Below are 125,516 nucleotides of genomic sequence, written 5' to 3' on the forward strand. Positions count from 1 at the left end.
CGAACTGTAGCCTCAGTTTCCTGTTCTTAGCTGACAGGAGTGGCACCCGGTGTGGTCTTCTGCTGCTGTAGCCCATCTGCTTCAAGGTTCGACATGTTGTGCCTTCAGAGATGCTCTTCTGTATACCTCGGTTGTAACAAGTGGTTATTCGAGTTACTGTTGCCTTTCTGTCAGCTTGAACCAGTCTGGCCATTCTCCTCTTACCTGTAGCATCAACAAGGGATTTTCACCCACAGAACTGCCGCTCATTGGGTATTTTCTTTTTTTCTGACCATTCTCTGTAAACCCTAGAGATGGTTGTGAATGAAAATCCCAGTAGATCAACAGTTTCTGAAATACTCAGACCAGCCCATCTGGCACCAACAACCATGCCATGTTTAAAGTCACTTAAATCACCTTTCTTCTCCATTCTGATGCTCAGTTTGAAATTCAGCAGATCGTCTTGACCGTGTCTACATGCCTAAATGCATTGAGATGAATAACCTATGTATGAGCTGTCTGTTGTCAGCATATGCATTCAGTTTGAGAATACAGATTGCGGGTTATTGCAAAGTATTCCCTTCTCCCATGTTTTTATTCATAACGTCATCAGCGATTAGCTGATGTCGACTCCACTTTCATCACATAACTGTCGACTTTAAAAAACCTGAAGTCATGCTACCCCTAGTCTGATTTCCTCTGGGTGCTCTAGTTTCCTCCCACAGTCCAAACACATGCAGTTTAGATAAATTATGGGTGGCACGGTGGCACAGCGAGTAGTGCTGCTGTCTCACAGCACCTGAGTGGTGTGAGAGAATGTGGGTTCGATCTCCGCTTAGTCTGTGTGGAGTTTGCATGTTCTCCCTGTGTCTGTGTGGGTTTCCTCCCACAGTCCAAAAAGATTCTGTTCAGGTTCCCTCATAGTGTGTGAGTGACAGAGAGACTGTGTTCCACTGATGTATGGATGAGTGACCCATTGTAAGTAATGTATCTAGCAGTGTAAGTCACCACAGTGAATAAGGTGTATGGGCTGATAACACTACATAGAGTTCATTGGAAGTCCATTCCATCTTCCTCCGCTATCCGGGGCTGGGTTGCGGGGGCAGCAGTCCAAGCAGAGTCCTCCAGACTTCCCTCTCCCTGCACATCTCCTCCAGTTTCTCTGGGGAAACCCCAAGGTGTTCGCAGGCCAGCTGGGAGACATAGTCTCTTCAACGTGTCCTAGGTCTGCCCCGAGGCCTCCTCCCAGTGGGACATGCCCGGAACACCTCCCCAGGGAGGCATCCAGGAGGCATCCGGAACAGATGCCCGAGCCACCTCAACTGGCTCCTCTCGATGCGGAGGAGCAGCGGCTCTACTCCGAGCTCCTCCCGGGTGACTGAGCTCCTCACCCTATCACTAAGGGTGCTCCCAGCCACCCTGCGGAGGAAACTCATTTCTGCCGCTTGTATCCGCGGTCATGATCCAGAGTTCATGACTATAGGTGAGGGTAGGAACGTAGATTGACCGGTAAATTGAGAGCTTCGCCTTACGACTCAGCTCCTTCTTCACCACAACAGACCGGTACAATGACCGCATTACTGCGGACGCCGCACCGATCCGCCTGTCAACCTGCCGCTCCATTTTTTCCCTCACTCGTGAACAAGACCCCGAGATACTTGAACTCCTCTACCTGAGGGAGCAACTCCCCCCTAATCCAGAGGGGGCAATCCACCTTTTTCCGACTGAGAACCATGGCCTCGGATTTGGAGGTGCTGATTCTCATCACCGCCGCTTCGCACTCGGATGCAAACCTCTCCAGTGCACGCTGCAAGTCTTGATTTGATGAAGCCAACAGGACCACATCGTCCGCAAAAAGCAGAGACGAGATCCTGCGGCCACCAAAACAGACACCCTCCGTTTCCTGGCTGCGCCTAGAAATTCTGTCCATAAAGATAATGAACAGAGTCGGTGACAAAGGGCAACCCTGGCAGAGTGCAACATGCACCGGGAACAGGTCTGACTTACTGCCGGCAATGCGAACCAAGCTCCTGCTCCGGTCATACAGGGAACGAACAGCCCGTAGGCAGCGAGCCCCGAACCCCATAATCCCGAAGCACCCCCCACAGGATGCCACGAGGGACACGGTCAAATGCCTTCTCCAGGTCCACAAAGCACATATGGACTGGTTGGGCAAACTCCCATGAACCCTCCAACACCCTAGTGAGGGTATAGAGCTGGTCCAGTGTTCCACGGCCAGGACGAAAACCGCATTGCTCCTCCTGAATCCGAGGTTCGACTATTGGTCGGATTCTCCTCTCCAGTACCCCGGCATAGACTTTCCCAGGGAGGCTAAGGAGTGTGATCCCCCTATAGTTGGAACACAATCTCCGGTCCCCCTTCTTAAAAAGAGGGACCACCACCCCGGTCTGCCAGTCCAGAGGCACCGTCCCCGAGCTCCACGCAATGCTGCAGAGGCGTGTCAGCCAAGACAGCCCCACAACATCCAGAGACTTGAGAAACTCGGGGCGGATCTCATCCACCCCCGGAGCCTTGCCACCGAGGAGTTTTTTGACTACCTCAGCAACTTCAGCCAGGGTAATGGACGAATCCCTGCAAGTCCCCGGCCTCAGCTTCCTCTACGGAAGGCGTGTCGGAGGGATTGAGGAGATCCTCAAAGTACTCCTTCCACCGCCCGAGGACATCCTCAGCTGAGGTCAGCAGCGCACCACTTCCACTGTAAACAGTGTTTGTGGAACACTGCTTCCCCCTTCTGAGTCGCCGGACGGTTTGCCAGAATCTCTTTGAGGCCGACCGAAAGTCTTCCTCCATGGCCTCACCAAACTCCTCCCAAGTCCGAGTTTTTGCCGCGGCGACTGCCAGAGCTGCGTTCCGTCTGGCCCGTCGGTACCCGTCAGCTACTTCAGGAGTCCCATGAGCCAGCCAGGCCCTATAGAACTCCTTCTTCAGCTTGACGGCATCCCTTACTTCCGGTGTCCACCACCGTGTTCGGGGATTGCCGCCACGACAGGCGCAGGAGACTTTATGGCCGCACCTCCGAACCGCCTCCGCGACAATGGAGGTGTGGAACATAGTCCATTCAGACTCAATGTCCCCCATCTCCCTTGGGACTTGGTTGAAGCTCTGTCGGAGGTGGGAGTTGAAGACCTCTCTGACAGGGGCCTCCGCCAAACGTTACCAGCAGCCCCTTACTATGCGTTTGGGCCTGCCAGGTCTGTCCAGCTTTTTCCCCCACCATCGAATCCAATTCACCATCAGGTGGTGATCAGTTGACAGCTCAGCCCCTCTCTTCACCCGAGTGTCCAAGACATATGGCCGAAGATCAGAAGAAACGACTACAAAGTCAATCATCGACCTCCGACCTAAGGTGTCCTGGTGCCAAGTGCACTGATGGACACCCTTATGCATGAACATGGTGTTCGTTATGGACAAACCATGACTAGTACAGAAATCCAATAACAACTCACCGCTCGGATTCAGATCAGGGAGGCCGTTCCTCCCAATCACGCCCCTCCAGGTGTCACTGTCGCTGACCACGTGGGTGTTAAAGTCCCCGAGTAGAACGACAGAGTCCCCAGTGGGAGCGCTTTCCAGCACGCCCCCCAGGGACTTCAAAAAGGCCGGGTACTCTACACTGCCGCTAGGCGTATAAGCACAAACGACGGTGAGAGACCGTTCCCTGATCCGAAGGCGCAGGGAGATGACCCTCTCATTCACTGGGGTAGACTCCAACACATGGTGGCTGAACTGGGGGCCTATTAATAAGCCCACACCCGCCCGCCGCCTCTCACCCTGGGCAACCCCAGAATAGTGGAGAGTCCACCCTTGGTCAAGAAGAGTGGTTCCAGAACCCAAGCTGTGAGTGGAAGTGAGCCCGATTATATCTAGACAGTATCTCTCAACCTCCCGCACCAGCTCAGGCTCCTTCCCTGCCAGTGAGGTGACATTCCAAGTCTCAAAAACCAGAGTTGGCGCCCGAGGTTTGGGTCGGCCAGGCACTCGGCCCTGACCACCGCCCAAATCACAACGCACCTGCCCCTTACGGTCTCTCCGGCAGGTGGTGAGCCCACCGAAGAGCGGCTCCACGTCATGGCTTCGGGCTGAGCCCGGCCAGGCCCTGTGGGCATAGACCTGGCCACCAGGCGCTCGCATGCGAGCCCTCCCAGGCCTGGCTCCAGGGTGGGGTCCCGGTGACCCCATACCGGGCGGGGTAAACGAAAGCCTTGGTTTAATTGTCATCATAAGGGGCTTTTGAACCGCACTTTGTCTCATCTGTCATCCAGGACCTGTTTGCCATGGGAGACCCTACCAGGGGCATATAGCCCCAGGCAACATAGCTCCTGGAATCATTCAGGCACTCAAACCCCTCCACCACAGTAAGGTGGCGGTTCAAGGAGGGGTCATTGGAAGTCGCTTTCGACAAAAGTGTCTGCTAAATAAACGTAAATTGGTGAATCTAAATTGCTCATAGTGTGTCTGTTTTGGGGAGGGGGGTTTACCCATGACAGAGAACTGCCTTGAATCTTTATATTATTTTTAACCTTTACTTATCGGACACTCTGTCCACGATGTCTTACAGTATAACTTTACAGCGATTTACTCCTTTAAACAGCAGGATATTCTCCGACGGTATCCGCACAGGGTGAGTACCACCATCAAGAGTTCTACGACAGGAGGGGGGATTCGAACCAGGGCTCCTCACACTGTAACATACCGGGGCTAATCAGTTAATGTTGTATTTAATAATTTGAGCTACAAAATCATGTATTCATGTTCAAGAAATAAGTTATATGAAAAGTAACAATTTTGTGAAGAAGTGACATCATTGTACACACCCCCTCAACGAGATTGTCACACTACCGCTTATCTATAGCGTGACCAAAACGTTCACTCTGGTGAAAGTGGACTTTATTCGCGGTCTGATAGGAACACAAGTGGAAGGCAACCAAGCAGCAGGCCGCCTTCTTCATTCATCTATTTCCACACAGCTACCCAGTGATTAGCGATACCTTCTTCCAAGCTTAAGGTAAGAACAAATGTGTGCAGTTTTTGGCGGATTTGGCTGGAAGAACCAGACGCTCAAACAGATACGAAACATCCCCCCCCCCACACGAAACCTACGCATCTGTAAGAAGTGTGAAGTTCCCAGGACCCCAGGATGCCGCTGTCCCGGTCCGTGTCCATGACCTCCCTGAGTGGCCTGCCCCCGTGGGAAGACGAGGGACTCCCCGTGGAAGACCTGCTGCTCTTCGAGGTGGCCTGGGAGGTCACCAACAAAGGTAGCGACCAGCTGCACGAGCTCCACTATGTAGAAGTAATTCCAACTTCTGAGAGCAATAATAAGACATTTTATCAGTAAAACCTGAGTGTATCGACATTGAAAGCACTGACAGTGTAAGATGGCTTGTTGTGCAGTAAAAATTCCCGTAGTACATGTATGTTGCAATATTACTCACTTTAGTTGAATTACCTGCACAAGAATAGACGCTTGCAGAACATCAGTGGCCGCTGACCTGAACTCTGTGGGCTCACCTGAACAAAGGATCAGTGATGTAACGATTTGTCAGGTCCTGGGGGTGAGCATCAAAAGAGTACTCGAAAAGTGAGGGGCGGAGGGGGCACAAATTAGTCTTGTTGGAACATTGGGGGTATAACCCCTCCTCTGTTCTTACACCTATGGAAAGAGCACAGTGAGACTGCATGAGACTCGAGAAGGTCCGAATCTGTTCTTCCTCGTGCCTTGCAGTGCACAGCCTGGGTGGTGAAAGAGGACGTGAGTTCTATCTCAGCTCAGTCTGTGTGGAGTCTGTGTGGAGTTTGCGTGTTCTCCCTGTGTCTGCGTGCGTTTCCTCTGAGTGCTCCTGTTTCCTCCCACAGTCCAAAGACATACTGTTCGGGTGGATTGATGACTCCAAGTCACCCGTAGTGTGTGAGTGACAGAGAGAGTGTGTTCCACTGATGCGTGGATGAGTGACCCATTGTAAGTACTGTATCTAGCAGTGTAAGTCACTGCAGTGAATAAGGTGTGTGGGCTGATAACACTACGTAGTGTTCATTAAAAGTCAATTTGGAGAAAAGCTTCTACTATATGAAGTAAAGTAAGTGAAATGGATCTATAAAACCACTGTTAGCACCACTGAGTCACTGCAGTCCATCAGCCGCAACTTTTACTACCACTGACTCACTGACACACTAATGTTCCAGGAGGCCTTATTCAGTATTTTTATATAACTCCACTGAAGCACATTTGCTAATATTCTGGTCCCTCAGCACCAGATGCGTTGCTACACCCCTGTTCACCATCTTCAGTCTGCAGTCCAAATCAGAATTACCCAAAATTGCTGTGGTCACCACTAATTTTTTAGCCAACACTGACTCTTGGTTCCTGCAACCAGTAGGTTACTGTTTTAGGCACAGCTATTTGGTTCTCTGTGACATTTTTCAAAGCATTTTGTGAATTCACCGGTCCGCCTACGATGAGGACCGTGCGCTGCCATCACGTGGAAGAACGGACCCTTAACCCGAGTGCAAATAGCAGGGAGGTCCAAGGGGAAAGGAGCCTCCCGCTCCACGGATTACTCATTAAGCGCTGTGTAAACCATGCGTTAGGAAGCCCCCCCAATGCTGTTAACTGAATCGTCGTTTGTTAGTTTTGTACCGTGTTGCCACCACTTGGCGCTGGGGTCTAGTTGGTGGGATCGGAGCCGCTCGTGGCTCACGCTCCACTTGCCTGATTCGAGGTGCTGTGCTCTAATGCAGAGCTCAACGGCTTAGTGCCGTAGACATTGCAGGGGAAGTCGCAGGTTACAGCCATACACCACGTCAGTGTACCTAAATATGTAGCTCTGCTCTTTTTATTGCAATCATTTGTGTTTCTTTGCAGAATACTTCCTCCAGAACAATAACACACTTTCACCTTTACCTGTTTATTCCGCTGGGTGTTGCACTGCTGCAGTTCTGGTTAATTTGCCTATTCAGAGCTAAAACAGTAGAATTTCTAAAATCTTTGGTGGAAAAAAAATCCATCTTTCCTTAATGTTCATGCCATCTGCTGGCTGCTACGAATAAAATATCAGCCTTAATCTTGCAATATCCAGGCATGGTTCACATCCATTTTCATACAGAACTCGCACAGCCCTCGCCTTAAATGTTGGTTATTGGTCATATCCCAGATGTCATATCCCTTCAGTAAATAATTCCGAATTTAAGAGTAAATATCTAATGATTACCCCGCTGATAAGGCAAGCTTGCGAGTGTTTGTTATTTTCCGGTAAAGTTTATCAGTATACATGAAAAGAGCACTGAAATCCTTCTCTACAAATGGTTGTGAATCAGTGAGTGGTCCTATAGTGGTTGTGTAATGGTCAAAGGTTGGCTCAAGTCCTAAATCCTTCTGTACATGGTCAGTGCTCCATCTGGATTGGACTACAGCAACTTGCGGCAGAGGCTGACGTCAAGTTGCAGTTTGAGAATACTGATGTTTGCAGTCACAAATATTTGAGTATTTAGAGCCAAATTGGCAAATATTGTGTGCAAAGGGGGTAGGTACTGTCTTTGCCTGCCTTTGCATGTTGATCAATGCGATCAAATGCTCTCTTTCTCATCTTTACTTTATTCTGTTGCTGTGAGTGGGTTAAATTATCTACCTATCTCTCTCCCCGAACTTAATTCGATTATGAAATCTATCCTTAAGGTGGGGTCTCGATACAGAATAAGCTATTCTGTTATAATTTTTAATCCATTCCCAGACTGGAAAAATCTTACTAATGATTACCTAAAACATGCCACAACCACTAGTAACATTCATCTTCTTCTTCTTCTTCTTCTTTGTTTCTTTCACCATGCTCACCACGGTTCAGCAGGAAAATAAGGATGCGCCTGGGAGGACACAATATTTCATACATGTCCTGCAGCCTGTACTCATTTCCTCCCTGTACTCATTGCGGATGTGAGCATTAGCCAACGCACAGCTGTTTGTGTTTTCACACTCCAGTTAGCGCTCTGAGCCAGCTGCTCATTTAGTTCAAATGCCTCAGAACTTTGCAATTCATTTAACGAGTGTCCGTATAATGAGATATATACACACACACACACACACACACACACACACACACACACACACACACACACACACACTTTATGAACCACTTGTCCCATACAGGGTTGCAGGGAACCAGAGCCTACCTGGCAACTCAAGGCGTAAGGCCAGAGGGGGAGGGGACACACCCAGGACAGGACACCAGTCTGTCGAAAGGCACCCCAAGCAGGGCTCGAACCCCAGACCCACCAGAGAGCAGGACCCGGTCCAACCCACTGCGCCACTGCACCCCCATCATAATGAGATATATGTGTATCGAAATAAATGAGTGTGTGAGTGTCACAGAGAGAGTGTGTTTCACTGATGTATGGATGAGTGACCCAGTGTAAGTAGTGTATCTAGGAGTGTAAATCACCTTGGTGAATAAGGTGTGTGGGCTGATAACACTGCATAGAGTTCACTGGAAGTCACTTTGGAGAAACGCGTCTGCTAAGAGAATAAATGTAAATATAAAATGTAAATGTAAATGACAATGGAAAATCCCACCAGGAAACTCGAGAAACATGTCGCTTGTGTTATAAAATCAACTTGTTCATGGTTTTCTGCCTCTGATAAATTCTTCTATCCAAAGCATTTACTTAGACTAATGTTGTTTACAGCCCAATACTGATGAATGATGTTCTGACAGTGATAGCATTTGCCAGAAATTTCTAGATTTAGAGACGCGGTGGTTTTATCTATGGAGAAAAGACGGGGGTGTGCCAGTATCAGATTTGTATGGTCAGAGATGCGCAAACATTAAACTCTGACCCGCAGTTGGAGGCATCTACACGGTGATCCAGACGAAGTCCAAGATCACGGTAGACGAATGGGGGGAGAACTACTTCTTGATGGGCCCCTACTACGAGCACAACTGTAAGACCCAGGTGGAGGTCTGCGAGGCGCCGAACCCGGCTATAAAGAAGACCATGGACTGCTTGAGCAGCAGCGGGTGTCAGGTACAGTATGTGGTTCTTTCGGCTCGGCAGCGTGACGCTCGAGTGGTGGAGACGTCGTGCAATATCTTACTTTACCACAGCGGGGCGCTGCTGCGTAGGAGAGAGACACAAGGCGCGCTACTGCATTTGAACTGTTCTGGGACGGGAAAAGTTCGCAAAGGAAAAATGTGCTTAGGTAGTCTCCTCTTTTGACAATTCTTCATTTTTTTGGAGACGCGATGGTTTTACTTGCACCCCAAACAATTCCATATAGTAAAAAGGCATGAATAACTTTTCCGAAAATCTGACCGTTTTTTTTCCGATTGAAAATTAGAAAACAAACATTAACGATGTCATGGTGATGAACTAAACTCATAGAGCTTAAAAAAAGTTTTGTGTTTAATAGAAAACTAACAAAATACGTCCTTAAACACAATTACACAGCCTGGTTCCCTAAACCCCCTTGGAATCCAAGTTGGATATTTTATGTCCCTTACAACAGAGTGGAGCAAAATTCTAATCACAGACATCTTTTAACAGTATTCCAAAAATTGTAAAGCTCGCCTAAAACTTCATTATACTAAAAGTACTGTACCTTAACGATTTTAAATATATTCAGAATCTGACCCATCCCATTTTTTCCGGTTATTAAGCACACAACCATATGGTAGAGGACAACTGTACCATTTTGCATACGAGTCACAAGTGGGTGTGATATTTAACCCTTTCAAATTTAGATATGCAGACGATTCGCATGGCTTATTGAAGATAAGTCGTGTTAAGGAGGCCAAACAGAATTTTAAACATTACAAGTGGTAAAAAAAGGACTAGTGGGAATGAATGTTAGTAACGGAATCGCGGCGGCAGGATCTGGCATAAGCTGCAATATCGAAGGAAGAACTTTTTAAAATCAACATCATTTCTTCATCTCGTAGGCATGAAGACTGAAACAAGTTAAATTAACAAAATTCCACTAATAAAATAAGGGTAACCGCGTTGCCAGGACTTGATCATGTCCGGGCCGGTACGTGTAGTTCTCCGTTTCCACTATAGGGGGCAGCAAAGTTCTGCGACAGGTTTGGGGCTCAACAGTACAATTCTTGGTACTTATAAACATGGCATTTGTAACATCAGCTAAACCAAGCAAAGAAAATATGTGTGATTGTTTTCCCACTCATTTAATGCTAGTTTAATTTTTATGTTTCATGAGTTGTTACAGGTGAGTGTACAGGTGTCCTTACTTGGTGTGTTTTGGACACAGGGACTTCTTTTGTGCTGTCCAGTATGTACATGCATGTCTTCCAGGTGTGTGCTGCTCTATTGTAGGTGCGCTTTGGCCGCTGGCTCATAGAGGGCTGTCCCTATGTGATACTGTTTGACATTGGTGCTGCTGCCTGGAACCTGGATCGATGGAAAGGAGAATTCTGGGACACCTGTGGGATCGGACTACCCTTCCATGACCGGGAAGCTAATGATGCTCTAATTTTTGGATCGATGGTTGCATGGTTCTTCAAAGAGGTGAGTGAGAAATTTTACAGATTCTCCAGCACCCTTGTTTGGAAGGTTTTGGTTAGAAAATTTACCACTGTTGTTGTATTTACGGGGGTGCGGTGGCGCAGTGGGTTGGACCACGGTCCTGCTTTCCAGTGGGTCTGGGGTTCGAGTCCCGCTTGGGGTGCCTTGCGACGGACTGGCGTCCCGTCCTGGGTGTGTCCCCTCCCCCTCCGGCCTTACGCCCTGAGTTGCCGGGTTAGGCTCCGGTTCCCCGTGACCCTGTATGGGACAAGCGGTTCTGAAAATGTGTGTGTGTGTGTGTTGTATTTACCAGTTTTATGTCCCCAGAGGTGTCAAAAGGTGTGTTCAAAAGAATCAGTGATTCCAGTGTTGGGGATACTGTGATAAACAAATGAAAATGAGCTAGAATGGCTGATTTGTGATACAGAACTGTGTTGGCTACCAGGTCCTATATAAACGTTCTCCCCAGCTAACAGATCAGCTGCAGGACATGCCCAACGTCATCGCCCACTTCCACGAGTGGCAGGCAGGGGCCGGACTTATACTCTGTCGATCACGGAAGGTCCCCATGGCAACCATCTTCACAACGCATGCCACCCTACTTGGCCGATACCTGTGCGCTGGTAACGTGGATTTCTACAACAATCTGGACAAGGTATGTGCATGTTCTTGTGCCAGTCAGCTTCAGAAACAATGCAAACATTTTGGTTTTTTCACCGTGTTTCGTGTGTTTTCCAACTTTAAGTGGAGTTAGGAATTATTTATTGAATTAAAGTGAATTAGTGATAGGCTGACACAATGGTGTGTCAGTGTACACAGGTAATAAGGCCCTTTTGCTTCAAGGAAAGGTCAGAGTAAAAGAAAGGCCACACTGTGAGCTTCTGATTGATGGACACCTGTCAAGTGAAGGAGACAGCTCCCAAAAGGCCATGTTTTGAGCTAAATCTAAACTATCATCCTCCACCTCTGTGTTTGTGTGTGTTTGTGTATTTGTATCACTGTATCTTCTTAATTTTGGATGTGTATAAATCCATATTTTGGAGTGTCTGCAGGTAGACCTGAAGACTACAACTGTGGTGTAGTTTTGTGTGTGTATTTGGCCTTTTTTGCTAAGCACTGAGGACATTTTTGAGTAAAATGCTTCTTGAAGACCTTGTAGACTTTAAAAAACAGACCTCTTTAAATAGATCTCTTTAAAATGTTATGATAATTGCACTCAGATCTGAAGGTTCCTGGTTTGAATCCCAGTCCTGTTGCAGTACCTTGAGAAAGGTACTTTGACCTGCTACACTTAGAATAACCTGCTGCATAAGTGGGTAAATCATTGTATGTCACCATCACAGGCATCAGAAAAATAAATAACAAAGGCATCAGCATCAGCAAAACAAATAACAAAGAAAACAATAACAAAAATAGCCTTTGTCAAGAGATATTTTACTCTGTCAGATTTCATGATTTTCAGTCTTGTGCGGCATGGGACTAGGAATAGGATTCATTTATTACGGTACAGTAGGAGTCAATGCAAAACCCCATGACCCCAGCAATATAAACTAATGTGTGCGTGTCTTCGTCTCAGTTCAACATTGATAAAGAAGCTGGGGATAGGCAGATCTACCATCGCTACTGTTTGGAGAGAGCAGCAGTTCACTGCTCCCATGTCTTCTCCACCGTCTCCCAGATCACTGCTGTAGAGGCTGACCACATTCTCCACAGGAAGCCAGGTTGGTCTCATGAGCTTGCACTCCCTCTCACTTCTGCCTGTCACTTTCTTCTTTCGCCTCTTCATGAACATGAATGTAGCAATACCCTCTCACCTCTCTTCCCTTTGTTAATAACTCACCTGGCACTTGCACACCTGCCGTTGACACCTTCGCAGCCGGTATTGGGCCAGAGTCTCTCAGTCCGTGCTGTAAACCAAACGTAGCCAGTAGAAGTTAAGAACAGAAGATCCTCGTGGTGTGACGCTGAGTCATGAGTTCCCGTGTCTTCTGCATAGATGTGGTCACCCCCAATGGCCTGAATGTGAAGAAGTTCTCTGCCATGCATGAGTTTCAGAACCTGCACTCCACAAACAAAGCTAAGATCCAAGAGTTTGTCAGGGGACACTTTTATGGGTGAGTTTTATTCTTCTGTCATATTCAGTGTCTCTATGATTTGTGAAATTCCGACTGAACCGTAGGCTATATATTAAATTAGGCCAATAATTATGCCAGCTTTTTAAAAACCAATCTGTTGTTTAGCATGGTATAGGAGATGCAGATCATTCCAATGGCATATACCTAGGCAGAAATAAGTAATGGTAGAAATGAACAAAAATGAGGTATTGTATGTTTCAGTTCAAAATTTTTCTGGAATTTACATTAAAAATGATTGGCAAACCAGTTACAAGTATGCTGCCCTGTACAGCTAAGTGAAAATATTGAAATGCTTCTTTCAGAGTTTGAGACCACACAGTTTCAGAGACCACATTAACTCAAGAGATCTGAAAGTGATCTATTATAAGCCCTTATACTATCATCTGTCTTACATATACTATACATTTGTAATGTTGCAAATAGATGTATTATTATTTATGTGACTATACAGTGGATTAGTGCAGTTAAACCCTCCTTTATTTCTTGGTTTCTCACTGACAGCCATCTTGACTTTAATCTGGAAAAAACTCTGTATTTTTTCATCGCTGGTCGCTATGAGTTCTCCAACAAAGGAGCGGACATTTTCCTGGAGTCTCTTTCCAGGCTGAATTACCTGCTCAGAGTAAGAAGTTTTTCTTAATATTTCATGGCTGGTGCGTTTGCAGCATTTGATGGTATGTATGGAGGTGTAGTATTGTTTAATTGTGCTCATTGAGGTTGTACAGTTGCTGCATTTGTTGAGGTTGAAGGGCATTTAGTGTGTGTGTGTGTAGAGGGGGATGGGTCTGGGAATGCCAAACTACACTGTTGAGCCTTCCTGAGGTGTTGTGAGCCTAGTTCAACAAAACACCAATGAAGGGAGGTGCCCACTCGACAACCTCAATGACATACCCATGTTGGTATCTTGTGGCTGATGTGGTGGATAGGGGAGGAATTTAAGTCGCTTGGTCTTGAGTCATGGAGATGTATGGTGGCAATGCCGGATGTTTCTTCTCTGTGGCTTCACGGTTGGACTGGATCCTTGTGTACAGCCGTTGTGATATGTGCACGGGGTATAACATCTTGTCCTGTGTATGTCAAATGTATTCCTTTATGTGGCCCTGATACTTTTCTCCAAAGCAATTTGCAGTGTAAAGTCTGTACACTAAAATGATTGCAATTCCTTACTGAAATAGACAGGAACCTCTTTTTTCTGCATTCAAAATAAATCCTCACTCAGAGGTACTACAGTAGCGTGGGGGCTGAACCTGGCCCCTTCAACTGAAGGGCAGCAGCTCTAACATCTGTGCAGTTAACTTTGTAGTAAGAAGATTACCATCTACTGTGTGAAAATCAGGGAGCTCTACACATTTCCCACTAACACTAAAACGTAAGCAGTCTCAGGGACTCTGAGTCACTTTTCAGTGATCTGAGCTCCACGTTCACTATCTCCAGCACATTCTCCATAGACCATGGTTAAGAATGTGGACCTTTTTAGGGAAAGGTCAAGGTGCTTAATTGCTACAGTAAAAGTCAAGTTGAGTAAATGAGTCAAATTGTGAGTCACCTATGTTTCTCTTATATCTCAGGTTCACAAAAGTGACATGACTGTGGTTGTGTTCTTCATCATGCCTGCCAAGACCAACAATTTCAACGTGGAAACTTTGAAGGGGCAAGCAGTCCGGAAGCAGCTCTGGTAGACAGCAGACACCGACCATCCCCTTGTTTAGAAAGAACAACATTTAAGCACATGTTTGTAGGAAAGAGTCACAAATTATAACATATATGCAATACTTTATCATGCTGAGGACAGGCAGGCTGGAGACAGGTGAGTAGTGGATCCAGCGGTAGCGGTTTTAATCTTTCAACGAGGTTCGTAGGACAGGACACAATCAAGGTCAGGGACAGGCGAGGGTCAAAAACCAGGAGCGAGAGAACAAGCAAGACACGTAGCAAGACGAAGACGCCGAGACTGCAAAACCACGAGGGCGTTCGCAAGAATCCACGTCGACAGGCGGACAAGGAGCTCCTTTTATCCGTGTTTTCTTAAGTGAGCGCGGGTGTTGTCGCTCTGCTTGTTTACATTTACATTTATCCATCTAGCAGATGCTTTTGTCCAAAGCGACGTACATCTCAGCAAAAGTACAATTTATGCATTACATTAAGAGGAGACATAGCTGCAGACATGAAAGTCTCAAGCAAACCTAACTTGTTCCCTACCACTTGCTGCACCGAGGTTCATCGATCGATTGTTCCCAGGGGTGTGACAATTTTGCACTTCAGTTATGTAAAAGTAAACTTTTAAATTTATTAATAGATTGTTTTAAGGAAATATTTATGCTTTTTGTTATGGATAAAAGCAAAGATTTGATCATTTAAATTTTTACATGAATGTAAATGGAAGCACAGCTGTGCAGCAGGTAGCGTCGGTGCCTGTGGATTCAAGTCTGACTGAAACTGTGAAGTTACAGCCCGGAGACTCCACTTCCCTCATGCCCTATGATTCTGGGATAGGCTCCAGATCATGGCAGCCATGAATGGGACAAGAGGTTTTTGAAAATGGATGGATAGATGTACATTATACTGTATCTGTTCTAGATTTTAAAATTTAGATTATATTTGGGGGGGCGCGGGGCGCGGGGGCGCAGTGGGTTGGACCGGGTCCTGCTCTCTGGTGGGTCTGGGGTTCAAGTCCTGCTTCGGGTGCCTTGCGACAGATTGGTGTCCTGTCCTGCGTGTGTCCCCTCCCCCTCCAGCCTTATGCCCTGTGTTGCCGCGTTAGGCTCTGGCTCCCCGCGACCCCAAATGGGACAAGCGGTTCAGAAAGCGTGTGTGTATACATCAGATCTGATCCGTGAAGAAAAGTACATCAGAGTTTTCGGTGTGTTAACATGTTAGAATTCTTGAGTGAAAAGGTATGCATTTTCCCAGAAGAATACACCCTAGGATTTGGTTAGGCGAGTGTGTAGTTTGTATCCCCTGTTTTCCAGATGACCGTGTCTTCTCATTCTCTACGACAGGGACACTGCACATTCGGTGAAGGAGAAGTTTGGCAAGCGTTTATACGAATCCTTGCTGAAGTGAGTATTTTTTTTCCCCATCATGCGTTTCTGGGTGCCCTTACTGATTGTAACTGCAGCTGCAGTGGAGCTGAGTGCCAACCTCTCCGTCATGCCTCATTGAGCTTTCAGTTTTCTGTGGGAAGGGGGAGTGGTGGGCCGATCAGTCCAGCTGTCAGGATGGTGACGTGACCTTTCCTTGATTAAAGCAGTAATCGCATTGGGCCGCTAATGGATTAGCTCTGGCAAGATCGAAAGCTAAGGGGGATGACACCTCTTCTCTCATCACACCTCGTCTCTCTGCTCAGGGGGGAAATCCCAGACATGAACAAGATACTGGACAGAGATGATTTCACCATCATGAAGCGAGCCATATACGCGACACAGGTAGGCCAGCTGCACTTTATCATCTGGAAAGGGCGGGAGAATAGTGAGTGAGACAGACACAGAGGAAGTGTGAATGGAAGGACATAGAAAGGGCAGGATGAAAGATGTGGCTACCCAACCAGTGGGCTGGTTCTCCTTCACATGAGTCTCCCCTACCCATGATGAAATCACAGTGAAGTTATGGTAAGGTCGCAGTGAGGTCAGCATGATGTCCCGAGACTCTCGAGAACAGTTATGTCGAATTGCCGAGGCTCTGTGAATTGCAGTTTGCATTGTAGTGATTTTATATCTGTCTGAGCAACTTGTGTTGGTCAGTGGACCAGTGCTGAAGTTTGGGATGGAGTGTGGGGGATCATTCCTCTGATACGTGTCAGGCAACTAATGGGAGGCTGCAAGCGAGGCATCAATAAAAACCAACGTTTTCCTTTCGATTTATTTCTAAGTCAGCACTTTGGAGACGGGCTAGTGAGAGCTATTGATCCCTCGTGGGATGGCATTCATTCTCTAACACAGAGAGTGGGAGTTGGGCCTATCAGGAGCCCAGACCTTTAACACAAATCATTCCTTAATCCTCAAGTCCTGGTCCTCCATCCTGTCTCTCAAATAACCCCAGGAAGAAATGAGTATCCCTCAGTAGTAATCCATTCACCTCATGGTAGAACTTGCCAAATCCCTCATCTGTTTCCAAAGGGAACTTAGCCTCCACCTACAAAGTTGGTGTAAAGCCAAACCCTCTCATTGCTTCCGTACTAAACTTTAGACTCTTCTGGCCACTGCAAAAGCTTACCTGAATGGACTGTACGTATGCACTCCCGTACTTGTGTGTATCTGTCCCACTGCAGAGACACAGCCTCCCCCCAGTTACCACCCACAATATGCTGGAAGACAGCACAGACCCCATCCTGTCCAACGTCCGACGCATTGGCCTCTTTAATGCCCGCACCGACAGGGTCAAGGTAGGCCTGAATGTGTTTGCCTGTTCATTCATTTGGGTTACGGTCCAGTCTAGGGTTGGACTGCTACACAGGATTATGGAGACTGACTACCACCAGGCAGAAGCGCACCAATTCCTTCAGAACGCAAAGGGTCTGCTTTGTTGACCATTAGCAACTCATAAGCCATCTCTCCTGGGGTGAGCCGTACCAACACAAAACTGAACCCTACCCTTTATTCCACTATCTACCCTGTCCAAATAAAACACAAAAATACACCAGTCTAACTTGACTCCTAAGTAAAGAAAAAACTGGAGAAAAACTGGCACAAAAGACAATGGCACTCACCCTGTTCCACCAGTTGCTGGTCTACAATGAACTGTTTACATATATTTACACAAAATACACAGTTGACGTCTTTACCGCTTATTCCCAAAATAGAAAGCTCAGCTATACCACCTCAATAACAGCTGCAAGACAAAAATTTTTCTGGGGTAGTCAGTCTCCCTCTGGTCCGATGGCGGTGTGGCTTTTCAGTCTTCTTCCGTTTCCGCTGCCCAATAACAGCTGGATTTCGATTAGTCTTCCCAGCTTCACCTATGGAGAGAAAGAGAGAAAGAGAAAGACACGGACACAAAAAAAAAAAAAAATATTACAGGCCTTTGGACCAAGGCCGTAACACTTGTTTATTTATTTATTTTTCTACTTAATTAATTTGCTAACTTATCTTTCAACTTTTTTATGTGTGGTCACTTCACATACCTTTACTTTTATTCATTTATCAGGTGCTTTTCTCCAAAGTGATGCACATCTCATATTTACGTGTGTGTATGTAAATACATATTTTATGTGTGTATTTGTATGTATTCATGTTGTACATTGCATGCTGCTACGACCAAAGTGAATTTCTCTAGGATTCATTCATTCATTCATTGATTCATTCATTCACATGTTTTGTTAACTTCTGAGGATTAATTTGGCCATTTATCAATGCTTTTCTGTTCATACCTCTCCATGAACAGGGTTATTAACGCCTAACAGGAAGGTCTTAGATTATATTTAAAACTCACCTTCTTGTTTTTCCTCATACTATTTTGCCTACTATTTTTTACATCATACTATTTTTATTTATAATTGTATAGTTTGCTTCTCAAAGTCTTATGTGACAATGTGTCCTTAATCAGAACTATATCAAACCATATCTGGATGTTAGAATTAAGGTTTTTGGCTCCAGCCACACCTGGTTCAGCTCCCTCTTCTTTCCATTTTCCTTAGATAGTTTTCCACCCAGAGTTCCTCTCCTCCACCTCCCCCCTGCTCCCCATGGACTATGAGGAGTTTGTGCGGGGTTGCCACCTGGGTGTGTTCCCCTCCTACTATGAGCCCTGGGGCTACACACCAGGTAATACACGCTCCCTCTGCATAGTCTTGTAGCCAAACATGGAATGAAAGAACTAACATCGTATGAAAAATCAGTGCAAAGTGAGGATGCTTTTCCATCTCTAATTACACAACCTGGCCTGGATTAAACTGATTAACTCAGCTGAGTCTGGAGGGCAGCGTTGCACTTTCTGACTCTTTTCCATGCTAATGAATACCTTTAGGGGGGGGGGGTGCGGTGGCGCAGTGGGTTGGACCGGGTCCTGCTCTCGGGTGGGTCTGGGGTTCGAGTCCCGCTTGGGGTGCCTTGCGACGGACTGGCATCCCGTCCTGGGTGTGTCCCCTCCCCCTCTGGCCTTATGCCCTGTGTTGCCGGGTAGGCTCCGGTTCCCCGCGACCCTGTATGGGACAAGCGGTTCAGAAAATGTGTGTGTGTGTGTGTGTGTGTGTGTGTGTGTGTGTGTGTGTGTGTGTGAGAATACCTTTAAATAACAATGATTGATAAATGTTCTTCTCAGGTGATGGTACTGCAATTGGTCCCTCCTCTCCCTAGGTGAGTGCACAGTGATGGGGATTCCCAGTGTGACCACCAACCTCTCAGGGTTTGGCTGTTTCGTAGAGGAACATGTCTCAGACCCAGCAGCATATGGTGAGTACAACCTCTCCCCTTGTATTAAGGAGAATCTCCAACTTTCCATAAAGCCAAGGCTCTTCCTCCTGAATATACAGTATCTCTCTTTTCCCTCACTTAGTAAAACTGCTCACCTTTTTCACCTGTCCCCTCTGGCTTCTGTTGTGCCTTCAGGGATTTACATTGTGGACCGCCGGTTCCGGGCTGCGGATGAGTCCTGTAACCAGTTGACTCACTTCATGTTTGCGTTCTGCCAGCAAACACGGCGGCAGCGCATCATCCAGCGAAATCGTACAGAGAGATTGTCAGACCTGTTGGACTGGAAGTATCTTGGGAGGGTAAGCACAGACATGAATTTTTTTTTTTTTGCATAATTTTTAATTTGCATCACCCATCTGTTCACCTGTACTACATCTCCATAAAAACGATAATTACAGTAACAGTCATCAACTTTTTGCACATATATGAAGTAAACAAAAAGACAATAAAAGTTGTTGGCAATGAAACGAAAACAAAAAAGTAAAAATGTTCGGATAAATAATTTGAATTTCTTATTGGTTGAAACAAATTAATAACTTTACAAAATCAAGGTGCCAGTTGAGAAGTGTCTTTACAAGCAAAATAACACTATCAGAGTACACACACACATTATCTGAAACCGCTTGTCCCAAGTGGGGTTGCCCCGAACCGGAGCCTAACCCAGCAACACACGGCACAAGGCTGGAGGGGGAGGGGACACACCCTGGACGGGACGCCACTCCATCGCAAGGCACCCCACAAGCAGGCCTCGAACCCCAGACCCACCAGAGAGCAGGCACAGGCCAAACCCGCTGCGCCACCGCGCCCCCCCACTATCAGAGTAAAGAAAAACAATTAATCAACGTATGCTGTTTGTGTATTATCAAAGTAATAGGTAAGACTCAAAGTGAGGTTCTGTCGAGGAAAGGAAGATCTGGTGGTTGGCTGTGGTACATGCTGAGGAGAGGTCATGCAGAATGAGAAATGAGCAGAGGGAGTGAATTGTAGCACATTAAACTTTCTAGCACTGTAAGGAGGGCAGTCCCAGTAGATGACAGATTTGGAATCCGGAGTGATGTTGATTGAGGGGATCATTCTAGGTGAGGAATGCAGACAACTGCTTTTAAAATGTGTTTTGAAGGTTACTGGAAAGGGAAGAGGAGGACTGGTCTGTAATCTGGACAGTTTGTGTATAGAGAAGGTGAGACGTAGGTCAATTAGAGGGTAGATTTACATTTATTCATTTAGCAGATGCTTTTCGCTAAGCGAGATATAAGGTGAGATCACCTTTTAAGAATTGGGTACAGATCCCATAGAGTCTTGAACTAGATATGGACAGCCTGAGGAAGCCAGTGTAGAGAGGTGAGGAGTGGAGCTACATGGGAACGCTTTGTCCAGCCAAACACAACTCATTTGGAGAGGACTGACTGCAGAAGTCAGATATGACCGTGGAAATGTACTGTACCTATTCTACAATGTGGAAAGATCTCGTGGATGTTATACAGAAGCTGAATGGGAGGTATCTGTAAATGTTGGCGCAAGAAAAGAGTTAAACAGATCAACCACGTCATCGATTTTCCATGACTGTGCACATGTAACAGCATATTCAGGAAAACCCTCGGGGAAAACATGGCCTTAACAGTCTGACTGGTTGTCTGGTTTCTCCAATATTTCCAGTATGGGCCTTACTCTACCTCCTGTGAGGTCATTACCCAGAAAAAAGGGATACCGCTTTAACAGGTAGTGATGGGTGAAGTCCAACATCAACAAACTGGGCAACTAGATCGCAGGATCAGTTTGAAGCTTAAAGTATACTGGGAGAAGCAGAGACTGAGCTGCCCAGGTTCTTGAAGAATGAAAAAGGTGAAATGAGCAAATTGACCAGTTTGATAATGAGTTCCCAACAGCTGGATTGACTGGGAGTGCTGGGAGATTGGGGATCTTGGTTTTGGGAAGATTGAGTTGTAGATGGTGGTCAGTCATCCAAGCAGAGACGTTCGTGCGGCAGGCTGTGATGGGAGAGGGTACGCCAGTGGTGAGTGATGGGGAGAAAAGGAGAATTGCAGAGTATTGTCAGAATTGTCAGAATATGAGAGGCAATGACAGAGCCAGGGGAAGCTTTCAGACGGAAGGGAAGCAACCAGGGGAGAGTGTGGACTTGGATGAAATAGACGAAATAAATTGTGGAGAAATGGTCTGTAAAAGAGTAGAAGAAATGGTATCTGGAGGACAAGTACTGGCTTGCTGTGCGAGCACTGGATCATAACACTGCTCCCATTGCCTATGTCAGGTGTTATAAATTGTCTAAATACATTTACACATTTAAAAAAAAAAGTTTTAAGAAAAAACTTATGACAGTATGTTTTTCTTCTATGTTTCTTAACATTACAAAATTACTCTGTACTTGTATTTATAATGTGTTCTGTTGATGATAGTCTTTCCCCGCCTTACAAAGGTAATTCCTTCCTGAAAAGCCCTTCATAAAGTGAATTGTCATAAATCAAATACTTTGCTCAGCCCTGTCATCCCTATTACATACCCTACATGTCACAAAGTGTGGGTTTCCTCCAGTGCTCTGGTTTCCTCCTACAGTCCAAAGACATGTTTCAGGATAATTGGTGACTCAAATATCCGGTCTGAAAATCCAAATTTTCTCCTCATAAATGAAAAGAAATGCCTCGTAAGTAGGGCTATTAAATTAAATCCCTCGTAAAATCGAATTCTTGTAACCTTAACGGGCGTATCTCAGGGATGGCTGTACTTTATTTCTGTACGATCAACATGAGGAAGGCACCATCCTTGTCTGTAATATACTGTATTAATTTCCGAGGAGGCCAGAAACTGCATATTTCAACATGTGCTTTACCTGAATTGATAAAAGTATAAAAATATGTGAACACATTTTAACTTTATGTTCACTAAGTTAATGTTACCTGCTCCCTTACACAATTTTTTACTGTGCTCCCAGTTTTACATGCATGCTCGCCATTTGGCTCTTAGCAGAGCATTCCCTGACAAGTTTAAGATGGACCAAGCTGCACCGCCACACGTGAGTGGGAACACCTCCGTACATTGACCGTATGCTAACTGCACCTCTGGAAACATTCTGGCAGTATTTTACTTTGATTCCTGGGTGCTGCTGTCTTTCAGCAGGTACAGTACTGATGCTCAGCTGCTGAAGGGCAAGACAATGTCTCTGGGCTTTATTCATACACTGGATAATATTCAGCTTGTCATGTGACCTGCAACTTCAGTTTGATTCACAAATACAGCAAGATGAAGGGAGTGAGAAGCTGGGGGGGGTGTTGAGACTGACTCATCTTTTTGTTGCATGCGGCAGGAAGTGAAAGCCTGTCAAGCCTGACCCACTTTTTTTTTTCCCTTAATTGACAGATTAACATTTTGCTGTATGTATACTGATTGCCTGTTAGTTATGGCTCCAGGTTTTGTTTGGGGTTGGTTTCTTACTAGACGAACACAAATTTTAAATATAGGTATTGTACGCTTAAGGATGAAAACAAAGCCATGAATTATTTTTAGATTAAAACTATTATTATTATTATTATTATTATTATTATCATCATCACAAACACACACACATTGACTGAAACCGCTTGTCCCGGCAAGACGGGGCACAAGGCTGGAGGGGGTTAGGCTCCAGTTTGCCGCAACCCCACTCGGGACAAGCGGTTTCAGTCAATGTGTGTGTGTGTTATTTCATTTAGTTGTTTAAAATAATACTGCAGATTTTTAAGAAAATTGAGATTTAAATCTTTTTTGAAAGATATTCAAAGATATTCTGCATTTTATTATTTATACACTTAAACATATGTTTTGCCATGATAAACAATGCCATTGCACTGTCTTGACAGCCTGAAGGCTTCCGCTACCCCCGGCCCTCCTCTGTGCCTCCCTCTCCTTCTGTCTCACTGCACTCCACCCCACACCACAGTGATGAGGAAGATGAAAATGAGGAACCCTATGATGAGGAGGAAGAAGCCGAGCGTGACCGGCAGAACATCAAGGCCCCCTTCTCTTTAGGGGTAATGCCTGTAGGCAAGAAAAAGCAGCAAGGTGAATATGTCAGCTGAGAGACTGCTGCCATACTGGGCATCATAAGCCCCACTGTTCTTTGAGGTAAAAAGGTACAACATTTTTCTAAAAGAGAAAATACTTACGAACACATAAAAAGGGAATAAATTTCACATCCAGTCTCATGCCCTAGAAGGCTGATGACCATGACTCCAAACTGACACAAAACAGTTTTATTGCAGTAACACACACAGTAACTTTCACGTTGAACATAGTCACAAACAGGACCACACAATAAAAACAACCACAAGGACTAGTAACCTGCAGAGAGCTACTACCCTTCAACAACACGCTGCAGACACCCTGATGTGTAGAACCCCATGCAAAGAATCTCAGAAGAAACAACTGTAAAGGGCCACTTTTAATCATTTTAATTGGTCATATACATCCAAACCATGGCATCTAAAATAAAATGTCATCACTGGTATGGTATGCTTGGTCTTCATGTCAGCTACTCAGATCTAGGGCTTTCACTGAAGAAAACTATACACGCAAATCCAATTTAAAAACCCCAAATTAAAATATTGTTTGTGTTTTGATAAACAGAACATATTAAATTTAATTGCAGTTAGTTTTTTTGCACCAAATGGTTGTCATGAAAAAGATTTAATTGATTACTCTGAACCTGTGACACAATTCATATTTCAATCAATTCAAAAGTGCTGTACTGCACATACAGATTTCCAGGGGTACAACAGCAGCAATATGGAATCATCACAAAGTGAGTATTTCAAACATGTGTGCTTCTGTTTTTTATAGTATTGCAAGAAGCCTGAAGATATGTTTTTTAAAATGTTTGCCATTTCGTTTGTGATGATTGTCACAGCTTTCATAAGCACACTAATAAGCCCTTTTTTACAAACACCAGTTTTGCAACCCCAGTGGTATTACTCTTACATAGCAGGACTCCTTACAACATATTTTCCACTCAGTGCAAACTTGTTTTAATTGTCAATACATTCAAAACATCAACTCAGAACTACATTGGAGAATCCTGTATTTTACACTACATCATTGGGATAAAATTGTGTATATTTTGATCATGAGTCATCAGATAATCCAATCAATGAACTATCAGAAATAGTCTTGTTTCCACAGTGGAAGATCTTGAAAGTATAGTTGCTCAGCATTTTCTTCAGCTGAAAGGGAAAAAATGATGGCATGGACATGTACAATGTGCTCACATAATAATGAAATATGAATTCAAAGAGCTTTGAGTTTTGAGGTAATTTTCAACAAATGATATGATTCATTTTAGTAGTGTTTATCCTAAGTTGCACGTTAAGTAAATACTTTGATAAATCTTTGCAGATGTAATAGTCTCAATGTATAATGTTAACTGCAGCTCTGCATCTTAAGAAATTAATATACAGAGTGAAAACATTTCCCCTATGAAGAAATGTGACAACAAATTTAGAAAGCAAAAATAGAGCCTATTAACTTAAACAGCTTCCCATCTTTAATAATTAGTGTATGATGAACCCAGAGGGTCTGTGACAATGACTGACCGAGCAGCCAGTTGTGCAAGAGGAGGCTCACCTTCCTCCTGGGCCTGCTGGAGGAAGCGCAGTAGCACAGCTGCAGCTCTTGACACATCCCGCTGCTCTGCATTCTGGCTGCGTGTTACTGCAAATGGGGAAACAATGTGTAGTCTCCGGCATGCAGCTTTTAACTTGTTACATGATTTGTTGATACTCATTTTGTCTTCTAAAATATCAGAGCATTAAAAACAAGTTTTTCAATAAAATGTAAAAGAAAAACTAAATCACTATGGCCTTACATGGATCCATACCTTTAAAGACTTTTACATCACACATACATTTGCTGAAGCGGCAAGCCGGAACATAACCCGGCAACACAAGGCGTAAGGCTGGAGGGGGAGGGGGACACACCCAGGACGGGACTCCAGTCCGTCACAAGGCACCCCAAGCAGGACTCGAGCCCCAGACCCGCCAGAGAGCAGGACCCAGCCAAACCCGCTGCGCCACCACACCCTCTTAAGACTTTTACATTTTAAAGAAAGTGTAAAAGTCTTGCAAGGTATTTTTTAAAAATGGGGACAAGCGGTTCAGAAAATGTGTGTGTGTGTGTGTGTGTGTGTGTGTGTATTAAAGTTTTATCTGAGGTTTCTATAAAACCTAACACATGAATAATTCAAGGAGTGTCTGTATTATGAATGTTTTATTGATTATGACTTAGTGGTAAAAGAGACTTTCAATTAACATTGTTACAGATTTCTGATCCCAATTGTGTTTTTACATACATAAAAGTACATACACTGGGTTTTACTATAATACTATATCTTGTAAATAAAATGTGTAAATGAAATTAATAATCAGTACACTACTACATTATATATAAAGTACAAATGCTAATATTCCATGAATAATTGTACAACTGAGGTATAATGTTACTATATATGTTCAATTTTCTTTTAAACTAGTAACTGTCTAAAAAGTCGAGAGCAGGTCAAAATTAAGTGGCTGTCACATCACAAGGATCAGTGCACTGTCGTCTCATAATGAAACTCATTTGATCATTTTATATACTAATGGGATAAACCCTCCTTTTAAAATATGTGAAAAGGCACAGGTGCTTCTTCACCAGAAAAATAAGCAGTAAACTTGTTAATTGACAAGAGACAGCACTGACTTTCAGCCTTGTATCAGCCTTTCAATGAGAAGCTTAATGGATGCAGCTCAATCATAAAAGCTAGGCTGAAATAACAACAACAACAACAACAATAAAACAGATGGTTTGAGCCCAAACAGAAAGTAGACACCCATCATTAATTTCTTTAAAATCTGGTCATTCACTATCACCCAATAAAGGCACTGAGAAAGCTGTAAGCTGTACATGTGTAACTTATTGCCAATGTGTAATAGTGAAAATGAGCTCATAACCAGAGTCTCTCTCATCAGGAGAGACTTTTCTACCGTATTGTATTTACGGTGGACCCTAAACCTGACTGTGAGTGAGAGCAAAAACATTGCTTGGCAGTGACACACTCCAAACATCTGTGTGTGTGTGTGAGCTAAGTGAGTAAACGTAAACCCGGTTACGATATCAGTACAAACACAACTTGGTACAGCAAACTGATGACACTTAATGCTTTCAGCGCTTCACTTGTCAGCGTGAGGAATGGAGACGTGCTTCTGACCGACGGCTCTCCCTCCATCAACCCCATCATCTGCTTCATCGCTCAGTTACCACATTTAGGTCGGTGGCGAGCATTTCAATAAACAATCAATTCAGGAGCAAGAATATCCTGTTATATCAATGCACAGCAGTCCTTTAAAAATCAAATATTCAACATTCTATGGACAAATCTTAATTAAATAGAAGGTGATAACGAAGCTGACAAGAGCTGGAAATTCAATCAATGTGTAAAGTGACAGCACTGTCGGCTGAGCCCACGCCTAATCTTCTGGAGAAGCATAAGAGACGGTCCATTGCTACAAGCCACCCCTCCCACAACTGTAAACAATCATCAGCACATTTTAGCTTTAGTTTTTGTGTGCGTGTTTTTTTAAACTTTTCCAGAAAGCTTGTTATTAATACACGTTACCGATTGCAAACGATCACATTCTCTGACAGTTCCGCAGCTGAAAACACGTAGCTCAAGAAAAACCCACCAGACAAAGTTGGGGCGGGAGAGCGCCTCCCAGCATCTCCTTCCACTGAACAAGCGAGAGAGGTACCGATACAGGAGGTGAGGGAGCCAGAGCCGTGAGGCCTGATGTTGGCGCCAGGTATGGACCCAGAGCCCTTATACATCTGTGATGAAGGATCTATATTGTGCCCTATTATAGTTTTACAACTACCCAAAGGCACCCAGAATGGAATTCACCATTTTAACTATTTGGATGGCGAGTAAAAAATTCAGGTGTGTAACAGGCTTCCACACAATATACTCTATTTCTCCATCCCCAAATACCCGGCAAGTTGCTGCACCAATTATATATAGTGTATAATGTCTACATTGTGTGCTTGTTTAATGTATTTAAAACGAGAACAATTATTTTAGCAAAAGATAGAGATGTTATGTCCTATTCACAGGGACCGGCTTAGTGATATTTTTTGTGACCAGAGAACCATTAAACCTAACCCTAGAGCAATCAACACATCATGTTGGGTGTGTGTAAGGGACTCTTAGTTTGCACAACTAAATCTGAAACATTATTAATTTAATGAAAAAGGCAGAATTGTTTTGTTTTAAAACTTAAAGTAAGCCAGCAGTTTCACAGAGACCTACAGAAATAAGTGGATTCAGTTTGCATCTCTTAGCTTAGTCCTTTCCCAAGACAGCCAAAAGATGTGTGCAGAAATGTAAAAAAGCAAATCACATGCATGAATTTAAACTCATATCAAAGACAAACCTGAAATAAGGCTCTAGCCTTACCTGTAAAATCTCTAAACTAGCAATAGTTCAGTCAACACTAAAACAGATCTATTTGCTATATGATCTATTATGACATATGTGATCAAAAAATCCCTGCATTAAAATTAAACGATCTATGCGTATCCTTCCTTCATGAATTATTGTCTTAAGTATTGCTAAGGTTTTTAGAAATTTGAGCTGAGCTCTGCACTCAGGATATGGCACCACTTCTTCTGGGGCTGTAACATACAAGTCCAGCTCCGAAAGCAATACATTTACGGGCAGCCTTATACCCTCAGACACATCACACACACAGTGACTCATCGGATTCTCACGTCTCTACTGTGGCCCTTGATATGGCAGGTCCTCTGCTTACAGCAACACCAGGCTGCCGTTTGTGTCTTGTACAGTAAAGGTGTCACTGAGAAGCAGCAGCCATGAACCCGGAGCGCACGAGCGCTGTTTACCTATACGAAGTGTGTCATACATGTCCCCCTCGTTTCGGTCTTCGGATATGAAACGACGTCCCTCTGAAACAAAACCAGGTTGGTATATTACACTGGTTACTGAAACAATCGGTCAGTTAAGATTTATAATACATTGATTAAAACAACTCATCTGCATGTTCAAGATTATTACCTGAAGTAAAGGGCAAGTGCGCCAATGAAAGTTTAGCAGCAGGAATGGTAGTTTTTACATCAGTTTTATGTGATCAGAGAGTTCCAGGTTCGAATCCCACGTCCTGCTAGGACCCTTGAGAAAGGTACATATCCTGGATTGCTCCACTAAAAATGACCCAGCTGTACAAATTGGCAAAGAATTGGTATATCTGGATATGGAAACCTGATTATTGCTTAAAAGCTTATTATTAATTAGTCCTGGCAGGTAAGACTTGATCTTACGTGTTCCCTTGAGGTACAGCATTGCCTGGGGCGTCCAGTTCCTTCGCTGGAAAGTATCCTTCATTTAAACACAGCAAACAGTAAAGACAAAGGTAAGGGTTACTCAACCGACAGAGATTTCATTCAGACACAGACAAGGTTCCTTAATCCACACTTTTAGTCTCCAGGTGAGAATGGAAGCAGAATGGGAGCCAACAGGTCACCTTCACCTTAGGGGAGCTGCTGGCGCGCAGGGCGAGCGTGGTCACGAGCAGCAGCAGTGCGAGCGCGCACCGAGTCAGCGCCTTCGGACCCTGAGGCAGAAGGAATTTGTGCGCTGGTGAACGGTACGGTTGGCGTTCTCGCGTGCCGAACAGCAAACGCACCAAACACCGAGCGAAGGACTGGAAGTGTGTGTTTCAAACACACACACACACACACACACACACACACACACACACACACACACACACACACACACACAGCAAGGCGAGCTGATGCGCCGCCCTGCCCGCGCGGTAAACACGCGAAGACGCACGGGACAGGTGTTACTCCCACTGTCTCCAAAACCTCCTGAGGTAAAATATCTCAATTTTCCGAACATTTTCTTAATTTTCTGGAAACGAATAATACTAAGTATTTAACTCAAAAATACGAGACATTCAAGAAGCAAGTCTCAAGCTTAATTGTTCAGTTTAAGTCTATTCCTTCCTTCCCCAATAAATTACAGGGGATAAGAAAGGGGGGGATAACGCCCCCCCCGCAAAAAAGTTCAGGAATGTAACCGCGAATATGTGCACAACTTCATCCGGCATTTTCATTTTTTTTCTCCACCGCCGATACTTGACAAGTTGTTACACACTGCAGTAAATAACAGTGCGAGACGCAAATGCAGAAACAATGCCTTACCTTCATTCTCGATAATTCTCTCGTGACACTTCACAGTTCACACTAGTGACTAGTAGTGTGAGGAGGAAGTACGCCGGCTTCAAGCAATGGGGTCGAGTGCCTGGCTGGTCTTCCTGGTGTCCCGGCCTTTCCTGCTCTCCACTGCCCTTTATAAACTGTGAGGTGGAGGAATCCTGCGGGAACACCTGTCAGAGGCGCTGCTTCACACGTTCTCCTTCTCCGGGGGGGGGGGCAATGTCAATGTTCATCCTCCAGAAAGTGATGGAGAGGATGGACGGAGCTCCACGCCCAAACGCACGTTTCCCTTCAGACATACTGTTTCATATCGGCAGCTATAATAAACACCGTGTTTTTCTCTCCTTACGCCACTGATCATTTTTTATGCCGAGAAGTCTATACGACATGATCATGCTGTAATATTTTTTAATACTCACTTGTTTCTAAGTCAAGTAGCTACCTATATATCACAATTTTAAATGAGAAAGCGTGTTTGTAATAGTTATAAAATAAACACATTTCTTTTAATCCATGGCTGAGAAAAAAAACAAAAAACAAATCATGCAGCGGTTTGTGAAAGAACGTTGTTATGAATGAAGCGACTGCTGACAGCCCGTCAATGAGCCCCGCGGTTGCTAGATAGTCCGACCTCGGCGAAGTGACACTTCCAGGGCTCGAGGTACGAGAGCTGGAGCTGAGCACAGCTCCTTTGAAGTGTTCAAAAATCAATCGCTAATGGAGGAGAAAAGCAACGTTTTATTATCTAGACACTTGAGGCACCACATGCGCCACAGGTCTGTTACAGATTGGAGAGACAATTCAGTTCAAATCAAATGTCTGCCGGTCTTCAAGTGTTTACCTGAATATTATTGGATATGAGCATTCACAACTGTCAAACAGTCCTGACAAATACTGAAAGGATTTAATGCTCAAAAAGCTTCGGAAGTTAGTGATACACACACTTTTTGCTATTTTATCCACACCAAAAGATGTATTTTCTTATTGTATGCTACAGACTAAGTGGCCAGTCACAGCTCCAACACCATCATAAAGTTTGCTGACGATACCACCATTGTGGATCTGATCACCAACAACGATGAGACGGCCTACAGAGTTGGTGAGGCTCCTGGCAGAGTGGTGCCAGGACAACAACCTGTCTCTAAATGTCAATTAAACTAAGGAGCTGGTGATTGACTTCAGGAAACAGGAGACGGCTCATGCACCCGTATACATAGGAGGGTATGTTGTAGAGAGGGTCAACAGTTTCAAATTCCTAGGGGTCACCCTCACTGCAAACTCACATGGACTGAGCACACAGCATTAACCATCAAAAAGGCCCACCAATTCCTCAGGTGTCTGAAGAAAACCCAGATGTCCACTACGGTCCTCACCACTTTCTACAGGTGTGCTGTGGAGTCCCTCCTCACAAGGTGTATTACATCCTGTGGTGGCAGCTGCTCCATACAGGACAAAAGAGCCCTACAGAGGGTGGTCAAAACAGCTCAGGACACCTACACTACACACTGCCTCAGAAAGACAATGTGCATCATGAAAGATCATAGTCACCCTGCACGGGCATTTTTCTCTTCCCTGCCATCTGCAAAACGGCTCGGGTCTATTCGAACCCACACAGCTAGGTACAGGAACAGCTTTTACCCCACTGCTGTAAGAATATACAACACTAACCAATGTGCTACCTCTAGTAACTGCAGTTGGACTGCTACACTCAAGCACATTGTTAAATTTCACTGTGACTTTAAGCATTTTCATTCTCTCATTCTGAGTTCTCTGGCTGTCAACTGGTATTATTGTTACTACTGTTACCATTATTTATTGCTATTGCTGTTGCACTACTCACTGTCATTGTCACTGTTTTGTTTGTGCAGTATTTCTATTGTCTCTGTCCTTGTCCATGGTCTGTGGAGAAGCATTCAGGAAGAATTTTATGATACATGTACATGGTACTGTATCTATGACAATAAACTTGAAACTTGACATACTTCAAAAATATTCCTTTGAGCACGGATGTCATTACAAGATCTGATGAATAGAGTCCCGTTATACCACCCCTGTTGTACCTTGTTTTTACAATTATGTTGCTCTTTTTTGTGACCATATTGTAGACCTGCAGTGATGCATTTTAACTGGATATGAAGAGTCATACAAATGTTTTTATATTCTAACCTCAGTTCAACTCACTTCAGTTCATTTTTACACAACGCTTTTCTCAGCAGAGTGACAGAGAGGGCTGAACAATAGATAAGTACAGGCCAGTGACAGAAACAGTGACAAAACATGACTGAGTTTGACAAGTAAGCCAGAGGGCAACCAAGGAGAAGAAAATTTAAAAATTCCATCCATGAAGAAGGGTAGGAAAAGAAACCTCTGGGCGTCCAAGTGGGGTCATACCCATCCTGGGCTTTCTAATGTGGTGACAGAGGAACTTTGTAGGTATGTCTATAACTAAAAGCTTTGAATACCTTGTTGGTGATTTTAACAGTGTATTAGATGGCAAACCCTAGTTACACATGATTCCCTGGCAATTAAAAACACTTTTAGAGAGTTAGCTCTATTTACATCTGTTGGGGGCAAGGTTCAACTGATCAAGTAAAACAATTAAACCAGGCAGAATTTTTTAAAACACATTTTTGCTGTAATAATATGCATTATGTTTTAAATATTATAAAGTTATTGCTAAAAAGCAGTAACCTATCTTGGTACACTGTAACCCACAGGTATCCAACATGTGGCTCACTGACTGCATGTGGCCTAGTAGGAAATTCACAAATTTTAATATATGCTGTACCTAACATAAATACTGAAAATTCTTTTGGATCACACAATAATAGTTATAGTTAGACACAGCTCTTTCTGGCTGCTAACAGTGAGTGATAGAACAGTAGACAGTGGGCTGTGGACCTCAACACACAGACATATTAGACTCCAAAAAAGGGGTGGTAGATATTATTATTAGTTAGAGATCAAATATTGATAAGGTTTGAACATCTCAAAAGTAACTTTGGACTAATTAGTATTAAGTATTTGCATCTGATATTTTCTTGAAGAATAGACTACAACCATAATAGAACTCATTGTCAGGGTGTTTCCTCGGGGTGGGTGCGTCGAACCCAAGCGCGGAGCAGAGGAAGCTGGTTCAAGGGGCGATCCGTAAGACATGGCCAAGGAGGCAGGCAAGGGTAACCGATGTGCGCACGTAGTCCGAAGGGAGAATCCGAGAGGCGTAATTCAAAGACAGGCAAGGAGTCGAGGCAGACCAGGAAGTTAATCACGAGGAGCAGGACGAGGAGTGCGAGTGAGTAACGAGGCTGAAACAAGGTTCCGCAGCTTCCTAAGGTCCGGGCTGCCCTTTTATGTGCCCGGAGCCTGATCAGCCGCCGGTGTTGCTTGTTGCTGAGTTCGTAGGTGTGACACTCATCTCCCTAGTAAACTCCAAGGATATGATCTATACATAAAATAGTATTCTAGCAAGCTTTTTCTACGTATACTTATGATGCACTGGAGAAAACTTAGGAGCATGACCTTAGCATGAATGACCACTTGTCTTTCAGTGATTAATGTTTTCTGTATGTGCTAAAGTCTTTTTTATCTGCAATTCTCCAAGCATTCAGAGACAATTTTCAAAAAAAAATTCTGTCACACTACATTCTTAATCCCGTACATCTTCGCTGGATATTTCCAGGCACATCTCAGTTGTGCTTTAAATGTAAGGCTTCCATTGGTGATACAGATTGCCGTTGTGGGAATGTGATAAGATATACTGTAATGGTTTTCCAGTATTTTAGCTTACTGGAATGGTTTTCATTCATACATTGAAGGTCTGTGGCACACTGAGGCGGCCGGGGAAAGGAGCGGAGAGAGGGATGGGGGTCGCCACAGCTGGGGCTAATCATGCACCCTATTTCTTCCCCAGTGCCTGACAATGAGAAAGAGAGAGAGAGACAGAGGAGGAGAGCACGAACACGGACACACCCTGTCCCGAACCACCGCGGAGAAGCCCCGTCATACCTATTCCCTGTTTCCCCTTTTCCACCCCTTCCTTCCCCATGACAGGTAGTAGGGAGCAATCCCTGGTGAACCACGAAATAAAAACAGAGAAGAGCACTGCACCTCCAGTCTCTGGCATGTGTCTGTTACAGTGGTACTGAAACCTAGGACCTCTTGCATGATGGACAGAGACCAGTTGGAGCATGTCCTCCAACAGATGCAGCTCCAGCAGCAGGAGTCGCTAGACACGCTGATGACGGTCCAGCTGGTGGAGCGCCGGGCCTTAGTTGAAGCCCTGGCCGTCCTCACGGACTGCCCTGCCTAGCCGGCGACCGCCCCCATCCATCTGCTGAAAATGGCGCCAGAGGATGATCCAGAGACCTTTCTTGAGGTCTTTGAGCGTACCGTCCACGCCTGCCGGTGGGCCCTGGTGGAGTGGGCCAAGCGGTTCACCCCTCTCCAAACAGGCGAGGCACTGATGGCGGCCCGGCAAGTCCCTGCCGCGGTGACAGTGGATTACGGAGGCCTCCGGGAGGCCGTCATGGAATGGGTTGGTCTGATGCCAGAGGGACACCGCCAACACCTGCGGGGCCTGCAGTGGGGCGAATCAACCTTGCCCTTCCTTTTCGCACAGCAGGTCCTGGATTCCGCCCGGAGGTGTTTGCAGCTGGACCGAAAACACCCGGAGCGGATCATGGAACAGGTGGCCCTGGAGCAGCTTATGGCGGCCATGCCGGCCTTCACCGCCGGCCTTCATCACCGGCCGGAGACCCTCGCTGATGCCATCCCCCTGGCGGAAAATCACCTGGCCACGACCCATGAGCCCCCCTCACCTCCATCCATAACGACCCCTCCCAGCACCCAGAGGCCACTCGAGTCCCAGCCCACCGCCCATGCCAGGCCTGCCCCGGCCCCTGGCCGCCCAGTCCCTCCTCCAACATGTCCTTCTGCTCCTGTGGCCCGCACCTCCCCGATCCGTTCCCCTCTGTCACAGAGGGTCCCCCCCGCTGTCCCTTTAGCCCCTTTTTTTCCTTTTCCCGGGGGGCCTCTTGGGTGGACGGAATGCAGAGACCAGAGTGCAGACGGTGTGGGGACCTTTAGCTACCTCAGACAGGACTGTCCCATCATGGTGGCGGAGGCACTCTTTAAAATATTCACAAGGGTGGGCGTCCCTAAGGAAATCCTTACAGATCAGGGCACTGCCTTTATGTCACGTGCACTCATGAACTTGTACAAACTATAGAGAGTTCAGCCCATTTGCACCAGCATTTTTCACCCCCAAATGGACAGCTTGGTGGAGCAGTTCAATAGGACCTTAAAGAATATGATTTCTAAATTTGTTGCTGAAGATCCCAGACACTGGGACCAACTATTGGACCCAGTGTTATTTGCAGTGCGAGAGGTGCCCCAGACCTCCACGGGATTCTCCCCCTTTGAGCTACTGTATGTCCGACTACCCCGGGGGGTACTGGACATCGTAAGGGAGGTATAGGAGGAAGGGCCCAGCCCCAGTAAAAATGAAGTACAACATGTCCTCGACCTGAGGGTGCATTCACATGCTCTCGGTCACCTGTCCCGGGAGCACCTACAGCAAGCTCAGGAGAGGCAGGCGCGCACATACAACAGGGAGACGCGGTTACAACACTTCACCCCGGACGATGAGGTACTCATGTTGCTTCCCATGTTGCAGTCCAAATTACTCGCCAAGTTGCAAGGGACCTTTGTGGTCACATGGTGTATAGGTGAGGTCAACTACAAGGTCATCTGATCCGACATAGGTGGGGGCCGGCAGATATACCACCTTAACATCCTGAAATGCTGGCAAGATGCGCCAGTCGCATCCCTAGCCACCACGGACCCAGTGCGAGACAGGTTGGGTCCAGTATTGCCTGACCAGGGTAGGAACCCCTCCCTGTCAAATTAGGGTCGGGTCTCTCGGACCTACAGCATAGGGAGGCGACCCAGGTGCAGAAGGAGTTTGCCGACGTGTTCTCCCCTCTGTCGGGTTGGACGATTCTCGTACAGCACCACATTCAGCCCCTCGGGGGGAGGCCAGTGCGTAGTCGCCTGTACCGTGTTCCTGTCCATAAGCACAAAGTGATACAGGACGAACTCGAAAAAATGCTGCAGCTGGGAATCATTGAGGAATCCCACAGCGACTGCAGCTGGTATTGAAGCCGGATGGCTCCGTCTGCTTTTGTGTGGCTTACTGAAAAGTCAATGCAGTTACAAAGTTTGATGCTTATCCCATGCCCCAAGTGGATGAGTTGCTGGACCGACTGGGGTTTGCTCGCTTTTATTCGACACTGGATCTCACCAAAGGCCACTGGCAGATTCCCTTGCCTCCAGAGTCCAAGGACATCTTGGCTTTCTCCACTCCTTTTGGGCTACACCAATTTGTTTTACTCCCGTTTGGTTTGCATGGGGCCCCAGCCACCTTCCAGAGGCTCATAGACCAGGTCCTCGAGCCCCATGCCCATTATGCCACAGCCTATTTGGATGACGTCATTGTGTACAGCCCCAACTGGCTGTGGTACATGGCCCATTTGAGGGCGGTCCTACAGTCCGTGAGGGACGTGGGCCTCACGGCAAACCTGACGAAGTGTGAATTTGGAAGGAGTGAGGTACGGTATCTGGGGTTTGTCTTGGGAAGTGGACAGATTCGGCCCCAAGTTAACAAAATGGCTGTGATTGTGGCTTGTCCGGTCCCCAAGACTAAAAAACAGGTGAGGTCTTTTCTAGGGGTGGTGAATTACTATGCCAGTTTATCCTGGGGTTTTCCACTGTAACCACCTCCCTGACAGATCTCATCCGCCAAGGGGCCCCCGATCCAGTCCAGTGGACGGAGCAGTGCCAGAGTGCTTTTCGGAAGATTAAAGAAATGCTGGGTGGGGGCCCTGTCCTCGCCTATCCTAACTTCTCTCTCTCCTTCCTTCTGCAGACGGACGCGTCCGATCAGAGCTTGGGGGCAGTCCTCTCCCAGAAGGTAAAGGGGGAGGTGTGGCCCCTACTGTACATCAGCCACAAGTTGACTCCCCCAGAGCGCAAATATAGCACCATTGAGAAGGAGTGCCTTGCGATTAAGTTGGCAGTCCACTCCGTTTTTACCTCCTGAGACGGGAGTTCCAGCTGTGTACGGACTACGACCCCTTGCAGTGGTTGCACTCCATGAAGGACTCCAACCCCCGCCTCACCTGGTAGTATTTGGCCTTGCAGCCCTATCGGTTCAGGATTGTCCATTGACCCTTTCCTCCCCTTCCTTCCCTGTGACAGGGGGTAGGGAGCAATCCCTGGCGAACCACGAAATAAAAACAGACAAGAGCACCGCACCTGCAGTCTCTGGCATGCGTCTGTTACAAGGTCATTTACAAAAATTTTAATCTGCTGCTCTCTATATCCCTGTTAAACCCCGTTCTTGCTTATTGGGGAAACAAATGTATGTTATTGCTGTGGTCTATAACACAAGCTCCCACCAATGATATATGATTGACTCAGTTGTCTAATTTACTGCCACTAGAAAAGTTAACATTTTACCTGCCTCAAAATTCTAATGAATGTTCCAAGACTTTGACATCTTTTTGGAACTTCTTCAATAGTGCTACACAACCAGCCTAACTAAATACTGGACCTTTTTGTTCATATTATGTATCTATATGTATTTTTATTTTATCTGTGTACTGTTTGTCTCTATCATTACCCAGTTATGTTTTGTTGCTAAAAAATTATTGCTTTTTATTATACACAAACTTCTGAAACATTTCTTTGCTGGTGCATATCTTTTACAGGATGACAGTGAAAGACATTTGTTGTTACTGCCTGTTACAGCACTTCTGATTCAAAGGCTTATATGATGTACTACATACAGTGCAAGTAAACCTTGCTTATTAAATCAGTAACTAATTTGGTCAAAGTAATGATTAGGTAACACTAATAAAAAATAGATTGAATATTATTCTTATTCATCCTATTGTTTGCCTCCACAGAATATGCCACTGGTGTATTGCTTTGTTTTTCCACAGTGTTCACTTATACAGCATAACCCAACTTTTTATATTTCCAGTTTTTTAATTAGAAGTATATTTAAAAGTTGACCAAACAGAATGTAAGGCACCCCAAGCAAAAGATGAAAGGCAGAAAAGATGTCCATGTTTTTCAGTTGTTTGGTACATTGTCATGGTTAACAAGTTTTGCATTATTTCTTATGGGGGAAATATAGCTCCACTATGAAATTTTCACCACAAGAATTTTTGTTCCATTTTAGCATTGCAATGAACAGACCACCTGTGCATCGTATTTTTTATAATTTTTCAGCTGTCTCGGTAGAAAATGTAATTGCAAAATACTTTTTACTATTTATTTTTTAAAGGACAACATTGTTTCTAGTCACTCACTCTGTTGGCACTTAACTGTTTAAATTTAAAACACATTACACTTTTACATGTCCAGGTTATTAATGTTCTAAACATATGCAACCAGTAGTGTTTATTCAAATCTTGCTAAAAAAAACTGCACACACTGCACTTTTTAAATTGAAAATTGTATTTACAAAATTTCAGTACAGTAAAACAAAAAACATTGGCTTTATTGTTTATCTCCCCCTGGAGGCTGTTTAATACTTTACACAGGGAAGTGAACATATTGTCCTACAAACAGACTTAAAAAAAACTTTTGTAGTAAATGCAGAGTGTAGATGTATGCAGTTAATTGGAAATAAGACAAACATTTCTCCATTTGGCTTTCAGGACCTCAGGTGGGGGTTGGGGGTATAACATCAATTGCCATATCTGGCAATCAAGAAAGCACAGCACAAACCATATAGCAAAATTTAACAGGATTTAGGCTGTTTTCATGATGCACATAAATGGACAGGTGCAATCCTGTTATTTGCATGTCCAGAGGATCATACACTTCAGTCATTGTAGTCCAGAGTTTTATCATAAACATGATGTGTATAAATGGCTTATGGGACACACTCAACCTGGGCCCATAGCTAAAGTTTCTAGGTAACAGTGTCCTCATGGCAACCAGCGTGGTGCTTTCTCCAGTACATAAAAGCACTTGCATCATGCCAATCCAATGACAAACAAAAGCAGATGGTTTCCCTCTAAACCGAAGAAGGCCATATTCAGAGATTTCAGACCTTAACATTTAAGGGGAACTTAGCCAGCTGTAGATGAAATTAATTCAGAAAACTATTATAAATATAATAAATTGATCTTCTCCAAGCCAAAATGTCGCTGCTATACCATGTTGCTGCTTTCGCCGACTTTATCCACAAACTGAAAAGAGAAACCAGAAAGGATGCAGTTAGCAAAAAGTGACATTTGTGTCACTGCAATCAATAAGAATGTTTATTTTCTAAATACTAACGATCACAATGTGAACCCTAAGACAACAAAATAAACACGTGGGCTCACTAAGATCGTTATTTTAACCTTGCCCTGAGTATGACACATAACATTTAGGCCAAATGATTAACAGAGGGTATACCTATATCAGGATGTCATGACCACCTAATATATTTGAAATATTTAGCTTAAAAACCAGTATAAATAATGGGTGTAACAGATGAAATGGCATGGAACAAGGAGTACCATTTTGGGACTATAGCTTCAGCGGCAGGTAGAAGTGTAACTAGTTCCCTTATACAAGTACTTGCAACAAAAAGATAGCATGTCCCAGTAAAATGCCCATGTTAAAAAAAAAAAAAAAAAAAAAAAAAAAAAAAAAAAAAGTTTCATGCAGTGGACTACTTTCAAGAAACAGTTGCACAGTATATTCTGCACAAAACCACTGAGGGGCATGTGTGTATGACATACATGTCAGCCTGTGAGCTCAGGCTATATTTACATAAAAACTCATTCTTCTGCAATGGTGAGAAGCTGGTATAAGATGAGCAGTGACTGACCATGACAGAAGATGGTCTTCAGAGCCTTACGAAGGCTTTAAAAAAAAAGTAAACAAAAAAAAAAAAAAAACGACATACATTCACCTCACACATTGAGTTGTACTTTAAAACATCCTGACAACAGTTTGAGACTAGAGCATGCTGTAGTACAGACTCAGAACTAGAAGGGATAAAGCTTTGAAAGACCGTTGCCATATTTAATGACACTTCAGACTTTGATGGCTCTTGGTTATGGGAAGCTAACACAACACCATCACACTTACCCCACTGATCCCAGGGAGATTGAGCAACGAGCCCAGAATGGGGATTCTCCGGATAAAGCCCACAGCAACTGGAAAGAAACCCCTGACACAAAAAAAAAAAAAAAAAAAAAAAAAAAGACAGGTTGAGAAAAGGCATGCACCCACAGCAATGTCTAACACAGATTCAATCATAGTTCAATCTGTTCAAATGCAGCCCCCATATGCAGCTCCTCCCGTAAGCGGAGCTCACCTGAACAACAGGAAGAAGCCATAGATCTCCAGGACCATTCCCACCATAGGCCAGCCGATCAATACCACAAACACACCACCCAGGAAGAAACTAGTGGCCTTCACTTTGTGCTTCTGGAAGAAGAACCTGAATGTCCTCTCCAATCCAATGACGAATGACAGGCCTGCGACAAACAGGATCTACACACAGATATAAAAACATACACAGTGTTTGGTTGTATTCTATAAAGCTTTGCAGGTCTGACAGCTAAAGTGGGAAGATTTAATTTCACCATGCAAATTAGCTGAAGACAGTACATTACATTAATCCCTTTAAAATGATGCCGGTAAAAATGTGCGTGCATGGATCAAAAAAGGAGAATTAACTCAATTTGCGCGTTAAGTATTCTTGAGCAGGGGGCGCAGTGGGTTGGACCAGGTCCTGCTCTCCGGTGGGTCTGGGGTTCGAGTCCCGCTTGGGGTGCCTTGCAACAGACTGGCGTCCTGTCCTGGGTGTGTCCCCTCCCCCTCCAGCCTTACGCACTGTGTTGCCAGGTTAGGCTCTGGCTCCCCGCGACCCCGAATGGGACAAGCGGTTCAGGAAACGTGTATTCTTGAGCACATTGCTTTTTCCGAATTGTATGTCATCACAGAAATTTTCCTGAGGTTTTTTGCTATTTGATGAAATATGCTTCATAACTTTTAAAGTGGGAGGATACTGGAAGTCTGTCAGTCCGTAATCTTGCCTAATTACAGAAAAGGACCCAGCACAGTAGCGGACCGTCCAGCCAAAATATTGCTGGGTTTCCAGTCAAACAGCTGCTTGAACTGAGCGAGAGTATTTATATCACAACTTGACACAAGCGTGGTACTCACATTGCCTATGGCCAGGAGAGCTTTGTCAAAAAAGAGAATCATTCCAAAGAAGAGGAAAAACACGCCGAAGCCTGTTAGTCCCATGCCGATTTCTGTGAGGGATGAAAACACACATTTACATCTCCATCCATGTGTCCACGTTCCTGAGCAACGTCATCAAAGTCTCATTTCACACTGACTGAGTGATTCGGAAGGAAATTCTTACCACGAACTCTTACTTGTTACATTATTAATTTATAATTAGACTAGTTCACGGAAAAAGCAGCAAAGCAAGGCGACGAAGTTAAAATAGTTACTAGCCTAGGCATGGTGATAGAATTGGGAATGTCAACAATGTGTGAGCAATTTTATTTTCAGCTGTCAGTGAGTGAGTGTCAGCGTATGCAGCGCCAGGCTCCAGTCGGTTAGCTAAACAGTAAGCTACGAGCGGATACTCGGTGTTAAACTCCTCGAGCTTATAAAAACGAGAACATTAACCATAAAACTCATGAACCTGGTTTACAAACCGAAAGGTACCATCGGTTATTTGGTTAAGTGGACATCACGTAGCGACAACATATTTTATCTGGCCTGTTTGTTTAGCCCACACACATGACACGACTCATTCATTTCCACCTCGGCATCGCCACAATACTGCTGTGCTCCAATTAAGTTGCTTATAAGAGAAGAGGCCAATTCGAAGAGACACATTACAAAAAAAAAATTACGTCAGCTTACTCTGGGAATCCGTTAACGAGATCATTTTTGCAGCTCTGGGCGGATCAACAGCTAGCCGCTCGGGTAACTTTTGGTATGCTTTCGGAAACCAACTGCAAGCAGCTGCCTGCCGCTACGGTGGCCGCCACGTCTTCCGGAACCACGCAGTCACGGAACAACGCGCGCACGGATTGGCCCACCGAGATACAACCACTGAGCAAACCCCTTCAAAACGCGCTATACTTTACGAAACTGTGCTCTATAGGCGCCATTGCGGCTCATTTTTCAAGTAGTGTTTTCGCGGTCCTGAGCACTAAAGAAGGCACCCAATGGCCCAGTTTCTTCAATTCGGTCACAGCATGCAATGGGGCAACGTTCATGAATTCTCTTCTCTCATTGGTTGAGGCACATGGACAGGCTTTCAGCAACCAGGACCGGTAGTTTAGGCTAAAAAAAAAAAAAGAATAGTAAAGAGCGACTGAAGCGGCAGGTGTTGGTAAGTAGTGCATCACCTACCTATTTTTGTTACACGGTGGGTAACCGCTATTCGTGTTTTCACTTCAAATATGATATGCTGGGCGTTGTGCTTAACAGTTTTCTCTGAAATTCAGAATGTGTTGAATAATACTGGACTGTGTGAGTCACTCACTGCACATCATCATCATGGCAACGCGTGAACAGCGAACGTGATGATGGGGAGAAAACGGCGCGGCCCTCACCAAGTTTGTTTTCAACATAAAATCCGCCGCGAGCCGTTTCCGTATGAGAAAAAACAAGTTTGTTTGTAAACTTAAGCGTGAGTCCAGAACGAAATATGTGCCGCACCTGGCCTGCGCTGGAGACACCCCATGAAAGCACCGCTCGTACTCGTTCGTACGCCTAGTGTGCAGTACAAGGCAGTCTTGTACCGGAAATCACGTGTTTCACAGGAAGCGATATTCATCCATCCATCCATCCGAGCTCTTCAGCCCAAATGCTTTTTCACTGAGCTCACCAAGGAGTTGTGTATCCTCCTGTTTCTGCATTTTGAGCACACGTGGGTAGTGAACATTGCCCCACCAGACAGTTGTGTACCACCTTGTCAGGTATTGGCCTTAAAGAACACTTAAAGAATCCTGCACCTGTGTACAGCCCTGGGATGGTTCTCCTCTGCTGTCTGAGGCAGTTACACTGAAGTTTAATTATTGCACATGCTGTTGTTAACCATTCGCTAGAAAAACCCTGCTGGAAAGTTGACACCCACACTGCGATGGATTTCAGAAAGGGCCCAGCACACACTCCCCTGGATATTTCTCAAATTGCATGGTTGTGTCCCCACCAGGCTGGATTCATGAAATTCTGGAATGTGACACAGTGGACCTGCCCTGGATTGTTCAGTAACTTGCCAGATGTATTTACTCAGCACTGTGCAACAGTTCTTACTGTCTGATTCGATGTTCTAATTTACTGTGCTCTGTATCATTCACCATAGTTTTCATTCATTCATTCATTCATTCATTCATTCATTCATTCTCTATCAGCTTGTCCAGTACTGGGTCATTGTGATCCTGGGCATATCTCAGATGCATAGGTCACTAGGCAAAGAAGGGTACACTCTGGACAGGACACCAGGGTACTGCAGGGTAGATGTCACCATATAATAAATATATAACATTCAACAGAAGCCTTGGATGCAGTTCTCATGTGTATATCAGTAAAAATGTTTTTTTTTTTTTTTTTTTTTTTGGTCATGGAAGACTTTTAGGAGTGCATCTACTTGCAAGGTACTTTCCTTGAGGTTTCGTGAGTGAAATGGAGGGGAGCAGTTTTAATGGTAAGTGCCCTGACCCTGAGGAGTCTGCCTGGTTGTGTGCTTCTTATACAAACATCTTTCCTGGAAGTTCTGTCTTGTGGTTGTCATTGCAGGGAGTGTTAGTAACGCAGCCATTTTTGCATTTGCTGGAAGAGGAAGGAAGGTTAAGGTCCTGCCTGTACATGTGACTTAATTGGCTGGTTTACCTGTTAAAGTGAGATAGTCTTTTTTCTGAGAGCGATCTTGTTAGTGAGAGTCAAGTGTCAGACTGTCATTCTAACCCTGAGCTGTTAAATTATTTCCATTGCCCATGTTTTGCCAGAAATGGAACTAGTCTCATGGGTCAGGTGGCTCTGTCTATGGGTGCTACTTAAATGTCTGCAGCATATCTCTGCTTGTTGATTGGTCAGTGCTGCTGTACCTCTGCAGAAGTCCAGCGGGAGTTGGAGTCTGTGGAGGCAGAGCTGGAGGTGGTGGAGCTGCAAATATCTGAGCTGCTTGAGCAGCAGTCAAACCTGAACTCCAGGAAGAGTGAGCTGCTGAAGAAACTTGAGCGTGAATGTGATTCAGCCCAACCCTCAGGCTCTGCCCACCCAAAAGCATCAAGCAGCACTAAGGAGAATCTGAAGCGTTATGAAGGGACAGGTGACACACTCATACCTTTTGCAGTCCTTGACATTCTAATTGTACTTCTGTTGCTAGATTCATACAAATAAGTTAATGGTGTATTCCTTGTTAAACTGTGTCCCAAACTACTGGCTATGCCGAGATAAACAGCGACCACAAAACTTCAATTCCTAGATTTTCCGTGGTCGACGGAAGTGCAGCTGCAGCTGTCAGAGGTGTTCCACCTCTCGAAATTCCGTCCACTCCAGCTGAAGGCGATCAACCTTACCATGTCTGGGAAGGATGTCTTCTTGGTCATGCCTACGGGTGGCGGGAAGAGCCTGTGCTACCAGCTGCCATCTGTCTGCTCCAAAGGTTCTGTGGACTTTGTTTGCACTCACTCTGGAATTAATGAAAGGTTAATTAGTCCTCTCATAACAGCGTGTATGTGTACAACAGGTTTCACTCTCGTGATTGCGCCATTGGTCTCTCTCATGGAAGATCAGCTCATGTACCTGAAGTCCATCAACGTTTATGCGGTCACACTTAATGCCTCTAGTAAAAAGGTAATGAACCCAAGCATGCAACTACTTTTACTATTTCCTCTGCTGTCCTAAAAACTTAATTTTCTATTGTAATCTGTGGTATTCTGACAGACACACAATTCAGTGTTAAACCCCTTTTGTTCACCTGGAATGGTGATATCAGGAACACGCCAAATGGGTTCTGGCTTCCATGACGGAAAAGGCAACGCCGTTCCGGCTGCTATATGTGACCCCAGAGAAAATTGCCAAGAGCAAACTCTTGATGTCCAAGCTGGAGAAGGCCTACAAGGCGGGCAAGCTGGAGCGCATCGCTGTGGATGAGGTGCACTGCTGCAGCCAGTGGGGTCACGACTTCAGGCCTGGTGAGGAAGTGTGCGAGCTGGGGGGTTAAGAGTTACTGACAGAAGTGATCAGCACAGACAGAGTTGTTGGGCCCTAGTGAGACATTCATCATATGATAGGGCTTCAATGATTTCTTTTTCTGTGGCTGCTCACAGGGAAACAACTTGCGCACATTTTTGTGGCTTTTTTTCTGGTCAAAGGAGCAGAGTAGTGTAGGTCATGTCAGCCTGTTCCGTGATATGATGTTTCTTTTCTCTCTTTACTGAAGACTACAAGCTGCTGGGAATCCTGAAGAGGCAGTTTCCCAGTGTTCCTCTCATTGGGTTGACAGCCACGGCCACAAGCGGGGTACTGAAGGACTGCCAGAAGATTCTTAGCATCCCTGATCCTGTAACACTTACAGCTTCTTTCAACCGACCTAACCTTTACTATGAGGTTGGTAACAGCTGCCTAGTAGTTTTTTCTTTATAATCTGGAATTCTTAATTCTTGGTTATATTCTGCACAATTGGAACACACCTGGAATGCTAACTGTGTTGCATGTGTTGTCAGTTTTGCTAGCAACCAGATTGTTTCTCTATACATTATTGAGGAAAGCATTTTAAAGCAGCTTTATGCTGAAATAAAACATAAATATGATCTACCTGGGGTGGCATGGTGACACTGGGTAGTGTTGGGCTGTGTATTGTGTTGTAGATTCAAATTAGGTTCAGTGTATCTGAAGTTTCCTGTTGGTGCTCCGGTTTCCTCCCACAGTTTAGACATATTACAGACTCTAAATTGCCAGTAGTGTGTGATTGTCTTGCGGTGGACTGATATTCCATCCAGAGTGCACCTTGTCTGGATAGGCTCCAGACCACTGTGACCCTGCATGAGGACAAGTGCATGGTGATGATGGATGGAATCTGCCTGTTGTGGATATTACATCCTACTTTCATATGTGAATTGATATTACATTAGTCAGACATTGTAGTGTTAACTTTAAAAACTAATTACACATTTAACTACTCATCTTCTGGCAATTTTATATAATTCAGGCTTCTGTGGGAATGGAATGAACAAATAAAATACCGCAAAATCTGATTCAAGGTACGGATCAAAGAAGCAAGCCATGAAGATTCTACCACTGATATTGTTGCACTGATCAATGGGAGATATAAAGGCCAGTCAGGTAAAGTGTGTGGGGTTTTTTTTTTTTTTTTTTTTTTTTTTTTCTTATTATTTTTTTAAAATTAAAAAGGCATTTGGATACCACTGCTGCGTAAATCCTTAAGACTGCACTCTGCGTGTCTACCTCTTGGCAGGGATCATCTACGTATTTTCCCAGAAGGATGCAGAGGTATTATCGACAGACATGCAGAAGAAGGGCATCGCAGCCCAGCCATACCATGCCAATATGGAGCCAGAGGATAAATCCCGTGTGCACCTCCATTGGACAACCAACAAGATTCAGGCAAGCCTCCCTATATGTGTGTCTACGTCTATGGGCTTAGACACCATAGATGGCTAACCAATCATGTCTGGAATACAGGTGGTGGTGGCTACAGTGGCTTTTGGGATGGGCATTGACAAACCAGATGTCAGGTTTGTAATACACCACTCCCTCAGCAAGTCCATAGAGAACTACTACCAGGAGAGTGGCCGTGCAGGTAGGGCACTCACTGAAGCTGAGCCTGCTCATGTCTGAACTCAGCTCACCTGTCTGTATGAACCTCACCATTCTGCTGGTGATTCCTTCAATGTTCAGGGCGTGATGACAAGCCAGCGGACTGCATCTTGTACTTCGGTTTTGCCGATATCTTTAGGATCAGTACCATGGTTGTCATGGAGAATGTGGGCCAACAGAAGCTCCTTCAAATGGTTGCTTACTGCCAGACTTTGGACAGGTAGCACATACCATCCTTTTTGCTCTGGGGACTGGGACACTGTTCTCTTCTTGTGGTCACGACTATGATTAAGTAAGCTTAGTGGTAAATTACGCAGCCACGTTAAATCATAATGTTCCAGAATTCTCACAGTGTTTAGGGATGAACAAATAAATATCCTGGCCATAATTTATGTCTACTTTCAAGTAACTGAATGAGTACCTTGGACTAGATGAGTATATTTTTAACACCTAAGTAGAAAAATGAAGTAGTGCTCACACCTGTGCTATTGTACAGGTGCCGGCGTATGGTGCTGGCAGGCCATTTTGATGAGGTTTGGGATGATGACGACTGCAACCAAATGTGTGACATCTGTCGCCATGGTAATGGTAAGTCAGTTCAGCTGCATTGAACCTCTCTTTTGTACTAGGATTCAGAACTTCATTTGCAACTCTGATTTTTACAGTCCAGAGGGACCCCCTCTCCCCACTATAGGTGCTATGAATTGTACACCAGAGGTTGAAATGTGTGGAGTGCTCTCTGTAAGGGATCCAGACAGTCTCCTTGGGGTATTTTTCTGAAATGTGGCCTGTTTTTCTTCCCTCTTCAAGGGGTTATTCTCTGTTTTCTTACGTACCACTTGGCTACGTACATGCCTGTTTCCTCTGCTGCAGACTGTGTCACCGTTGACATCACTCAGCATGCTCGTGAAGCAGTGCAGATTGTGGAGATGGCCAACACTATGGATGAAAAGATGACCCCCCTGAAAGTGATAGAAGCCTGGATGGGAAAGGGTCCTGCCAAACGGCGTAAGATGATCCAGGCCACTGCCCTGTCACGTCTGGAGGTGGAAGCTATCCTCATCCATCTCCTGTTGCAGGGGTACTTCAGGTAGTTTCCTTACCATCTCTCCTCACATAACCTTTCACAGAACAATTTCTCCTGTTGCTGGAGATCCCTCTCCTTCCTTTCTCCTTTCCTGTAGTGAAGACTTCAGCTTCACCCCATACACTACCTACTTCTACTTGAAGCTTGGTCGCAAGGCAGCACTGCTGAAGAATGAAAAGCATACTGTGACCATGAAGATGAAGAGGACCCTGCCTGTCACTAAGCCAGTAAGTAGTGGAGGGTAAACGTGTCTACTGGACTTCCTCTTTGCTCTTGCCCTTATTTATTCTCGCTTCCTTATCTCTATCTCCCTCCAGGGCAGTATGAGTTTCTGCCTGTATGTCATTGTTTAAAAGACTTTTTTAATTAGTGACATCTGACTCTTTCAAAACCTGTTATTTTGCTAATCATCCTTTAGTAAGTCTCTGGCTAGCAAGCTCTGTCATTTTCTGTCTCTACCTGTCTTTCACCTGTCATTTCTTCCGAGACACCTTAATTTCACTACTGGCTTCACACAACCTCTCCCTGAAATCCCAGGAGCAGCCTATGAAGGTAGGTCATCTCTCCCTTGGCCCAGCTGTGAGCCTTAGAATGTATCACGTTTTGCTCCAGGGTTCCCATCCACCTCTTGTATAGATTGAGTTGTTGATCAGTGGTTTAATAGTTTCCCATTATTACTAACAATCACTGCTTTGGTCACTGAAATGTAATTTTGGGAGGGTGGTGGGGATTTCTTAGCATTCTTTAATGTGGTTAGTTGCCAACTTACCAAGAGGCATTATTAACAGAACATCACAAAGCCAAAGTATGGAATGTTCAACAGTACAAACTCAAGATCCTACAGGTGCTCAGTGGCAGCCTGGCCTTTGGATGTTCTTGTTCACAAGCGCAATCTGTCAGTGAGGGGGAAGCCCTCCACAGATGACACACTGACATTTAATTATTACGGGACTCTGTGAAACACTGTCTGTGAAATGGTTTCATGTTGTGCAGGGTGTCACAAAAAAAGAACAGTTCCCTGAAGCAATTCTAGGAAATTATTCTAATTCCCTGGTGTCTTAATTCTACACTGAGTAAATTCAGGAAAATACATCAAATTCATAGATATGGTGACCTGTATAATTAGTAAAGGTTTCTGTCATACTACATAAGGATATAATTCCAAAAAAAGTAAGTCTTTTATCTGTATGTGTGTGTAGATGAATACCTTTCACTGACATCAATACTTTTCCTGAGAAAAAGTGGCATTTACTTCCATATCAATAGCCATTTTATCTACTCAAAATGACTTCATCCATTTCAAATGGAATATTGCCAGAGTGTACTTCAGATGTCATTTCTTGTTCTCTGAAGTTTTAAGCTCCATTTATTCCTACAGCGCTACACTTCACTTGAAACAGTAAGCTAGGTCATTACTCAATGAAAGTAACAACGTGAGTTACGCTGTTGCCCCCTGACAACTCGCATATATCTTTTCCTGATGCTGTATAAGGTTTTCTTTAAAAAAAATTTTTTTTTTTGTAAGTTGTTTTATTAGTGAACCTGGCTGTTGTGCTGGTCACAGTTATGACCTTGCCTTACTCACTCTACCTACTTGCATTGCCAGCATTGTTAAAAATCCCACCCATTCATGTTGTTCCTGTCAGTCAGTGACCCCACTGTCACAGAGCTAATGCTATGAATGAATTAACAGGGAGCCATGTCCAACGGGAGCGGAGATAGGAATAGAGCACAGGGAAAGCCGAAAGGAGGAAAGAGGCCCGGGCCTGGGGACACTGCCCGACTCAACCCCATTCCCAAGAGAGTCAAGGAAGATGTTCTCTGATGCTCTCACCCACAAGACGACCCAAGAAGTACAGTTCCGTTGTTTGTGCGTTTGCCAGGCATTGCATGCTGGGATGCAGTCTAATATGAGCTTTTCCCAGAGCATTGCCAAAACAAGTATTTACCAACATAATGCGAGCCCTTCAATGTGTCCTGCCTAAAATGATGCATTTAACGAGGCATGGTGTCAAAGGGAGGTGACAACTCATGCATCAACTGTTTTACTATACTACTACTCATTTGTTCATAATTTACTAACCCCTAACCTGAATTTACTTGTGCATAGTACTTCGGTGTACTGATTTGTTGTACTAATGGCAATGTTAAGCTTACTACTATAACTCGGCATGTGGTCATATTATGGCTATGGTGGTAGTTGTCATTACTGAATTGGTAGGATGTTGATGGGGAAGTGGATGCTTGGCTGTTATGACTGCAGGTATGCTGGAAATGTTTGGAGGTTCTGGCCTTATGAGCATGATAGCAGGTTTGTAGAAGGTGGAGGTCAAACAGGAATAATGGGACAGATGAAGTTGAGGACAGGGGTTCTGTCTTTAGGTATGGTGGAAGAAGTGCACCCTTTTCCCCGGTTAACCTGTAACACTGTCTCTGCAGGAGGACGTTGACCCTCCAGCAACAGTTATGGCCATATTCTCCAGGGACCACATTTCACACACAAATGAGAAATTCACCAGGAAATCAAAGAATTGTCAGTATCAGACCCCGAAACACAGCAACACCCCTACAGAGAGTAAAATTAACTTGGACCCTGTCCCACTCCCACAGCCTGCAGCTGTAGCGGAGGGCATAGACATTGCTGTGGTGGAGAAGGACAGCTCTGAGGACATTACACCCAGGCGCCCGGCCCCCAGCAACCGGGTACACAAGTCAAAGCCTAAAAAAAAGCAAAGGCAAATATTGGCTGAGGTAGCAGACTGCTCTCCTGTCAGGCAGGAGCCAGTGATGGTCAGCACTCCATCTGAGGTCTCAGTCATTTCTGCTGCTGCCATGGAGGAGCTGTCCAACTTACGCAGCTACTACAGCAAGCAGCTGCAAAGGATCAACTACATATCCCATGAGCACTTGCAAGATTCAGACTCTGGGATTGTGAGCTGCAGCAGGGGGCCCCTGAAGAACTTCTGTCTACCCTGGGGGTCATCTTTCTCCAGAACTGTTCGTGGCATGTGGGCACGAGTAAGTATGCGGAGGGGGCGCCTCATTCAGAGGTGACGATCACAATGGACCATCTGTACTGTACTTTTTTTGGTGTGTCTGCTGCGTAAGGACATTGTGCACCTTTAGGGAAGATGCCTCTATAGCTGTGTCTTGTCAGTTTAAAAACAATGTAAAAATTTTAAGGCAGTGATTTAGTATTACCTCAAGACTGCAAACTACTGTACCAAAATAGTCAATTGATAGTTTCAAATTTAATTCCTTAAGTGTTAACTGGCTTCTGTAAATTATGCTACTATTTGTAAACCTTAACACAACAAAGATCAGTTTTGTCGGACTTAAACGCATGAACTTTTCATTCTGAACTCAAAAGACAAGCAAAACAACTATGGACAAGTCTGTGCTTGTCAAAATGCAAACAGCAGCTGAACTCCCCCCAATCTCCATGACTGAATTTGTCATAGCAGGGGCTGCCAGCCTTAGTGAGCCTTCAGTCAAAATAATCCTCGATGTCGATGTTGGGGTTGAGCAGCTCCTCCTTGTAAGCTGTCAAGTCCATTTGGTTGAGCATGAGGTTCTCAAAGGTCTCCTCCAGGTCTGTGTCTCCGATGAGTACTGCACCTACCATGCGCCCCCCTGCCAGCACAACCTTTACGTACTCCTGGGCTGGGGAGCAGCGCACAAGCAACTCATGCTCTTGACCCAGACCTTGTGCATTGAATTTTCCCAGTAGCACCACCTGGGGAGGCAGGCACAGAGAAAAGAAAGGATAGGTCTTACACAGATATTGCAAAGTACCAAAAAATACATCATGTATGCTGCTATCACAGGCTTGAAAAGATATACAGGTGGACACTAAGGATACCAGCAAAGAGCCAACCAACTGCTTTGAAAAGTTGCATGGAGGTGGTCCTTGAGTTACAACATAGGCTACTTACGGTAACTCACACCAGCCGTTCCACTAACCTTATCTTTGGGTCCTGAAATCTGGTTAATACCTGACAACCACTCACATCTGCTGTAAAATGACTGCATGGCAATACTGATTATTAGCTGGATTTCAGTGTTTGAGTATCTAGCAGTGGCTACATTTTGCTTACAAAACTTTGATTCCCTTTATTTAAAAAGCTAGGAAGTGAAAGTTACTGAATTCTCTACAGTATGAAGTTCTCTCTATTGTTCATTTAATTATTTTAACAATGTGTCAAATGACATTTGTGTCATTCGTGCATGTTCGTGTCCTCACAGCTTACGATACAGTATAAGTGGGTTAACTAAAAGTCAAATGACGACAGCTTGTAAAGAGAACCTGTTAGTCTCCATGGTTTTTTTTAATTTAAACAGCTAACCAGGAACACATGTACTGTGCATACACACCAGAGATGGGGGCTACAACACCCTGTACAGCACATTACCTAGAGCTCTACTCCATCCCATACCTTGTAATTAAAGAACTTGGTGATGTGTGTGAATAGCTCAAAGCAGAAGGCCAGTTCTATGGATTCGCCCAGGACATCTGCTGCCATACACTGAGCCGCATACCAGCCCATCTGGCGGGCCTGAGTCCACAGACGCATCTAGAACCGACACGTAAATAGTATATGCTGAAATTAAAGTTCAACACTCATTGTAACAATACATCATATGAAGGCACTGCTGAAAATTTCTGGAAATGCTGCACACTGCCCAGAAGTCTCGTCTTTCCACAAGCTGGGATATTCAAACAGGATTCACAAAGAAAAGACCTCTTTACCTGCTGCCACAATGCACTGGGTTCCCAACATGCAGTGCAAACATCTCCTGCAGCATAAATATCTGGTTCTGATGTGCGCATATGGTCATCCACACAAAGACCAAGGTCCTCTGCCACTGCAAACTGCAATCAACCAGTTAAATCGAGTAATCAATTTTTGAACATTCACTTGAAGCATTTGTGATAAAGTACGGTGTGCAGTACCTACAGCGTTCCCTTGAAGAAAGGGTTCTGTATTCGGGAGGACTCCTGTGGCGCTGACTATGAAATCACAGCCGTATGTCTTCCCATTAGTCAACTGGACATAGACCGGCCAGTGACCTGGGAAATGGAGACAAGAGTCACAGAAGAGTTTTATCCAACATTCCAGGTCACAACCTCTCACTGTTGTCCAAGCCGTGTCGTTCTGAACTCACCTGCATCTGCCAGCTGCTCAGAACCGTTTGTGGATGGCTGCTGCCTTGCATGCTGGTATTGCTCACGTGTACATATCTTCTCAACCTCACAGTGGTATTCCACGTGGACTCTGCGGGCCATCTACAGCAAAGTGGTCAAAAAAAGAATGGAAAACAGCCCAGTCTGTCTCCCCCACCCTTTCCTTTTATACATGCACTCACCTCTTGTGCTCCTCTAAGACTCATGCCCTGATGCCAGTCCGGCCCAAGGGCGCTGCCACCTGCCAAGCCCGCAGCTTTGTCTAAAAGAACACACAGCTTTCGTGGTGAGGAGTATCTCCATGCAATGCAATGTGTGTCGGTTTGTGCCCGCTGTGCCGTATGCCGGTCCGTAAACAAGCTGTATTGATCCAGTACCTGCAGAAGCATGTGAGGTCATGGTCTCGTCAGTTGTATAGCGGGTCCTCTTGAAGGGCCCAGTCTTCTCTGGCTTGTTAGACTTCAGGGAAGGAATGAGGAACTGTGCAGCGCCTGCGTCGAAAAAGGTATTGCCAATAGCCTTATCCTTCACTGCCCAAATCACCTCGCAGCCCTCTACCTCATACCTGTGCAAAGGAACAAAGACAAAAACGGACAACGGGCTTCACCCCCAGGATGCACACAGATATGCGCATATTCAAAACACACATGGCGTTTCCAGGCAGTGATGTCATACTCACACTAGTTCCAAGGCGATCCCTCCATTTCCAACAACAATTATTCGCTTTGCTTTACATAAGCACTTTTGAAATTCCTGAAACACCATGGAACAAAGTGAGCAAAGTCAGAATTTATATGGTAGAATGACATCCCTAAACATCAGCAGACACATGCATGTACACATATACACGAAATAGGTGCACTCTTGTCTTTCTTCTAGAAAGATAGAAGGCAATATGCGTGTAATGTACTTGCAAAAACATAAAAATGGGGTACCTTGGCGCTGTCAGTGTCTCGGATACCCAGCACAAAGGGGCTGTCGCCAGTGAGTAGTTTTGGCCTCCCTCCCGTGCAGATACACAGCTTGCCATAGCAAATCTGCCCTCCATCATCTGTCTGTAGCATCTGGCAGTGGGGATGTGGCCTTCATTATTGTAATAATAATCAGCATCATCATGCTATTTTCTTTCAATGAGGAATTTCTGTAAAGTACTAATATACTGAAGAGGAGAGATCCTGTCATCGGTGTTGACCAAATTCAATTCAATTCAAAAAGTGTCCACAGGGTGGCAGTATTGGCACATTTTTGATACAATGAATTTCAGCCGGACTCAATGTTCATCATGACCCTTAAAAAAAAAAAAAAAAAATCTTGCCATGATGGACAATGACTTTCACCCTCTGCAAAGCATCCTAGCTAAACAGAGGAACAAGTTGTACAAGAAATAGGTCCATTTACACAGTTCAAAGAAGCTCTACCTGAAGTGATTTCTGCCTGTGACCAAAAAAGCCTCTATAATGCATTTTCTTCCAAATGATAATACTTTTAATTCCTTTGAACAATTTTTTGTTTTCAAACATTTACACTCCTAAACCGATATTCATCTCAATTTGATATTTGTTCTAATCCCTTTTGTGACTGCTTGTTTTGTCACTATACTCCCTAACACAATGGAGTTAATTTGTTCTGTGAAATAACTCATTTAGGTAAATTACAAAATAAACCAAAATAAAACCAACTTTATACATGACAATGGCAACATCAAGATATTTGTAAAAAAAGAAAAAAAAACTGCAAATATTGGTAAAAATGTCTTTCAATGTTTTAATTTCATTCACTCAGCCATTATTATCAAAGACTACTTATCCAATGCAGTATCACAGTGATCCACAGTCTACACTTCATGCACAGTGAGAGACAAGGTACTCTGGTCATGGACATTTTAACATTTTGGCTCAGGGATATACTGTATCTACAATATTAGACAAGGTCTCTGTCACTGTGTAGCTTTACCAAACGTTTGACACAAGATGATCTTCACTTGGTCATGAAATTAAGGCTTCATTTGCACTAGCGTAAGAATATTTGTGTTATTAAATCTTTTTACGACCGTGGTTCGGGCGCATGGCTTTCAGCATAGTTAAATTAATGTGTGTCCTGTGAGTTTCTTACATGCTCACACGAGTGTTTTCTCCATTTAAGCTCCCTGTAAGAATAAAAGAGCCACTGCAGTGCGGTTTCATTACACAGCACCCCACTATGTAAAGGTGGGGTGCGTCGAACTTAGGTAGCATTCCCAAGGTTCAGACTGAATGCAGACCCAAGCCATCAGTTCGGACCGCAGGACAGATGTCCGCTCGCTTTGAGGATGCACAGTGAGGACAGCAGAGCCTCGTACATCCCACCGAACTCACATGCTGCTGTGCCTGTAGCTTCGTCACTGCGGAGTGAATCACTCTCACATTGGGACACTTTGCTTCTAAAACACTGGAAGGCTGCTCTTCGATATCAAAATCTTCCAACGTCCTGGAGACCTAAAGACAGGACAGATTCAGAACGGGGGGCCCCCATCTTCAACAGGGGTACTTTTAAATTTGTAATTCACTGGGGCATCAGCCGGTCTCTTAACATCCAGGAGTGATCAGTTTGTACAGTTCATCACGGGAACCGGTTTAGAGGCGTCAGGCCATCAGCACTCATGCGCCTTTCACACGGAGTCATTTCTGGATGCTAAGAAGGTGGTGCACACGGCAGAACGCTGCTGTGATCGGGGGCCTCACCTGTTTGAAGTTGCTCACGGCCTTTATGAGGGGAGAGGCGGTGAGCAGGACAATGTCTTCAGAGGGGAACTGCGACGCAAGCTGCAGAGCGTGGAAAGACATCATCATGTTTACGTACAGATTCTGTGGTTTTTAAACCTTTCACACCACTGGAACCTAGGCGGTTAGAGCTGCTGCCTTTTGGACCCAAAGGTCACGGGTTCGAATCCCGCCCCCAACAAGGTACATACCCTAACGCCTCCGGTAAAATTGCCCAGCTGTACGAATATGATAAATTGTAGGTAGCTTAACAGTACAAGTTGCTCTGGCTGGACAAAAGCGACAGATAAATGAACAGATGTAACCAAACCTTGGATCTCACTGGAACCAATTGAATTGACAAGCACTACTTTCTCAGTTACAAGAGAGCTAACACTGCTGTGCGAATTTGAACGAACACGTTTACACTGATTTACCCAGGTGTTCTCTCTCTGTCTCGGTCAGGGTAAATACTTAGTCTGATCTGGCCCGAGGGGGTACGGAGTGGGATTCGAACCGGCAACCTTTGGGGGCAAGAGCTTTTTTTTTTCCGCACTCTGTTACTCGATGTCTCCAAGGGACAATGAATGATGAAACAAATGAGTGCAGAAAGAGAAAGGGAATGTAGTACTGTAGGTTACGTTCGCACGCGCACACACACTGACTGCGTTCCATAATCCATCGATGTTTGTGTAGCGTCCGTCTTTTCTCACCTGCTCAGCGCACGTGACACCCGCAACGCCGCCCCCGACCACCACGAACTTGCTCGTCCTTATTTCTGCTGCCATGGAGTGTTAGTGCGGCCACGTACCCCGGTGGGAAACCGTGTGTCCGTAACCACTGCGAAAATTTCCTGAACACGCGACACAATCCTGACAGGTCGATTTAAAGCCCTCCTACAAAACGAAAGTCCGTCATCAACCACGGAACTACGGCGGCCGGTAGAGGTGAAAACATCGGGCGCGTTTCCGTCTGTGGCAGGAAGCCGCAACACGTCTTAAGAGGACGCTCCACAGTACATTAATTACAGTAAATAAGTTTAACAGAGGTACTGTGCTGTTCCTTTTAACAACGTCTCCCACAAATGCTTTAGTTCCACCTCAAGTCAAAAACCTCCGTCTGAGTCGCTGCTTATAATAACACTCTAACTTTCCAGAGGGGAATAAAAGGATGAAAGTGGGAAAAAAGGCTGTAAAATAGGCTGGAGAGCTGCAGGGCGTCTCATCAGCATCTCTGTTGTGTGCAGTCATCGCCCGGGCACTTTTCAATTTCACCTCCGGAGATTGAATCTAAACGTAACAGTGCGTGTGCGTGTTTGCGCGAGCGCCCTTCATCTGGAAGGGGTTTTAATAAACGGGGAGATTTATGCTGACCTCTTGTGTGGGGGAAACATTTTTTACGTACGTTTTGCGATGCACCTGGGTGTTTCACGTGGTTTCAGCATCAGACACCCTCACCCAGGCTGTACCATGGTTGATCAGTCCCCATCCTGCTTTCAAGCCTGGGCAGCGCTACCATGAACCCACAAGTCACCACAGCACTCCTGATCCACAGTCATAAAGATGCTCCTTTTGTAGCCTCGCTAACAGTTTTCACAGCCTTCCCCTGTCCTGCGTGTGATACCCAACGCACTGTAAGCCCTGTACAGTGACATCCCTACAAAGCCTCTACATCCTACTTCGATGGGTACATGCCTTGCCCTCCGGTTTTTGAGCGGGACCTCAAATTTCCTCATATTTCATCTTTGTCTCACTGGCCTCCTCCATGCTTCCTTCCCATGGGACTGTAAGCATCACAATACTAAATTAACACTGGATATGCAAAACAGACAGCAAGTATACAGTGGCAAGGTGGCACAGCGAGTAGCGCTGCTGTCTGAGAGGATGTGGGTTCGATCCCGCTCAGTCTGTGTGGAGTTTGCATGTTCTCCCTGTGTCTGACTGGGTTTCCCCTGGGTGCTCTGGTTTCCTACCACCATCCAAAGACATGCTGTTCATGTTCACCCATAGTGTGTGAGTGACACAGAGAGAGTGCGTTCCACTGATGCATGGATGAGTGACCCAGTGTAAACAGTGTATATAGCAGTGAAAATCACCGCGGTGAATAAGGTGTGTGGGCTCATAACACTACATAGAGTTCATTGGAATGTAGAAATAACCCTTCAAAAAAGCAAATAATAATGTAAAACATTGACAACAGGAATAAATCATTCGGTGACACCGTACACCACATTAACAACTATGCTAATTACACAATGCTTTGCATATTTTTGACAATTAGTTTTTCAATTTGTTGTGTGCATGTGTCAGGAAGTCTGGGGTCAGGTGTTTACAAAGGGATGCAGAAAAAAATAATCTGCCAGGTATTTCTAACCGTGGAAGTTGTGTGGTTTGGAAGATTTGCAGTTTTACTCTTCTGTTGGTCAAATAGAAAAGTTGATTTGATTTCTCAAATCTCTGTTCCTGAGCTAAATCACAAATAAGAGCGTGTTCAATGGTCCCCTTTCCAACGTCATGGGGAGCATAAGCTAAGTCCTACACGTTAGATAACGATGAGGGCATACTGCATTTTTATTGCAAAAAGTATTATGACAGGAGATCATTTAGTTATGTACATGTGTGTTGTTCTTTTTTTGCTACTCAATAAACAAGGGTTTGCGACAGAATTTTTGGAGATCTTTGCATTGCACTAGTGTCTTTCCTGCTGCTGCAACATTAGATCCAGAATTACTTGGGCTAATGTGTTGTTAAAGTTAATTTTTCCCCTCCCTGTGTTCAAGCAAGCCTGATGTGGCCCATAAATATTTGTGGGTACTCCTTTGGCTCACAGCGACCACCCCTGTGGTTTTCATGGCGAGGGAGGAACTAAAGGGAGTTGCCAGCACTGTCTTCTGTACGTTGGGGAGGCACAAGTGGGAAGAAACACGGAACTGTCCCATACCCTGAGCAGGACTCAAACCCAATACCCACCAAGTAGCGAGGTACCCGTCAAACCCACCGTGCCACCACATCCCCCCAACTCCTTTGAGTATTAATTATAATATTTTTGCCCCTCCCAGTACCTGACACAGTGTTACACCCCTTAGGTGAACCTGCCAGTGTTAGTGGTGGAAAACATTTCACTTTTAGGGGTACTTGCCTCTTTCTTGGGAAAACTTAGTATGTAATCACTTTGAATGGAGGAAGTGATGTAGCTCTTTACATCAACTGAGATCTTCAGATTGGTGGAACGGAGCATATCTGGTTATGCTTGTGTGCTGGGCATTCAAACTGCAGTAGACAGGCATGCTGACCCTTCACACTTCCATCATAAAATTCGCCATATGCACGTCAGTGTGTTTGATGAGTCTAAACCATTTCAGGCATCGAACTCCCTCAACCTCAGCCGTCCTCCCCCCTCCCTCGACATCCTCCACCACTGCGGTGGTGGTCTCCATTGTTCTCCAATAAACTAATTACAGGCTCTAATGTTGTTTGACACGCCTGGATTAAAAGAGACGCGATCTGACACAGAGGAAAAACACATTTCCGCTGTCATGTTAATTATACCGAGTATTATATCACAGGTGAAGCATTCCAGTGACTCACAAAAGGGGGGCACTGACTATTCACTGCCGTTTTCACCGACTGGAGAACAGATGAAATTCAATCTCAAGAGAGAAAACTAATTCAAAAGGTCTGGCTTTAATGTTTTACTGTCAAGCAATTGTGAATGTTTTGGATTAATTTAAAGGCTAAAATTGACAACAATGTAATTATTTCAAATACACTGATTTGTTATTTTTGAAGTACCCTAGGCATAGTGTTCTGCTAAGACCACAACGGGGGTTCAATAGTAACCCAGCAAACACCAGGGTGACAAACTGTGACCACACACATATCACACACCCTTCTTCCAACGGTATATTTACTGAAGGGACATGGTGGTGCTTCAGAGCTCCTGAGCTGCATGTTGGGTTCATGGATTCAAGTCCAGCTCAGATGGTGTGGAGGTTGTGCGTTTTACCTGATGTTTGCACCCTGCAGACATACATGGAAAGAGGTGCTGGCGAACCACTTCTGTTCCATCCTTGTGTAGAAAACCACATGAGTGGTCATCAGTAGTCAGACTGGACTGTCTGGCACCTCCACGCACACTCACTGAACCTGTTGGTAAGGGAAGTTGAAGAATGTTGGGCTTCTAGGTAATCAGCCATGCCAGATTTCTTTACTTTTGTCACTAACCACTTAAGAGTAAGGAATGTGTGGGTGTCTCTGTTCATGTAAATGTTCGGTTTTGTGCACTGAAGTTACTGACAGAGCTGATCTGGAAATCAGGAGTCTGATGAGCCGAGTGAATGTACATATTTGTTGTCATAAAGTACACAGCAATTTTTTCACTCGCTCTATTCAAACAGGCAGATAATTAGGCAGGAACACACCTGAACACACTGTCACCGATGACTAATATTTCAGCGAATTACCCTGCGAGTTAATGATGGCGCCGATATTTCACAATACAAACTACAGTTAGGGTACTGGTTTTTAATGTTCAGATTAGAATGCTGGACACTTTTCACACCGAAGTGAGAAGTTTCATTCTCTTTGAGATCTGTGATCATCATTGTCCCTAAATTTATACATGGTGGGTAAAAACACATCCAATTAGGGCAGCACTTCTCAGAATTTTTATTTTGGCATACCACTCAAACTTTACAAAGTTTTTCCAAGCAACATAACCTCCAAAGCACTTTCCATCATCTCCCCAACAATAACATCCACAAAAAAAAAGTAAATCCTAACAGGGAATATATTGATATTTATTCCATACCTTATATTCTCTGTATTATAAATTTTACTATTGTACTGTTGTGAATTACTGCATTGTACAGCACTGTCCTACATTTTTCTGCTTTCTGTTATTGTTTTTTTGTTTGTTTTTGTATTTATACTCTCCTCCTTTGTACTCACCTCCAGTATATATTATTGTGGGAAGAGAGGACTACAGCACAAGACTTACATTGTGTTCCTTGATTACTCATGACAAAAACTGAAAGTGAAACGTATATTGCTAGGTAAGAGAGCTTTAGCACTGTACTGGACTGAATGGTACTGGGAACAGTATTCAGTAGAGTTATACAGAAATACAGTACTGGGGAAAAAGGATTGCTTCTTTACTGGGGGGGACATGTTCCCCCCTTACTATGATTACATCTGTATTTAATCAGTGTACATTGTAAGCAATGACATAATCAACACATAATCATAATCCTTCAATCCAGGTGACCTGATGACTAATCAGTATTACTTTGCCATCCAAGTGCAAGAAATATGATATGCATGTAATTATATGATGAAAAGGGATTTGGTGACCCTTGTACTATGAGGACTGCTTAGATTATATATTGTGAGATTTTAAAGAAAGAGTTATTTCTCTTTTTGACTCTGCTTGGGTCTACAGCAGACTGACAGTCCTGCAGACTTGCTTTTAATCTGTAGACTCCAAGTCCCCGGAAAATACAAAATATATATTTACAGCTAGCTGACACTTTTCTCCAAAGCGACGTACAGTGTTAAGGTTACAATTATTTACCCCTTTATACAGCTGGGAAATTTTACTGGAGCCATTGACAGTAAGTACATTGCTCAAGGGTAGTACAGCCAGAGGTGGGCATCAAACCCCCAACTTTTGGATCTAAGGGCAGGAGCTCTAACTACTACACCACCAGCTGTCCCATGTATGTAACAGCAGGGATGTTTCTATGGCAGATCTCTGTCATTTTACAATTCTGTATGTCAACAGTAAATAATCACATTCGAGGCAAACCGTGTCTTGGGAACGTCTCAGGGTTTTATTAGAAAAAAAACAAGAACGTCTCTTAAATATCATTGCTGCCGTTTACTTGTTCTTTGTAGAATACAGTTATACAGATATCAAGTTATCCTTCATACAGTACAGTTTTACACACATGCCGTTGTGAAGTGATGCTGAATCACTTAGAATCTGGGGTGTATAGAAGACGAAGAGTGAAAATTGTACATTATAATTTATAGCTGAGTGCCATAGGAACTGGTAGTCTCACCCGCCGTGAAGTGTTTCAGAAAACAAGAGGAAACGAACATAAACTAGGACCCACGTCTTGTCATCACTCTCCTTACGATGAGCGCGCTTTGCGGGGGCGGAGCCCCTGCGCCCAGTGCCGCGCGCGCCGCCGCGCGCTAGAGCCGCTGCAGGAGGTCTCTCTTCTTGCCGTAGGCGCTCGAGCCCACGTTGGTGGGCGCGTACACGGTGCCGATGGTGTTGCTGGATCGGATGAGGAAATCTGCCAGGCGCTGGGTGACACACGTGGCCGTGTTGCACCTCCGCTTCTCCACGTGATGTCTAGGGGGTTTGGGTGACAGAACACGTTGTGGGTCATTACCATGGTTTACCGTTATTTAGGTGACGCGCTTCTAGTGTCCAAATCATGTTGAGCATCTTCACCGTTATGTACCATTCGTATGACACGGCATTGCATTCCATCTGCTCTGGCGAAGGACACCATGTTTAAGATAAGATAAGATAAAACTTTATTCATCCCGAAGGAAATTCTTGTGCCAGAGATTGCTCAAACAGATTAACCACAACAATTAAATATAAAAGTAAAAAAAAAAGAAAGCAAAGCGGAAGGTAGAAAGTGACACAGCACATAATATTACACCTTATATTACATTATTACAGGTACCACAGCAGGAGTGGGACTGGAACCAGGAACCTCCATGTGTTGAGGACACAGCCCTAAAACAGAGCGCTGCTCTGTTCGTCTGCTGCCCTGTTGTGTTGTAGCCGTGTGGAAGGAGCGCGTCACCATGGAAAAACGCGAGCAATTTTTAAAGACAATTGCATTTATTAAGCAGACGCTTTTCTGCAAAGCGACTTCCAATGAACTCTGTGTAGTGTTATCAGTCCACACACCTTATTCACCAAGGTGATTTACACTGCTAGAGGCACTACTTACACTGGGTCACTCCTCCATACATCAGTAGAACACACTCTCTCTGTCACTCACACACTATGGGTGAACCTGAACAGCATGTCTTTGAACTGTGGGAGGAAACCGGAGCACCCGGAGGAAATCCACGCAGACACGGGGAGAACATGCAAACTCTATACATACTGAGCGTGGAACGTGGAATCGAACCCACATTCTCTCACACCCCCCCCCACCAGGCGCTGTAAAACAGCAGCGCTACCCGCTGTGCCAGCGTGCCGCAATTATTCCCCCCCCGCAACTGAATGCACCGTGTCGTTGGCGACTTCTCGAATGTTTCAGGGCTCCAAGAAAAAGAGAGGAAATTAACATAAATTACCGCTCATGCTTCGTCATCGCCATCCCAACCCCGAAGGGACTGAAGTTCAACGTTTCGAGGAAGCGCTCCAGAGACCGCAGGAAAGCGTGGATCGCGTTAACGCAGCTCTTCACTATTTATTTCACCAAACACGATCCGGTGATCCCCGCACGCCATGGTGGTAACGCAATAGATTCGGAACGTCTCGCAACATCTGATGGTGCGACGCCAGGTCACACAGGTGAGCGACCTACCTGTTCCCTCCGGCCGGACCTCTCTGGGGCAGCGCCTCGAATCCACCCCGGAGGGGCATCGTGGAGAGCCCGGACTGCGCCCAGCTGTCGGGTCTCACATCTGTCTGTTCTCTGGAGACACTGGAGTACCTGCAGCGGGGCGACACAAGTGACCCCAAGCGACGGCAGCCTCGAGCGCACGGTCCGCGGAGCACCTGGCGCGTGGAGTGGCCGCTGGATCGCGGCGAGTTGGAGTCATATATGGGCGCGCCACTTGTCGGCGGCGCTGTCACTTGGCAACTGAAAGATGTCCACTCAGCGCCGGACCCCAGCGATCGCTAATTAGAGTTAATCTGCCCGCCCGTGATAACTCCTGCGTGTAGGAAATGTGCTCACGGCCGTGTCCTCCCCCGCGACTGTCCCTTTCGGGGGACGATTCTCACCTGTTGCCGGGGGCAGCTGTGACGCAGCGCAGCACCAAGGACAGCGCGAGCAAGACTGCGGGCAGCTTCATGGGGCACATGGCGCGCGCGATGCTTCTCCTCTGGAAAACTGGCCTTGACCTCTTCACCTTCTGCGTCCAGTCCAGTCAAGACATTTTCATTAGTATTCTCCGTATAACACCGCGGCCCATGCACGTTCTTCACACCTTATTCACACATTTACATTTATTTGCTTAGCAGACGCTTTTTTCCAAAGCGACTTCCAATGAACTCCGTGTAGTGTCATCAGCCCGCACACCTTATTCACCAAGGTGATTTACACTGCTAGATGCACTACTTACAGTGGGTCACTCATCCATTCATCAGTGAAACACATTCTCTCTGTGACACTCACACACTATACACACACACACACACACACACACCATAAAAGTCTAATATGAAGCATAAATACCTTTTCGTATAAATTAAAATTGACAGAAATGTAAAGAGTACACGTTTTTTTCTAATGCATCATAATCTCGTTTGCAATTTTTTAAACTGAATGTCACATAAATATAGCATATTCTTTCTTAAATGAAAAAAACTGAATGCATTACATTGCATTGAGGTTAGTAAAGGAGGCTCAAGTCAGTTCAACACAAGAGAAAATGACAAGACAAACAAACGGATCGAGCAACTTTTAGAAGAGAAAGGATGGCGACTGCGGTGCAGACCTGTGTGTTTGAGGATGGCGGCAAGGTGAGCGATGACAGGACTAACCTCTCCGCACACGCGGTTGATGCAACTCCGATCCGCTGGAAATTCACAAGGTCCAGCCAACGTTCCTAGCTGGCGGGAATGGTGCGGTCACTGGTTCCTCTGGCTCCCATACACCGCCGGCTCAGTTATAGGCACTATGCCCAAACCACTTGTGACATCACCCCCTCCAAATATAGCCTGGATTTCATATGCCTGGGATGGGGGTGGTTCAGATGAAGAAATTAGGGACACATGATGGGTCAAACTCACCACTCTGGCATCATGGGCGTCACAGCCTTCGTCATCATTGCCATCACTGTCATCATCATGAACATCATCTGCAGCAGCAACAGCAGCAACAAGCCTACATCAGAACTAAACAAACTTTTTATATTTCTCTATTAATGCCAAATGGACAAACAGGGAATTTCAAGCCAGCCGTTGAACCCATTCTGGTAGGACAGTATTTGGAGTATTCTAACAGTATTTTACGATTTCTAACATAATTCCGGAGAAGATATTCTTATTTTATAAGTGGTCTTGATTTATTTCTCACAACTTACAAAAAACAAAATATTTTACAACACAATTACAGTTTCTTGCAGGAAACAGTGGGTATGATCCAGATCTGATAGTTTTCACACTAATTATGTTTTCTTCCTCAACAAGGAATAATTTTTATTCCTTTTCTCACGCTAAAAATTGTGAGAGGATCTTAACATTTGCGACATTCCAATCCGCTCTTCAGTGTCTTCTTCAAACCCCATTAGATTTCCCAGGAGATAGAATCTACTCATCAGGAGCCCTCTCAAATTAAATTAGACTCTCCACTTCACTGTTGACATTTAACACCACAAGTGCAAAATTGGGCTAATTGGACAAGATAAAGCATAAAGTTAGTGACAAGTGGAGATTACCCATGAACTGATTCGGAACGCTTTGAGATGCTATTGTAACCTGCGAGTACAAGACTGTGGTTAAAACCTTGTGGTTCAGAAACAATATATTACACATATTTTTATGGTTTTCACTCATAGTCCTCAAAACACCGGAGGCACAATGGATTTTACCGTTATGACCTGTGCTAGTGACAAATTTAGAGAAAAGCATTATAATTTAATGACTTATGTTTACTGCTTAGGGGGTGTGGTGGCGCAGCGGGTTGGACCGGATCCTGCTCTCCAGTGGGTCTGGGGTTTGAGTCCCGTTTGGGGTGCCTTGCGACGGACTGGCGTCCCATTCTGGGTGTGTCCCCTCCTCCTCTGGCCTTACGCCCTGTGTTGCTGGGTAGGCTCCGGTTCCCTGCGACCCTGTATGGGACAAGCGGTTCAGAAAATGTGTGTGTGTGTGTGTGTGTGTGTGTGTGTGTGTGTGTGTGTGTGTGTGTGTGTTTACTGCTTAAGACCTACAGTGGATAGTAAGGACAGCTGAGGTCTTTCTTCTCTCCATCATGGACATTCACACCACATGCTGCATCTGGAAAACCACCAGCATTGCAGATAACCCCGCACACCCCTCACACAAACTCTTCACCTTCCTGCCATCTGGCAAAAGGTACTGAAGCATTCAGGCCCAGGGGGGTGTGGTGGGTTTGGGCAGGGCCTGCTCTCTGGTTGGTTTGGGGCTCAAGTCCCACTTGGGGTGCTATGTGACAGACTGGCATCCCATCCTGGGTGTGTCCCCTCTCCCTCCAGCCTTATGCCCTGTGTTGCCGGGTTTGGCTCCGGCTCTCTGCGACCCCACTTGGGACAAGCAGTTTCAGACAGTGTGTGTGTGTATTTTGTTGGCCTGGGGGATGCGGTGGTGCAGCGGGTTTGGCTGGGTCCTGCTCTCTGGTGGGTCTGGGATTTGAGTCCCGCTTGGGATGCCTTGTGACAGACTGGCGTCCCATCCTGGGTGTGTCTCCTCCCCCTCCAGCCTTACGCCCTGTGTTGCTGGGTTTGGCTCCGGCTCGCTGCAACCCCACTTAGGACAAGCAGTTTCAGACAGTGTGTGTTTGTGTGTGTGTGTGTGTGTGCATTTCAATACGTATATAGTACAATGTCTCGGCATGTTGTAACACAAACTGTGTTGTGTAGAAGTATTTGCACTTTTGAATAGATTTTCACGTCACTTTGGGCCAAAGTGTCTGCTGCATGAATAAATTTGTGTATTTTTATTTTATAAACCTAGAGTTATATATATGCAATTTGTTTGTATTATACAGAAGCTCTATGCCTTGGCACTGATGTCCTAAGAACAGGGTCTCTGCACCTGCGTTTTACTGCCATCTAGTGGTGGATGTGCTCAACCACAATCCGAATAAATGGAGACTGCTATTGATCAGATCAGAGGATCAGAAGGAGCTTTATTGCCAAATATGTTCACACATACAAGGAATTTGTCTTGGTCACAGAAACTTCCACAGCACAGACAGGATGACAGTGACAAGACAGATGAGAAGATAGAATATGTGAATGAAGGATAAAAAATATATAAAAACACTCCAATCAGTGCACTCGAAGCAGGCTTGTAAGTCCTGCTCTGCTTCCTCAGTCCATCTTTTAACAGTCCTTATTACAGGTTTAGCTGATTTCAGTTTCTGCCTGTAGGTCGGTATAAGATGAACCAGGCAGTGGTCAGAGAGCCCAAAAGCTCCCCGTGGGACAGAGTGATATGCATCCTTTATTGTGGTGTTACAGTGGTCCAGTATATTACTGTCTCTGGTAGGACATGTAACGTATTGTACCGCTGTTACTCTGAAGATTTGAAAATATTCCTGATCCTGTTTAACATAACATTCTGTAAATGTAAATCAACTGGGGGGGAAAAGGACCCCTCCGCGAACCGCTACCTTACCGAGGTGGAGGGGTTTGAGTGCCTGAATGATCTCAGGAGCTATGTTGCCTGGGGCTATATGCCCCTGGTAGGGTCTCCCAAGGCAAACAGGTCCTGGGTGACAGACGAGACAAAGCGCGGTTCAAAATCCCCTTATGACTATTAAATCAAGGATCTCGTTCACCCCGCCCAGTATGGGGTCACCGGGGCCCCACCCTGGAGCCAGGCATGGCGGGGGGCTCGCATGTGAGCGCCTGGTGGCCAGGTCTATGCCCACGGGGCCTGGCCAGGCTTAGCCCGAAGCCAAGACGTGGAGCCACTCTTCGGTGGGCTCACCACCTGCCAGAGAGGACGTAAGGGGCCGGTGCGTTGTGATTTGGGCAGTGGTCGGGGCCGAGTGTCCGGCCGACCCAAACCTCGGGCGCCAACTCTGGCTTTTGGGACTTGGAATGTCACCTCACTGGCGGGGAAGGAGCCTGAGCTAGTGCAGGAGGTTGAGAGATACTGTCTAGATTTAGTCAGGCTCACTTCCACTCACAGCTTGGGTTCTGGAACCACTCTTCTCGACCAAGGGTGGACTCGTCCATTACCCTGGCTGAAGTTGCTGAGGTAGTCAAAAAACTCCTCGGTGGCAAGGCTCCGGGGGTGGATGAGATCTGTCCCGAGTTTCTCAAGTCTCTGGATGTTGTGGGGCTGTCTTGGCTGACACGCCTCTGCAGCATTGCGTGGAGCTCGGGGACGGTGCCTCTGGACTGGCAGACCGGGGTGGTGGTCCCTCTTTTTAAGAAGGGGGACCGGAGATTATGTTCCAACTATAGGGGGACCACACTCCTTAGCCTCCCTGGGGAAGTCTATGCCAGGGTACTGGAAAGGAGAATCTGACCGATAGTCGAACCTCGGATTCAGGAGGAGCAATGCGGTTTTCGTCCTGGCCGTGGAACACTGGACCAGCTCTATACCCTCACTAGGGTGCTGGAGGGTTCGTGGGAGTTTGCCCAACCAGTCCATATGTGCTTTGTGGACCTGGAGAAGGCATTCGACCGTGTCCCTCGTGGCATCCTGTGGGGGGTGCTTCGGGATTATGGGGTTCGGGGCTCGTTGCTACGGGCTGTTCGTTCCCTGTATGACCGGAGTAGGAGCTTGGTTCGCATTGCCGGCAGTAAGTCAGACCTGTTCCCGGTGCATGTTGGACTCCGCCAGGGCTGCCCTTTGTCACCGATTCTGTTCATTATCTTTATGGACAGAATTTCTAGGGGCAGCCAGGGAACGGAGGGTGTCTGTTTTGGCGGCTGCAGGATCTCGTCTCTGCTTTTTGCGGACGATGTGGTCCTGTTGGCTTCATCGAATCAAGACTTACAGCATGCACTGGAGAGGTTTGCAGCCGAGTGCAAAGCGGCGGGGATGAGAATCAGCACCTCCAAATCCGAGACCATGGTCCTCAGTCAGAAAAAGGTGGATTGCCCCCTCTGGGTTAGGGGGGAGTTGCTCCCTCAAGTAGAGGAGTTTAAGTATCTCGGGGTCTTGTTCATGAGTGAGGGGAAAATGGAGCGGCAGGTTGACAGGCAGATCGGTGTGGGGTCTGCAGTAATGCGGTCATTGTACCGGTCTGTAGTGGTGAAGAAGGAGCTGAGTCGTAAGGCGAAGCTCTCAATTTACCGGTCAATCTACGTTCCTACCCTCACCTATGGTCATGAACTCTGGATCATGACCAAAAGAATGAGATCGCGGATACAAGCGGCAGAAATGAGTTTCCTTCACAGAGTGGCTGGGCGTACCCTTAGGGATAGGGTGAGGAGCTCAGTCACCCGGGAGGAGCTCGGAGTAGAGCCGCTGCTCCTCCGCATTGAGAGGAGCCAGTTGAGGTGGCTCGGGCATCTGTTCCAGATGCCTCCTGGATGCCTCCCTGGGGAGGTATTCCGGGCATGTCCCACTGGGAGGAGGCCTCGGGGCAGACCCAGGACACGTTGGAGAGACTATGTCTCCTGGCTGGCCTGGGAACGCCTTGGGGTTCCCCCAGAAGAGCTGGAGGAGGTTTGCAGGGAGAGGGAAGTCTGAGGGGCTCTGCTTAGACTACTGCGCCCGCGACCCGGTCCCGGATAAGCGGAGGAAAATGGATGGATGGATGGATGGATGGATGGATGGATGGGCGGGAAAAGGAAGTCACTTGCTTTTCTAGAAACTCATAATTTGTTAATTCAAGTAAACTTTCCTCAGTTTCAGTTTCAGACAATATCAGTAAATTCCCGTGCAGAGATAAATGCAGTGGACTTTAATGATCATTCATGATCTCACAATTTCCACTTTTCTTTCTGGATACGGTGCAACTGTGTCTCCAGAAAGTGCAGAGCTTACTGGGCCGAGACATCGGTGGGAGGAAATGCCTGAGCTGATATCCCTGTTTGTCTGGACACAGTTTGAACTGTGCAAGCTGATACCTCGGGGCTGTTAAGATGGAATGCTGGGATAAAGTGTGTTCTTGTAGCTTACCCTTCTATGCCAGGTGCCTCTGCATCAAAGCTGCCCTTTGTTTTCACTCCATTTATTTTGCGCCAGGCTAAGTCAGACAATGTGCAGACACCAGTAGATACTCAAGCATACTTTTAAAGCCAAACCAGGAGCCCAGATGTCTCTGTTTTTCCTGGACATAAAAGAGTGTGAAAGATCTACTCTGAAGATGAGCCCACCTGAGTGCTCTCTGCCCTCAGAAGGAACCAAACACATTTACATTTACTTTTACATTCACAAACACCTACAACAGGCATGAGTGCTATGAGCTGCACTGTGTGTTGAAGAGAGGTGACTGAGGTGATGGATGGGTGAGTCCAAAACAATTGTTGTGTGCAACAGGGTCTCATCTGGGTTCACTTAAACAAGAGAACTGAAGCCACACACCTGAGAACTGAAACAATCCAGTCAGATAAATATGCATGTAAAGCTGTATAGTTTTATTTATTCTAATAGACAGGTGAATAAGATGACAACCTTCTCCAAGATACATGGCTTGGAAAATACACAAATAACTGAACGCAACGTGTTGTGTGTCTGTGCTTGCGTGTGTATGCGCGTGCGTGCGGCAGTAGCGTTGCTTCAAGGTTTTTCGGCTGCCAAGCACTACCCACTCCATAACGTTACATAAAGATCAGAAATCACCTTAGTTATGTCTGACATCATGTTTTGGGCAGCTGGTGAAAATGTAACGATGCCACTGTATTTTATGAAACAGTTTGGAAGGAGGGATAAAAGGAAGTTACTTGCACTTGCTGCTTCTCACAAGGGACATGAGTGTAACAGATTTATGTCTTTTTTTGTGGGGTCCCTCCACTCTGGAGAGCGATAGCTCCAACAACATCTTTAATGTAGTAGGGTTCATCTACTGTACATCAGCGAACCTACACCAACAAGGGGAAGTTTATTTTAAAATCCGTCCCAGAGAAGTTAACCTAGTGCACGTCTATCTACAAAATTCAGCTCAATATTCAATAGTCTCTACACTAGTAAGAGCGGCCTTTTGCAGTGATATAACCTTGATCCAGTTAAGTTCGTTTCTCTCAAAAAAGGTGCTCATTCCATGTCTACTGCAGCCAGATGTGCCCATTCCAGCCGGGCTCCCTATTCCAGTGCAGTGTCTTTGTCCTCAGTGTTCACACTGCAGTTGGAGTTATGTTTCTGAGACTCTTTGAGGCTCAGTTGCAGCTCAAGGTCATTGCTGGGCAGCTCATTCTTCTGCTGCTCCATCCTCTTCTTTATCTGAGTGATGGCCATCCATAAGAATGTGTAGCCAATCAGCCTCAAGCTGGAACTCATACCGAGGAAGAGGAACCTGGACAACGAAAGAGACGTGGACAAGTAGAGGTTGATGGGATTGACAACAGGATCTCACTTGAAGTTTTCCTTAAGCTTGTTGCTTAAGGATGAACTCAGACCTTGTGTAACCACACCAGGGGAACTCCTCACAGCAGACAACATTAGCTCACTCCACCACAACCTGAGTCTGTCTTTGCAGTTCTCTGGTCCTGATACCACAGAGCAGATGCAGTCTGGGGTGGACTAATGATCTGAGTGGGCTCCACAAAGTTGGATGCACCTTGCCTGTCTCCAGAGCCCCACCTGAAGGTTTGGATGCTGTACATCCTGCAGGCTCCTCGGCCGCCGCACTTCCTCCTTCCCCACTTCAGGCAGGTTGAGTCAATAAGTGCTCCAAAATATATGGGGGCAGGGATGCCACCTGGAGTGAGAAGACAGGAACCTTCAGCTCTAGCTACATGCAGCAGCACTCTAGCACAGCACACCAGAACAAGTAGCAACGATACGAACCAAGCACTCTTAGCACCAGCATGCAAATTCCCACTGACAGCGACTTCAGTTCTGGTTCCACACTCCTAAAAAGAAGAGAGAAGAAAAATAGATCTTCCCTGGAACTGACATATTACAGATCTACAAGATTTTGTCCATTCTGTCAGTAATCAAAGTCTGCAAACAAATCTTCCTGGTACAAATTGTTACAGATCATTTTTAAATGTATCTTTTAATGAAATGTCCATAATTATTCTGGACGTATATGAATTGAGGGGGTGCGGTGGCGCAGTGGGTTGGACCGCAGTCCTGCTCTCCGGTGGGTCTGGGGTTCAAGTCCCACTTGGGGTGCCTTGCGGCGGACTGGCGTCCCGTCCTGGGTGTGTCCCCTTCCCCCTCTGGCCTTACGCCCTGTGTTGCCGGGTAGGCTCCGGTTCCCCGTGACCCCGTAAGGGACAAGCGGTTCTGAAAATGTGTGTGTGTGTGTGTATATGAATTGAGGGGTGGGGCACGGTGGTGCAGTGGGTTTGGCTGGGTCCCCGTCTCTGGTGAGTTGGGGTTCGAGTCCTGCTTGGGGTGCCTTACGATGAACTGGCGTCCCGTCCTGGGTGTGTCCACTCCATCCTTGCCCCCTGTGTTGTTGGGTTAGGCTCCAGTTCACCGCGAACCCGCTTGGGACAAGCGTTTTCAGATAATGTGTGTATGTGTGTATGAATCGCCTAGGAGTCTAACATACGGCATGAGCATGAGCACCACAGGAATGTGTCCAGCTCTTGTTTGTTATTGCAGACAAAGTGTGGTGTGACTACGCTGATGAAAGTGTAGCGGCACATTGCGTCGTGTGATGGATGGGTGACCCACCTGAGACAAATGATAAAGAGGGGGGTACTTCCAAGCGAAAAGATGAAGAAGGATAAAGACTGGATTCCCAGGTAAATGTAGAACATTTTGGAGCACTTCTCCTCCCGAGGACACTGGCCCAAAGTGACGGCGGGGTCCTCTGCCCTTTCGCCAGCGCTCAAGACACATTTGCAGCCATGAAATGTCTGGAAATGAAAAAAGCAAACAACGGACTTTGTGGAATGAGAAACCAAATGAGCCAGTGCCTTTTGCAGATGTACAAGCAGCACAGTGAATAGTTTGAGCAGAGCCTCAGTGTATAGAAAACCTTCAGCCATTAAATACACTTCTTAGGTGGTACTGTCAATAAGTCTGGCCGCTGTGTCACACTGCTGTGGTTATGATTGAGCTGTTGTACCATTACATGCCATGCGGATGCTTGCAACTGATTGACTGCACTGTGCACAGTCCTCATGACAATAGGATTGTTTTAGTGGAAGGACTCTAGGACAGTATGAGCAAATGGGCAGTGAATTATGCCTGCACTGGGCAGTTTAATTTCAGCTGATTGTACTGCCTGTTCATCTCTGTCCAATGACAGAAAATTGACTGTAATCAATCAGTACAGTCTCAGACTGGACAAAAGTGTATGAAGGTTTGGGCAGCAAAGTCTCCGCAGATTAGGTAGTAATGTACAAATGGGTTGAACCACACAAACTCAACAGATTTAATGGTGAACCGTGAAGGGGTTTGAAAATGTCCTGGATGTGCTGCAGTTAGGAGGCCCTTAAAAAAACTTGCCATGTTCTTTCCAAAGCCCTTGGTGCTGTTGCAGCCAGCGAAGCAGGGAGAAACATAAGTGATGTCCTTCAGCGCACACACCGGGTCCCACTGGTCCTCTGGACATCTGCAGGCGGCGTTGCATGAGGACAGTACTCCGCTTGCAGGGAATGCTAGGTTATCATCCCTGGAACACACAGGATCCCCACTTTACAGCTGCGAGACTTACAGTAAATAACATTAGGAAGGAAAGCATATAAATTAAATGTATTCTTGACTTTATTGGCAGTTGCCTTAATCACATCACCAGCTGAAATTTCTTATTTCAGTCATTGCTACAAAAGGATATGAGAAAATACTTCAACATTCTTACCCCAGGTACGGAGTGGTGAGTCCTGCCACATTCGCATTCTTGCAGCTTAGGAGAAAGTAAGGCATCGTGCAGAGGAACCCACTCACGGACGCCACAAAGCCCACCTTGGCTGCCCCCAGCAGATCCAGCTTGAAGCGCTTCATAATGATCCCACTGAAGAAGATTCCCAGGGACACAGCTGGCATGCAGGTAATTCCTGGTAAAGAGGGAAAGACGTGGATAACGAGGTGATTACTTAATTCGACTTGTCATAGTAATACTAAATGTCACAAAAATGCTGGTTGTTAGTATTATTATTATTATTATTATTATTATTGTTGTTGTTGTTACCTATGAGGAAATTTGCTGTGGATGCACTTTGCCCATACTGCTGCTCAAAGTACTTTGGTGTGTATGTGATGATGATGACAAAGCCATTGAACATAAACACGTTGGCCACTAAATAGAGCATGAACAACTTGTTGGTGAAAGTGCGCTTCAGTGATGGCAGGAACTCTGTCAAAGCACAAAAAAGCCTTTAAACATGGACACATTTTTTGATAGGGATATGACTCACTAAACAGTTAATCTAAATGAATTTGTGTGAAATAAAAAATGTCATACTTGTGGCAGAAAGGTAATATTTTTTTAAGACAATGCTTTCCTAAGGTGTTCCTCCAGCAAGGGACAGACCTTTGGCTATTTGCAGGATGCCTGGCTTGTGCTGATGCATGGGAGGATTGGAAGGGTGGGACTGATCATTGCACAACTGGGGCTTTAGTGTCCCATCCTCAGGCAGTTCCCGGGGTAAGAACCAATAGGGCAACGAGGTTAGCAGGTTGAAGGAGCCTGCCACAAGGAAGCCGAGCCACCAGGCACCCACCCACCGCGAATCCTGCATGGTGATGGTCAAGCTGTCTGGGGAAACGCAACCATTCCATCAAACAATGAAACAGTGACGTTTGTTCTACCAATCCTTTTCTTTCCCGCAACAAAGCAGTAAAGACTGAAAGCCGTCAGATTTGCTGTAAGCTAATCGGGTTTAACCTCATGCTGGTGAATTGTCTACGAGCGCTTCATCGCCTATGGGTCATTGATGTCAAAAATTGTAAAAAAAATCGTGCTAATTAAGCTCTAAGTAAGGCCCTTTGAAACTGCCTTAGCAACATATCTCGTTGTAACTGAGTTAAGTGTTTCAGTCCTTGCCAGTACATAGGCTGTGTTAAAATAACTGATGTGACGTGGCTTGATGGTGGTGGACAAAAACTCACCCATATTCACAAATCCAATGTCCACGTATAGACGGGCACACAATGATCCGAGACTGTAACCAAAGAGCGGGCCAATCACAGCGATGGTGTGGAGACATCCTGGGACGGGAGCAGTGAGGCAGAGTAAAGACACATAGACTCAGACTCTGGATCAGAGGCACATGGATTGGGCAACAGAAGAGACTCACCGATATAGAAGGCAGCGTTCTCTGGTCGGGCATTGTCATCAATGAAGGACACACCAAGCGGCGTGATGGTGGCCTCTCCAATCCCTCTGAGCATGTTGCCCAGCAGCACAATGATCCACATGGGGGAGCCCTCTTCACCCCCTCTTTCGCACCCTGACTCGCAAAGACATAGACTCACACCTCTCTAGTGAGAACTGCTTTTGGGGAAGGAGGATATACAGTAGGTGTTTTGCTGAAGCTGGGCCAAGGACTGGGAGCTGAGCCAAAACTGGCCATTGAGTCTTGCTATAAGTGAAATTTGTTTCTTAGTCTATGGAGACGTAGGTCCAGGGAATCCCATAAAATATTTAAAAGTATTTACATATGCATGTGCATTTCCATGTATGTATGTATTACAACATTTAACTCTCTTCAGTCATCAAGATACATAAGCACAAAAAACACAAAAAATTTACATACATGTACATTGCTGATGTGTACAAGAACTCTCTCACACACACACACACACACACACACACACACACACACACACACACACACACACACACACACAAACTGAATGCTGTGGTCAGTAGCTTCTCACCAGGAATGTGTTGCTTCACTGTGTTCTCAAGGGACGGGGAGCATGGAGATCCAATGGACATGTTCCCTAGGACCCCTTCCTGCGATGACTGTGCCATGCTCTCATACTTGTATCTGCAGTAAAACATGTCAAAAAACTAATACACACACATTTTCTGAACTGCTTGTCCCATACGGGGTCGTGGGGAACCGGAGCCTACCCGGCAACACAGGGCGTAAGGCCGGAGGCGGAGGAGACACACCCAGGACGGGACGCCAGTCAATTGCAATAATTTAAACCAACGCAATAAAAACAGCATTTTGCTGAATTCCACATTCCTATTTGTTGGGCTGCAAAAAAATTCTGACATAAAATGGTGACATTCAAAAGAGTTTGGAATGGTGTAAAAATAAGTAACTAGGACTGAATAGAGACTAAAGTCAAGGGACAACTTTTCTCTTGACCTATGCAATGCACCGTTGTAGGGTAAAAGTATCCTCCTCACCTGAAGGTGTGGACTTTCTACGTGTGTCAAGCATCCAGTTTGAAAAGATGGAAATTTGTTGCCCTTTTCTAGGAAACCTTACCGTCCCATGAAGAAGTGAGGAGTTGCCATAATCATGGTCCCCAAGGCCATCAAAAAAGACCCTGCCCCAATGATCTTTGGCCTGTGGAACTTTGCTCCAAAGTAGCTCACCACTGTGATTACCAAGAGGTTACCTGGAGCGCAAACACCAGAAGAGTTCAAATCACAAACATTCTTCCTGTGTACCAATTCTAGTTTCCTGCCTATGAAGAGATGTTCTTCATCTACTTCTTCTTTTCTGCTTATGAGCCCATGTTCTTCATGTGCACCAACTTACTCCTCCCCATTAGGTCATGCATATACTGGACATGTGTATTTGTTTGTCTGTGTGCCTTCCTTCTTTGTATACACCAATAATCTTCCATGGTTCTACCAGCCATACTCTTCTGTGTTGCTTACAGCTCCATTCCTGAATTTCCGCAGTCTTTTTGTGTATCCAACCATTCCCACCCTGTGTACCCATCCTGTCTACCCACCCATCTCGAAGCTGCAGTCAATTATGCCAACAGTGGAACTGGGAATCTCAAATCTTCTCTCAATCTGAGTGATGGTGCTTTTCATGTAGCTTCCAGACATGGACTTTGAGAAGTAGGTCATAGCGAGCACTCCAATGAACATCTGCAAAGATAAGAGCGGTACCCTGTGGTTACCTTTGACAGCATGGTAATAATGTTTCACTAAAAAGAGTACGGCCAACCTACAAGACCAAAGAAAACCATAACAGAACCACAGAATCAATAGGTTCTTTATCAGTTCGTGCTAGGTTATTAGTATGGAGTCAGTTTTTTCCTCGTTGATGTTCACCACTATAACACACTGTCCTGCACTTGACATCCTGAACTTAGTGTACTATGTACAGTCTGAAGTGCATCTGTATTTGCAGTGGGAGCAGGGGTGAACACCACGTGACTCAAGCTGCTCCACATCGCTTCAAAGAGGACTGAAAACCACCTGTGGGTGCCTGTAGCCTCTTACGAGTAGATCTCAGCGATGACCAGGTGTACGCTGAAGTCGGACTAATGACCAGATTAAACCGAAGTTGGTTCTTTCACACCTTTCCGCTTTTTGAAGTAGTTTTTGTATTAGCAACCACAGCTCTCCGTATGAATCCATTAGTCATCTTACTTTTATGTTTGGGGCACAACACTTTTTGCGAACCGTGGACTCAGGGTCTTCCTTGCTGTTAGCCATTGCTGGGACTTCAGAGACGTTCTGCAGTATGTCCTCAGCTGTCATAATGTCTAGGGCAGGAGGACCGAAGACCAGTTCCTATGGAAAAGGAAGAGAGTGAGAATGACTGGTGTACAAACACACAATGACCGCTTACAAATAAATGTACCGCTCCCCATACTACTCTGTTCTACTGAACATGACCACTTCCAACAGTCCAGTGCTATGACATCTATTATACTTGCCACTTTCAGTAAGAGCTGTTGCTGACAGTCCGACACTGAGCACACAAGCTGCAATATAAAACACACTGCCATGCTGACGAATAGCAATAATTTGCTATAATTTTCAATAACTAAGACCATAATCCACTAAACTAAGAAGGTTAAAAAGATACTCACATTTGGAAGTACAGGTTGATTAAGGATCCTCATGGACCTGTCTCATTTTATATAGACTTGAGCCATCCTACGGTACCCTGTAGAAATGATTAACTTACATTGATTCCTGTTCCCCTCCAAGTTTTTCCCTTTCACCTACTCCTGGTTGGACTTCACACAAAAAAGGCTACCAATGTGTTTCTCGTGAGTGAACGCCAGACATGTCTCCAGGTTTTCTATAAACTAAACTTAATAATCTATTAAGTTCTACAGTTTTTTTCCTTGAGAAGGTTTTTTAAAGGATTCTCAACTGTGTTTAATGCAGTGTGATTAAAAATCTGCATGTTACACAAACTTTGCTAACTGTTCCTCTGCGGAATGCTTTATATACTCTATCTCTAATGACACGCGCACACAACAAACAAATGCAATCGATAAGCACAGTACTGATTCTCCGTTTGCTCCCTTCTGAATGTATACATTACAATAAAAAAATCTTGAAGACAGTGTGTGCTGGAGTGTTCTTAAGCGGGCATCAGAAAGGAAGACTGTGCAGGGAGTCCCAGGATTACAAAGTAGTTCCGTGTCCTCAGTCTGTCTTTAAGTCGGATTTTGACTTAAGTCTGAACAGTTAGCTGTGGTGGGTATCTACCGTCAGTTTGTCAAATGTTTGTCTTACTATACTGTGTACCTTTCTATACACAAAAAACATTAAAGAAACACTTCTGGATACACTAAAACATCTTTACTATTAGAATAAAGTAATAATAATGGGTGACGCAGCACCGTGGGGTTGGATGGGGTGAAGAAGGACGCGGAGGCAGTGTTCATAACGAACGATTCATTCGAACACCCACACCAGGGAAATAATGCTCTCGGTCCGAGGACCCCGTTTCCTTCAGGACCTGCACCTACAGCCAGCCTACTTAGTGCCCCCAAGCTCTCTCCCCTTTCTTGCAGACACAGCCACTCCATCATTTCCCCCAGAGGTGCCCCCAGTGGTTACACACACTATTTAGAAGTTACCCACAATACAACTATTTACACAAAACATCTCCCCACCTAAATACCAGTAACGCGGGTCATTACAATAATAATACAATGTAATGACGTAATGATAATAATGATAAGAATAATAATAAATGTAACTACAATGTTTATGAGAGAGAGATACATAGAAAGAGATAATAATAAATGTTACTACTGTGATGATGAACAGGGGACACGGAGGAGGTTGGACCCAAGTGCAGGATCCTTTATTCGAAACCAAGGGATTAGACTTGTTCGCGTGGTCAGACGAATGGTTGGTTGACTGACGAACTGAACAGAGGAGAGGATCCGAAATCGTGGTCGAGGGACAAGACGGGCGGTCGTTATCAAAGAGACGTGGAACAGGACTGGGGAACGATGAGGGACAGGACTTGCAAGAGCAAAGTGAGGTTGTGTCGAGTGAGATTCCACAGCTGGGAAGAGGTTGAGAAGTGTCTTTTATAGCCGAGTGCTCTACTTCAAGCTACAGGTTGAGGTGCGGGGTGTGGTTGTGACAACTATGGTATTTAGAATAGAGCGAGAGTGAAAGTGTGTGAGTGTGTGTGTGCACGCGCAGATGCAAAACAAAGAAACTTTAATGTTTGCTTTTCCAATGTTCGTTGGCGTTTCACCTTTTTCCGATCGCGTTACAATTTCCACTTAAGTTTCAATCGCGATTCAAGAACGGAGTCTGTCCTACCTCGAGGTCCTACGCTACGCCCACGAGCCGACAAACAGATGTAGATGCACAATGTTTTGATGCAGGTCGCAAAGTAGCACTTGTTTATTACAAACCATTGTATGTAACTCGAATTTTGAATATAATAGGCTTAATTATAAAGTTTTTATTTGATTGTTACTTAAGGGTGACAAAAAAAATAACTTTTGGTCAGTGAGGGGGTGGTTCGTAACTACGGGTTGTACATAAGTTGGACATTTGTAGCCTGGGGACTGTCTATGCATCAATATAGGTATATGCAAATGAAGATACTACATGCACATGATATTGTCACGCCCACAAGCCAAGCAGCCGCACCTGATGGTAATCAAGTTCAGGGATAAAAACAGCGCCGTCCCAGCACAATGTTGTGGAATCTTGCAATGCCCTGGCTTGTGAATTCAGCAGTTCATCCTTTGCACCCTATTCCCCGTTCTTGTGTTTACCTGGCTTTCAACCTCTGCTTGCTTTCCCTTGTTCTGAGAGGCTCAAGAAGGGGATCCTGGGCCAGCTGACAAACCCACAGGTAAGAAATATGTTCCTGTGGGTCTCTGATCCTCTTTCTTACACTGGGCACCTGATTCACCCGCGGCGGGACACCCAGGCCACCGACGGACCCTCTCCCTCATCCACGGATGATATTGGTGGCCCTCCATCCCGGAGGATGTCCAGAAATATGTCGAAGCCTGTGAAACATGCACACAAGCCTGTTTGTCGACCCAGAAACCAGCAGGCCTGCTGGAAGACCTGCCAGTCCCAGCACGGCCCTGGTCCCATATCTCGATCGACTTTGTGGTGGACCTCCCCGTGTCACAAGGTAATATCGTGATTTTAACTATCCTTGATCTATTCTCAAAGGCCTGCCACTCGGTGCCATTGGCACAACTCCCATCCACCCTAGAAACAGCTGAAGCCCTGTTTCATAATGTCTTTCGCCTCTACGGCCTCCTGGAGGACATTGTGTCAGACAGAGGGTGTTCTGGCGCAAACTAGGGGTATCCATAAGCCTAACATCGGGGTACCACCTGCAGGCCAATGGGCAAGTGGAAATACTACACCAGGACCTGGGCACGGTTTTGCGCAGCTACTGCGGCCAGAAACAGCACCAATGGCCCCGGTTTCTTCCCTGGGCCAAATATTTCCACAATTCACTGCCTCATACCTCCAAGGGTCTCACTCCATTGCAGTGTTTTCTAGGTTAGCAGTCTCCCCTGTTCCCTTGGCACCCTGAGCGCACCGATGTTCCTGCCGTCAACGCCTGGTACCGGACAAGCAAGGAGATGTGGCTGGCGGTGACAACCCGTCTACAACAAAGCACCTGCCGGTACAAGTAACAGGGCAACCGGCACCGTTGCCCTGTCTCCTTTCACCCTGGCCAGTGGGTCTGGTTGTCCACCAGGGACCTGAAAATGTGACTTCCCTCCTGGAAGCTCAGCCCAAGGTACATCAGCCCCTAAAGGATCATCCGTCAACTCAATCCGGTCACATATCGGCTGCAACTGTCATCATCTCTCCGGGTCTGTCCCTCGTTTCACGTATCCCTCTTCAAACCATACAAAGTGTCCCACCTTCAGGTGCCTCAGGACTTGGGGCCCCCACTACTGGTGCAGGTGGACGGGGTCCCAGCGTATTAGGTTCAGTAGCTCCTCAACTCCCGTTGCCATCACGGCTGCTTGCAGTACCTGGTGGATTGGGAGGGGTATGGCCTAGAGGAACATTGTTGGGTTCCTGCATCGTACATCCTCGACCCATCCCTGATCTCCTCGTTCCACAAGGACCATCCAGATCATTCTGCTCCCTGGCCCGGGGTGTGTCCGCGCCAGCCCAGGCGGATGGCTGGAGCCTCCCATGGGGGGGATGGTACTGTCACGCCAACAAACCAAGCAGCTGCACCTGATAGTAATCAAGGTCAGGGATAAAGGCAGCAAAGTCCCAGCACAGTGTTGCAGAATCTTTCAAGGACCTGGCTTGTGAACTCAACATTTCATCCCTTGCACCCTGTTTCTCGTTCTTGGGTTTACCTAGCTTTCGACCTCTGCTTGCTTTGCCTTGTTCTGAGTACTGTCTTGCCCTCTAAATGATGTTTACACCTCGATCGACCAACGCCTGTCCCTGACCACCAATTTTGTCTGCCTCTGTGTGCTTGATTGGATCCGGGATGACCTCACACGTGCTTGGGTCCGAACCACCTGCCTACCGTTCCTGACTGTGACAGGTTTATCCTAGGGATATATTTTTCAAGGGCACCATTATAATAATTTTCTTATGGAAAAGGGATAAAAATTGTGTTTACTGCTGTAAAATCCAAACTCAGTTACACTATCACCAATATGAGCAAGAACACAGTTCCAATTTCCTTGATTTATTTTGTTATGACGCAAATAGATACAGGTAGGTGATTACAATGAACCCAGATAGCACATTAGAAGAGGATGGCATTTTTAATTAAGCACACACTCCATCAGGAGGTTAACAAATGCAGGACAGGCTGGGATTGGCTGTCTTACTGAACTTGGACCTCTACGGTGCGTTGAGCTTAGCGGTGTGCTGCTTTGGTGACAAAGAGCCAGGCGATGGCATGATGGACCCACGGCAAGCCAGCTAATGGGAGAAGGACTCATCTGTGGATGTGTTTACTCCAACGGCGAGTCTGTGAGGCTGGCACTGATTAACTACAGAGCACAGCTCACTCCTGCACCATACATTCCCACTACACAGTCTGCCAGAGTGACATTATCATATAATCACCCACACGCTTAAGCATTACCTCCACCACTGGAATCACATACGTAGGAAAATTAGGGGCTTGTTGTTGCTGCTGTAACCATTGACAGACTACATTACTGATTCAAAATAACAGAGAGCCTGCTTCAGGACGTAATGTGGCCGCTGTATTTTTACCTAAAAAGCTTTTTGTTAAATATCGGATCCTGAGCCATCCTTGGGAAACTAGAGCACAATAGTGTTGGCACAATTTTAAAACTACTAGTAAAATATTTTGTTAAAAATTGAAATTTTCTGTAGAATAAAGCACTCCAGAGGTGGATTTATTAAAAGCAAAACAGCTCCCTGTAAAATGTTTTTGTCTCTTCCAGCTGTGGTCTTTGAAAAGGTCAATGGAACAGTTTCCGTTCCTTCACTGTCAAGCTTCAGGTCGCCGTTCTGTCGCTCTCGGTGCCTCTTCCTTCTGGAATCGCTTGTTAGCTTGGTCGATGGTTGTCTCATTCACCTTCTGGGGCTGCCCATTAGCCTGATCGACTGTCGTGTTTTCATTTGTTAGGGATTGCACCTTGACAGCACTACCAGTAGCCTCCTCTCCATCATTGTGGTATTGTCTCTTAGCTTCACTATCAATATTGCCCCAATCCTTCTGAAGCTGCCCATTGGCCTGCCTTATGTCTCGATCCCCTTCTTTCTGGGCTTGACCATGCTCTGTTGCTGCTTTGCTCTCTTCTGATTGCTTCATAGGCTGGTCAGCAGGCGTGCCACCCTGCTCCTGGCATAGCCTCTCAGAGTGCAGTGCTGCATTTGCTGTTTTCTCTGCATGCGGATGCATGAGCTCAAGGTTGACCTGCGTTGCTTCCCCATTGGCATCCTGGCACCCCTTCTCCTGGAACTGCTTTCTCAGCAGCACAATCACAGCAACGATGAAGAAGTAGGATGAGCCACTTAAACATGTGATTAAGCCCAGGAATACAACTCTGTTCAGGAAATGGAAGAAGAAACAATCAACATCGAGGAATCATTTGTGCCTGATTCGATTGTTATTTTAATTGGCAATTTCATAAGACTGCTCTCAGCAAGAAAATGTGGCAGCTACAATTATGATGCTTCCTGAATTGAATCATTACTTGCTGTATGCACAAGATCATAAAGTGAAAACCTTCACAGTGATGTGCCTTTATGCTGAATGAACCACACTCAAAAACTCACAGTACAAATATTTGTTTTATTTAGAGTATTAACTTGCTTAACATTTTCCAGGTTACTTTGTGATGCTCAACCAACCTGGATGTCAGCAACACATCTGCTGGCCTGCCCACATGCACATATACAGTGACAGAAATACTCACCTGTACATATCGGAGTCATACATCCGACATGCCCCCCTTCCTCCGCACTTCTTCGTCCCCCATTTCAAGCAGGTCAAGTCAATCAAAGCGCCAAAATACACTGGTGCTGGTATGCCCCCTATGGAAATTAAAGGTATGTCAAAAAATGGCAGAAGTTCCAACATGTTTTTTGCATAGCGGGTGCAAAATAAATTGGATAAATACTAGGTACCTTGAGCAAAAAAGAAATAATGTCACTTACCCAGAGCTCTCATGGCAAGGGTCTGGATTCCCAAAGCCAGGGATTTTAACTCAGGTGCAATGCATCTACATATGAATATTAGAGTCGGTGCTTCAGTACACATCCAGCTGCCCCCAGCATATCCTTGCAACCCACATCTCACCTGCTTCTTGACTACCCCATTGTTGTGTACCCACTTTCCTCCATTTCCAGGTTGCACAAGTGGTCGTGGCTTCCCCAGTACAGCAGGTCTATGAATTACCTGGCTAAAAACTCCAAGTGCTTATCTGACGGGCAAAGGATGATAGAAACTACCTGAGAAACCGACTGCCTGATAACCACGTGTCCCACAAAACTGAATGACTTTGTGGTGAACATACTTTCCATCTCAAGTCCTTTACTAATGAACACATGGTGGAGCATCACCAACCGTATGATGACCATATAACCCGGCGTGGCTCCCAGGGAGTTGATGAAGGAGCTGAGGACTGACACAGTCATGTAGGTGGTGAAGCTGGAGGAGCAGGTCTCACTGCGGGGGCACTGACCAATTGACACGGACAAGCTGCCCGACAGGGGGGGAGACACCTGGACACAGCTGCAGTTGTGGAACACCTGCAAATATACACAGAAATACCATTGTCTGGCAGGTTCCATTTAAAGAGGGATTCTGTGAGCTTTGTACATATTAATATTGTATTTTCACAGCCTGGTTATAGATAAGAGACATCAGCAATATCACGGAACCCAAAAGAGGGACCCGTGCCACAGTGCGGTCTTCTTTGTTGTTATAGTTTGGCTCCTGCTGCATTAAGTTCTCTCTCTGCATTAGAGGTTGATTTCATGTGTAAACATGGTGTGTCATATGTAGGCTATGTATGTAGACGTAAGCATCTGTTAAGCGCGCAGTCCGTAATAGCTACGAAAGAGCTGAGCGAGAACAGGTAGACAGTGTACAGTCTTACAGAGTAATTAATGGCAGGAACCTGCCTTGTAATATGGTGTTTTGATGCAGTACATGGAACAGTGATCACAAGCTCAAGCTTACAGACAGGGTTAGATGGACACTACACAGGATAGTTGCTACATGCCACAAAAATACAGCCTCAAAAATGATCACAAAGCTGAATCGGCACCTCTGTGACCCAGTCTCAAGAAAAATTGCACATTCTGAGCTTCACGAAGCTGGAATTTATGGCAGAGCCGGCATTCAGAATCCAACTGTATCCAAGGCAAATGCACAAAGACACATTACCTGGTGTAAGAGGCACACAGTCTGGATCCCTCAGCCATGGAATAAAGTAATGCAGTATACGTAATGAGTCATTTTTCACCGTTTACTTACATCTGGATGGGTTTATGTTTGGAGAACGCCACAGGATACCCTTAACCTAACTGTTACCAACTGTTAACCACGGTCGGGGACCTGTTAAGGGCAACCATCTTACAGAGTCATTATGTCTGATGATTGCTCTCCATTGAATTAAAAAGGCCAAGGAATATGAGGCCATTTAATACTTTTTCCTCATGATGTTCCCATATTCCAGGATGGTCATGTCTCCATGCACACCAGGATGATGTGACACACCTTCCATGGCCTCAGATCTAAGCATCATTGAACCTTTACCCCTCCTGGACCTGGAGGTGTTTCTTTTTGAAGGACAGTGCAATATTCCACAATATGCAGTTCAAGACTTGTATGATAATAAGGGTGGCCCGACTCCTTATTAGGTCCTTTACATTAATAAATTGTTTGACGTTTCTGTTTTTTTAACCAGCCCTTATGTTCATCAAAGTTGGTCCTCGACTTTCGAGTTGCTAAGTTTTTGCTGATCCTATTTTTCAGGAATGATTTAGTATTTATTTTCCATAAAAAGAGGGATGGCATACCAATTTGAATCGCACACCAAAGCTTCACCGGATGACTCAGCAGATATCGACTGTGAATATTAAGAACTGTCTTCAGTTTTTCAAAAGAGTGGAGAAGGTGGAAAAGATACAAAGAGAAAGTGAACAAACTGTAGATAAACCTATGCTTGTAAATCTACCATGTTTGACCCAGTTAGTGAAATGCCGCCTCTCCATCGCCCTACACTTCAAAGTAATTTCTGGCTCGCACTTGATGCACATTGGTTGTATATCATTTACCTTGGATTGCAGACAATTTAGCTGTTTTTCTAAAATTTATAAGGCACTATTTCTGATCAACGGGGGGCACGGTGGCACAGTGGGTTGGACCGGGTCCTGCTCTCCAGTGGGTCTGGGGTTTGAGTCCCGCTTGGGGTGCCTTGCAATGGACTGGCGTCCCGTCCTGGGTGTGTCCCCTCCCCCTCCGGCCTTACGCCCTGTGTTGCCGGGTAGGCTCCAGTTCCTCGCGACCCCGTATGGGACAAGTGGTTCAGAAAAAAAAAAAAAAATTCTGATCACTGTGCTTGTATTGGGCTTTAGTGATCATCGTGTAATGTGTGGGTTAAGAGAAGGAGTCGGGGAGTTGCAGGTGGGCACCCTCGGCACCACAGTTCTTTACTGGGCTTTCCGCCTTACAATGTGTCATACATATTTCTGCCCGGGGACTCAGAACACATAGGAGCATGCATAACCTGCTATTCAAACCCATTTGCTGGCTAATTTTGTCAGATTCTGGTCTCTTTTAAAAATGTATTAATTATCTGCACAATCAGTAAAGGCTTAAAATTATAGACTTCCCTCAATTTATTAATGTCTATGTTCAGTAAAAATCTGGAATATGGCTAATAGTTAATAAAAATACTTTCTCAAATCTGTAACTTCTGTGACAAGTACACTACATTTTTCTGACACTTATGTAAAACAAATTACAATGTTAAGGTAACTACAAGTTGTCACGTCCACGCCCACAATACAAGCAACAACACCTGACTCCACGTTAGCTCATGAGTAATCACTCACCCTATAAAGACCCTCTTCAGCTCCCGTACCATTGCAGAATCTCGTTTGGGACAACCGCCCTTCCTCGTGTTACTACTCTCTTGCTCTGTCCACAATCTCCGGTTTTTTGACTCCTTGCTTCGTTCTCCGACCACATCCATGGATCCTCGTTCCTGTCCTGTTCGCTGATCAACCGACCCTTTGCCTGTCCCTGGTTTTGAGACCTTGCCTCTTCCCTCAATGTCTAACGAACAACGCTGCACTTGGGTTCAGCCGTCTCGGCTCCCTGTGTTCCGCGTGACACAAGTATTTGCCCATTTATAGAGCTGGGTAATTTTAGTAGAGCAGTTTTAAGATAATTACCTTGCTCTCTAGTTCTATAGATAGAGGCAGGATTTGAACCAGCAACCCTTGGGAGCAAAGGCATCATCGCTAACTGCTCTGCTACCAGCTGTCCTATTAAAATTAAGGGGACATTAATTAAAGGTAAACTTTAATTTAAAAATATTAAAATTAAAACTTAAGTTTTAAATGGCAGTTTCTTTAAAAAGGGGGTGTGGGGGCATCGCGGTGTGCAGCAGGTTTGGGTAGGGCCTGCTCTCTTGTGGGTCTGAGGTTCGAGTCCCGCTTGGGGTGCCTTGTGATAGACTGCCGTCCCTTCCTGGGTGTGTCCCCTCCCCCTCCAGCCTTGTGCCCTGTATTGCTGGGTTAGGCTCCAGTTCACCGTGACCCCACTTGAGATGAGTAGTTTCAGTCAGTGTGTGAGTGTGAGGGAGTTTCTTTAAAAGTTCAGAAGTCTGTAACACAAGGAGCCAGTGTATATTTTTTATGTCATAATATGACTTTTACAATCTTCACAACTAATTCTGTGAAGACACGAACATTAGCATGTTTTCACATAATGCCGAAATGCAGAATTAAATAATTTAGTAATAAAATGCCGTTCACCATACACATACGATCCTTGAGGTTCAGCATGCCATACCGTGTTTTTGCCAAACCCCGAGGAGCTGATGCAGCCGGCCAGGCACGGTGACGTATAAGTGATGCTGTTTTCGGAGCACACTGGGTCCCACTCAGAACCAGAGCAGGAGCAGCCGTCATTGCATGGCGAGAACAGAGTGTGGCTGTCGGATGAGACTCTCAGGGTCCTTTCAAGATGAGAGTGGTTAAAGTAACATTGGTTCCATTCCCTGTTGCTGTAACCTTGAACCATGTATCTAACCTTAACTGTGCCGGTACAACATCAGCATTTTTACAAGTTAAAACTGCAACACTAATACATATTAATGCAATACATTACATGTACTGTTTATGTGTAAGCACAGGAATTGGGAAAAATAGCAGTTATGTCTTTAAAAGGCTCAAAGAATGCGAAATTACTGTAGAAGAGAGTGCCAGAGCATATTCTACCGACCCATTGTAGAAGACAGTGATCCCTGCCACTTGTAAGTTTTCACATTTGATCCCGAACTGCGTGATGACCAGCAGGTACGCCGCGAAGGAGGTGGCCAGCGAAAGCTGGGCTCCCGACACCACGCTCAGCTTGTACCGTTTCATCAACACCCCGCCCAGGAATATCCCCACGGCAACAGCAGGCAAGTTGGTCACACCTGCAAGGAGACAAGGGAAGCCTGAGAAAAAGGTTTAACTGAGTGTGGGGATGAGGATCCCTCTCTCTTCTGCGATGGATCTCCGGGACTGCGAGAGTGGAGGGGGACGCCCGCTCACCTATGAGGAAATTAGCCCTGGATGCAGACTGGCCAAACTGCTGTTCCATGTACTTGGCCTTGAACGTGAGAAGTCCGATGAAGGAGTTGAACTTCAAGACACTGCCACACAGCAGCAGGAAGTAAGTAGGTGTGCACACCAACTTTTTCAGAGACGGGAAGAAACCTAAGGCGAAAGCGTGGAGCACAGAATCATTTTGCATGCAGGAAGCAAGTAGGCTGTCAAGAGCGAGACAAAAACGAACACCTTGCAATGGACTGCCCTGCATGTTGCCTTTCGTTAAGTGGACAGATGTCAGAAGTAGCCAAGTGTAAATCGTTATTAATGACATTCTGGCTCAGAGCTGAGGGAGGTCATGCTGAGCTTAGCGGAACCACTACACGAACAGGGAAAAGTAACAACAAATGCTATCGCTCAGTGTTTCGAGGAGAGTGGAAAATACCAGTACTGGGTGTTCAGTGAGTGTTACGGGGGAAAAAACAATTACAGTTGAGCTGGAATTTTTCCGAGCTGGAACTTCAGAAAAATTCAACTCAAGTAAACATTCTGCAATGAGAGGAGGGAAAAGCAAGACTTAAAGTGATGACAAACAGATATAAAGTATTTAAAGTGAAGTGATCCTATGAAAGAAAGAAAGAGATGTGGAAAAAAGAGAGAACACATAACTACTTGTGAATAGGTGGCACTTTTTGGATGCTGCTTAAACCTGGGATCATGGGAACTCACCTTTGGCAATATCCTTTAGCTTTGCAGTGTTGGGGCTGGAGGAGTGGGACTGGGACATGGGAGCAAGTGACGGCTGCTGAGGTTCAGGAAGGTCCTTCATCTCCTCACCTTGCTTGGGAAGTGACCTGGGCAGGAACCAGAAGGGGACCGCAGCCAGGAGCATGATGGCCGACGATACGAAGAAGCCCAGCCACCAGGCACCTACCCAGCGGGTGTCCTTAGGTGTGATTGTCACACTATCTGCAGAGGAGGGTGCTCTTAGCTCAGCACACGGTGCATACATAGAAACATGGGTACACACACAGTCGAAGATGCACGGCGTTGACCCTTGAGTTGTGATCTGCCTGATGCATAGGCAGACACCAGGGTATGTGCATATAGACACACACGTACAAATATTACCATTGATTTGATCTAACACGACGCTCTTACCAACATTCACGAATCCTATGTCCACATAGAGTCTAGCGCACATGGACCCCAGTAAAAATCCAAACATTGGACCCAGTAGCGTGATGGTCTGCAGACAAGCTGTAAATAGTATAAGAACATTTCAGAATTGTCACACAAGTGTGTGTGAGAAGCAATAAGCCATGGCGTTTCCAAAGGAGTTTTATGACAGTCGCATACCAATGTAGAAAGCTGAATTCTCTGCTTTTGCAAAGTCGTCGATGTACGATATTCCCAGTGGCGTGACTGGAGTTTCCCCGATGCCTCTCAGAGCGTTTCCCAGGAACACGTACACCCACATCTGGGAGCCTGCATCCTGTGTACAGTCTGGACACAGATACACACACAGCCTATGCACACATTACCATATCGTGACACATACAGTATACTACAGAAGTGAGTACACCCCTGTGGAATATCACTTAAATGTCAAATGATTCAAAATTGTACCACCTCTCAATAATCGCATTATTTCTAAGCTGAACAGTAGGGTATTTGCTCTTATGTCCTTTCATTACTGAGATTAAAATCTTTTATTTTTTCAATACTTTGTATGTCCACCTTTATTTTTGATGACAGACCCAATCCTCCTTGGCATGGAGGATACCAGTGTTGCACAAGTATCAAAAGCAGTGAGAAAATAATAGATTTGAATCTCAGTAATGAAAGGTGTACTGACTTTTGTTGCATTGAGTTCCTACTGTGGGGCCTTTATTTTTAATATACCGTAGTAAATCTAGGGGCGTACTCATTTCTGTTGTATACTGTGGATACAGACCCAACATTTGCATATATACCTTCAGTCCAGACACACACGATACTAAGACACAGGCTGTGCACCGACAAACAGAACATGCTGGCAGTGATATCAAAAGGGTTCTCCCAAATATCAAGTGCTTTCCTTATTGCCCTGAGAAACAAAATCTTACTGAATGCCTTTAATATCCGGAGAAGGACAAACAGGAAGTTCAGCTTGTTCTGTACCTGGCCTCATGTGGTTCTCAAGGTGTCTTAGCTGCTTCCCAGACTCCAGACAGGGGGTGATGCTGACACTGTCATTCGATGAACTTTTAATCAAGGTGTCATATTTGTACCTGGAGAAAAGGGACATCTGACAAGTTAAGTACTGATGTGAGGCAGACAAATCTCTGCTCAGGGTATTATTTGTGTGATATTTTTATACCCAGTGCACACTCACTGTCCCATGAAGAAGTGTGGCAGGGCGGTAAGTGCTGAGCCAACGGCCATGAGAGCACACCCTGCGGCGATGAGTCGGGGTCTGTGCAGCTGAGCACCAAAGTGACTCACCGCTGCCAGGAACAGCAGGTTACCTGGAGAGGGGAAAAAAAAAGTGGCAGTGAAGCAAAGGGTTTGAGTCCCCAGGGACCAAAGTTCCTTCTTACCTATTTCGAACCCGGCATCTACTATGCCAATGAGAGAGCTGGAGAGGTCGAAGCGGCGCTCGATCTGCGTGATGGAGCTCTTCATGTAGGTTCCTGATAAGGCCTTGGAGAAGAAGGCGAAGGACAGTGCCACGATGAACATCTGGATGGGCCGAAGAAGAGGACACCATGGTATCAGGGCAGGACAGACCGACCCCATGGACTGTGGCCACCGTGAATGACACCCTTCTCCCTGCACATGCTCCACAGACCCCATACCACACCCTCTTCTTTCCATGGGCTCTTCCCCTGGAACACAACCTCGATATCACACGTACTGTACCCACCATGTACTACCAGCCACATATTACACTCTCCAACCCACACCTTCCACCCTGCATACATTCCATCTGTTACACCCCCACCTTTCAGTTTTACACAAATGGTTCCATGGAATTACAAGTTATTCACTTTACACAGTGTCTGGTGAGGTTGGATCACTCAAAGAACATCCCACACTACAGTGGAGCTACAGGCTCCAAATACCTTTAGCTGGGAGCAGCAGGGCGTCCTGGTAGTGTTAGACTCTGGGGCAGGTAACATCTGCTGGCTGGCCAGCTTCTCCTGATCATCTGACATGTGGTCACCCATTCTCCACATAAAGAACCTCAGCTGCACAAGACTCCCCTCACTCCTTGTTGAGTAACTGGAAGACCCTACCAAATTCAGAAACAAGACAAAAGCTTAATTAATACATCAATATATAGCACTTTCAGCGCTCTACCTTAAATTTTGGTGTGGAACTCACTTTTCATTCCAGTTAATTTTTTCCCCACTAACACCATGTCAATGAGAGAAAAAATTAAGACTAATCTAGATTCAGTCTGAGGACCTTGACAGCTGCACACCACTAATTACTTTTCCAGTTTCAAAGTCAGGAAAAACATACTAGCAACAGTTACAGCACAGTATAAACTCTGAGTTATGTTCCTATGATTTTAATCATTTACATACTAACCCTTTTATCCAAGAGGCAACAGTACAGCAGATGTGTCTATTGGAAGTGTTGCATCCATCATTTCTAAACCCATCTTACATACAGGTAGTACATTGCATTTAGTCGCTGAGCTGAGATTTTTATCCAGTGGCTTAGAGAGCTTATTGTATTACACCAGAGAAACTACTTCATAAAGCTGAATCGTTTGTAAAGTTTTCAGTTTAAACTTTAATTGCTTTAGTTTAGTAAAGAATTTAGCTATTTCCAATTCCACTGCAACTGTGTGAACTATTAACATTATGTAAAACAATCAAAACTGACACCCATAAGGAACATGAGCCGTGCCCTTAACCACTTTGTGAGATTTCCAGTGTTTCTGAAATGGCACAGAGAGAATTCTACTTTACTGCAACAAATAGCTATTTCTTGATGGTTCCATGGTCTGTCTGAACCTCTGAGAACGTTGTAAACATTCGGCCTCTGCTATCGACAGCATTAAAATCACAACGGACGGTTTGCACACACGGCACAGAGAACAAAATGTCACCGAAGAACAAAGCACTGTTTTCAACTCTTTTCTCACCCACTGGCACCCACCCCCTTCGGTTCGGTCCTCGGACATCTCTCTCTGCCAGCAGAAAGCCAGATTTTACAGAACTAAGGCAAGCAAACAACTCCTCAGATTCTTACCCAAGTCAGGTTACAAAAACCACTCAGCAGTGCTCTCGGTGACCAACGGTGTCCTCTTAAATAACCATGGCTGGGAAGCCTTTCAACATCATCACCCTCTAAAAAAGTGGATCTCACAGAGCAGGTGCACCCTGGTGCTCAGAAGAGTTTTACCAAGCAGTACCTTAAGGTGGGAGGGACTTCTCAGACTAGAAGGGGTTGTGGGAGGGGTGAAGAGGGTCATCAGGGCAGCTGGACAACATTCAGAAGTTCTGGGAGGAGAAGGAGATTTAAAAGCATAGGTGCTCATCACTGCCAGAACACATCTGAACCGCAGAAAGTGCCTACTGAGTTACACTACAAGCTGTAACAGTACGATATGATACCGGAACCAGTCCATGTCAGGGCAGCGTAAGAAAATGCTGATGCAACAGAATAAGATCATTGTGGGAAAATACATTTACTTGGCAATGTAGCCACAGAAGAGAAAGACAACTTGCAAAGTCACATGTGGCAGTGACACATGTAACGGAAACACTCGGGTGGAGAGTTGCACACAGCATTCTAGGAGAATCAAAACTCCCTGCAACCGTTGCTCCGGAAACACCTTTTGATGGAACCTTTACTAAGTCCTTAGTATGTATTTACAGCAGGGAGCATGATGGATCTTATTCTGAGCACTCTGCAAAGGTGAAATTTCAGAGTGGCTATGTGTCTGAGACCTGTCACAGACATCATCATTGCTCCTGCTGTATACAATGTAAAGGAGGCATCTGAGCTTATTTGTCCCAATGTGCCAGCATCACCAATGACCAATTAATATATCTGAGCGCCCCAAGAAATGAAAGGTTCATCAACGTGAATAAATGCGTTTGTGCCATACAGGTTAGACCTCTCCACATGTACGAAGTAACGGTCGCACCATGTTAAACAGCGACACCTCCCCACGCTTAACCCACAGAGACGAAGGCAGTCAAACTCTTCTTTAAATGGCAGTCTGGCTCCGTTTCCTGAACGCAACCTCCTTTTTTTGCTCAGACCTCATTCACTCCAGAGACTCCCTCCCTTCCCTCCACACTGCTCCCAAGCTAATAGGGACAAACTGGCACTTTATATTCCAACCCTGTGCCAGTTCTGGATGGGGAGCTGGCATCGAGAGGCAATTTACAGGAACACATCCACTTACACAAAGACTTCTTAGTGTCTTCATGGATTCATTTCGCAGTGTAATGTTGACCTCTAATGACAAAACAAAGGAACATGTTTTTCAAGATCTGACAACACATACCCTTAAAATTATATGTAGAAGCCTTGACATTTCTTTCACATTTCTTCGTCATTATCAACAGTTTGAACATGCATTTTTATTAAATTATGCAGAATCCTTTTGCATTCTTTCTGGGCACACACTGCATTACCTGCATGCACACTCGGGTTTGTCATTGTTCGTTGGTGATTTTTAGAAAGTTCAAGACCGTCATTTGTGTCACCTTATCTTTAAAATATTTTTTATTGGTTTGTTAGAATGTGAAGATTCTGAGAGCTGAGAAAGGTACCGTTTTTAAAAATTTGTTCTTTTGTGTGCTGAAAATGGGGGGCTTCACAGTGAAGGTTTTTTCAAAGATGCGAAGATTATTATTTTCTACAGTAGTATGCTACTTGAGGCCAGTCTTGAGGCCAAAGACTGTGAGTTATTTCAGAGTAAATCCCTGCATGGTGTATTTGTTATTATGTAAAGTAGCAGAGGTATGTGTTCGACAGGCTGTAGGTGGCACACAGGTTGAGCAAATTCCAGAGCTCGCATGGAGAGTGATAAAGTACCAACAGAACAAAGCCGAGCTGGGAGCCGCATACACACTTCTTCAATCAACGAAAGATGTGCCTCCCTTACAACAGCTTCGAAAATCTGAACAAAACCTTAAAAGAATCTGAAGTAGGTGTCAGGAGACTGAGAAACTAGACTGTTCATTAGGTCCAAAAGGAGTGGCGCTGGCACTGGTTCCGAGTCCAAGAGGAGTGGGTTATTAGCGGTGCCACCCGGTGGGTCACACTGCTGCCTTTGTGTTTGCGTGTCTTTAGGATTAGGGTTTAAGCAGGACTGCATTCCTGCGCAGAATGAGAGGGCAAAGTTAACTGACCAGAGGTTTCAAACATATTTCCCCAAATATGTTTACACCATTCACTTTAATAACCAAAGTATAATAGTTATATCCAAAAATTAAGGAATATTGCCCAGTGTGTGTGTGTCTATATATATATATATATATATATACACACACACGCGCACACACACACACACACACACACACACACACACACACAATAAAGAGAAATAGATTTACTTGCATGTTGATGTAAAATTATATGACTACAGGTCATGTGTAACAGTAATGTAGGATTGCCATTCTAGTTCCAGCATTAGAGCAAAACCTGCTTTTACTTTTCTACTATTGCAGCTTTTCAGTAGAGCTCCTACACCCCTGTGTTTCAATACACATAAAACAGCATGATACTTCTAAGTAACTGACATTTTATTTATTAGTATAAAACTTCAGCATGAACACAGGTTTAGTCTGAAGATGATCAATCATTTTATTTGTAAACACACGTAGGTGTACAATGACCAAGCTCTCTGATAGTCTCAACAAGAGCCTCAGAGCTGAGAAAAATCAATGCAGTTTTAGTGCAGTTATGCAGTTAGACAACAGGCAATGCAGTTAGACAATATATTGTATCCAAGGCAATGTATTTTAAACTCAAAATGTCACAAAAGCAGAAGTTAAACACCTGTTTATTTTCTCCTCACTCAAGTGAACCATAACATTCTTATCTGAAGGTGAGAACAAGTATTAATTGTAAAAAAAAGAAAAAAAAAATGTAACAGGTTAGAAATCAGGTTAAAACATTCCCATATAGTTTTGTCCTAAATGTTGCATAATAATGTGAATATTATTTTAAAATAATGCGATTCTCCAGCAGAGTAAACAAAAAAAATGTCTAAGATAAAAAAACTAAAAGTTTACATTGTTGTAACTGGCTTGTATTGATATTGTATCACAAGGTTTTCAGAAAGGACATTAAGGGGGATGATAGTAATACTGGAAAGCAGCTTGGATGTTAGAAAATCGTGTTTCGGAAGACAACAAAATGCAGTTTTGGGCCTCTTTTCAAATGAAGCAACCAGTAGTAACAGTAAGTAACCGTAAGGTGGGTCTGTTAAGGTCTTAACAACCCAGGTCTCCACATTATGGGGTCTGTCCCACGAAGGTAAAGAATATACATACAGGGGACTAAGAGTAATAACAGATATAATCAGTGTAGAAAGGAGTCATAAATATGCTGACCACAAATCTCACAGATAATATTTCACTGTTGAAAAGAAACAAGAGCATAAAAAATTCTGAAGAAAGCTGTACTCGTGTGGCTAAACTGACATCCTCAAACTGAAGCTATACTGAGATTGAGCAGCTATCTACTGGAAGTAAGAGGGAGGTGCTGCTTAAAATGAAAGGGAGGTTACTGAGTGTAAAAGAGTGATCGAGAAAGAGTTCAGTATCAGACACTGTTGTCCCTCTCTTGCTCTTCCTTGCTCTGCAGGGGCAAGTCCATCTCCTTGTTGTGCTTGTGGACTCCAATGAACTCCAACTCACTGGCCTTCACTTGGTTTTGCAGAGCCAGTTCCTTCTGCCTGCGTGACAGCCTGGAGTAGAGGAAGCCCCACAGCAGGTAGGAGAGGGAATACAGCCCATAGAGCAGGCCCAGGAAGGTTACCCTACATATGAATACAGGGACACAAGAACATCACATCAAAATATATACACACACACACACATATATGCTGAATATATTTCTTTTTTACCCAAAATGCAAACAGAAATGAAACAACTCCATGCTTAGGCCCACTATCACAAGGGGTACAGTCACCGGTGCGATGAAGGTAGTAATGAAAACTCACCTGAACGCATCAGAGTCATAAAGCCGGCAAGCCCCACGACCTCCACATTTCTTGGAGCCCCACTTCAGACACGTCCTGTCAATCAGAGCCCCAAAATATATGGGGCCCGGAATTCCACCTGTTACAAATTTCAGGTCAGTAACTGCAACCCATAACACACAGAATTCATAGCACACCGAGACCAGTGGTTCCATCCAGAAACAAGTGGTAACATTTGCATTCATCTGACACTTTTCTCCAAAGCGACTTGCAGAGTTAAGGTATTTACAATTATTTACCCATTTATACAGCTGGGTATTTTTTTTTTTTTAAATGGAGAAATCTCTATCCACGATGCTACGAACTGCTGTTACTTCGCTTTACAAATAATCTGACATAATTTTGGGTCTTTCTGAATATTTACTTACCTAATGTTCTAATAATTAGAATCTGCATGCCAAGTGCTAAAGACTTCAGATCTGGCTGAATGGACCTAAAGACATTTGAGAGACAGTCATTGATCAGATCAATAACCTTAATCCCTGCTGACTATAGAAATCACTTCACACCATCCCACCCCCTATAAGGTAATAGTGTAAGGTGTTTCACTCTGAAGCTCACCTGAGGAGGACAATGAAACCAGGCGTGGCCCCGCAGGCTATCATGAAGCTAGACAGAACGTTCATAGCCATATAATACTTAAAGATATGGTTGCAGTCTGCGTGGCGGGAGCACTGGCCCAGGGCAGCAGAAGAGTTGACCACTGGCAGCGGCCACTCTGCATTCACACAGGTACAGTTGTGGAACACCTGGCAGAGGAAAAAACAAACTCATGAGAAGTACTCTTAAAATGACCTCAAAAACTTTTGCATAGAGCCCAGATATAGGCCCTAAAATCATTGTCATCCTCCACTCAAACGAGAATAATTAACAACCGAGTTCAATCCTCACGCAGCCATAAAAAACACCAGGATACGCTTTTTAAATACTAGTCTGTTCTCTACTGTAACACTGTAAAATAAGAACCCTGGAGACTGTATAGCCTTTATGCACTATGCCAAACGTTGCCCATAACTACTCTGCACTACAACAGATAAATCACTTTGGCAAGTTAGCTTGACTGCCACTTATAGAGCAAACACAGTGGGTCAGCATGCTGTTTTTAAGGACCAGGGTGCACAGCACTTCAGTGTATGATTAGATAGATAGATAGATAGATAGATAGATAGATAGATAGATAGATAGATAGATAGACTTTATTAATCCCACAAGGGAAATTGTTATGTTACAGCAGCAGAATACAGGTCTTAAAATACTTACAAGATAAAAAATATAAAACAAGTGGAAAAATACAAGATAAAGACATGTACAATTATATATACAGTTGGAAGGATAGTAAATAAGTGTATTTGAATTAAAAAAAAAAAAAAAGACCTGCTCTCTGACAATAGAACTATAGTGTAACCTCTGCTGTGCTTCTGTGCATATTTACCTGACTAAAGCTCACTGGAAACTCTCCAAAGCAGCACCTAAGGCCTGCTAAAGTGGTGTCTCACCATTTCTTTTCCAGACCCGGTGGAGCTCTGACAGCCGGCCAGGCAGGGGGAAGCGTAGGTGATGCCATTGTAGGCACACACAGGGTCCCAGTGTTTCAGAGAGCAGGAGCAGCCCAGGTTGCACTGGGACAGCAGGCTCTCCTGCTGGTAGGAGAATTGCTTTACCCTGAAAGAGAGGGACGCATCGGGAAAGTCTTACCGTTAGTGCTCAGCCAAACGTGGCAGAGCTGACCGGCAACTGATTTACAATTGAAGTTGGACCGATTAATCGCAAACCATTTAGAGATGCATGAGAAAAAGAACTGTGGAACTGCCTCTCAGCTCGTTCAATCAATCAAAAAAAAAAAATTTAGTATGTAAAGCACATTTTCACAAGCACACTGGTAAAGCAGGACTGAGGGAAATAAAAGAGCCCGGATCGCTAGCCACAGCACTAAGACGACCTAGTCCAGCCAATAAAGAGTTACTTGGTTCATGATCAGTGACATATGCAACATTTGTATTTCTTTACCCCTGGTAGGAGACTGTTAACCCTGCCACTTGTGCATTCTCGCACTGGAGGAAATACTGGATGATTAAGCAGAGGAAAAATAAGATGGAGACGCTGATGGAGAGCCTTGCTGCCCCAAGGACACCCAGCTTGAACCTCTTCATCACAAACCCCCCTGTGATAATCCCCAGGGCCACTGCAGGTAGAGTCATAATGCCTAGAAGGTGAAGAACATGACCTCTTAGAATTAGATGGAAGACAGATTCATAATAAATTAAATTAAATACACGGGCTGCTCGCATTCCAAAGGTTACAAAATTGCAAAGATTTTAAAGTTCAGTCTGTTTTCGTCACAGCTTTATTTTTTTAAACTTCAGTTTGTTGTGGAAGGAAAGAAACCTGTATTGATGAGAGCTAGCCTTTAGTTGACAGCAAAGAGCACAAAAACACTAGAGGCATGTTGGACACCTGCGTTCAACTTGCTTTCACATTTCCCGGGACCATTAAGATGAATGTTGCACATGTTTAGAGGATTAGTCAGTCGACAATTCAGAGAAACATGTGAAGTGCAGTCGGGGAAATGGTAGATTAATTCTTATACTTAGGACCCCCGCTTGGTTCATTAGACTCCACAGTAAATAAGGTAATTTCCGTAGACAGCGTCCATAAATGTTAACAGATGTGCAACAGACTGTCAGCTAAAGACTGTGGGGACAGAACTTTCAACTGCCCTCCTATCACTTCTGGCACAGTTTGTACACATTAAGCTTTGGAGCCTTCTTGTGTTTAAGAAAAAGCTTCCTCTACTGCAGCTATTAATTACAATTAACTGACAGGGTCACTCTGCTCAGGACTTGTCAGAAGTGTAATAAAGTTAACAGGAGAGCTCACCGATGAAAAAAATGGCCTTTGAGGGCGATTGTCCATAAACCTGCTCCATGTATTTAGGTTTAAAGGTGGTCATGCCAACAAAGCCGTTAACTTGAACCAAGGACACAAGTATAATAAGCAGGAAAACGGTGTTGCTGAATAGTCTCTTGAGAGAAGGCAGGAAGCCTGAAACACAAGGAGGAACGTCTATTTAGTGGATGCCCAACACAAAGCAAGGGTAGGAGGTGGGAGTGCAAAGCATATTATATTTCAAGTCACCTTGCACAAAGACTTCAGGTAATTAAGGGTTAATAATATTTAGTATGAGTTGTATGAGAGGAAGACCATCATCTAGAGCAAGGCTTATATAGTATAAAAGGAGAACCATGATCGCAATGTTTCTGCACTGTAATATAATAATGTTGTATGATGGAGTGACCACAAAACAGCCACCTTTTGCCATTTCCGAAAACACGACAGGGCGCGGTTTCTCAAGGTGCGCCTCACTCTTCTCCACAATGAAGCGGTCCTGCTCGGCCCCGGTAGAGTCATTGCCTTTGTCCTTTTTCCCTTTTCCATCCTCACCCTGCTTGGGGAGGGACCTGGGTAAGAACCAGAAAGGGATTCCAGCCAGGAGCATGACAACTCCGGTCACCAGAAAGCCCAGCCACCAGGCACCCACCCAGCGTGAGTCTTTGTGGTCAATGGACACGGTCTCTGCAAGGACAGAAGAGATTACCATTTGGCACTTCCCAGGTTTCCTTCAGCTGAGCCAGTCAATAGTACCTGGAATTTGTTCCTGCTGAACTCTTTACTACTTTGTTTTCACTGGGTCACTGACTTTCATAACCATTAGTTGAAATGTAGTATATAGTGACACTTGGAAAACCCTGGTATGGATATTATCACAGAAAAAAGAACAAATTCCCCTAATATACTGAAAATGAGAGCATGGACAAAAGGCCTGATGGACAGGGAGGGAGGGGGGGAACAGAATTCTAGAAATAGTTTGATTCTAATTTGTACCATTCCACTGAATTTGGAGGTTTTGCCACCTGGTGCTTCCCAATCCAAACAGAACTAAGTAAAAGTTTAGCAGCAACCTTGATCCCGAACACAAGGCATTGTCATCATCAGCAAACAGACCTCAGCTGAAGACAAACAACTGCTGACCATGAGTGAAGTCTACAGCTGTGGGCAGACTGTAGACTCAGTATAGACATCAGTTCTCAGCCAGTACTGCTACAGAACGGTGAAATAAAAGGAGAAAAAATAATGGTCTCGTAACATTAATGTACCCTTTGTAATACTGTCAGAGTGGTTTGATTAAAGCTATTTAAAAAGTTGTTAATGATTATAATTAAAAATTATTAATGATGGGATTTAACACTCTTTGGTCTGCACAGTCCAGTTCATTTATAAGCCTATTTCCGGAAAGCTCCCATTGCATGTTAGCTTGTTTTTTAAGGCCCCAAACAATTTCACACAATGCGATTTCAACTGAGGAACATATGTGCTGAACATAATGCTAGCTATCACCTGCGATATGACTCAATACACACACACACACACACACACACACACTGTCTGAAACCACTTGTCCCGAGCGGGGTCGCAGCAAACCAGAGCCTAACCTGGCAACGCAGGGCGCAAGGCTGGAGGGGAGGGGACACCCTGGATGGGATGCCAGTCCGCTGCAAGGCACCCCAAGCGGGACTCGAACCCCAGACCCACCAGAGAGCAGGCCCCGGCCAAACTGGCCATGCCACCGCACCCCCCCCCCCGACTCAATACTGTGTTTGTAATATGTTGGCAAAAACCTGGCCAGATACTACCAGCCTTAATGCAGCTTTCTGGTAAAGGCATTAACAAATACAAATAACATTTTGATATAGCCTGCCTCTGACCTATCTCAAGAAATGCAAAGTTGCAAGGTCCTCCCCCGTTTCTTTTAAACAGGTCTGCTTGTGGTGACATAACTCCAGGAATGTCTATACAGCAATTCTAGCAGCTAATTTACTGGTTAATAGTCTACAGGCAAACAGTGAAGCTCAGAGCAAATTGACTGTAACTGCCACCCTGTTAATGGTCAAACCCCTACTCGGTGAGCTTCACCTGTATGGGGGCAGGGGAGTTACCTAAATCCACGGCACCAATGTCCACATAAAGCTTGGCGCAGAAGGATCCCAAGAGAAAGCCGAACACAGGGCCCATGATTCCCACCGTCTGGATGCATGCTGAGTGGGACAAATTAGGAGAATAATCACAGAGTAGGGAGCATGGATTCAAATGAGAGGCTCATGCTGTCACTCAAAGACCTTTTTGCTTAGGCCATGATTTAAGCTAGCAAGTCACAGAAACTCATTGGGATCTTCGTACTGTTTTGCAATCTGGAAATTTTGCATTTACTCAACAAGGCAAACTTGTATTTTGAGCACAAAGTTGTGAAATCCCCCCACAATTTACCAATGTAAAAGGCAGTGTTTTCCTCGCGGGCAAAGTCATCCAGGTAGGAAATTCCAAGGGGCATGACAGGGGTCTCTCCAATCCCACGTATCATGTTTCCAAGAAACACGTAGATCCACATGTAGGAGCTGGCCTCATTCTCACATGCTGGCAGAAGGAAAAAGTCAGTGCTGCTATTGCAGCAGACAAAACAGCATCAAAATCACACACTTCCTCAACATGGGTGGGGGCAGAAAACAGCTGCTTTTTTCACCCCTCCTTTCCAGCACAGAACGTTCACACATCGCACTCACTGTGAATGTCAAGATACTAAACAGGTGCATCGCATTTATTAGGAGAACACATTTAGTACAACCTTTAGGTATTGATCCTTCTTGCTGAACGGTCTGCAATTACCTGCTTTGCTTTCCGAAGTCCAGTCTTGTGCCTTGGACTGATTAGCCACACATGGAAATACGCTCTGAGATGAATTGAAGCTTGAAGACTGAGAAATCGTTGTTTCATACTGGTACCTGTGTAAATTGAACCAATTGTTTTTCCACAAAAGAGTAGGAAAACAGCTTGTTAATACTTCAGACATTTTCATCAAGGTAATATTATAGGTCTAGTTTCATCATGAAAACTAGTGTCAGGAATAAAACACTAGTGCGCCAATGTGTGTGCTGTGGAGCTTTGGGGTATGGCATCATACTTCACCTTTCTTGGAAAAAGTGAGGTAGAGCAGTAAGAAAAGAGCCGCTGGCCATAACCAGACATCCAACAGCAATCAGCTTTGGGCGATGGAGCTTAGCACCAAAGTAGCTGACAAAGGCAATGATCAGTAGATTTCCTGAGGAAATGAAATGCAGCACAGCATTTAGTCATTTCATGCCACACTTCACTCAGGCCTTCCAATTCAAAGTTAGCCAGGCAGCCGATTCTTACCAATTTCAAAACTTCCATCAATGACTCCAATCAAGGAGCTGGGGACGTCAAAGCGTCTTTCTATTTGGATGACAGAGCTCTTCATGTAGCTGCCCTGGAAGGCCTTGGCAAAGTACACGAAGGACAAGGAGACCAGGAACATCTGCAGATGCACACATCAGCCTTGATAATTGAGAATCACACTGACCTGTTTCCTATGCTGTTTTTTTTTTTTTCCTAATAAAAAAGGACCTTTATAGTTAAATGACTGGCCAAGGAAAGACACGATTGGCAGAAGGCACCCTATTGCATAATATAAACAGGGCATTTGACAACAGAATATTGCACCACTCCACTTGTTCTTGGCTTTGATCCAAAAGAATTTACCAAGCTTAGCCAATGAATTACACACACACACACTTTCAGAACCGCTTGTCCCATACGGGGTCGCGGGGAACCGGAGCCTACCCGGTAACACAGGGCGTAAGGCCGGAGGGGGAGGGGACACACCCAGGACGGGACGCCAGTCCGTCGCAAGGCACCCCAAGCGGGACGCGAACCCCAGACCCACTGGAGAGCAGGACTATGGTCCAACCCACTGCGCCACCGCCCCCCCCCCAATGAATTACATTTTTCCGTATTTCTCCAGCTGGAAAATTCATTTTTGCTGCTCTTCCAATTTGAGGACAAGGCAGAAATCATTTTGTATCATTATAGATACGGTATGTTCTTTAACTGCAGCATTACCTGATTCACCTGAATGAACCAACACGTGGCAGTCTGGTTGGCAAAGTGCCACATGGCACTAGAGGTATTTTTTTTTATACAATACATTGCACAAGCTACAACGAAGAATGAGAATGTAAAGCCTTGCTGGTTTGAAATTAGAGGAAATCTTAAAGGCATGCACTCGTTAATACTTCAGTGATCCACATAATAATTGGTAGGCACATAGTTTCCTGACAATCTGGAAGTTAAGGAACTGAAATTGTGCTTCGAATATTACTGGTTCAAATGATGCAAGTACTCACTCCAGTAAACGGCTTCAGTAAATATTCAGCTGAAGAAATGGGTAATATTTTATGTATGAAGCTTAATGCATATCTTGTAAGAAAAAAAAAAACATAAGCAGTACAATTTAGATTATCCTATTATTCTGTATCTAACTTCTTTGTGATTCAGATTTAATTTTAGGACCCTAGACACATCTTAATGCTGCATGACAATGCAGATTTATGTCACATGTCAACAAGTGTTGACACCCCCCCCCCCTCAACCCCCAACCCCCACCTTTGACCCTACAATCAACATCTCTGCAAGATCAGTTCAGAAAGTTAAAGATTAAATGGTCTGTCTGGTTTTCTGTCACACGTTATCTGCCAAGTGTATTTGATTACTGTGCAGCCTCTGAAGCCTGCAATCAAAAGCCATTCTCCACAGGAGAGCCCACACCTGGGCAATGGCCATGTGGATTTCCAAAGACTGAAACATATGCAACTAACAAAGGCAGGTGTCACATGGAAACACAGGTTCACTAGCTAAGAGAAATCCTTACCCTTCACAAATGACTGACATAAAGCCAGAAGATACTGCTCAGAAATTACAAACATCTTGTCATTATAGCCAGACAGCCTGCTGGTGGAGAGAACACCTCTAGTATGGTGTCAGTGAAACATCTGGAGAAAATAAAGTTTGCTTGTCGTGAGGTCCCACCTCCTTGAAACTGTCCAGCTTGATGAAATGAATTTTGTGGAAAAAAAAAGATTTTGTTATGCCTCATGTCTAACAGGTCGCTCAGTGTCTAATAATCTACCATTGATACTGTTGTGTAGCCTACACTTCACTAAAAAACCTTTTTGGTAATGTTAACCATGGCATTTACTCATTTGTACCCAGAATGTTTAAGTTGTATAACTTCTAGTTATAATTTCTGCTAGCAACAAGTATGTCCGTTTATGACAAGATAGTAATGGTGGTATTACAATAAATTTGATTATCCTTTTCTCAGGATAGGCTGATTTTTATTCACAGGCATACATGCACAAAAATAGGAATATCTCACAAATATACCAATATACCAGAGAAATCCTTTATACAGAACATTTCTAAAAACTGAAGTGAACTAACTGAAGTATCCTTTATGTATACAAGTAACATACTAGGAGCAGCCACTGAAAATCATTGCATTATGTAGAAATTTGATTAATATTTTTCATGTTATTCCTTTAGGTATAAGAGTAAGACTTTGAAAAACATTTTTTGAAATTTTTCACTACTCCTTTCACCTCCAGTGATTGCAGTTGTAGTGTATTGTGCAGAAGATTGTCTTGCACTATTTATACAACCGATTAGCTAAGGATAAAATAACCAAAACCTGACTGGTATGTACCAACGCAACGGTACTAAACAATCACAGTTCCAGTGTGTTTTCCTGAACTTCTTCCTAACTATTGTCGATTCCTACCCAGCTGCCTCAAAAATACAGCTTTGAAACAACCAGCATAGTAGTTAGAAAACCAGGCTTGCAGCTAAAATCTGTTGATTTTGTACCCTTTAGCATTGACTTCAGAAAAAATCAGTGTATACAGCTGTTAAGTGTAAGACTACAACGTTGGTAAGTTGTCCAGAATAGACATGACTACAACAAATTAAAAATGAAGAAAAGGTTAGGCATAAATATACAAGATTTAGTATCAGGTCAGAGAAGGGAGCAGACCTTGAGTCTAGAGCAGCAAGGCTCTCGTGCCTCTTTGGTGTCCTTCCCCATGGTCTCCAACAGCAGTTACTGCACTAAAGTTTTTTTTAAATAAAAAAAAAAAAAAAAAAAAAAAAAAAAACAGAACATGACAACTATCAAACTTATGGACAGCAAGCGAAGCATCTATTTTGCTAAGGAAATCCAAGCGATTATCCAAGAGCTCAAGGGTCACAAAGTCTGCCTTTCAAAAAAGTTGTTGAAATGTTGTTCCCTGATATTACAGAATCAAATTTAGTTAGATCACTTTGTAAAGAGTGAAAACTAATCACATTTTTTAACCATCCTATAAAACCTAGATCAAATTTGCAATGAAGTACAATTAAAAAAAAAAATACTACCAGAGATATTTGTTCAATGCTTATTTTGTGGATTCCCGTGATAACTGCAATTTTCCCTTTAAATGCATAAACATTTGATATACTGTGCCTTACACACCCCTTAAACAATTTCACTGATGAAAAATGCTGCTGCTTGCTGTAAAACTGAAAGCAACTTTTATTTGAAACTTGGTTCTGAAACAAAAGACCTCTGTGGCATGAAGGGCAGCCATTATAGGACAGACTTAAAAGTATGTATCAGATATGCCTACAGAGTAGACAGACCAAGTCCAAGCATGAATATTGATTTCACAGAATTTATTTATTTTTTTTATTTTATTTATTTATTTTTTTTTAAGTAAGAAAAAGTATCAATTTACCGGAACTGTTCGAAGGCTTCTTTCCGAAGTGATGGTGTTATGAATTACTTCCAAAATAGACTTTGGTCCTGGACGCGTTTTTATCTGAGAGACATCAGAAGCTCACATCTAATCAGTAACCAAGGGTTTGCGTGCAATTCTTGATTGCATCAATAGTCAACCCCAAACATAACTAAAATATTACATAAACAGTGAATAAATGACAAAGTTAAAGCATAGTGCATAAACCACCTTCTCGCTGGTGCATAGTGGGTTGGTAAAATTCATCAACTAACAAATAAATTCCATCTTTTTCGATGTTGCTAAGCTTCCTGTGTGTTGACTTCAATCAGTATTGGTGAAAATCTAGAATCTGACATCCTGCAAACATCTCACAAATGCAAAACCTGAACAATAAACCTCATCCATGTCAACATAAAAGCAAACCTGAACCAGAATCTGTCAGTTGACATGCAGGTGTAGAGAATGTCTGGGAAACGCATTCAGAAAATAAGGTAGAACTGCAATGTACAATGAGGTGTATTGTAGTTATAACTTCAGAGTGAAAGAAATGGAGCAAGGAGAGAGGTCATATTACATCTTTAATTACAGGAGCATAAAGTACATGTTCAAATTTTCATTCCACACATGTCACAAAGTCATGGGAACTGAAAACCCTGTCAAGGTTTCCATGTCTCAGAATTGTGCTGATTTGTGGCGCATGTCAGTGTCCATACTTCATAAAAACACCTGTAACTGTATAAAACAGTTGATGCACTTTTAAACTGAACGAGCAGGAGCATGCAGCGCATCATTCAAAATAAAACCATTTTTTTCCTGTTATGTTTACAAAGGGGAAGGAAAAAAAAAAAAAAGCACATTCAGCATCTCTCTAAGCATTTCAAGTATATATAAAAAAAAAAAACTACTTAGAAGTACATAAACAGAATACTAGTGATTATCTTTTTCCTGAAAACTGCTCCTTTTCTCCTTTCAAAATAAAAAAAAACTTCAGGATAAAATATATAACACTTTCCTTTTCAAAGTGCACACCTCTGGGCAATGCTAATACAATTATGTCTCCCGGTGGTTAAACAAATGCAAAGAGCATCTGGGCGTCATGAAGACAGCCTTCCTGGAAAGCAACAACCAAGACAGGTATTACCTGAATTAGTGCAGTTCTAACCAGCACGCACAACCAGTGACTGAGGAAAACCGGAACAGGACAGTCAGGGTGAGGACAAGTTTCTGGATCCTGAGTCAGAAAGTTTACCAATGCCATGGCATTAACAGATGTTTGTGCATGAACAAAATCATGCCCTCAACAGTTTTCAGAACTCTGGTCTGCTTATGTGGTGAGGGGGTGCAGTGCTTGTGGGGATTCAGTCAGAGCTGATCGGACACAGCACCTAATCTGCCCTTTGACCTTTTAACAAAAAAATAAGATGTGCACAAATTGCTACATATTCACAACTGAATAGCTTTAACTTCTCATATAGTCATAATGAACAGAGCAGTGTTTTAACCAAAAATAACACTCTTAGAAATGTAAAAAACAGAACACTGAAAGGGTAAAATAAATATATCAGAATTGCACAAGTATGTGGAATGAAGGTACTCCAACGTGTCAGGGAGAGTGCAGTGTTCAGCCAGTCAGTCAGTCTCAGCAGCACCCTTATTCGGCAGCAGAGAGTTCCAGCTTACAAACAAAAGTACACAGCTCTGTGTCATGATTTGATCTTCCAGAGCAGAGACTGCAGCCAAGTGTCATGATTTGATCTTCCAGAGCTGAGGGCAGAAGACACATGTGAGACTGTTGAGTGAAAAATCAATGGGAGTTCTTAATCAAGACAAAGTAAAATTCTCCCAGTAGTCCATAGAATTGCACTCACGGAAAATAACACTGCTGTCTGGTCATCTGTCCAAAAATCAGTCACATTTTCTCTTACTGGGAAACTATTTCAAACAGAAAACCAGTCCAGTCTAATCTCTCTCAAAGGAAAATCTTGCACCTTCAAGGAGCTTTTGAAAGAGCCACCAAAAAAAAAGACACTACTTAGACCCACCTTCAGGTTGAAGCCCAGCAGATCACTGATGACCCCAGACACGGCCGACAAGATAACCACCTGGGTGATGTTATAGAGCAGTGGGTTCATGGTGAGGCCATATAGACGGAAAGGGGTGTCCAACTCCTAAGAGAGAGCCGGGGGGGTCCACATTGGTGGTTTGCAGTACATCAGTAAAAATACAGAAAGCTTTTACATCAACCCTCACTTGCAGATTCTTGGAGACCTACCTTCAAGAAGCAGTCCTCAACCCTACAAGATGAGACTCAGCATGCTGATTTACAGCTATGTAACTACTGACCTGTGAACGTCAACTTGGAATTAGAGTGCCCACCTTCAGCAGCTTGGTGGCCAGCTTTAGTACATTGTTCACCAGGGTCAGTTCCTCCTTCTTATTGGGCTTCTTCTCCATCTTCAGGTACAGATTGATCTGACCAGAAAAAACAAGGCAGTGAGGCTTTCACTGGATTGCCAGATAAAGTTTGAGACATGGACAGCTAAGGTGTATAGCTCTGACCCAGAGATGCCCGTTACCTGGGAGCTGAGAGGATATTCAAGCCCCCATGGAACACCTAGGTGATTCTGCAGAAGACCAGCAAGTTCTCGTGTTACTCTGCATGTGACTGGCTACAACCACAGCAGAATATCCACTTGTACCTGCGCCATTCGGGTGAGTAGAACTATTTGCAAATCTACTCTATCAGCAAAACAGATGTGGCCCACTGTAGGGTAGTGTTGTTGCCTTACCAAGTCTGTTAATAGAGTGGGGCTGTTTTTCCATCTGTTGTTATCAATAAGATGAAGCTGTAACTAGGAGTTGTAGCAGGGTGGAGGCCTTGCCATACCTGCTCAGTCAGTAATGTGGAAGTGTTGCTGTACTTCTTGCTGGTCTCAGCACCCAGAGTGGCAAAGCGCAGCAGGAAGAGGGAGAGTGAGATGCACCAGATGACTAGCTCCCAGTTGTAGTGGCAGTCCAGGAAGGTGTGGTGACCTTGCAGTAGCTGGCCAGGGCAAAAGGGTAAAGAAATCAATGCATCTGATCTTGTGCATTGTTTCAAACTACCTTAAGATACATCGTGGTCTTCTTAGCTTAGTACATCTTATCTCATGATTTTCTCAGCAATTTTCCTATCATACTGGCTAGATATGTTGGCTGTCATGTTCCATTCTTGAGGTAAACTTTGCTGAACACATTAACAGCCACAGCATGGAACAGTAAAACCAAACATTGCAGAAATGATACATTCTGAAAATTCAAGTAAATAATAAAATACGTGTACTCTTGAGAAAAGTGCTGAAAAAGCCAACCTGGTAATGTGCTTTAACCAAACAGTCATGGTCTGAATTATTTTACAGTCTGTGGTTTTAACCTTCTCACCTGAGCACAGCAGATAAATACAACAGAGAGAGTGAGAAGGAATGCAGATGACACAATGACATCCACAGAGCGCTGCGGTCCCCTTCTCTGTGATGCATGAAGAACAGGGACCAGGTGTAAGCATTAAAGTCCAAAATCACACCGCACCAGACATTGTTGCACAACAACACTCTCCAATAGGAGACATTAACAGCCCACGAACCTTCTTACACCATACATGATAACCCCTCCAACCCAATTAGACTAGACCCATTGCTGTTATTTAAACACACAGGGCTATTAGCTGGCATAAAATGGAAATGTCAACAAACACCTTCAGGTAAGAGCGCAAAGACAGCCACATCTTGATGTTCTGCACTTTCTTTAGACGAAAATGGGGCACCTCTGACTTCCTGGCTCGCCGGGCTGATGTAAGGTGACCAAAGAGTTTGGCGAAGAGAAGCCTCTATGGTCAACAGTGAATGTTTTAATAACATATTAACAAATGTACATCTCACCTGCACTGCTGTTATAGGATTCTTGCCTACCTGCTTGTAGGTTCTTTCGGCCACACTTAGTAGGAAGAAGAAGATCCATACGAGGCAGGTACGCACCACAAAGCTGACTGTCACCATAGCAATCACCATTACATCTGAGCTGGAGCCAAAGGCAATATACAGGAGCTCACAGGCTGAGAGTGTGGCCAGCTGCTCTAAGTCCTTGTACAGGAAGAGCCTGAAAGCAAAAGGTGTGAATGCCAGGATGGCTGTCACCAGGTTCCCAAACACTTGGTACCCTATTCCAGGTGTGGAGAGATTCACCTGTAAATCAAGACACACAAAACAATCAGTGACACCAAACCTAGTTTTTGGCTCTTGCTTTCACCATTTTTCCTCAGCATAACAAATCAGTTTCCACATTTTCCTCCTGTTGTGCTGATGAGCACTTGTTTAAAAAAAAAAAAAAAAAAAGTGCATTTTATTTTTTACTTTTGAAATATTAACAAAAAGCTCAGCTCAAAAGATTAATTCCAGTATAAAGTAAACTATAGTAGGTTGTGCGTTGATATTCATGGAGGACTTTGTGGCTCATCAGCAGGTTTTTCAGTTTCATTCAGTTCAAAGTAGCCAACACCCACGCGAATATGAACATCACTGAATTACTTCATTTACTGACTTACACACTTAAAGAATATCAGTGCTCCACACTCACCCGGTTCATGATCATGCCACTGATTTCCAGCACAGACATTTCAGCTTTCTTGCACTCATTGCCCTCCCACACAATGGCACTCACACGCTCCAAGCCTGGGTTGGAGCTGTGCAACCAGGGGACATGACCCTGGGGGTGAGAAGGGACTATAGTAGTCACACAGTCACACCAATAGGTACTGACTATTGTGCAGTTCTTCATGTCTGCAGGATGTCTGTTCAAAGCATACCCATCAAAGTTTAAGGCATTGTAATCACCCCACTGGGTGAGCACTGTGATGCAACAGAGGAGTCTAGACAGGATGCTTCATGCCATAAGTGTCAGTTTGCTTGAATTTCTGCAATATATGAGGCTGGTACCCCACCTGGTGGAAGGGGTCATCCCGGTACTCCCTCTTGTGGGCAGAGCAGAGGGCAGTACCCTGTCCCTCACTCTCGCTACTGCAGGAGGAGCGACACTCAGCACAGTTGAGAAAGTCCTCCCACAGAATGTCCTCGGTCTCAGACTCGGGCCGCATGCTTCCAGAGTCCTGTTGTAGGCTGGAGTGTCGGGAGCTGCCACTGATGCTGGAACACCCCATGCCCTGGAGGCAGATATGGGCAGCAGGTTATATTAACTCCTTTACTTGTACAGAATTAAATTTCTAGAGAAACTGTACTTCTTTTTTGGCTTTTTTGTTTTACTAAGTGCATTTATAATTTAAAAAAAAAATTTTTTTACAGCATTCCATTTCAGCTGCCCTTTTTGCATTTATATCTAGGGCTGCTACAAACAACCTCCTCACTGCCAGCTAACTTCTAAGCATTTCACTGATGACAGCTATGTTTGGTATACCTAAAAGTTGGTGATTAATAACAAAATGACAAATGTTGCATATGTTTATGGGATAAATGTACTGCCATTAAACAGTCTGCAGAGACTGCTTATTTTCATTTTAAGTTAGTTCTAAAGTACTTTAAAAAGCATTTAATTTATTAGAGCTATAGCTGAAATTTGCAGAACCTACTGTGTGAATAAATCAAGGTACAGTCCTATTAAGTCTGACTGATGTTATGTTTGAAACAAAGTGGTTGATGCTGACCAATGTTCTACATGTTTCAAGTTAAAGAATACCCTGCAAAGGACAAGCAGTTGTTGAAAATTGAATGTCTTACAGAAAATTTTTAAATCATTACAGTTTAATTTGAGGATTTTACAGAACCTAGCCCATGAACAATTTAGGGCACATGTGTATTAATTTTTAATGATTGTGGATTGGAGGGATTTAAGAACAAACAGAGCTGCGGTCCCAGGTATGCTTCTTTACACACTGGGTCTGCTCCCTTTTTCCATGAGTTAAAAACTGTATATTGAAGCTGTTAACACAGCAAAGAGTTTAGGTTCATACAAAACCCAGTTCAAATCAAAGTAACTTGACACTTGTGTAGTTTGACTTGAATCATTTGCTCAAGTAGATTTCTGGATGAGTACTTCAACTTGGGGGGGGGGGAGAAAGGAGAGGGGGAAAAAAAAACAAAAAAAAAAAAAAAAACAGTAACAGCACGTTTAAGTATTGTTTTTGACTATTCTACCCACCTCCAACTGGCACGTAGAGACACCAATGAGCCAAGTGGAAGCCCTGAATATCTGGTGAAATTTCATTTTTCGTTATGTGCGCTATCAAGTGAGACCGTATTTTTTTTTAGGATACTCTTAGTGAAAACAGTTAGTTACTCTACCTCAGCAGTGTGCAGCCTCTTGTAGTGCTGGGCCTTTCTGTGGCGTAATGATGAGTCACAGTTGGTGAGCTCTTCATTGCAATGGGCCATGAAGCAAGGTGCCACAGGATCCTCCTCACTGGAGGCCTCATCAGACAGGTTCCCCACACGCTGTGGTCCGGGAGGCTCCTGAACACACAGAGGCAAAGGCTTCAGAGGATTACTTAACCTCACTCTATTTTGGTGCTGCAGTCTGCAAGATCAACACATATTAAAAATACCACTTTCAACAATGGATCACTCTATGGAGTTTTAGGAGGGAACCTGTTGATGTAGTGTATAATGTATACAAAAACATAAGAGTTTCCTTTGAAAGTAACTGGAATGTCTATACATAAAATAAATCTCTATTACAGCATTTTTTTTTTAAAGAAGTTCTGTTATAAAAACATCACGAGTACACATGATAAGGCCAGAGAATACCTACTTTTCTGCCAAAGGACAGCAGTAGCCCAGTCCGTGGTTGAGAAGCTCTACAGTGGCATCCTGCAAGGGGCTGCAGGCTACATGGGGGTAAGGGGATCCCTCCTTTCTCACCCTTCATGGTCACCTGACCATCTAACACCACATAGCCATTTGCCAGCTTAGACTTGTCAAGGGAGAACTTTGACTTCTCAGACCTGGAAAAAATACTGCAGATACCAAGAAGCAAAATGAGGAGGCATACTACAAAAGCCTTCAGTCCCCATGCACTATAACAAGTCCATTATAGTAATTAAATCATTCCTACCAGTTTTCTGTCCAGGACAACAAATACTGTTTTGCCAAATTAAATATCACCCAGAAAATAGAAATCAGATAAAAAAACAAGAAAAACAAGATTTACGCTCACAAAAGGGACAACAGGTAATGAACAGTAAAATAATATACACGCCTTGATTTCACCAGGTCCTGGCAGAACTCCCAGAGGACAGTGGCCAGGCTGTGACTGGATGCCAAACTGGTACTCTGCACCACCCCCTCCTGGGTATTTTCAGAACTGCTGGAGCAATCCCCTTCTCGGTGCACTTCCAACTGAGCTGCTTTTCTTAACTTCCTTTAGTCACAAGGACACAAAAGCCACATTTCTCAGACATAAGCAGCCAACCCATCTGCACTCATTTCTCCAAGGGTAGGCAAACCAAATACAAATAGATCCATACAAATTGGAACATCAAAAAAACTGATTTCTGTGGAGCAGCTGAACCATCCCTGCCATACAAAAATACCTTCTCCTCTTGCCACCGCCAAGAGATGGTTTGGGTGTTCTTGTAGACACAATCTGGCAGTGGACTGTCCCTAGAAGCAGCATGAGCCACAAGGCACCAAACACCTCAGTGGCAGGGAGGCCATGTGTTGGTGGGGTGAAAAGAAAAAGCACCACTGCCACCCCTGGAGAGAGGACATATGACAGATACTAAGAGAGAAGAGAGTATGAGACACCTCCACAGCAGCAGAAGTCACAAATGACTCACCCTGGAGCAGGTAGATGAGCAACAGCAGGATGAAGATGGCTCTGGAGGTAACTTGGATCCACCAGCGGAAAAAGAAGGGGAAGAAGACCACCCTGACAATGCCCTTCCGAGTTAAGGAAGTCCATGGGCTCTCTGGCTTGGCTTTTGCAAATGCTGAGCCTGCAGGAATACACAGAAAGTTGGGCACTAATTTTGGCAATGTCTCACACCCAACTCCAATGCAACAGACTGGCCGCTGACAAATCTAAATTTTCAGTTGACTGACAGGAGAGCATAGTCTAATAGATGCCAACAAATAATTTCTTCAGTACACGATAGTTTCTAAACAGGCAAAGTGGCTAAGTTTTACATTAGACAGTTCACATTGATAGTGTTTTTTTTTTTTTTTTTTAAATTCAAAACACAAGAGAAAGAATTCATCACCACTTGGATACCTGAGTGAGAGTCTTACAGGTTTGTTTTTCCCCACAGAAATTTCTGACAAAACATGCAAGGTGCACCTGACACCAGTCTACTGCCCTTAGGCCAAAAACTGATCTCCTTCAATGCTACACCTGCTTCCATGCTTCTACTCCTTACCCCTAACTAGATCCACATCAATGAGGTCCAACTTCACGTTTCCAGTCTTTCTGGGCTTGTTCCGCAGACCCTGAGAGGTGAAACTATAGTGTCAAATAAAGGCTTTGTCTTTTATATCACAGGCTCAGTGATTTTACACTAAACTGAGGGGGGTCAAAGGTGAGTTTCCTACTACCTATAGGAAGGAAACAGTGCAGAAAAATTGGTTTCACAGCAATGACCCTTGACAGGAAAGCTGCTATCATCTCCCCCATCTCCCTGGTATCTCTTGTGGATCTAAAAAGTGATGAGGGGAAAAACCTCACCTTTATCTCTCTTTGCTCTACAGATTTCTCCCATATTTGTTGATCATAGGCCCCAATCTGTAAAAATCAGGCAAACAAAAGTGTCAAGCAACATGTGTCAGAGTTAAATACAAGTTTACACTGCTACAGCTTCTTCCATTCAACTGGGTCTTTAGAGGCCAGTCTAACTAAGGCATTTTCCCCAAGAACTGTGGTCAGAGATGGGGAGAATATCTGAATTGTTTTTCATCACTGCAGATTTCTAGTTTAGTGCCAAGCATCCAATTTTTTTTTTCCCAGCTAATCCATAAAGCCCTTTCATATCAAAGCCAGGACATGAGCTAATAAATAAGCCCTATTGTCCAAAAGATTGAAAGGATCCCAATAAACTGGGAAATTGGGTCATGAGTCTAGTTCTTGCAGTCTGGTGACATGCATGTTGCTTTGTATCATGAGCAGGCTGACACTGATGCCACAGAAACATGGCTACCTGGGAAGGCCAGAAGGCAGTGATACTCCTGCAGGCCTGTCAGCACAGTGTGAGGCAAGTGGGGCCAGGGGAGGAAAGGTGATCGTTGTCATAGTGACAGCATTAACTTCCAAGTGGGTCAGTAAGCCTGCCAAGTCTGCCCTGTCACCACCATCACATGACCCATCAGGTATGCAACCAATCAGAACCAGAGTGCTTTGTCACACAGTGTGCACCCATAAAGCAACAAGTAGCACACTTCAAAGAGTATTCAGCTGGAGTTCCTATCTAGTGCTCTCTCACAGCTACAGGGGATATTTGACAAGCTCGCATGACCAGGATGAATCCAGCTTCTCTTTCAATGGCACTTCAGGAGGAACAGAACCTGTTCACTAACATGTTCAGTTCAGCAGGGCTTGCATCTGCCCCTATTCTGATGTTAAGCAGGTACTTCTCACAACAAAGACAAAATGCTTTTTTTTGAAGTAGAGACGAGCTAGCAGGAGATTTCATTTGTAGACCAGCGTCAGGATGAAGGTCACCACACAGCAAAGCCACAGTGACTGAACATCTCCGTTCACAAGACATGACCTTCTCCCTGATGACCACATTCATCATCCTTTTTTCTATGATGATTCTTGTCAAAGTCAACTTTATTGTCATTCTGCCTATATGGGAGTTATGCAAACAGGACCGCAAAATTCAGTTTCTCTTTGGACCTCCATGCCACACAATGCATACAGTGCAAAAAATACTGCAAGATGGGTGCAGAAACAAGACAGTGCAGTGCACAGGGCAGAGTCTGGTGACAACGTACACAACATACAATTTACACAATGGACGTAAAATATATGTACCTTAAAAATAAATAAAAATATAAATACAATAAAAACAAAAAGGCTATATGGAACAAGTAATTTAACTGTAAATTAGAAGAATTAGACACTGGAGATTAGAAACACTAGACAGCTAGCTAGTAACACAAATAGCCACAGAACACACTTACGGCAACTGCGAATCAAAAATGCACATCACTTCCCTGATTAAATTATTAAATGCTTACAACTAATCCCCCTCGGCACACAATCTTATTGAGATGGTGCTGAGTAGCCTCATTATATTTATTCATTTAGCAGACGTACATCACTTTGGAGAAAAGCGACATATATCTCACAGAAAATACAATGTGTGCGTTACCTTAGGAAAAAGAGACATAGCTGCAGATGCGATTAAGTACAGTTTGTTTCCTTCACCATATGCACCGATATTCATCACACAAGTAGCTGCATAAAACTTCACCAGAAAATTCCTAATCACCTTCTTAGTAGTTTTTTTGAGATACTACATATGAACATTTATATTACAATGCAGGAGTGGCTGTGTGAAGGATTGACCCGAACATGATTATGAACATTTATACCTTACAGACATGAACATCTACACCTCACATGAACTTAAGAGATCATGGGCAAAGTGAGTCTGGAAGAGGTGAGTTTTCAGACCCTTTTTAAATGTGGACAGAGATTCAGCAGTTCTGAGTGAGCGAGGGAGGTCATTCCACCACAACGGAGCCAGAACCGAGAACCTCTGTGCTTTAACTTTCGGGCATGGGACCACCGAGCGGGCAGATGTGGAAGAGCCTAGCCATCTGGTTGGGGTGTACCAAATGATCAAGTCTTGTAGATTTTGCCCTCAAAGTTGATAGTCTGTTTTAGCATAAACTCTTCATAGTAATGCTCCCAGCTATCAACATCTTGGGTAGCAATGACATCTGTAGCAGTACTGTAATACTGACAGTATTAACACCTTGGAATTTTATAATTAAGATAACATATCAGATATGCAGGTGAGTTACTCTTGGAGGGTTATACATTCTGATCTACATGACAGATCAAGATGATGTGCACATGATGTAGTCTGCAAGCAACAGTAAAACAAGGATGATAGCTGCGATTGCTAATTTGAATTTTTTTACCCTCCTCTAGTAAATGAGACATTTTCTTTCAAATCCTCACAAATGGAATGAGTCACGTATGTCACAATGAGAACAAGTGGTGTGGCACAAATAGCTTGGTGACAGATGTAGTTTACCAGAAGCTATGGGCTTCCACATGAGTTGTAGCTATGTGCAAACTAAGCCATGTGATCATCATGTGAACTCAACAAGAGAGATGGACTGATTGCATGTTATGAAGAATGAGGAAGCAGGATTTGTCCATGGATCCAAACCAGTTTCAAACCAGATACCATCACATAGAGCAGGAAAAAATCCTTATACTGTACATTTGTTACATGCTCTTTGTGCTTATTTTGGACAATTTATACACCTGTTCTTTAGGGAAGGACTCACCTTCTTCTGGTACCACACTACTGCATCCCTCAGCGCAGACGCCATCTACAGGCTGGACACCTGTGTCATCACATGGGTCATCTTACACTGCCAGAACAAACCATCCACAGTCATACTCCCTTTGCTGAAGCTGCCACTTGAACAGGAAGCAACTGCTTGCAGGTAGGAACGGAGATTGAAGCAGCAGAAGCGAGCAGAGGAGCCGCTGCAGAGGGCGTGTGATGAGCCTGTAGCCAGAAACAGCAAACTGTGGTTTCCTCCCTGATTCTGTCATTTTGCAAGTGTAATATATGCAGACATATTAATACATAAATGCAAACACTTTCTGAGCAGCATGTCATTACAACTCCGAATTTGCCAATCTTTCAGTTGCTCTGCCTGTCATTTGAAAGCTGAGAGGGAATTATCTGATATTATATAATTTTATGCTTCACTTGTATAACAAACACAGGAAATGATTGCCCTCCTATAAACCTTTACTAATTCACCCATGCATGAATGAAAATGGATATATTTTGTGAACTTTTGGAAACAAGGTATTTTCTTTGTATGCGATTTGCCAACAGTTCCCTCCCTCGTTTCAGGCACCGGTATAAATAAGCGAATGATAAAACACTGGCAGGGTTGGGTGACCGGGACAGGCACAGACATCTGCAAATTACTGCTCAAAATATAAGTCTGCGCGTCCATTCATGAAATTTACATCCACAACCTTTACTTCACGTTTGGCCGATTTCACCATGGGGCCGTCTGCTCAGCACCCCAACCTGCCTCTTATACAGGTTGTCACAGCAGGAGCTGACAGCTGCTCCCCCACCCCACCCCTCCCAACCAACCATAACACACAAGTTATCTGCCGTCATATAGAGATGCACAGTAAGTAACCCCCTCCTTTCAGATGAAAAATTAGCTAGTGACACTAAGGGGGTACAGTGCTGCAGCTGTATGCCAAGAAGCTATGGCAGCACAGTCAAGTATTCAGCTCTACTGCTGTTGCTATTATCATGTCCAGGGGTACTACAGGAGGACGTGGAACTGTAACCCAAATCTCTTAAACGCAGGGCAACAAACACATCACTACCTGGTTTAAGAAGTGAAGCAGGAGTTTGGGGGATTCAAGGAATTCACAAAGACAAATGCGACCTGGAAAGGACCATGACCAGGGGATCATCACTAACAAAGCAGAGCGATCCTTTCTCTACTGTACTGATTCAATCTCCAGTGACTGACAAATGTTAAACAAAAAAAGAACCGATTACCAAGACACCTGCATCTCTTCCTCATCTTTCCCCTCTCCTGATTTGAAATGCTCACAGGGATGCACTGACTCGGGAAGAGCGTGTTGAAAAGTGAACCATCTCCTTGTTGGGGGAGCATAGCACTAGACCGGGGCCAGAGGAGCACAGGCAGCATCATATGCTCACTGGGACTGCTCAACATATACATCGAGTGGAGGACTGAGAATCGAAGCAAATGCAGAAGCAGGAACTCGAAGGTGAAAGCCAAAGGCAGGTAATGAGGCGCAACAGGTAACAGGTGCCTCAGACTTAATCCAGAGGAGAAATAAAAGATATAGAATATGGGCCAAGTGCATGGTGTCCAGTCAGGGCTGCAGGACCTAAGTGAGGGAGATGGTACAGGTTTCCGGGGAGATGCACATCTCAACAGGGAGGGCCCAACCTACAGTTTACCGCTGCCACGGAAACCACTTCCGCAGCAAATGGTGAGCCTCAGTCCATTCCTAGCATTAAAAACTAGTCCTGGAAAGTCACAGGAAACTGCACTGGAAGCAAGAACTGATCAATGTTGGGAGTACCAGCACAGCAGAGGGTGGCAACAGGGGCTGATGATGCCAGTGGGAACAGTGCCCATAAGTCCCTGCAAGTTAGAGACAGGATGTCACACATTTGTTTAACTTGTGCCTGTCAGCAGACGTGAAGTAAAATAGCAGCAAGCTGATTCTTCAGCAGTTTTAAAAAAAAAAAAAAAAAGAGACTTAACTGAAGAAAAAAAGTCACAAGTTCAAGAAGTTGAGATCAACCACGCGCAGCTGCCAGCAGCTGCAGTGCAATAGCTGCTGTGTGAGGTGCCTTTGTTTTAGCAGTTGGGGAAATCTATTGCGGAAACGTTCAAACAGGAGGAAAACACTGTAAACAATAAGAGGTCTATACTAGTAGTATAGTTGGAACACAACTGTACGCACAAAAAAAGCGTCAATGCCGCGTCCGTTTGTCATGCAGAGAGGTCGACATTTCCTGTCTCTGGCGCGCGAGGCTGGACTCAACAGTCGAGCGCGAGCGACTCTCAGTCCTGAGGAAACTTAATTTCTGCCCTCCTTTCGCTCACGTCGTTTCCAAACACTCCAACGACAATACGCGTTACCTTCTGGCTGCTTTCCGCATCTGATATTCACCCCATTTTCTTTCACTGTGCATCGTTTAATCGACGAGTAAAAGGGAAAAGCACGAATGGGGAGCGCGGGTTGTTCCCGTTCGGGAGCGGAGGGAAAGCCCGGAGAGTCGCGAGACCGCGCGCGGGACCCTGCACCACGACAGCACGTAACTGGAATTAAGGGGACCGCGGGAGCTCAATGAACTCTGCAGCACAGGGATGCGCGGCTCCTGGCTCCTACCTCGACACCTTACAAACACCACACGGACGCCACCATACGCGTAGCTTTTCCCTCCGGTGCTGAACTCCGCTATTTTGAAATGCTATAATTACCCTACCGTGCACAACTGGCAGCTCCCGTGAGCTTTTTTATCTCCACGTTTTATCACAGCTTTTCCTTTTTCTGACACGGGCCCCCAATCCGCTGCCCCTATAAATAGATGCGCCTTTTCTTACCACGAAGAATAGTGTAAATGCGCGCGTGGATACCCGTTAACGTCACTGCGTGTCTTGCGAGAGAGGTCTGGTCTGTCCCGCACCGCTTTGAGTAGATGACGATGATGGTGATAATGTATTAGTATTTTTATTATGTAGCTGACGGCTTTGTCCAGCTTACAACCTTAGACAAATCTACAAATTTACAAATCTACCCATTTATACAGCAGAGTATTCATGCTGTATAAACTGAAGGTAATTCCCTAGGTTACCACATGATCAGCAGTAGGGATTTGGCAGGGAACCTTCACTGCAAGGCAGCAGCTCTGCCGAGGAGAATAATGTCTCCTACACATTATGAATAATTATTAAACGCATACTCCGTGCTGTTTTTACGGGATGATTGCTACAAACCATTTATAAATGTTTTATTAAAATAACACGTTGAATTCAGTGTTATGAACCACAGCTAATGCGTTCTCTTGAGGACCTGCACTCGTGTCTCTGACAATCCCTTCTCAGTAAAAACGCTTATTTTCACGGAGATGACAACCTCCTGTGACATTCATTTATCGCTCACTCAGTGAAATGAATGTGCTGAGCCGGTTATTGTAATTCTTAACAAAGCAGTTATTAAGATTTTTTATCGTTCTGATAGATTCTGCTATCAGTTTTACAGATCCCTTAAGTTAACACGAAGTGTCGTTACATGCAGTTTACAAGTCACAGCAGTGACGGAAAAGCAAGTCTTACTGCCTTTTTTATTGAAATATAGCGATATATTAAAACAGGATGTACTGAAATTTATATTTATTCATTTAACAGACGCTGTTCTAAAGCGACGTTTAATTTAAATGTATATATAAATTAACGTATATTTAATGTAAAATGCTTACTTTAGTTTCATTTTTTTGTAGTCTTAGTGAAGAAATTCATTTAATACGATTAATTTGAACAGGATTTCTACGTGCTTTACGGTATTTATTGAAAACACCTTTGTCCCGGAAACAGTATTTGTACTGTCGCTTTAAATTGGGCCGCAGGGGTGCATGATTGACAGTACCTCAGTCCAATAGCTGTGCACAGAGCGCCAACGAAGACCTCCGTAGGACCCAATCACATTCAACGGTGAGCGAGTATAGCCTCTTCGCTGACAATGGCTGTGGATGAACAGGAAGGGAAATGAATTAAGAAAATGTTCCGTTCCAAAGATTTCCGCATTTTCAGCATAATGAATTGAAATGCATGGAAATACAAGCTTAGATTTGCCCGTACAGCTGCAGTCGATTTTTTTTATTTAAATTGCACTGTGCAGTCGAGGTAAGCCTGCACTACCTCAGAAAAGCTGCTGTCCTGCTTATTTCCAGTTTAATTCACACAGTTAATATGTGTAAATATTTATTTTTTATCAGTAACTTGACCATAATTTTGTACAACAATCAAGCTTCCAGACCCTCTTGGTTTACCTTAATATGACTAGTTACATGTTTGGGCCTGGGTTTTTAACAAACAACTAATAACCCTTTTGGTTAATTTACATACACAAAATACATTTCATGGGTTTGTTTTGGATTTAATTTTGGATTCAGTAATGATTCAGTGTAATCTGTCTGTGTGTAGTAACACTGTACTTCCCAAAAACATCAACATATATATTATATACTGTACACACACACACATACACACAGTATAACTAGTGCCTGTTAATGTTTCTGGGATGCACGGCATTACTATAGTGTTCACATTGCTGAATATTATACTGTTCACCTTTCTCTGTCCACTCCCCAGGCTGGAACCGGCTGATGCAGGTTGAACGCGTTTCTCCAAGCCGTTTTCTATCAGTATGTCTCTAGCACAGAGGGTACTGCTCACCTGGGTCTTCACCTTGCTCTTTCTCATCATACTGGTGCTGAAGCTGGACGAGAAGATCCGCTGCAGCTGGTTCCTCGTCTTCCTCCCCGTGTGGGTTTTCGATGCCATTCTTCTGCTTATGCTTGCTGTAAAGATGGCAGGGTACTGTAAAGCGGGCCACGATCCACGCGATGGCGCTCAGGACTTACGCAGGAGGACCTGGTATGTGATGGCCATGTTGCTGAAGCTGGCCTTCTGCCTGACACTGTGTGCACGGCTGGAGCAGCTCGCGGAAATCAAGCTGTCACTGGTCTGCATCCCACTCTGGGCGCTGCTCCTGGGAGCCTTGGCCGAGCTGGGGTATAATATTTTTCCAGACCGTCAAAACTGAGGCACTGTCAACGGCAAGAGCAAGAACATCTTGGCTTCCACAAGAGCCTGACTTTTCATTTAAGAACCAATGCTCCCATCTCCAGGCGCAGCAGGTTGAAGCAGGTCCTGCTCTCTGGTGGGTCTGGGGTTCAAGTCCCGCTTGGGGTGCCTTGCGACGGACTGGCATCCCATTCTGGGTGTGTCCCCTCCCCCCTCGAGCCTTACGCCTTGTGTTGCCGGGTTAGGTTCTGGCCCCCCGCGATCCCATATGGGACAAGTGGTTCAGACAATGAGACACTCCCACCTCCCTCAAATCCTTTCCTTTATATTTAACATTTGTCCTCCCTTTGGGACTGACTAAAAGGGTAGTGCATACTATCATTAACAGGCTTGGAACCGGTGACATACTGCAAATAACTTTCAACTAAGGGACAGAGTTTTAAGTGATTTTGTGATCTTTCAAAGCTGTAACTCTTCACAGGTCAAAACCTACAAGTTTAAAAGTGTTGTATTTTCATTAACTATTGTTTGTGCCAAAATAAAATTCATACTTTAACTATTTGAAAGATCGGGATGTCATTTTACTATGACTGTGAAATTGCTGTGTACATTTTTTAAAACATAAGCCAGTGATTGTTAAATTGCTTATATTTGCTTACTGCTTCTTTTATTCTGGCCTGTAACAACTTATCCAGTATTGGGAGCACCCAAGAACATTTTGCACTGGTACACAATGGAATATACAAATAATGGAAGTAGTAGGCTTGCTTGAAATTGGAATATCCCGTCACCCACTGCAACAATTGTGTTTTCATTCTTTCCTTACAAGTTCACATTATGCTAATGTCAAAAATCAAGTACTATTTTATGTGCATTCATGAGAGAGGGTCCCATGCATCGAGAAAGTGCTACATCAGCTTATGAATGTACTTTTTTCCTATACGGTGGCATTTTTACCCCTTATGTGATCAACAATCAATTTACCTGTTAGTACAGCTGGGTAATTTTTACTGGAGCAATTCAGGGTAACTTAAGGCTGTAACAGCAGAAGATGGGATCAAATAGTTAGGAATGCACTTCTGACCTCCATGTCTGTATGCTTTGCAGAGTGAAACGCATAGGCAGTGTTCTTGTGAACTTTATTTCTTTATATCAACATCTCAGTCAAATGATCAAAATCTCTCTTCCCAGGTATACCTTGCCTTGCACCCTACGCTTCTTGCATAGTCTCCAGACTTCCATGACCCTGCAACAGATAAACAGGTATTACTAAAGGAAATGAAAACATTAAGACACTAATAATTTGTGTAGTATTTTATATATTTGTATGGTAGTTTTAAGTGAAAATTTTCCCCACAAAAGTATTAGTAATTCGACCCACTTCACAGCGGGTATTCGTCTAAGGGATTGATTTCGTCGAACGGATTAACCCCGTTATGTGAGGAATGGATATGAATTGTAGTTCCCAGTCCGACCAGTAGGGGGCACCAGTAAAGTGTACAGGCTGTAAATAGGTCACTGAAAACAAATCTCATTTCGCTGCAGCAATGAATTCAGTGAAAACGTGAAATGCACCCGAGACAAAGAAATATGGAGATGGGAGTTGTTTGGTGCTGCCAGCTTCTGAATTAAAGCATAAAATGCTAAATCAGTATTAACTTCAACACATTACTATATTTTACATTTGTATTCTAAGTGTTGAACCTTATAAGTGCAGGTGAGATATTCCAAAGACAAAACATGGTTTTAGTTTTCCCCTCAGAGTTTAGTTTCCTCAAACGCAGTCCCAGAAGCTACCATTGCATGTCAAGGTCAGTGCTGATAAAGACCTGTTACCATATGCTGTTCCTCTTCGTCATCACCACCATCCAGCGTGAGGATTTGTTGACCGCACAGGCTTTCGCCAGAAGTGTTGCTGGGTGTGTTCACTGTCGCCATGGAGACCAGCTTCCTTCTGACATTCCGGCCTCAGTCTGGCAAGCCAAAACCCCGTATGGGCCTCCTCCACCAGGGCCACTGGCTCACGTGCGGCTGCATCCTCATTCTTCTCACAAGGATCACTTAGGCCCCAAGGGGTACCTTAAAGTTCATCCCAGTCAGCCAAACACGTACAGACTTGAGACACCACCCGACAAACTAAAACATGTTGTACAGTACAGTCAAAGGTTTTACCACCACATTTAACTCTCAATGCAGTGTACTGGTTTAATCATTTTGGCTACCGCAAAGATGCTGTAAGACAACAAACTTGCTCAGGCTAGTTAGAAGTTTCTGTATTGATATGTCTGAAGCATTCAAAAATTGATTTATACATATTTGTTGCTGATGACAAAAACTGTTTACAAGCCTGTAAAACTTCCAAAAGTTACTGCTGGAGGTGTAAATTCTACATGTTTTTTTTCCAGAGGTCCCTGCAAACTGCTTGGTGCCCAGCAATATAGGATGAACCTTTGTTAGCAACCCTGGAAAGTGCTGTACAGGAGCTAATCCCAGCCGCATTCACTCACCCGGATTCGAGCTCAGCTGGCCTGGAAGACAGCCATTCTCCAGTTTCACTCCACTGTGGAACTTGCTCACTTGATAGTATTACAACAGAGGGATCAGAAGTAAACACCTTGGTTTTGACTGCCAAGCTTTTGTGTGGTCCAAGGGGACTTGATCCAACATTGTGTCTGCCTTGAACACGATTGAACTTTCCCTCGAAAGGTGTACTCGGCCCATCTGCAGCAAGACAGCCCCTGGCAGGACCATGCAAGGACCATGAACGGGCTCATGATACATTCCCAAGTCAGTAGAGTACCACAATTCAGAACCAAGAAACAAAATCTCTCCAAGGGACAGTCTCTTCAGCTTCACCATACATTGCCACTTGACACTTCATTCTGTACATCGCTCTTCAGTGCTCCAGAACAGCCCAGCTACAAGGCCTTCCACATTAACTTCTGTCAGTTCAGCACCCCAGCGCCCACAGAAGCTCCAGCTGTGAAATCAGTGCACAGCACCTGTGAAGGCCTTGGTCAGGCATCAGACAAAACGCCTGGGCTTGTATGGCCCATTACAATGGGGTCAATGGGAACCCAGTCTTACTGGTTAATGCGTTCACTTAAGGCATTATTCAAAGAGCACCTTAAGCCGCCATCCAAATGGATCATAATAGTTGTAAACAAGAAAAACAGAAGTGCTCAGGTTGGATAAACACAAAATATTACCTCCATT

At 44.6% G+C, this 125,516-nt stretch overlaps 11 protein-coding genes across 22 annotated transcripts; 3 read left to right on the forward strand and 8 right to left on the reverse strand.

Moving 5' to 3' along the window:
- The first annotated feature begins 4,897 nt into the window (after positions 1–4,897).
- Positions 4,898–23,144, forward strand: gys2 (glycogen synthase 2). Of its 2 annotated transcripts, none has more exons than XM_018747105.2 (17): positions 4,898–5,005; positions 5,112–5,258; positions 8,834–9,015; positions 10,321–10,512; positions 10,979–11,164; positions 12,086–12,230; positions 12,506–12,623; positions 13,146–13,266; positions 14,213–14,319; positions 15,644–15,703; positions 15,991–16,069; positions 16,912–17,025; positions 18,277–18,403; positions 18,935–19,030; positions 19,187–19,350; positions 21,999–22,079; positions 22,903–23,144. In XM_018747105.2, exons 2-17 carry the CDS (start codon positions 5,138–5,140, stop codon positions 23,119–23,121), a joined length of 2,112 nt encoding a protein of 703 aa, XP_018602621.2. In that variant the 5' UTR covers positions 4,898–5,005; positions 5,112–5,137; the 3' UTR covers positions 23,122–23,144. The 2 variants fall into 2 exon arrangements, with proteins under 2 accessions (XP_018602621.2, XP_018602622.2); XM_018747106.2 differs by having other exon boundaries at positions 4,987–5,005; positions 5,115–5,258.
- Positions 23,145–24,187: 1,043 nt separating this feature from the next.
- Positions 24,188–29,498, reverse strand: spx (spexin hormone). Of its 4 annotated transcripts, none has more exons than XM_018747111.2 (6): positions 29,294–29,498; positions 28,615–28,698; positions 28,406–28,463; positions 27,971–28,033; positions 24,662–24,748; positions 24,188–24,261 (listed from the first exon to the last, which is right to left on the reverse strand). In XM_018747111.2, the coding sequence occupies exons 1-6, from the start codon at positions 29,297–29,299 to the stop codon at positions 24,197–24,199; spliced, it is 363 nt and encodes a 120-aa protein (XP_018602627.1). In that variant the 5' UTR covers positions 29,300–29,498; the 3' UTR covers positions 24,188–24,196. The 4 variants fall into 4 exon arrangements, with proteins under 4 accessions (XP_018602627.1, XP_018602626.1, XP_018602625.1 ...); XM_018747110.2 differs by having other exon boundaries at positions 28,609–28,698; XM_018747109.2 differs by lacking the exon at positions 24,188–24,261 and having other exon boundaries at positions 24,408–24,748.
- An 8,373-nt stretch (positions 29,499–37,871) lies between these two features.
- On the reverse strand, positions 37,872–41,400 carry golt1ba (golgi transport 1Ba). Its single transcript, XM_018747235.1, has 5 exons — positions 41,267–41,400; positions 40,550–40,641; positions 39,696–39,874; positions 39,467–39,548; positions 37,872–38,574 (listed from the first exon to the last, which is right to left on the reverse strand). The coding sequence occupies exons 1-5, from the start codon at positions 41,289–41,291 to the stop codon at positions 38,536–38,538; spliced, it is 417 nt and encodes a 138-aa protein (XP_018602751.1). The 5' UTR covers positions 41,292–41,400; the 3' UTR covers positions 37,872–38,535.
- A 260-nt stretch (positions 41,401–41,660) lies between these two features.
- On the forward strand, positions 41,661–49,800 carry LOC108931646 (RecQ helicase-like). 2 transcript variants are annotated; one of them, XM_018747581.1, is made up of 17 exons: positions 41,661–41,741; positions 42,982–43,058; positions 43,467–43,682; positions 43,839–44,018; positions 44,103–44,209; positions 44,352–44,550; positions 44,799–44,965; positions 45,619–45,700; positions 45,834–45,982; positions 46,061–46,178; positions 46,277–46,415; positions 46,692–46,783; positions 47,069–47,285; positions 47,380–47,509; positions 47,820–47,834; positions 48,976–49,135; positions 49,722–49,800. In XM_018747581.1, the coding sequence occupies exons 2-16, from the start codon at positions 43,037–43,039 to the stop codon at positions 49,105–49,107; spliced, it is 1,965 nt and encodes a 654-aa protein (XP_018603097.1). In that variant the 5' UTR covers positions 41,661–41,741; positions 42,982–43,036; the 3' UTR covers positions 49,108–49,135; positions 49,722–49,800. The 2 variants fall into 2 exon arrangements, with proteins under 2 accessions (XP_018603097.1, XP_018603098.1); XM_018747582.1 differs by lacking the exon at positions 47,820–47,834.
- A 716-nt stretch (positions 49,801–50,516) lies between these two features.
- Positions 50,517–56,154, reverse strand: pyroxd1 (pyridine nucleotide-disulphide oxidoreductase domain 1). Its single transcript, XM_018747584.2, has 12 exons — positions 55,919–56,154; positions 55,188–55,268; positions 54,822–54,941; positions 53,403–53,531; positions 53,147–53,220; positions 52,845–53,032; positions 52,650–52,729; positions 52,449–52,569; positions 52,241–52,353; positions 52,033–52,155; positions 51,719–51,856; positions 50,517–51,018 (listed from the first exon to the last, which is right to left on the reverse strand). Exons 1-12 carry the CDS (start codon positions 55,991–55,993, stop codon positions 50,770–50,772), a joined length of 1,491 nt encoding a protein of 496 aa, XP_018603100.2. The 5' UTR covers positions 55,994–56,154; the 3' UTR covers positions 50,517–50,769.
- A 4,879-nt stretch (positions 56,155–61,033) lies between these two features.
- iapp (islet amyloid polypeptide) lies at positions 61,034–63,268 on the reverse strand. The gene is made up of 3 exons (XM_029249912.1): positions 63,189–63,268; positions 62,767–62,895; positions 61,034–61,565 (listed from the first exon to the last, which is right to left on the reverse strand). Exons 1-3 carry the CDS (start codon positions 63,266–63,268, stop codon positions 61,403–61,405), a joined length of 372 nt encoding a protein of 123 aa, XP_029105745.1. The 3' UTR covers positions 61,034–61,402.
- Positions 63,269–69,676: 6,408 nt separating this feature from the next.
- On the reverse strand, positions 69,677–77,257 carry LOC108931350 (solute carrier organic anion transporter family member 1C1-like). The gene is made up of 15 exons (XM_018747080.2): positions 77,190–77,257; positions 76,744–76,887; positions 76,095–76,236; positions 75,620–75,752; positions 75,054–75,166; positions 74,471–74,623; positions 74,283–74,381; positions 73,705–73,929; positions 73,363–73,527; positions 73,033–73,228; positions 72,681–72,846; positions 71,901–72,085; positions 71,061–71,125; positions 70,854–70,971; positions 69,677–70,566 (listed from the first exon to the last, which is right to left on the reverse strand). Exons 1-15 carry the CDS (start codon positions 77,220–77,222, stop codon positions 70,356–70,358), a joined length of 2,148 nt encoding a protein of 715 aa, XP_018602596.1. The 5' UTR covers positions 77,223–77,257; the 3' UTR covers positions 69,677–70,355.
- Positions 77,258–81,805: 4,548 nt separating this feature from the next.
- Positions 81,806–91,055, reverse strand: slco1e1 (solute carrier organic anion transporter family, member 1E1). The gene is made up of 14 exons (XM_029249190.1): positions 90,951–91,055; positions 90,426–90,567; positions 90,221–90,353; positions 90,007–90,116; positions 89,203–89,349; positions 89,005–89,103; positions 88,573–88,812; positions 87,847–88,011; positions 87,533–87,728; positions 87,101–87,266; positions 83,639–83,823; positions 83,230–83,294; positions 82,989–83,106; positions 81,806–82,616 (listed from the first exon to the last, which is right to left on the reverse strand). The coding sequence occupies exons 1-14, from the start codon at positions 91,053–91,055 to the stop codon at positions 82,058–82,060; spliced, it is 2,430 nt and encodes an 809-aa protein (XP_029105023.1). The 3' UTR covers positions 81,806–82,057.
- Positions 91,056–95,013: 3,958 nt separating this feature from the next.
- Positions 95,014–105,790, reverse strand: slco1d1 (solute carrier organic anion transporter family, member 1D1). Its single transcript, XM_018747055.2, has 15 exons — positions 105,745–105,790; positions 105,006–105,079; positions 102,311–102,452; positions 102,083–102,215; positions 101,783–101,898; positions 101,387–101,533; positions 101,059–101,157; positions 99,374–99,637; positions 98,942–99,106; positions 98,072–98,267; positions 97,561–97,726; positions 96,626–96,813; positions 96,433–96,497; positions 96,026–96,143; positions 95,014–95,842 (listed from the first exon to the last, which is right to left on the reverse strand). Exons 2-15 carry the CDS (start codon positions 105,054–105,056, stop codon positions 95,626–95,628), a joined length of 2,067 nt encoding a protein of 688 aa, XP_018602571.1. The 5' UTR covers positions 105,057–105,079; positions 105,745–105,790; the 3' UTR covers positions 95,014–95,625.
- Positions 105,791–106,316: 526 nt separating this feature from the next.
- LOC108931639 (putative homeodomain transcription factor 2) lies at positions 106,317–121,214 on the reverse strand. 6 transcript variants are annotated; one of them, XM_018747565.2, is made up of 18 exons: positions 121,141–121,214; positions 117,252–117,478; positions 114,454–114,510; positions 114,149–114,218; positions 113,570–113,728; positions 113,324–113,486; positions 112,990–113,151; positions 112,543–112,747; positions 112,077–112,244; positions 110,723–110,941; positions 110,359–110,487; positions 109,695–109,967; positions 109,481–109,612; positions 109,168–109,254; positions 108,635–108,790; positions 108,124–108,219; positions 107,790–107,915; positions 106,317–107,511 (listed from the first exon to the last, which is right to left on the reverse strand). In XM_018747565.2, the coding sequence occupies exons 2-18, from the start codon at positions 117,294–117,296 to the stop codon at positions 107,491–107,493; spliced, it is 2,268 nt and encodes a 755-aa protein (XP_018603081.2). In that variant the 5' UTR covers positions 117,297–117,478; positions 121,141–121,214; the 3' UTR covers positions 106,317–107,490. The 6 variants fall into 6 exon arrangements, with proteins under 6 accessions (XP_018603081.2, XP_018603082.2, XP_018603079.2 ...); XM_018747566.2 differs by lacking the exon at positions 121,141–121,214 and adding an exon at positions 120,974–120,994; XM_018747563.2 differs by lacking the exon at positions 121,141–121,214 and adding an exon at positions 119,884–120,061.
- LOC108931641 (transmembrane protein 60-like) lies at positions 121,162–122,474 on the forward strand. 2 transcript variants are annotated; one of them, XM_018747570.1, is made up of 2 exons: positions 121,162–121,205; positions 121,866–122,474. In XM_018747570.1, the coding sequence occupies exon 2, from the start codon at positions 121,921–121,923 to the stop codon at positions 122,317–122,319; it is 399 nt and encodes a 132-aa protein (XP_018603086.1). In that variant the 5' UTR covers positions 121,162–121,205; positions 121,866–121,920; the 3' UTR covers positions 122,320–122,474. The 2 variants fall into 2 exon arrangements, with proteins under 2 accessions (XP_018603086.1, XP_018603084.1); XM_018747568.1 differs by lacking the exon at positions 121,162–121,205 and adding an exon at positions 121,236–121,397.
- The last annotated feature ends 3,042 nt before the right edge of the window (positions 122,475–125,516 follow it).

Source organism: Scleropages formosus, chromosome 2 (assembly GCF_900964775.1).
Source record: "Scleropages formosus chromosome 2, fSclFor1.1, whole genome shotgun sequence".
Classification (NCBI taxonomy): Eukaryota; Metazoa; Chordata; class Actinopteri; order Osteoglossiformes; family Osteoglossidae; genus Scleropages; species Scleropages formosus.

Coding starts and splice junctions, on each gene's coding strand:
- gys2 (XM_018747105.2), top strand. CDS start 5,138: ATGCCGCTGTCCCGGTCCGTGTCCATGACCTCCCTGAGTGGCCTGCCC. Junction 10,513..10,978: donor TTGCATGGTTCTTCAAAGAG/GTGAGTGAGAAA, acceptor CGTTCTCCCCAG/CTAACAGATCAGCTGCAGGA. Junction 12,624..13,145: donor GTCAGGGGACACTTTTATGG/GTGAGTTTTATT, acceptor TCTCACTGACAG/CCATCTTGACTTTAATCTGG.
- spx (XM_018747108.2), bottom strand. Junction 28,464..28,608: donor GCAGCTCCCCTAAGGTGAAG/GTGACCTGTTGG, acceptor GTTTAAATGAAG/GATACTTTCCAGCGAAGGAA. Junction 24,749..27,970: donor GTATGACACACTTCGTATAG/GTAAACAGCGCT, acceptor CCCCATTTGCAG/TAACACGCAGCCAGAATGCA.
- golt1ba (XM_018747235.1), bottom strand. CDS start 41,291: ATGATCTCGTTAACGGATTCCCAGA. Junction 39,549..39,695: donor GGCTTCTTCCTGTTGTTCAG/GTGAGCTCCGCT, acceptor TTTTTGTGTCAG/GGGTTTCTTTCCAGTTGCTG. Junction 38,575..39,466: donor ATCTCCCTGGGATCAGTGGG/GTAAGTGTGATG, acceptor TTCTCTTTTCAG/TTTGTGGATAAAGTCGGCGA.
- LOC108931646 (XM_018747581.1), top strand. CDS start 43,037: ATGGAGGGGAGCAGTTTTAATG. Junction 45,701..45,833: donor GAGATATAAAGGCCAGTCAG/GTAAAGTGTGTG, acceptor ACCTCTTGGCAG/GGATCATCTACGTATTTTCC. Junction 46,416..46,691: donor TACTGCCAGACTTTGGACAG/GTAGCACATACC, acceptor GCTATTGTACAG/GTGCCGGCGTATGGTGCTGG.
- pyroxd1 (XM_018747584.2), bottom strand. CDS start 55,993: ATGGCAGCAGAAATAAGGACGAGCAAGTTCGTGGTGGTCGGGGGCGGC. Junction 53,221..53,402: donor GAGACACTGACAGCGCCAAG/GTACCCCATTTT, acceptor ATGGTGTTTCAG/GAATTTCAAAAGTGCTTATG. Junction 52,156..52,240: donor CCTTTCTTCAAGGGAACGCT/GTAGGTACTGCA, acceptor GGTTGATTGCAG/TTTGCAGTGGCAGAGGACCT.
- iapp (XM_029249912.1), bottom strand. CDS start 63,268: ATGTGCCCCATGAAGCTGCCCGCAGTCTTGCTCGCGCTGTCCTTGGTG. Junction 62,896..63,188: donor ACAGCTGCCCCCGGCAACAG/GTGAGAATCGTC, acceptor GCCCCGCTGCAG/GTACTCCAGTGTCTCCAGAG. Junction 61,566..62,766: donor GGTCCGGCCGGAGGGAACAG/GTAGGTCGCTCA, acceptor CAAACCCCCTAG/ACATCACGTGGAGAAGCGGA.
- LOC108931350 (XM_018747080.2), bottom strand. CDS start 77,222: ATGAGGATCCTTAATCAACCTGTACTTCCAAAT. Junction 73,930..74,282: donor CATTGGATTTGTGAATATGG/GTGAGTTTTTGT, acceptor GCGTTTCCCCAG/ACAGCTTGACCATCACCATG. Junction 73,528..73,704: donor CATCCTGCAAATAGCCAAAG/GTCTGTCCCTTG, acceptor GTGCTTTGACAG/AGTTCCTGCCATCACTGAAG.
- slco1e1 (XM_029249190.1), bottom strand. CDS start 91,055: ATGGGTGACCACATGTCAGATGATCAGGAGAAGCTGGCCAGCCAGCAG. Junction 88,012..88,572: donor GCTAAAGGATATTGCCAAAG/GTGAGTTCCCAT, acceptor CTTTCGCCTTAG/GTTTCTTCCCGTCTCTGAAA. Junction 87,729..87,846: donor CAGGGCTAATTTCCTCATAG/GTGAGCGGGCGT, acceptor GTCTCCTTGCAG/GTGTGACCAACTTGCCTGCT.
- slco1d1 (XM_018747055.2), bottom strand. CDS start 105,056: ATGGGGAAGGACACCAAAGAGGCACGAGAGCCTTGCTGCTCTAGACTC. Junction 102,216..102,310: donor TGATGGAAGTTTTGAAATTG/GTAAGAATCGGC, acceptor TCATTTCCTCAG/GAAATCTACTGATCATTGCC. Junction 101,899..102,082: donor CCTCACTTTTTCCAAGAAAG/GTGAAGTATGAT, acceptor CAATTTACACAG/GTACCAGTATGAAACAACGA.
- LOC108931639 (XM_018747565.2), bottom strand. CDS start 117,296: ATGGCGTCTGCGCTGAGGGATGCAGTAGTGTGGTACCAGAAGAAG. Junction 109,613..109,694: donor CCGAAAGAACCTACAAGCAG/GTAGGCAAGAAT, acceptor TGTTGACCATAG/AGGCTTCTCTTCGCCAAACT. Junction 109,255..109,480: donor CTTTGCGCTCTTACCTGAAG/GTGTTTGTTGAC, acceptor CATGCATCACAG/AGAAGGGGACCGCAGCGCTC.
- LOC108931641 (XM_018747570.1), top strand. CDS start 121,921: ATGTCTCTAGCACAGAGGGTACTGCTCACCTGGGTCTTCACCTTGCTC.